The sequence below is a fragment of the Mixophyes fleayi genome, chromosome 8, assembly GCF_038048845.1.
Source record: "Mixophyes fleayi isolate aMixFle1 chromosome 8, aMixFle1.hap1, whole genome shotgun sequence".
NCBI classification, from domain to species: domain Eukaryota; kingdom Metazoa; phylum Chordata; class Amphibia; order Anura; family Limnodynastidae; genus Mixophyes; species Mixophyes fleayi.
Genome location: NC_134409.1, coordinates 89,769,565 through 89,913,743, shown reverse-complemented (window position 1 = coordinate 89,913,743; position 144,179 = coordinate 89,769,565). Strand labels below are relative to the sequence as shown.

Genomic DNA, 144,179 nt, shown 5'->3' with positions numbered 1-144,179 from the left:
TGGGATAAGAATAAGACCAAGGGTTTTTTCAGATGTGGCTCTTGTATAGTTTGTAGAAACATCTCAAAAGAAGTCACTAAGAGATCTGAAGTGAAGTCCACATCCACTAATCAAATATTCAGGATAAATAGTTTTATGACATGTCATTCAATTAATTTTATTTATTTAGTTCAATGTTCTTGTAATTACCAGTATATTGGGAGAACATCTAGAAAATTAAGGGATAGATTGAGTGAACATATTCGAAACATCAAAAAAGGTATGAGTCACACTCCCTTTCAGTCCATTTTAAGAAGGTCCATAATAGCGATATTAAGTCCCGGGAGCCTTGATAAGGATTACTACATAATCGTTGGCCGCAGTCGGGAACACATACCTGTTGTTTTGCGATTTCTCCATTCCCCGAGGTCCGTGTACGTGGTGGAAGCCGGCTCTCCAGTTATATATTTACACGCTATTTTTCATCTGAGTCGGAGTAAGGGGCCATCCAAAACATAGAAAGTGCGGATGAAGTTTTATTCCGTTTATTTTTTATCTTTGTTTTTAAATGTTATGCTTAATACTGTGTTAATAAAATTGTTATAAAGGATGACACATTATTAGCGCTTTCTATCCATATATGTATAAGCGGAGATTGCTTAATTTAGTGAAGGAAGAAACCTGTGTCGGTAGAAGGAGCAGACAGCACAGAAACTTGTTGCAGGCGCAGTATCCATCCCCCTCCTCATAAGTGAATTTGGTGATGCATGCTAAAAGACACACAGATTTCTTCAAAACAGTTATGGTTTATCAGTCTGCGCTATGATTTTGTTTATTGGTTTTTTCCTATGAACTCTTGGGCATCCATTCCGATCATATTGGTGAGAGAAGAAGACATAATCTAGGAATGGATATTGTGGACATTTGTTTGGTCTTATGGAGAATCATTTGGGAAGAGACATCAGGCACAAGACTCAATTAATATATACAGACTTTTTGTGTTGCAATTATAAGGGAGGTATTGTGAGAAAGTATATGAACTCTAAGCTTTGATTGCATTTGTGACATTTCCGCATATGTATATGCAAGTTTATCAGTTGTGAGCGCCGTCCCTATATCTTTTATATATTTATATTTTGTGTTAGACTTTTAGCTCTGGTGGATTGGAGCAATTATATAGGGGGCTGCTGGATAACTGTATTCATTTGCGCTGTATACAACTGTATTTATATTTTCTATATGCCTTTGTAAAGGCCTGGTCAACCTGTAGCTTTCCAGGAGTTGTGAAACTAAAAGTCCCAGCATGCACTGCCAGTCGATAACCAGGCAATAGCTTGCAGGTTATATTGGGACGTGTAGTTTCATAACACCTGGAGAAACACAGGTTCGCTTGGCCTGCCTTAGCAATATCACCAGGGCCGTAACTAGGGCTGTGCGATAGGGACGACCGCCCAGGGTGCAACGCTGAAAGGGGGCACAATTTAGGAATGTTTTAGGTTCATTTGGTTAAAATTGAGGGTTAGGGGGGCGGCATTTGTTTTTCTTGCCCCAGGCGCTAGAGTTCTAAGTTACGGCTCTTAATATCACTACTTCCTAGTAAATGATTGGTCGCATTGTCACGGATTTCCCAGGTATGACCACGGAGAGGGGATAAGTGGTTATAATGACTTTATTAACAAACACAGATGACAAGGTAATCCACGAGACAGTTCAATGTGCAGATGAGAAACAACAGGTAACTGCAATAGTAGATTTCAACAGGCAGCGTGGAACTACAAGTACCAGGAATAATGGTTGAAGATGCAGAAGTCCAGTACACAGGTAACAGCAATAGAAAATACAATGAAGTAATTTGCAGTAGTCCAGATAGCAGATAACAGCAGTAGTGAATTCAATGAAGAAATATGCAGGAGTCCAGATAGCAGATAACAGCAGTAGTGAATTCAATGAAGAAATATGCAGGAATCCAGATAGCAGATAACAGCAGTAGTGAATTCAATGAAGAAATATGCAGGAGTCCAGCTAGCAGGCAGAAGCTGAGCACAGGAAATGCTCATAGGAATGACCTGATGATCTGGCCCAGACCGTATGAAGCAGGCAGGTTAATATAGGCCTCATGCAGGTGACACAACTCTCAGTAATCAAGGAAAATGATCAAAGTAGCACAGTGGCCCCTTTGGTGGGCAGTGGTACTACAAGTAGAATGCATAAGAAATCCAATAGAGTCACTGCAGACAGCAGCTGCAGAATCCAAATAGTTACAGTACACCCTCCTTAAAGGGCGGATTCCAGACGCACAAATACTAGAGATGGTCGGAAAAGTCAGAGTCATAGTCCAGAATTGGGCATGTAGTGGAGAAGGCTTCATGCAAGGACGGGAAGGGTATAGAAACCACACCACAGGGGAGTTGAGATCCAGGAGAATCTTTCATCTTTTTCTTCCTCTTCACTTTCTTTTTATGGTTTTTAGAGGGTTGCTGGAAATGGAGTGAAGAAAACGATAATCTCAAAGTTGGAGTAGCTGGAGATAGAACATGAGGCACAGATGAAGCACTGGGAGTGAGATTGGCAATTTTTTAATCACGGCCTCAGTAAAAAGCTGTTAATCAGACAGAATGGGATCTTGGGTTTCAATTAAGGGCTCTGCCCATTCCAGAGCTTCCCCTGTAAAGTTGGCTAACATGTAAAACACTGCCTTTCGTTGAGTATCAAGGAGGTTGGATACAGAGGGAAAATAGGACATACAAAATTTAATAAGAGCCTGAAATTGCTGAATATCCCCATTGAAGGTAGGTGGTTGGAAGACTTGAACAGAGGATGAATTCGAATTAGCATGAGACTCGGCCAGCTCGGGTTGAACATACATCCCTGGGGACTCGGGTAGGACCCCTTTGGCAGAAGACAACCTGGACTGGGCAGATGACTTGGCAGGGAGCCCGGATTGGGTGGCAGACTTGACAGGAACAGCGCTGTGAGAAGCCTCAGAGCAGACAGCGCTGTGAGAAACCTCAGAGCAGACAGCGCTGTGAGAAGCCTCAGAGTAGACAGCGCTGTGAGAAGCCTCAGAGCAGACAGCGCTGTGAGAAGCCTCAGAGCAGACAGCGCTGTGAGAAGCCTCAGAGCAGACAGCGCTGTGAGAAGCCTCAGAGCAGACAGCACCAAGTGGTAACTCGGGCTGAACCGCATAGAGTGGCAACTCGGGCTGAACCGCATAGAGTGGCAACTCGGGCTGAACCGCATGGACAGGCAACTCGGGCTGAACCGCATGGACAGGCAACTCGGGCTGAACCGCATGGACAGGCAACTCGGGCTGAACCGCATGGACAGGCAACTCTGGTGCGGGCTGGAGGGACAGGACCCTCTCTGGAGCGGACTGTAAGGGCAGCGCCCCATCTTGAGCGGACTGTAAGGGCAGCGCCCCCTCTGGAGTGGACTGTAAGGGTAGCGCCCCCTCTGGAGCGGACTTTAGGGGCAACGCCCCCTCTGGAGCAAACTGTAAGGGCAGCGCCCCCTCTGGAGCAAACTGTAAGGGCAGCACCCCCTCTGAAGCAGACTGTAAGGGCAGCGCCCCCTCTGGAGCAGACTGTAAGGGCAGCGCCCCCTCTGGAGGAGTCTTTAGTCTTTAAGGGCAGCGCCCCCTTTGGAGCAGACTTTAAGGGCAGCGCCCCCTCTGGAGCAAACTTTAAGGGCAGCGCCCCCTCTGGGTTGAACTGGGGAACCCGGGTTCTCATGGGAGCAGATAACGTGTCTGGATTGGAGACAGAAGCTTGTAACTCAGAGCTGGAGATAGAGGTTAAAGATGGTCGGAGTCTACGGAGCAGGCAATCCTGTAAAAAATGTAAATCACTGGCACAGTAAAGACACAGTTTGTAGGTCCTCCTGCGCCATTGCTCCTCTTCGGTCAGGTGGGGGCGTGGAGCACCTGAAAACCTGGAATTTGTTACAGGACTATTGAAAGGTACTGCTTGCAGAGAGTCAAAGGCAGACAAATTTGATAATGAAATATTAGCAGCACAGTTAGACTCCTTACTGCAGCATGTATCAGGGGTGGAAACTGGAAGTTGCTTGAGCACTTGAATCAACAAAGAAGATACTTGCACTATTTGAGTGCGAAGTTGAAGAATGTCCACTTGGAGCAACTGGAACAGGGAATTTTCAGAGGAAATAGTAGCCATGGTCTTAATGTTAAATACGGAGTAGGTCACTACCCTGGAAATCCTTTTCAAAAGGGATGAAAGCCGTGAAGCAGCAGGCTCAGTATTATGGCCAGATCATACTGTCACGGATTTCCCAGGTATGACCACGGAGAGGGGATAAGTGGTTATAATGACTTTATTAACAAACACAGATGACAAGGTAATCCACGAGACAGTTCAATGTGCAGATGAGAAACAACAGGTAACTGCAATAGTAGATTTCAACAGGCAGTGTGGAACTACAAGTACCAGGAATTATGGTTGAAGATGCAGAAGTCCAGTACACAGGTAACAGCAATAGAAAATACAATGAAGTAATTTGCAGGAGTCCAGATAGCAGATAACAGCAGTAGTGAATTCAATGAAGAAATATGCAGGAGTCCAGATAGCAGATAACAGCAGTAGTGAATTCAATGAAGAAATATGCAGGAGTCCAGCTAGCAGGTAACAGCAGTGGAAAATACAATGAAGTAATTTGCAGGAGTCCAGATAGCAGATAACAACAGTAGTGAATTCAATGAAGAAATATGCAGGAGTCCAGATAGCAGATAACAGCAGTAGTGAATTCAATGAAGAAATATACAGGAGTCCAGCTAGCAGGCAGAAGCTGAGCACAGGGAATGCTCATAGGAATGACCTGATGATCTGGCCCAGACCATATGAAGCAGGCAGGTTAATATAGGCTTCATGCAGGTGACACAACGCTCAGTAATCAAGGAAAATGATCAAAGTAGCACAGTGGCCCCTTTGGTGGGCAGTGGTACTTCAAGTAGAATGCATAAGAAATCCAATAGAGTCACTGCAGACAGCAGCTGCAGAATGCAAATCGTTACACGCATTATTGTTCAGTCCACAAAATGGCTGCCTCCACTATGTGTAGGTGACAGCCTATGTTAAGACTTGCAAAATCCAAGTTAAAAATCTGATTATACATGACATCTGAGGATGGTATTTTGAAGGAAAATTACACAATTATATTGCTATTACTCGTGAGTATAGAATATTAGAATTTTCTATTTTTTTTCAGTGTATGTGAAATATACATGAACAACTAGTTTTCACTATCTGATATTTCTTGCTTTAATCACTTGTGTAAATGGACTCAGGCTACCTATTCTATAGAGATCACTAACAATTAATTATTAACTACTCTGGTTTGCAGCATAGTGAAAAGTAGATAAGACAGTGAGACTGAGAGGAGAGGAACAATTGCAGCCTCAATAATTTCACATTACAAATAGACATTTTTGTGTACTAAAAATAGCTATCAACCTCTAAAGGTCAAATGTAACACCTTTACTGTTAAGGCTCTTAAGGCTTATAGGGGTCTCTTTACCAATAGGAGAAAACCCCCGGTTGTGGCACTAATGGGAGTTTTCACTGGATGTAAGGATTTTTCCTATTTCTGAAAGCCTGCTCGCTGGTGAAGATTATAGCCAGCTTTTGGTAGCAGTAGCCTTCGATGAGGGCCTCCTGCGAACAAGGACAGTGGCAGTACAAGTACCGCAGCTGTTGTCCAATTGCTAATGTTAGACAGGAAACAGAACAAGAAAAATGATTATTTTTAAAATTGAAATAAAGCATTTTTTTTTTAAATAAGGTTATTTGTTTTTCCTATTTTTTACAATTTTCTTGTTTAACATTAATTATTCCTTTTTTTTACCGAAACTGGAACTGGAAGCCTGTGTCAAGATCTTACCAGTTCCCGTTCCAGCACTGTCCATTTGAGTGTCGGCATTACATGACCGCAAGCCGGGAGGCAGGGAATTCAAATCCTCCTTACTATTGAAACTAGTGTTACACACTTACCTGTCCCCGTTCCAGCGCTCCCCTCTTCTTCCGGGTCTCGGCAGCGCTGTCACATGACCATGCAGGGCGGGGAATTCAAAAGCTGCAGCTATAAAACCCTGCTCTGACGCCTGGGCAGCGTCAGAGCAACTTCTTCCTGTTCCTGACTTAGCGATTCTGTGTGATTTCCAGTGTACCAGACCAGGCTTGCTGACTTTCCAGATTCTGCTCTCCAGTATACAAGACCCAGGCTTGCTGACCACGTATATCTTTCCGCTCTAGTGTAGCAGACCCAGGCTTGTTTACCACGCTACATCTGTACCCAGCATGCCAGACCGTGGCTATCCTGACCACGGAGAGGTTCATATTTATCTTCCAGTGTCGGTGTGATCGTGAGTTATCGCCTACATCCTTACCTCTAGAGGCAGACCAGTGGACTGCGACCTGCGTTCCTCTGCAGCAAAGCCTTGCGGCGGTTTTTAGTGAACACCAGGGGGTTCGTTAGACTCCGCACCACCGGCCGGCCAGCGCTGATCTAAAGTAAGGCAAGTACTCCATATTTATTACCTACATTACCACGTTGTTCACACGTTACATAACTGTTACAACTAGCTCTGACACTGTAGCAGTGTCAAAGCAACAAGTTAACTAGCTAGTTTGACTCCCGATTCCTGTGTCCTTTACCTGGTGCCTGATTCTTGTGTTCTCTCCCCCTGTGCTTCCCTTATACTTGCCAACAGCCTGTGTACCAGTTCTCGGCTGTTTGACCCTTAATCTGTCTGCTGATTGCACCTTTCTGTTCATCTGTATTCTAGTTCCAAGCCCATTCACTTCACTATTGTGTCCAGTATTGTGCTGCCGTGTTACATCAAGTGACAGGACAGAGGAATGCGACCTGCAAGTTATCGGCAGCTAAGTCCATCCCACCTTGCGGCAGTTTTGGATGAAGACCGGAAAACTCGTTAGACTCTGAACCCCTGGTCGGCCAGCACCAATCTAGTTTAAAACGAGGAATCCAAACACCTCTGGTTCGATATAGCCTGGACTTGAGCAAGCTAGGTTGACACCAGTAATACGAGAAAACCCACTATCACAGTGGTAAGCGATCAGTGTTTTTCTTATAACCCCTTCACTGCAGAGCGAGTTATACATTCCATTTACGGTTTTGACCTGCGTGTAAAGGGCAAGTCCCACTAACGAGAGAGAGAGAGAGAGAGACTTTGACAAAAGAGTTACCTCGCTTATGATGTCCGTGATTAGAAGTTAGCTGCTTTTGTGATGTATGCCTGAAACTTAATCCTTTCTGGTACGTGCAAATTCTGTTATTTAATAAAAATGTTACTTGGATAACACACATGAAAGCCCCCCGTCTGTTTAATGTTTTAGGAGTCTTGCTTTCCCCGTGGAGATCGGGTGGTGGAAGATGAGGATGCGCAGAACAAACTCTGCTGGTGTTGACTTTTTTAATGGAACAAGGATTAACCACAGACACTATTTAGCATGAATCCTGTTTGATTGTATGATTACAAGTTTGTAGTATTGAAGCTGTGCGCACCGTGTTTTTTATTGATATTTATATATATATATATATATATATATATATATATATTTATATATATATTCTTATATATACTTATATAAATAAGTATATATATATATATATATATATATATATATATATATATATATATATGTATGTGTATATATTGTAACAAAGGGAGGCATTTATCTGACAAGATGCAGAGAACGCATACAAGCAGAATAAAACATTGGCGCAGTTATGCTCCTAGGTTGAGATTAAACCAGGTAAAAACTGTGTAGTTTAAAGTTTGGTTAACTTACATGATTTGAAAGCTCCTTCCTCTTAGCAAACAAAAAGGGTGTGTCTGTTAGTGCAAACAGAGCCAGTGATGGGCGTTTCCTTTTAAAGAGAAGGTGGGTTTGTCACCTTCCCATCAAGCTAAGGCTGGGGGAGGAGTATCATGTATAAAAGCTTGATTGTGTTATTTGTTCAGTGAGACCAACATTGAGGAAGCTGGCTGGTCTTGAGAGAGATTGTCTATGTCTAGCTAGCGTTTAGGGTCTCCATATCTGCTGTGAAATTCATATGGTGTCAAATACATTTTAAACCATCCTGACAATAAAGCTGCATAAAAAGAAGTTGTTTGCGTGTGCTTCAGCAGTAGCGGGCACTTGCCACAATATATATATATATCCTTATACTTACCATTAGGTATTGTGTTCACTAGTATCATTGTGTAATTAAGTAACACTTATATTTTTTATATATATTGTGTATATACACTGTTAGTAGCCGTGGGTATTTCTGCCCATCGCTATTTTTATGTATATGGTTCTCATGGTCTTAATGAGACCTTTGACCCACCACTTTAACACGAGTCTTTGAGATATTATTATACAAGTACGCATGCGCTGGTCGCGCAGCGCCTCTATGCACGTCATCACGTCTGCGTGGGCAGATGCAGCGTGCTTCAGATCGTGAGTCCCAAGATGGCGCTACTAGGTATAAAGCTGGGCTCCGTGACTATATTGATATTCCTATATTTTCCTCCTGATGAAGTCCTTGTTATTGTATGGACGAAACGCGTTGAGGTTTATTGCACACTGCAGGATATCGGGGTACATATGCAGGAGATCCGCTGTGGAGATTCATTGGGACTGATTGTCATCTACCCTGCGGGAAATGCATGCTGTCTAGATGAGTACCACCTAAAAGATACCTTTATGTGCATTGTTGTAAACGTTTTTATGTAAGTTTGATACTTACTTTTATTTAATAAATTCTGTTGCATACAGTATTATACTATTTTAGTTTTTTCTACTCTATTACGCCACGGAGTTTCAAGTGGTTTTCCAGTGACTCCCCTTATTATCGTGGATTTGGAGACAACCTATATCATTGGAAACCTCAGCAGTTTTATGGATATGCCTGACAAGTTTGTTATCTGGTACACTTAATATTTAATAGTGGTGATCACACCTGGGATATCAGTGTGTTGGCACAAGCGTCTTTTCTGATCACTATCTGAAAATCACAATATATCTTTACTATATCTCCAGTGTGCCTCCATTTCTATCACACTCTATCCTTTTCAAGCATTGATTTTATTGTGGTAATACACTATGTGGCGCCCTGTTTTTTCTACCCCTCTTTTTTATATTTTCCAGATTCACCATCTGTTTTTGGAACTGGCTGCCTCCTGCAATTTGGGCTTTGTGTATACTTTATTAATGTCTAACATTAGATAGTGATTCTGTACACAGAAGTGGGTTACGCGCCTATATATATATATATATATATATATATATATACATATATATATATATATATATATATATATATATATATTATTTTCCTTAGCACTGCTCACATTATCCACATTTGTTAAGTACACATAGCTTTTGACCTTTTGTTATAGATTCGACAAATGTGCTTTAAGTCTTCTATTGTTGTCCAAATCAGCAGCTGCTTTCTTCTAATAATCCACACCCACTGTGGAGGTTTCTAAACACAAAAAAAGATAGGAAAAAGGGGGACTCATGGTGTAGTAAATGATAAATAATTAACGAAGATGTTGAATGAAAGCAGTGTATAGTCATGGCCAAAAGTTTGGAGAATGACACAAATATTATTTTTCACAAAGTCTGCTGCCTCTGTTTTTATGATGGCAATTTGCATATACTCCAGAATGTCATGAAGAGTGATCAGATGAGTTGTAGTTAATTTCAAAGCCTCTCTTTGCCATGACAATGAACTTTACCCCAAAAACAACTTTTTCACTGCATTTCAGACCTGCCACAAAAGGACCAGCTGATATCAGGACAGTAATTCTCTTATTAACACTGGTGAGAGTATTGACGAGGGCAAGGCTGGAGATCACACTGTCATGCTGATTGAGTTAGAATAACAGACTGGAAGTTTTAAACGAAGGCCGGTGCTTGAAATCATTGTTTTTCCTCTGTTAACCATGGATAGCTGCAAGGAAAACACTTGCAGTCATCATTGCTTTGCACAAAAAGGGCTTCACAGGCAAGGATATTGCTGCTAGTAACATTGTACCTAAATCAACCATTTATCAAATCATCAAGAACTTCAAGGAGAGAGGTTCAATAGTTGTAAAGAAGGCTTCAGGGCACCCAAGAACATCCAGAAAGTGCCACGACCATCTCCTAGAGTTGTTTCAGCTGTGGGATCGGGGCACCACCAGTGCAGCAGGCAGGTGTGAGTGCATCTGCATACACAGTGAGGCAAAAACTTTTAGAGGATGGCCTGGTGTCAAGACGACCAGCAAAGAAGCCACTTCTCTCCAGGAAAAACATCAGAGACAGATTGATATTCTGCAAAAGGTAAGGGATTGGACTGCTGAGGACTTTTATCATTTGGTGTGATAGTGATTGTGCATGTCTAGTGCTCTTTGAATTAGCATCGCAGTGTGATAATACATGCAAACCTTCCCACCTGCTAGTCTGTGTTATCTCTTCTACTTTCTCACTAGCATGTCTGTGAATCATTGTATATGTTGCTGGGGAAACGATAGGTGGGTCATTCTCATCTAGGTCCATCTCTACTTCTGAACCTTATGTATACAGATTAAATATGACCTCAGCATTCCACCATTGTTGTTGCATAACTGTTCTAACCTGTGCCATTTGTAATTCATTTCTCTCTATTATCTTTCTGTGCATGTTTACAACATCAAGTACATAATTTTGTATATGATTGCTTTACTTTTTCTTCTCTACAATCTGCTGATCTTAAAAATGCTTTTAACATAACTAGTTGATCCTCCGCTGCCCGCAGCTCAGTTTCAACTGCCTCCTGCTGCTGTGTAATCTCATGAAGCGCCTCCAGGAACACCCACATCACTGATGCTGCGACCTTCTGCTCTATGCAGTTGTACATGCTCAAATCTAAGTCCTGTACTTGGTTAAGGACATTAGACAATAGTACCGGGGTTGGATACTTCAACAACTCTTGCACAGTACTGGACCATGAGCTAGCTCTGATTCAAGTAGGCAATGGTCTGGCAAGCTCCTCCTTTCCCCCTAAAAACCTATTTCTAAGCTTGTCAAACATTTTCTAGACATACATATTCTTTATGTACAAAATCAATACATTTCAGCATAAATCTGTTTTCTCACAACACAGTTAAAGAGTCACTTTATAAGTGCAATAATGATAGCAACACAGTTCATAACAATGCTACAAATCACTATTTTTCAGACAAACGCAATACACAGTTATTGAACATAGCCTCTCTGCACAGATTTCACAAAAGTAATCCTGCCAGCTACGACATTTGTATCCGGTTACAAGATTACAATCATGAAATACTAGCACAAAGAAAGAATGATACACTCCCAAAATATGTATAAGAAAAAGATTTAATAATTATTATGACAATTAAAATACTTAGCTTTGATAGGTTGTTAGACACACACGGAATTCTCTGGATTCACACCATGGAGACCCACATTTAACAAGCAGTCCCCAAGTTGAATCATGCATTCTAGAATACTTTGATGGAGGAGATCTGGCACAGCCTTCCTGACTCACCAGCAAGGTCTAAAGAAGGTCTGAACTATGCCACCCTTATATAATCATTTTCCTTACACTAAAGTGAATACTGATGCAATACATACAGTTGATGACAGTATCATTCTGAGTAAAACAATTAAGTTTGCAAACTGAGCAATTACATTCATATATTGCTTAACAACAAACATTACAACATATACTTAAGAATACACAACTACTCTCTGTTGTAAAACCAACATTACCTTAGGTTGGTAAATAACCCTTGTCTGTCTAAATTCTAAATTACTTAAAGAGATGAGTTGAAGGACATAGTCCACTGTACTAGGTTTAGGGAAAACATGACCATAAACGACAAGTAAATAATGTGATGAAACATAACAAACTTAGTATCTTTTCATAAAGAGACACATAGAAATCAATGATAGACTCCATCTTGTTTCTTAATAAAAGGAAAATACTACTACACCATCATAGTAAATGTTTCCCTCTCCCCCTTCACAGTAAATATTTCCCTCTCATCCCATCAAAGTAAATGTTTCCCTCTCTCCCCAATCACAATAAATGTTACTCTGCCGCCAATCACAGTAAATGTTCCCCTCTCCCCCCAATCACAGTAAATGTTTCTCTCCCGCCAATCAAAGTAAATGTTCCCCTCCTCCCCATATCATCATATCACAGTAAATGTTCACCTCTGCACCTCCATCACATCACAGTAAATGCTCCCCCCCATTCACAGTCAATATTTCCCTCTCCCCGCTATCATAATAAACACCCAATTACCTTCTAGAAGAGATGTGGTGGCTCCCAGTCAGATAGACTGGGAGCACGGTGCACAGTGATGACATCACCGTGCTGTGCACTCCCAGTGCGTACTGTACATACAATGCATTTTTATGGTCTATCTTACTTGCATACACATGTTCTGTGCTAGCTAGTGGCACGCTTATGTGTTCTTTTCCAAAAAAAAAGGCTATGCAGTGCCAATCATCACTATCTGTCCCCTCTTACACCTGCCCTGTATCTGGTGCAAATAATACACCTGAAACCAAGTGAAACCCAGGACTCGATTCGGCCGCATCTGCGTTGTCATGACCTCTGCACACCCTTACTGTACATTGCCGACGTCGGTCCGCCCCTTCCCATCCCCATTCCACCAGTCAAGTCGTAGGCATTCATAAGTGTTATTTCCTTTCAGACATGAATTACATTCTATTGCCTATTGGCATAAGATCCGTTCCTGAATAGGCACAGAGCTATTTCACACAAGAACCGGCACACAAGCGAACTTATGTCCGAACATAAATCAGACCCCAAATCTTCAACTGAAAGGCATACCCTTATGACTTTGTACTCACTTGATGTATTTAATGTCAAAATCTTCTCATATACACATCTTAAATCCTCTCTCACTGGATCTTTCGATTTTTCTTTATTAATGTCATGAAGAATGGAGAAAATATCATAGATTCCTTGAATCCTCTCTTTCAGAAGAAATAATAAATTATATTGTTGTGTCTTCTTTTCTAAAGTGTTAATTTAAATTCCTGCAGTTCTCTGGGGAACTTTCTACACTGTATCTCAAATTCAAATATCATTAAATTCAGAGTGATTCATGTATATTGTTTCTAAGCTCTTTAAATTCTTTGTTCTTTAGCTGCTCTGATTGGCTTTTTATGTATAAACCCCACTTGCTTGTGGTGTCAATGAACTTCATTGTATCATCGAGGTTCATTTATAAAATGTATCAATGAAGTTCATTGATACAATGATGTTCATTGATGCTCCTCGTTGGGTCTATACTACACAAATAGCCATTCAGAGCTGTTTCCTCATGCTCTATCCAATCACAGCAAAGCCAAACATCAGCACGTTCTTTGCACCAGGGGTTTAGCACTTGGAGGAAAAACACCTGGTAGCAAAGTCTGCAAACACGTACAGCATAAAGTAGAGAAATATTTTAAAGTGACATTGACAATGCAATACAAAATATGTATAAATCAACAATATGATTTTACTCTTGTGGGGATGAAGTGGGGTTAATTTGGCAGAAAGTGATGAGTGGAGCAAAGCAGAGTTGAAAACACATATAATAAAAACAACAAAGGGAATAGGAAGTGGGAGGAATGTAGTGAGAGAGTGTTCCAGGAGGAGCCACCATATCAGAGGCAATTTCCAGACAGCAGCAATCTGACAAATGGCAGCTATGATGATTAGTTTGTTTTCGTGTCAGACAGTTTAGGTCATACCACCAGAAATATAAAAAAAACAATCAGCGCATCCTCTCCCACATTTGTCTGAGGATTTAGGTTACATAAGATTTACCATTTTACTTAATTACTTGGGCACCAAGTACCAGCAATACCATAGTTTATTAGCATTCTCCTTAATTGATTGATGACCTTGTGAACAGAAGTCATCTGCTGTCTTTTTATAGGATTTTATTATTAATGTTATGAATACCATACAATTGTATTTTATTTATTTTTTTAATAAAGTACCGTTACGACGCTGTGATAAAAATATAATTGTATGCCTCCAATACAAATATAGCTTTAATAAAAAAATATATTTCCTTTTATATTAGTGTCACTAGTAATTTCATGACTACAAATCTGGTATGAAGCCAGGCTCAAGGACTTGTGAGAACCTAAAAATGAAAATAATGCAATCGGGAATAGTTTTACTCTCCGATGACTTGCTATTTTTATTTCCTGAGACAGAAAGAGACATGCAACTTGTCCTAGGTGACCAGGTTACATAGGAACTCCAAATAGGGTCTCCACAAAGCCTCTCAGTGCAATTGTTAGTCTAGATATTTAACCGCTGTTATTTTATTGGTTCTGTGGACAATTGGTAATTCTCTGGCCTGAAGTTAATAGTGGTCTATCACAAAGATCAATATTTGGCCTTGTTTTTGTCGCTCTTCATAGTAATTACTTTAAAGGTGACCTAGGTGTAGATGTAGAAGTATAGTGTGTCACACACCTTTGTCCCATCACCACACACTTACTTAGTATATCACACACATATCACATCTTTTGAGACTCCAGTCCAGGCATCTGTCAGATATTCTTTCAGGGAATTGTAATGTATATTTATATTATATATTAAGAATACCAGTGCTCCTAAGCTCAATTTCAGCCTCAGCCTAAGGGAGATTACTGAACCGGAGATGCTGGGACCCCAAACTACTATTGTAGTCATCACCAGTATAGATCACTCTATGGTGAGACTAATATAAGTGTTATTTTCAAGGGGCCACTTCAGATATATTGCAGTTAAGGAAAAATGTTGTTATATCTTTTATCAGTTCCCAATCACTAATGCGATAGCAGTAGAAATACACTATGTTTCTACTTGTTGTTACACTGTATCAGGAAATTATGCATTTATAACTTAAAGACTGTTTTCTGTCACAGAGGATTGCCAGTTTTCAGAGTGCATGAGATTGTCTAGGTCTATATATTGCTGATTTTGAACCTCTGGGATTTTGGAATATTGTTGCAATATTGTTGCAGTTGTGTTGCTAAATTCTTTACCAGCTGATGGTAATGATAAGGAGATGTAACTAATTAAAAATAAATCTTTTAAGTATCTATATTTGATACACTGTCCGCTACACTTTCAGTTAAGGTTTGCTTTATATTTGATTAGAAGTCAATCACCATCGAAATGCAGCCTAAAATATTATTGTGTCAATAATTACAAATTCGTTTTATCAAGATATCCTGCATCCATTACTATTGTGGATATTCTATCAGCCAGCTGACAATATGGAAATTTGCTTCTACTGACCTTTTTATATATGATTGATAGGTGTTGCGGGTTGCTTAAAATTTGTGAATATTTTTTATTTATTCATTGGCGCTCATGCTCTGACTATTTATTTCAAAATACATCTTTTGTATTTTGAATATAAATATATAATATAATAATATATATCATGCTTTTATATGTTTTATAATACATCATAACAATATGGAATAAAACACTTTCTAATTTAAACAAACCTGCTAAACCATTTTGATCAATCTAACTTTGATAGCAAAGCTGAGTATAACCTAATTACAATACAGTGTTAAGAGATAAGATTGTAAATATTTTCAGCACTCCACTTTCAAGAAAAGGACCCAAACAAATTTCTATCTAGTTAATATACACATCTAGTTTAATTATGAAAATTGGAGGTTGTGAAAGTTATTCAGCAGTAATGTTACCCAAAACCTAACATAAAATGTACTTAAATTTTTTGATGCAATGTGGTTTCTAACGCTGTATATTTTGAGATCCCTTATTCTTCATTCATAAGTCCATTATAGTCATGGTAGATATCAAAAACAAACAAACAAACAATATAGTGCAACCTGTATGTGCTACAGCAGTGGTTCCCAAACTGTGTGCCATGGCTCCCTGGAGTGCCTCAGCGATCTCACAGGGGTGCCACAGACAGGGCCAGTGGTAAGCAAGGCAGGGGACAGCTTGGTAATTATTTTGGCTTAGGGTGCCTTGAAAAAATTATGGAGACCCTAATGGTGCCTCGAACTGAGAAAGTTTGGGATCCACAGTGCTACAGTAAATGTAAAATTAAAGCAGGAAACACAAATACTGTAAGTGACAATCAAATGATTTTAGTTTTCTAATATCCTTGTAGAGTGGAGGCTTACTTGAGGTTCTTTTCTTATTAGTCATGTAAATTAGTGTAGATAGAGGTATTGAGTTCTCACATGTCCCCCTTGTGGTCACACACTTACTAGAAATATTCTTGAATGAAGCTTATAGTTTCTTAACTCTGAGGCCTTGCGTTAGTGGCCTCTTCCTTTAGAATTGTTAGACATAGTACACCCAAAATTGAAAACAAAGGAGGGATACAGGAGAATTGGTTCACAAATTATTTTGTCTCAGAATAGTGGAGAATTGATGTCAGTGCTATTTTGTTTTAATGTGTTAGAAGATTTATACACGAGGATATCGATTTAAAATGTTGACAAATATATAAGAATGATTTGATTTTAAGGTATTGGAGAATTGATGAAGGAAAGATTTTAACATGTTGGGAGAATTTGTACAATAGATCTGCCTTTATGGTTTTTAAGTTAAAAGACATAAAATGGATTTGATTTTAAAGCATTGGTGACCTGGTAGAAGATGGATTTATTTTTAGAATGTTTAGAAATTGATAGAAGAGGGATTTACTTTACATTTATGGAGACTGGACACAAGATAGATTTATGTATATTTAGAATGCTGGAGAACATATACAAATTGGTTTTAGAGTGTTAGACATAAGGGAGATTTGGTTTTAAACTTCACACACACTGGCATTTGTTTTGCATTAAAAAAAATGCCAGTGAAACCCAGGGCCGGTGTTAGGTGTCACGGCGCCATAGGCAAAGTTCCAAACTAGACCCCCCCCCCCCCCCGCCTAAACTCACACTAAATACCCACTCCCCAGACCCTCACAAACTTCATTTTTGTAAAAAAAAAAAAAGGTAAGCTTTACCTTCACCAGCGGTCCAGATGCAGTGGTGTTTCATGCAGAACACTGTCCAGACTCTACTGCTGCCCAGTGGCAAGCATTGGTTTTCTAGAGGAGAGGTATACAGGTGTTAGATTTCGGAACAAAAAGCTTGACACAATAAGTCGAAAAGACAATTTTATGTCACATCACAATATGGCCCCCGCAGCACCCCCCCCCCCCCACACCCCTGGTTAACAATGTCCCCCCTTGCAGCACACTGGCCCTCCCCTCCTTAACAATGTCCCCCCTTGCAGCACACCGGCCCTCCCTGCTAAACAATGCCCCCCTGCAGCACACTGCCCCCACCCTACTCAACAATGTCCCCCCCTGCACAACAATGCCCCCTCCTGCTCAACAATGTCCCCCCTGCACAACACTGTCCACCATGCTAAACAATGCCCCCCCTGCACACTGCCCACACATTGCTCAACAATGTCCCCCCTGCACAACAATGTCCCCCCAGCTCAACAATGTCCCCCCTGCACAACAATATCCCCCCCTGCACAACAATGTCCCTTCCTGCTCAACAATGTCCCCCCCTGCACAACAATGTCCCCCCTGCACAACAGTGTCCCCATAGCACACCGCCCCTGCCTGCTTAACAACACCTCCACCCTGTTTAAAAATGTCCTCCCCCAAGGCAGCACACCACCCACACCCTGCTTAAAAAATTTCCCCGTTCCCCCGCAGCACACCGCCCTCCCGTGCACCCGTATTTTTTTAAGCTTACCTGCTGCACCTTTTCTCGATGCTGGCATGCTGCTGCTTTTCTCTGCCGGGCTGCTCACTGACTGTCGGGACGTGAAGATGACATCACTCCCGACAGTCAGTGAGAGGAGAGGGGCGCGTCCCATTATTACTGGGGGTCGGGGGTTGGCGATCAATCACCCCACCCCCGCCATGGATCTGAAGCTGTACGGTGGCCATTGAATGTAAACTCAGTGGCCGCTGCACAGGAGGATGGGAAGGATTTCATGGCGCCCCCCCAGAGCCCAGCACCCTAGGCAGCTGCCTAACGCTGCCTAATGTTAGCGCCGGGCCTGGTGAAACCACAGGTTTCCAATACATTTAACTTTTTGTTGTTAATTGAAATTTTACTCATGTTCAGGAAGTGATTGGAGGCCACCAGGCTTCCCCGATTCATTCACCCATGGTAAATGGAAGTGAATGGACCATCCAGTGTACATAAAAACACCATGCACCCAAACATGACTAACATCCAGGTGGGTATAGGGTCATTGAAAACAAGGATTTCCAATTACAGACCTATTTTCATGCATTGTACTAGCGTTAAAAAATGCTAGTACAATGCAGAAAACTGACATCAGTGGCAATGAGCCCTTAGTGTATTAGATATTTGATACTAGACAGATTTGATTTTAGAATATTGGACATGTGTTTCTAAGGGGGGCTTTTTGATCAATTAAATGAATGATTCATGGCTTTGTCAATTACGTGGCCCTTTGCCTTATTCAACTTCACACTGCTGCTTACAATGGGAACTATTTCCTTCAGATCCTCTTATCTGTATCCAAATTCTATTTTATATTTTCCATGGTTGTCTAATGTGTGCACACATATGGTATACTTTTGCTGCTATTAATTAGTAGAACTGATAGAAAAAGTCCTGGAAATCATGGCTTTAGTTTTATTGTCTGCAAGAAAGATGATAATGATGAGAATCTGTATAAAAGAATTGGGTTTGTGTGATCAGCTAGAGTTACACTGTTCTTCTGAGCACGTGGGGGGGGGGGTGGGGGCTGGAACATGCACAGTGAAGTCCCGTTTGGGTTTTCAGGTCTGGAACTGAGCCAAACCTGACAAACATTTTCCATAGAAACAAGGGCACAGTAAACCCTTTTTCCTACAACCAGGTACATACCAGGTATGAACATATGGTCTAAGCTCTTGAAGTTATTAAATTTACAGAGTGGACCATTTTGGGTGTTTCTTATACCATTGCTGTGTAAAATAGAGTATTCTATTTTGAACCACAGTCCCAGCATATATTCTTTTCCTGATATAATATACTGTTTACCGTACAAGACATTGGCATGGAAATTGTGTGTCTGATAAGAATGGAGCAGCTTAAACCTCCAAACCCATATATATATATTTGCAACCTCATTTAAAACAATAGGAGTTAGGACCAGGAAACGCAGTTATATATCTTACTGCAACTAGTGCATCTAAATGCTCTGAAGATCAGAAAATAGCAATTTTATTGAACACCATTGGCCTCATGTAGAATCGGACATAATTTACACTTACAGCGTATATGTATCCCATAATCTATTTAGGATTCCAAGACACATGTATCTTTACAGCTTAACCAACCATAGTGCTGCCCACATAGGCTGCTGCTAACAAAATCGAGGGGACAAAAAGGATGGAGCCCCCCAAATTTACTATACACAGCACCAGGCTTTGCGAACCTGGGCTGATGGCAATACAGCAGGCAAACCTGCAGCTTGGGTTACCTTTGCTATAATGCCAAACCAGCCCTAGGCTGGTCAGCACGGGACTCAATTCCCTAGGCAGGTTAAGGTCATAATAAATGCGTGTGAGTATAAAAATAATAATAATAAGGACTGCATGTAAAGCCATTACTGCTGTATACCTTTAACACATAATAGCAGATGATATGTCATAGCTGATTCAACCAAACAGCAACATAATTTTGAGAACAATTATAGATAGCACCAAGAAACTGAATATGAAGATCAACAAGGATAAAATTCAATATTTGGTGACAGAAGTGAAATAGATGGGCCACATTATGGGCTTGATTCATTAAGACATTTAAAACATACTTATTGTGCGTTTTTTTAAACGCACGGAAATCGGGCATATGCCCGTTAGTATTCAACAAGGAGCGGATGTAATGATATGTCTGTTGTTGAATATGGGTCTAGGTCTGCTCTGCTCTAAAAGACAAGACACTGCAGGATACATCCAATACATATGCAGAATATACAGTCACAAGAGAACGCTAAAAAAAGTCTACTTTTTTCTCTCTATAAAGTACAATTATTAAGATTTTATCCTGATTACAAAAACATGTTCTAGCATGCATACGTGACCGCCATCACTAGCAGTTGGCACTTACACCAGACCTGTAGCTGGTGCAAGTGATACAAATGAAAAATATGTACCTTTGAGATGTTCAAAGCTTGAATCCGACGCTTATGTGTGCTCTCCAGCTTTGCCCGCCCTTACTGTACATTGACTAGTCCCATCCCCACTCCATCCATGAAATAGAAGGCTGTATTAAGGGTCCTTTACACTTAAAGATGATTGAAAAATTGCTGCATGCACATAGTGATTTTACGGAAAATAAAGCACATATCGGCATCTAATGGATCAGACCTTATTTCTTCAGATGTGATGAAGTGAGAAAAAGCCATAACATCATCATGCATTTCCTGGGTATGACCAGGTATTTAAACATCTTTGATCGTATTATATTGATAGGGAATTTAAAAGAAGCTGGTGACTATAAGGCAGCAATTTCACAATAAAGAGAAATAGAGATGAAAACTTGCATCAAAACCTTAGTAAACTAGTAGTTAGCATTTATCAGTCTAGTGCAAGTTACACAATTGTCTGGTTGCTCTGGTTTTTTAAACAGGAAATAACATTTTTTTTTATATTAGCAAATCTGCCTTTTTGTCCATGTTGTGCATTTTATGGTGCATGCCTAGTTCTTGTTCTTTGTAACTATCTCTGTAAAAGGGAATGTGCCTATTGGTCCGCTGAAAAGTGTAAAAACATCAGTTCAAAGCCAAACCTCCTGTCATTTTTAGACTACTCGTTCATTAATTCCCAAAATACTGCTTTGTTTCCCCTGATTTATATTTGAAATTAAACAAACATTAGATTACACCGGTGATGTCTTTATTGCACTAGTCAAAGTGCACCTAAAAATAAGAATTCCAGTATAAGTTTGCATAGAAGGTGCAAATGATGCTCCATTGAAAGTACATAACAAGGTCTAATATCTAGGGGTAACAGTATGTTTTGCAGTCATGTGCTCAGCAAGAAATGTTTCAATCTGCTCAATTCCACCCATAAAACAAAGCTAAACATTGCACTTGTGCAGACATAGAGATAGGAGATACTGTCGCACTTGTGCAGACGTGTCATTTTCACATGTAAATAACAAAGTGTTTTTAAAGTTTGGTATATTTAAGGAAAAACGCACACAAACAGTCTTAGCCTTCACAGATCTGAACTTCTGCTCTTTCGTGACACTCTAATTTTCAAAAAAATGGAGTTTATAATAATTGTATTATTTAAAAAATTATTGAGATTATTGGTGCAGATGTTATAAACAAGATGTGTCATCTTATTCTACACTTGTTTTTCAAATCTCACTAGATTCTCAATTTGTTATATTTCACACACTTCTGTAAACGCCACTCCTGTAAACATAATTTATTGGAGCATCCACCTGTGAATATATATCACAGACGACCACAATTAGATACATAATTAGATGTAAATATACATATAGATCCTAAATCCACTATGCGTTCCACTGCGGAATGCATGGCAGGAAGTTATGCACTTCAGGTTCTTGCAGCTCAATTATTATTATTTGTTATTATTACCATTTATTTATATAGCGCCACTAATTCCGCAGCGCTATACAGAGAACTCATTCACATCAATCCCTGTCTCATTGGGGCTTACATCTTAATTCCCTAACACACACACATACACACACACAGACTATGGACAATTTGTTAGCAGCCAATTAACCTACCAGTATGTTTTTGGAGTGTGGGAGGAAACTGGAGCACCCGGAGGAAACCCACGCAAACACGGGGAGAACATAAAAACTCCTCACAGATAACGCCATGGTCGGGAATCAAACTCATGACCCCAGTGCTTTAAGGCAGAAGTGCTAACCACTAAGCCACTGTACTGCCCCGGATCAAAACTAGTCTGAGTTTCAACTTGATGCACTAGTAATTTGTATATTGAGTATTCTATTTTACATTACATGGCATCAAAATCTCTATTATCCATCTTGTATTTTCCAATAAGCTTACTCTTTATATCAGATTTGTGCTATTTCTTTTGTTAGGAAGTTACACTATATAGATTAAACAACTTTGTGAATATTGGACCATATATGTTGGTTTAACGTCCCTACACAGCAGCAGATTCGTTATTCATTGTTCCTTGTGAATGTCATTTATCCTAATAAGATCAAAAAAACCAGTCCCTCAAGAACATACTCAAATGGTTATTTTCATGTATTTTTGACATTATAGTGTTCAATTAATTGATCCATCTGGCCCCCTTCTTTTTCAACATTAACTCTCTATCACCTCCTCGGGATGGTTTTGGTACCCAATCTATAAGTATAGATCTCAATATTGATAGTTGACATTATATTTTGTTGTTTAAGGTTATAGCCTTGGCGATAATAACGATAGTTTTTTAATTTATTTTTCAATAACGGATACGCGGCAAAAAGCTGTTTTACCGTCATATCTATCTCTACATTGTTTCACAGTATACGTATAAATTGTGAGATGTGTAAGCTGACAATCTGTGTATACAACAAAGAATGGTTTTAAACTCTATTATGAATAATACACAGATAGTCATACAGCCTGTCGGTAAGAGTGGTGCAATTATGATCCAAGATATTATGGATTATGACATATAAAGCACTAAATGGCTGGCAGATGCAACAGTGTATTAAAAAATACATTATAACCCTAAACAAATGATATACAATGAAGGTTGACAAGCTTAAAGACCAAGCGGTACAAAGTGGTTGGCTAGATGAAACAATTGGGGAATGTATAAAATCTGAACACCCCAAATGCCTGATAATTTAAATGGTTTCAAAAATACATAAAACAATGGATGATCTCCCCTGGTCGCCCGATGATATTGGCAATTAGTTAGGTATTACAACCAATTGCACAGTTTTTATATGCATATTGTCACTCACCGTACCGTGAGTGCCTCTTCCCGGACATTTAGGAACCGTGGCCGTCCTCCATCCTGAGGGTCTGCGCATGCGCAGCCCTTTCCTATACTTCTGTGTATGTCCCTTTAACTCAATTGGCAGATCAGGCAACACTCCCTATATTAAGCACCTGTGGTCAACACCACGTTGCCTGATCTTGGAGTCTCATTTCCTATGAGTCTCTGAAGGTGTTCCTGTATTCCTCGTGTTTTCAGCGCTGCTGATTCCTGTGGTTTCCAAACCACTTCTACCTCTGTGGTTTCCAAACCACTTCTACTACTGTGGTTCCCATACCACTTCTACCATCAACTGTATCATCGTGACTGTTAGCTGATTCCTATCCGCTGCCTCCGTGCACTACAGTCTTCCAAACCACTTCAACGCTATTACTTATCATTGTGACTGTTTGCTGATTCCTATCCGCTGCCTCCGTGCACTACAGTCCTCTAATCCACATCACGCTATTATATTTCACTGTGACTGTTTGCTGGTTTCTACCCGCTGCCTCTGTGCACTCCAACCGTTACTTTACATCCACTCACCTGTTCCTCATTAAGTCCGTGAGCTGATTCCTATCCGCTGCCTCCGTGCACTACAAGCCTCCAGCCTGCAACTCGCCTGTGTTCATTACCGTGACTGTTAGCTGTTGTCTATCCGCTGCTTCCGTGCACTACAGCCTCCAGCCTACAACTCGCCTGTGTTCATCATCGGGATTGTTAGCTGATGTCTATCCGCTGCTTCCGTGCACTACAGCCTCCAGCCTACAACTCGCCTGTGTTCATCATCGTGACAAGTTAGCTGATTTCTATCCGCTGCTCCTGTGCACTGCAGTCTCTTCTCAGCTCTCCTGTGTTTCCTCGAGACTGCTGCTCTCATTGCCATTTGCTACTCTCCGTGATCAACAGCTCCTGGTCTACTCTGCTCTCCCGTGTTCCATCGCTACTGACAACTATTGGTTGCTACTGGTTACCTCCGTGTACCGCAGAGTCCTGCTGCTGCTGACCGCGCTAGCACCCATCTACTGCTGATCCGCTCTCCACGCCTTCACGTGTCCCGCAGGTCTACCCTCCTGTCAGCATTGGATTTATATCTCATCAACTACTCCTCTGCTGGATCATCTCCACTCTCCTGGGTCCTGCTTGAGTCCAGTTCCACGTGTTACTGATTCCTGTGGATTCGTGTCCCTGTTGGTCTACTTATCTGTGCGCTGCACCTACTGACCGCTGCCTCAGTTATCCTGGGACTTCTCATCCAGCCGGCCTCCTGCCGCTCAGGTATCCCTGCACTCCTCTCTGACTGCCTGCTTCTGAACCACGGTATGCATACTTCTCATTGACTGTGCTGGTGTATTGCATATCCTGCTGGACTGTGTTGGTTCTCCTCTGGAGTCTGCTATCCGCTGAGTCTATTGCCATCATTGACTGTGTTAACTTGTGCTGGACTTCTTCAAGAGACTTTCTATATTTGCAGACCTGTTCAGTCATTTATATATATATTGTGCATGTTACTGTGGATCGTATATAAGGTGCCTGTGTATATCCTGTGTTGCAGTCTCTCCCCGTGCACCTCCTCACATATATATTCAGTGGTACAACTTGCTGGTAGCAGACCACTGATCCCTGTTTCCAGTATCACCTGTTCCAGTATCCTTTCACATAGCAGTGGTACAACTTGCTATCGCAGACCACTGACTCCCTGGATACCTCCACTTGGATTCCACTCCTTCACTCAGACAGCGGTACCACTTGCTATCCGCAGACCGCTGACTCTCATCACCTCCTCGTTTCTGTTGGACATTCCTCATCACTATAGCAGTGGTACAACTTGCTACCGCAGACCACTGACTACCTTCACGTGTCCTTGTCCTACAGTTCCTCGTGTACTATTACCTCCATATTACCAGTGCTGCTAGTCATAGACTTTCCTGAGCATCTCATCATCTGCTGTTTCCTGGTCCGTGATCACCCAGCTACCAGAGTACCCTACTACCATCTACATTGCTCTGGTAAGCCTACCACCTGGTGATCCCTGGGTAAAGACTCCTAGTGCCCGTGACAGTAAGATCAGGCCATGACAGACCCAGATACGGAACCTACAGCCAAAGAGATGCTGCAGCATCTGGTCAGCCGTGTGGAGCAACAGGATGCCCGCCAACAGCTGTTACTTCAGTGTTATCAATCATTAACCTCCCAAGGAACATCTGGACAGACTGTGACAGCTACTACTGAGGCTCCTGTGCTTTCCTCCGTTTCCCCAGTGCCATCCCAGGTGTCTACAGCTTCTACGCTTCACCTGCCTACTCCGTCAAAGTACGATGGGGACCCCAAAACTTGTAGGGGTTTCCTTAATCAATGTTCAGTCCATTTTGAGCTCCAACCTCAAAATTTTTCTACCCATCGTTCCAGAGTGGCCTATCTTATCTCTTTGTTTTCTGGACAAGCCCTGGCTTGGGCCTCCCCTCTGTGGGAAAGAAACGACCCAATATTGCAAGATAGTGCCAAATTCATTTCTACATTCCGAAGTGTGTTCGATGAACCAGGTCGTGTGACCTCCGCTGTTTCCAGCATCCTCCGTCTGCGACAAGGATCTCTTACAGTAGGACAGTACGTCATTCAATTTAGGATCTTAGCCTCTGAACTTCAGTGGAACACTGAAGCCCTAGTTGCCGCCTTCTGGCAGGGGCTCTCCGATAAAATTAAAGATGCACTGACTACCCAGGAGCTTCCTTCGTCACTTGAAGATCTGATCTCTCTTTGCCATCGTGTTGATATGAGATTTCGTGAAAGAGAGGCTGAGAAAACAACTTCTGCTAAAGCACCTCTTCGTTCTAACCCTCAATTTCGTCCAGTTTCACCCTCTGTGATTCCCATGGAGATAGGACGTTCCAAATTATCTTCAGAGGAGAGGAGACGGAGAGTAAAGAATAGACTCTGTATCTATTGTGCTGATTCCACTCATATGCTCAGCTCTTGCCCTAAGAGATCGGGAAATGCCAGGCCCTAACTAGTTCTGGAGAGGTGAAGTTAGGGTCCCTGGAGTCCTCTCCATCCTCCATGAAATCTAAAGTCTGCGCCTTTGATGTTACAATTTCCTGTGCTACCAAAACCTTTGAGTCACAGGCATTGATTGATTCCGGAGCAGCAGGAAATTTTATCTCCAAATCATTAGTAAATCAATGGTCCCTACCAGTGATTACCTTTGAAAACACCGATTACTGTGACTGCTATGGATGGATCACGTCTCATCAATGGTCTCATCACCCAGAGTACGTCTCCAGTAACGCTTCAGATTGGTGGGCTACACCATGAAGAGATTTCGTTTTTAATTCTTCCTGTTACGACAAGTCCGATTGTCTTAGGCCTTCCATGGCTTCAGTGTCACTCTCCCCAGATTGATTGGCGCACTTCTCAAGTTACATCTTGGGGAGCTGAATGTCATCATCGTTGCCTCTCTCAAGTGGTTTCATTCAAAAGACAGCATTCGTCTATTCCACCAGGGCCTCCTCCACAGGATCCTTCATCTACGGATCTGTGTGATAAGGTTCAGTCTGAACGCCTTCCTCCTCATCGGGCGTTCGTGACGTCATCGGACGTTGAAGATGGATCTCAGGAGTCATCTTCAAAAAGTCAAGTGCTGGTGGTTCACGGTCACCATCCGTCTTTTCCGGAATGTCCTGCCCTCCCGCCCACCCAAGTTCCTGCTGTGGAGACTGCTTGTCAGACCTTCAAAAATATCTGGTCTCAGGTCAGAACCTGTTTAAAGAAGACATCTAACAAATATAAGTCTTTCGCAGATAAGAAGAGGCGGGCTATTCCACCACTAAAAATTGGAGATCGTGTCTGGTTATCTACCAAAAATATTCGTTTGAAGGTTCCATCTATGAAATTCGCCCCTCGTTTCATTGGTCCATATAGGATCATTCAAATAATCAATCCAGTATGTGTTAAACTTCTTCTTCCTAAGAATCTTCGGATTTCCAATGCCTTCCATGTGTCTTTACTCAAACCTCTTATCATCAACCGTTTCTCAACGCCTCCCTCAGCTCCGCAGCCAGTTCAAGTTCATCAGGAGGAGGATTTCGAGATTACTGAGGTACTAGACGCAAAAATTTCGCGAGGAGTCCTCCGTTTCCTCGTTCATTGGAGGGGCTTTGGTCCTGAGGAGCGCTCTTGGATCAAAGCTGAAGATCTTAATGCTCCTGCCCTTTTGAAGAAGTTCTACTCCAAAAATCCGGACAAGCCCGGTTCCAGGCGTTCTGTGCCCACCTTTAAAAGGGGGGGTACTGTCACTCACCGTACCGTAAGTGCCTCTTCCCGGACATTTAGGAACCGTGGCCGTCCTCCATCCTGAGGGTCTGCGCATGCGCAGCCCTTTCCTATACTTCTGTGTATGTCCCTTTAACTCAATTGGCAGATCAGGCAACACTCCCTATATTAAGCACCTGTGGTCAACACCACGTTGCCTGATCTTGGAGTCTCATTTCCTATGAGTCTCTGAAGGTGTTCCTGTATTCCTCGTGTTTTCAGCGCTGCTGATTCCTGTGGTTTCCAAACCACTTCTACCTCTGTGGTTTCCAAACCACTTCTACTACTGTGGTTCCCATACCACTTCTACCATCAACTGTATCATCGTGACTGTTAGCTGATTCCTATCCGCTGCCTCCGTGCACTACAGTCTTCCAAACCACTTCAACGCTATTACTTATCATTGTGACTGTTTGCTGATTCCTATCCGCTGCCTCCGTGCACTACAGTCCTCTAATCCACATCACGCTATTATATTTCACTGTGACTGTTTGCTGGTTTCTACCCGCTGCCTCTGTGCACTCCAACCGTTACTTTACATCCACTCACCTGTTCCTCATTAAGTCCGTGAGCTGATTCCTATCCGCTGCCTCCGTGCACTACAAGCCTCCAGCCTGCAACTCGCCTGTGTTCATTACCGTGACTGTTAGCTGTTGTCTATCCGCTGCTTCCGTGCACTACAGCCTCCAGCCTACAACTCGCCTGTGTTCATCATCGGGATTGTTAGCTGATGTCTATCCGCTGCTTCCGTGCACTACAGCCTCCAGCCTACAACTCGCCTGTGTTCATCATCGTGACAAGTTAGCTGATTTCTATCCGCTGCTCCTGTGCACTGCAGTCTCTTCTCAGCTCTCCTGTGTTTCCTCGAGACTGCTGCTCTCATTGCCATTTGCTACTCTCCGTGATCAACAGCTCCTGGTCTACTCTGCTCTCCCGTGTTCCATCGCTACTGACAACTATTGGTTGCTACTGGTTACCTCCGTGTACCGCAGAGTCCTGCTGCTGCTGACCGCGCTAGCACCCATCTACTGCTGATCCGCTCTCCACGCCTTCACGTGTCCCGCAGGTCTACCCTCCTGTCAGCATTGGATTTATATCTCATCAACTACTCCTCTGCTGGATCATCTCCACTCTCCTGGGTCCTGCTTGAGTCCAGTTCCACGTGTTACTGATTCCTGTGGATTCGTGTCCCTGTTGGTCTACTTATCTGTGCGCTGCACCTACTGACCGCTGCCTCAGTTATCCTGGGACTTCTCATCCAGCCGGCCTCCTGCCGCTCAGGTATCCCTGCACTCCTCTCTGACTGCCTGCTTCTGAACCACGGTATGCATACTTCTCATTGACTGTGCTGGTGTATTGCATATCCTGCTGGACTGTGTTGGTTCTCCTCTGGAGTCTGCTATCCGCTGAGTCTATTGCCATCATTGACTGTGTTAACTTGTGCTGGACTTCTTCAAGAGACTTTCTATATTTGCAGACCTGTTCAGTCATTTATATATATATTGTGCATGTTACTGTGGATCGTATATAAGGTGCCTGTGTATATCCTGTGTTGCAGTCTCTCCCCGTGCACCTCCTCACATATATATTCAGTGGTACAACTTGCTGGTAGCAGACCACTGATCCCTGTTTCCAGTATCACCTGTTCCAGTATCCTTTCACATAGCAGTGGTACAACTTGCTATCGCAGACCACTGACTCCCTGGATACCTCCACTTGGATTCCACTCCTTCACTCAGACAGCGGTACCACTTGCTATCCGCAGACCGCTGACTCTCATCACCTCCTCGTTTCTGTTGGACATTCCTCATCACTATAGCAGTGGTACAACTTGCTACCGCAGACCACTGACTACCTTCACGTGTCCTTGTCCTACAGTTCCTCGTGTACTATTACCTCCATATTACCAGTGCTGCTAGTCATAGACTTTCCTGAGCATCTCATCATCTGCTGTTTCCTGGTCCGTGATCACCCAGCTACCAGAGTACCCTACTACCATCTACATTGCTCTGGTAAGCCTACCACCTGGTGATCCCTGGGTAAAGACTCCTAGTGCCCGTGACACATATTTACAAATATATGTGAAAGAGATTTCAAGGTACCAAAAGGATACAACAGATTTACTTGCAAAAATCCCAGAGTTGAAACTTATATTAGCAGAAACCTGGTTAATCACAATGGATGTGACTTCATTATATACTATTATGCCACATGAAGCTGGTGTTGAAGCAGTCATAAGAGCAATGACTGGCAGAAGAACAACTAATCCCCCGACTGAATTTGTACTAAACCTGTTGAAAGTGGTTCTAAAATATATTTACTTTAAATATGGTGATACCTATTATATCTGTTAAGATACCGGATTTATCTGGCCCAATACTACCCACTTAACGCTGGCTGGCCACCCACGGGTGCCTTCCTATGCCAGGGAAGTCTACCCAGTACCTTCTAGGATTCGTATAGTCACTCAGGCAAATGCAGTTATAAAAATACAACAGTATATTTATTGTCATACAAACAACACTAGAATATTATTTACACACAGTAAATAAATGCCAGGCAGGTTTACCACATCATCTCTCCCTTACCCCACTAGTTTAAGAAGCTATAGTCACCTGGCTGTCCAGACTTCACGACCCCTAGATCTCTCTCAGCTGCATATCTAGACTATAGTAGAGAACAACAACTCAAAACCAGTCTTGCACTATTCATCAATGAAATCCCAGAATGACCACCCTTCCCCCCCCGGAGTCGCTCTTTATATCTCAGGTCTAATTTCCACAGTCTTTCTCCTCCCTAGACAAACCCCTGGGTCTATTCTTCTTAACCATTGGTCAGTGCAGGGGAGGTTGGAGAGGGCAGTGAAGATGAGCTGTACATCCACAGAAGCCCCCTGCTGGGATGCAGACAGAATGTCTGGACTAGTCCTAAGGAGAACAATTGATACTAATTGGCTTCCCCTACTTCCAAGGATAAGGTAGCAGTGAGCCCCTCCTAAAATTTACCACTTACACTACTTTGTGATGTCACAGGGTCCCCAGCTGTTCCATGCTTCCTGTAGAGGAAGGAGGGGGGAGAATGAATGCAGCTTCAGCCCTCTCATCTGTATCCTGGACACCACCTGATCTTTACCCATAACCCTCCTGGCTTCAGTTTAAGGACAATGAATAACATTACTGCAAGTCATCAATATATATACACAATATACATATTTACATTGAACTACAATGTCCCCTTAGCCACATGTAATTGGACAATGCAGTTGTTGTCTGGTGAGTTGGGGAACAAAAGCAAGGGCTATAAAAGTATGATAATCCACATTATGTGAGAAACGAGAACCAGAATGGTCACAGGGCTATCACACTCGTTTCGTCACAATATCCATCTAGCATCACCGCAATGGGGTCTAATTTGGCACCAGCATATGCTAATCTTTATATGTCAAAGTTTGAGAAGAACCACATTTACCCCAAATATGGTTCTAAAATGCTATATTGTAAAAGATACATTGATAATGTTTTTCTGACTTAGCAAGACACAGAGAAGGAATTAATTAGGTGTACAAATGATATAAATATGTTAGATACACTGGTAAAATTTACATATAATGTGGACAAAAATAAAATAGTTTTCCAGAATATTACGATCTTCATAAAAACTATTTGTTTGGGCACCACAATTGGACAAAGCTATTAAGGGATTCTTCAATGTAAACTCTTTATATGTTGTTTGTGCAGAATGTATTTAGAACAAAATATAGGCTTACTTGCTCTATTCAGGACAATTTTATATTTTCCTCTGCAGTCCACCTGCCATGGTGAAGAAAAGCTGAAGGAACATAGCAACCTGACAAAATCATGAATCACTTATGGTATATTCCAGAGGTCTGTTGGTAGTAAGGGAAGTTAACTAACAAAATAGGTTTGGGACCCAGAACCCATTTAATTAGTGAGTTGCATCTGCAGTGTTTCTTATGTCTTCTAGAGGTTATTTCGTTAATTGTTAAAAATGATCACATCTGTACATTTCACAGTGCTCCTGTCATGTAAAATCTTAATGAACTGTTGCTGGGATGTTCCAATCCCATTACCCTACAAGGGTATATATATTCCATCCAGCCAGGTGCCTTTGTTCTATTCCATCCAGCCAGGTGCCTTTGTTCTGACCTTTTTGTCATGTCTCGTAGGTATGTCCATAATGAAAATCCTGCTCTCTACATTGACTTTCCTCTCACTTGTCAGTGCTCCATATGGAAATAAAGATGTAATCGACCAACTAGAAAAATGGAATTACAGAGAAGGAGGTACATTAATTTTACAGATATCTGTGGCATACAGCATATTGAATAAAACATCATTGCATTATCCATAGCCAAATAACGTTTTAGACACAATTGAGCAATAGATATCAAAATTACCATGCTGAAACATATATGTGGCATGAAATACCTTTTTCAGTTCAAGCTTTGTGATGTGGTCATGAGTTTTGTGTGTATGAACAGTCATGGCCAAAAATATTGGCACCCTTGCTCTTTTTTCAAATAACTCACAATTTCCTCTAAACATAACGTGAAATAAAGAATAATATTTAGTCTCTACAATTCTTTCTCTGTTAATATACAGAACCTTTGTTTTTGAGATCAGAAAATGAAAATAAATGACATAGACAAAATAATTGACACTCTAATCTCAATATTTGGTAGAATAACCTTCAGTCCAAATAACTGCAATCATCTGTTTCCTATAGCCATGGATGAGCTTCCTGCACCTCTCTAATAGCAATTTTGTCTACTTTTCTTGTGAGAAAAGAAAAGAAAATAGGGAGAAGGAAACTTTCTGCGCTATCCGTTCCCACTCTAACATACAATAAAGAACCAATATCTTCTTTTTAGGTAATGTTAATTGCCATATAGACCGTAGAAACTTCACAGCTTCAGGATATTCAATCCCCGCAATTAGAAATAGACTTACAATTAGTATAAGCCCGTGTTCCCGTAACAGGTACTTGTAACGAGGAGACCTGATCTTGTCCGCCCGCTTTTCACATATGGTAACAATCAGAGTACTTCAGCAATCTCCCACATGTCTCGGACACCACATTAAAAGAAAAACAAAGACATCTAGTGTACTACGTTTTAAAATTTAATACAAATACAACAGGGGATGTGGTTACCCGTACCGGATAATTGAAAGAAAAACGCATGGATAGTTAGTGATGTTCCGGAGCTCCTAACCACAGCATTTTCTGACAATGATGTAAAATCACGAGAGAGGGTTCCCAGTCCGTCTTGAGAAAGACTGATTACAGTTGAAACGCGTTTGTGAAGTGGACAACAGACGGACTGGTAACCCTCTCTCGTGATTTTACATCATTGTCAGAAAATGCTGTGGTTAGGAGCTCCGGAACATCACTAACTATCCATGCGTTTTTCTTTAGTTTATAAAGGGAATCCCTCAATTAGTCTAAATTTTGACTATTCAGGATAATTCATATAGCCCTGAAGGTGCAGTATACACACAAGAGAACCAAAAAGAAAAAATGTATTGGATATACACTAAATAACAAATAATGTATTTTGGGGCACTCCGGGATAACCCATACATTAAGCATAAATTTTATTAGGAATACATTCAAAATAAAGATGAACACAACAAGGATGGTTGGAATGAAGAGCGTAATAATTAAAAACAATAGATTAAAAGGTATACTTGTGATTAAAAAATGCAAAATAAATTTCATTGCTATGCTGCCACTATCAATAATAAAGTAAATTAATAAGTATGAAACCTGCTATAATGGTATTGATGCTGATTGAAATAAGTTCAGCTTGTAACAGAGGGCAGAAGGCTGGGCATCTACTATATAAATGCCTAGTGGCATGTGTGGGGAAAAAAAACCCAAGCTGCAGCGCCACCTGCTGGGCAGAGTTATACACTGACCTATATATTTCTTGAAGGAGAAGTGACAGTTGGGAGTGGTTGGTGGTTGCCGGGGGTGACAGTGGGGAGTTTTTAACACCTTAAGTAGCTTGATGAAGGATGTGGCGATGGAGAAAAATGATGAGGTGGTGACATGTGGACAAAACCACGTTAAAAAAGGGCGCTTGCGTCGGCAAGTAACGCTCTTCCCCTGAGGAGGCCTGGGCTAGGCCCAAATTCATGACAAGAACCTTTTTAACACCTTAAGTAGCTTGATTTGACTAGAATGCATGAGTATCATGCACGGGTTAACTTGTTCTAGATAAATGCCCTAAGTTTTCAAAAGTACTTGGAATGATCTCCCAATAAAATATATTTGCTGACATATCAAAATAGCGTACTGCATACAAATAGGTTTGAATTAAATTGGTAGATGCTCTGTTAATAGTCTATCCAGGATCGGAGGATTATGTGAAAATCTCTACCTAACACAAATCTGGGGAGTGATCCGGCAGTAATATTGTTCTTAATGAGAGAGCAAGAAACTAGGTACCGTAAATAAACGCTCTCAAGTTCCTTAGTGAATTCTATATGATATGCTAGTTGGATTGCATAGATGGTATGCTAAATGGAGATCATCAAAGAGAAATTCATGAATAGCCCTTTGAAAACCTATTCCCTGACATCGCGGAATTATGTGAAAGTCCCTGCCTGATAACAATCTGGGAGGCGATACAGGGATAGGAAAAGAAATGGAGATGCAGCGGATGATAGTGCAGCAAAGAGTGAACACCAACCTACGTTTCGCTCTCTGGCTTTTTCAAGGCCTTCCACCCTCTGTTACAAGCTGAACTTATTTCAATCAGCAACAATACCATTATAGCAGGTTTCGTACTATCATAATTATTGATTTACCTTAATATTGATAGTGGCAGCATAGCAATGCAATTTATTTTGCATCTTTTAATCACAAGTATACTTTTTAATTTATTGTTTTTAATTATTTCGCTCTTCATTCCAACCATCCTTGTTGTGTTCATCTTTATTTTTAAAGTACAGTCAAGTCCATAAATATTGGGATATCAACACAATTCTCATATTTTGGGCTCTATACACCACCACAATGGATTTGAAATGAAACTAACAAGATGTGTTTTAACTGCAGACGTTCATCTTTAATTTGAGGGTATTTATATCCAAATCAGGTGAACAGTGTAGGAAGTACAACGGTTTCTATATGTGCCTCCCGCTTTTTAAGGGACCAAAAGTAATGGGACAATCAACTCAAAAGCTATTTCATGGACATGTGTGGGCTATTCCCTTGTTATTTCATCATCAATTAAGCAGGTAAAAGGTCTGGAGTTGATTCTAGGTGTGACATTTGCATTTGGAATCTGTTGCTGTCGACTCTCAATATGAGATCCAAAGAGCTGTCACTATCAGTGAAGCAAGCCATCATTAGGCTGAAAAATCAAAACAAACCCATCAGAGAGATAGCAAAAACATTAGGTGTGGCCAAATCAACTACATGGTGCGTTCTTTCTTTTTAAGAATGTTCCAGAGAGCTCAGCAACACCAAAAGACCCGTAAGAACACGGAAAACAACTGTGGTGGATGACAGAAGAATTTTTTCCCTGGTGAAGAAAAACCCCTTCACAAAAGTTGGCCAAATCAAGAACACTCTCCAGGAGGTAGGTGTATATGTGTTAAAGTCAACAATTAAGAGAAGACGTCACAAGAGGGAATATAGAGGGTTCACCACAAGATGTAAACAATTTGTGAGCCACAAAAACAGGAAGACCAGATAAGAGTTAGGCAAACATCTAAAAAAGCCATTACAGTTCTGGAACAACATCCTATGGACAGATGAGACAAAGATCAACTTGTACCAGAGTGATGGGACGAGAAGAGTATGGAGAAGGAAAGGAACTGCTCATGATCCAAAACATACCACCTCATCAGTGAAGCATGGTGGTGGTAGTGTCATGGCGTGGGCATGTATGGCTGCCAATGGAACTCGTTCCCTTGTATTTATTGATGATGTGACTGCTGACAAAAGCAGCAGGATGAATTCTGAAGTGTTTCGGGCAATATTATCTGCTCATATTCAGTCAAATGCTTCAGAACTCATTGGACGGCGCTTCACAGTGCAGATGGACAATGACCCAAAGCATACTGCAAAAGCAACCAAAGAGATTTTTAAGGCTAACAAGTGGAATGTTATACAATGGCCAAGTCAATCACCTGACCTGAATCCGATTGAGCATGCATTTCACTTGATGAAGACAAAACTGAAGGGAAAATACCCCAAGAACAAGCAGGAACTGAAGACATTTGCAGTAGAGGGCTGGCAGAGTATCACCAGAGATGAAACCCAGCGTCTGGTGATGTCTATGCGTTCCAGACTTCAGGCTGTATTGACTGCAAAGGATTTGCAACAAAGTATTAAAAAGTGAAAGTTTGATGTAGGATTATTTAGTTTGTCTCATTACTTTTGGTCCCTTAAAAAGTGGGAGGCACATATAGAAACCGTTGTACTTTCTACATTGTTCACCTGATTTGGATGTAAATACCCTCAAATTAAAGGTGAAAGTCTGCAGTTAAAGCACATCTTGTTAGTTTCATTTCAAATCCAATGTGGTGGTGTATAGAGCCCAAAATATGAGAATTGTGTCAATGTCCCAATATTTATGGACTTGACTGTGTATCCAATAAAATTTATGCTTTATCTATGGGTTATTCAGGAGTGCCCCAAAATACACATTCTTTATTTTTCTTTTTGGTTCTCTACTTTTCTTGTGCAAACTGCTCTAGTCCTCCAAAATTTAAAAGATGATTTCTGCCAGTTGTTTTCAGATCCACAGGTGTTCTATGGGATTTAGATCTGAACCTAGACTGGCCAAAACAGTCCAGCATCTTGGGAATATTGGTCCTGCTGGAAGACCTATCTTTCTGAAACTGGGTTCAACATTGCTCTCCAAAATGGCCTGGTAATCTCCGGATTTCATGCAATGCACACAGTCAAAGTACCCAGCACCAACTGCAGGATGGCAACCCCAAAACATCCCTGAAACTCCTCCATGTTTGTATCTAGGGAAGGTGTTCTTTCATTTTGCTTTCTGTAAAATTAGGGATGATGTACTTTACCAAAAAGCACTAATTTGGTCTCATCTGTCCACAGGACATTGTTCCAGAAGGAATTTTGCATGTTCATGTGTGTTTTGGCAAACTTCAGTTGGGCTTTCTTATGTCTCTCGCTCAGTAGTGTGGCTCTCCAGGGCCTGCTACCGAATAACCCCTTTTCATTGAAATGATGACTAATGGTGAGAGTTAAAACTGTTGTACCTTGTATCTGATGGTCACCTTGAATCTGTTTGGTGCTGTTGATCAAGGCGCCAAACAGATTCAAGGTGACCTTCAGACACAAGGTACAACAGTTTCAACTCTCCACCATTCAAAAAATCCTGCGCTGCAATCTTTGATCAAGTTTTGTCTTCAGAGGGGTTGTCTACAATCTCATAGCTTTAAACTTTCTAATAACATTATGTATGGTGGACAAGTGGAACATCAAGTTCTCTGGAGATTGAATTATAGCCTTGAGATCATCCATGCTTGGCTAAAATCTTATGTCTGATCTCCTCATACAATTCTCTGGCTTTCTTTCTTTTCTCCATGCTCAAAGCTGTAAACACAGTTTCACAAAATAGGGGGATGAGTCCCTTTCGTTATTGAAGCTTATTTAATGAGTGACCAGAGAAGAGAATCACCTGCTTTAACAAAATCATTTCCATCTACTTCTAAAAGGTGCCATATTTTTTCCAGCAAATTTAAGGATTTCTTGTGGATTTTCCTGTGGCATAAGCTACAACTTAGAAAATGTTTTCTGTTTTCTTGTTTCATTCCACTGCAAACTAAAGACATACATATGTGGATACCAAGCAAATGTTTAATTTCAACAATTTTTTGGAAGAAAAAAAACCTTCAAGGATGCCAATATTATTGGCCACGACTGTATAGCATTTGGGCTCTGGTCGCATCACAGGGTAAACGGAGCAGAAATCTGGTGTGAGTGAAAAGAAGTGTGCTTGGACCCTTAACAGGATGGATACCTCTGGGTGATTTACATTATTTAACACAATTGACCAAGACACTTCGAAGCTACAGGGTTTACCTAGCTAAAGAGGACACCCCATAAATGGATATGAGCCACGCAAGTGACACTTGACAGTCACGTCACACCCTCATTTGTCATGTACTCCCTGCTGCCGAGCTTACAAATTTACTTTTTACTCCATTTACCTGAAGCCAAAAAACTCTTTTGCACCATCTTGAATCTCAGCGCTGGAGGACTCAATTTGCCCATAGTTCTGCAATACATATTTATCAAAGCGTTTTGGGCAGAGAGAGTAATAACTCAATTTACTGCAGAAAATCTAAGTATGTTTCAGCACTAGCTGGCACTCTATAGGTCAAAATTGTAGGTTATCCAAATAAGTTAATTGTAGCAATTTCAAAAATTATAAAATAACAATATTAAAAATAAATAATAAAATATATTTTTTGTTTCACCTTTATGGAGGAGTTGTCGAAGTTCTTTTCATTAGCTAAATAAAGATTAGAGATGTGAACAATGTTGTTGGAATTGCAGTCACATAAGTGTGAATATTAATGTTCAGCTTAAAGTTTACTCATACACTGTTCCCATGCACTTTGCTCCACAGCTAATGAATGCAACTTGCATGCTTGTCACTGAAGTTACAATACCATTGCAGGTTTAACAGATACTGGATGTCTGTCAATGTTGCTTTTTGCATATTTTATTTATGTGCCATTTTTGATACTTTTGTGTTTTGTTACTGTGTTCAGTGTTCAACATAGACGGACATGTGAATGCAGCACAGGGTAATGCACAATGGGGCTGATGCAGCAAAGTTGACAAATTGGGTGTAAATTATTCTCAAAAAAGGATATAGAAATATACTTCCGCCCATATGCAAAATCATTCACATCCCGAGATTTGCCTCGGTATTGGCAACATATGTTCTTGGTTTACGATTAGTCATCATCATCATCATCAGTGTATATTTGCACCTGCCTTTAGCAGGTGCAAAAGATATGTCCCTTATCAGGCTTAAATGTGTGTCTCTGCAAGTCTACATGGGCTGCATTTGGGCTAACACACATTTACTGTCCCTGCCGTCCCCCATCCCGCCTCTCCAGGTGCCGAATCGGTCCTGCAATGTCTGCATTGGCCATATACATACAACCATTTTCTGGGCATGCACTAAGTCCCACTCTGCGTCAGCCCCCATGTAAGTACATAAACTTCTTATAGTCATAAGGTCATAAGGTCCAGATGCACACATCTTATGAGTTAGGAAATGATGCAGGGATTACTTATACGTTTGTTATTGGTATATGAGCTTTTATCAAAGTGTACATGCAAAGTAGCATAGTAAATTGCGGCCATGTTAACATTGTTATGTACTGTACTAAGGGGTAAGTAGCTGCAGATACACCTTTAGAAGATATATCTATTATTGCTGCATTCCTCTTGGTGCAAGATCAACGTTGATGATGATGATGCTGATTCTGATGATGATGATGATGACCTTGTTGTATTAAAAAAAAAAAAAGGTAAATACATTTTAAGAAAAAAAACAGCCCCTCCCCCACCCACCCGCACACACACACACACACACACACACACACACACACACACACACACACACACCAGCATAACCAGCCCAAATGCTGCCATCCATGGTTGATACTAGCAAAATCAGGGGACAAAAAGCATGGCCTCACCTGAATTTACTAGTACTGGCACTTGGAATTACCAGTCAGGGCTGTATTATTATTATTATTATTATTATTATTCATCAGCCTCACAGGACTGTGACCACTGATATGCTTAAAGTGTATTAGACACTGGTATTAATGCTGTAAGAGCATCTTACGAAAATGTATGCAATTTGTGTCCTTGTCCTCAAAATTTTAAGAGATGCAATTTATGCTTACGCTGTATGTGTAATTTGCATCTACATGAAGCCCTGAGTGCACTTGTGTCCTATGTTCATAATATATTATTGTACAATAATTGAATTCTGAAAAATACCAATTTTGTTTTTCAACGTCGAGGTGTTTTTTCTACTTTTTCAGCAGGGAAAGTAAATATCCTAAGAACTCGCAGCATCACTGGAACCCTAGAAAAATGGGGAAATGAAATCTTCAGTGAAGGAAAATACATCCTAATGTACCAGCCACAACTTCTGCTTCCTGAGTATACAGGGTATCAATGTTTATTTTACTCTAGCTTTTTAAAGTATGAGTGAAACATTAAAACTTTTGAAAAGACAGCAAAGTAACTTAACAATCAAGAAAAGAAGAAGGGGTGTTCCAACTAGAGATGCTCACTGACCCACGTGTTTTGGTTTTGGTTTTGGATCTGGATTACCTTCGTGTTTTGGTTTTGGTTTTGCCAAAACCGGCCTTGCGTGTCTTGGTTTTGGTTTTGTTTTGCTATTTTTTTACAAAATTCAAATTTTTTGGACTAAATTCACATAATTTAGGTATTATTTTGTACCTACATTATTATTAACCTCACTAACACTAATTTCCAGTTATTTCCACTCAATTTTGACCATCTCACAGAAATATATAGTGCTGGTATATTAAAATTTCAATAACAGAAAATAGCTTTTTCAAAGAGGGGAATATCTGACAATTACTTGTTGTGCAAATTCAGAAATATATAGTGCTGGTATATTACAATTTCAGCACCAGAAAATAGCTTTTTTACAAGAGGGCAATATGTAACACCCCAAACACTTGTACTGAAAAATCAGAAATATATAGTGCTGGTATATTAACATTTCAGCACCAGAAAATAGCTTTTCTGCAAGAGGGTAATATCTGACACCCCAAACACTTGTTCCAATGGTGAAATATGCAATAAACAGTATAGTCAATAAACTACATTCTTAAAATTATATTCACAAAATGTCAGAGTGATGTTCTGGCTACAAATAAATACAGGTAATACCAACCTCTCCCTTTAAGGAGCAAGAGTGTTGGATACTAGGTAACACCAGACTAATAAACTTTCCAAACGCTATATTTCTGCAAACAGTTTATATTCTATTGTTGAAGTTTCCAGAATTGTTTTTTTGTGTTAATTTTTTGTTTTGATGTTTAAACTTTTTTTTAAAATAAATAATAAAAACAGTTATATGTATATATTCTGCTAATAAATCTTAGGCTGTCAAATCACAGCGTAAATAAAATCATTAGTTTTATTTATTAGATCTTAATGATTTATCAATAAACAGGTTTTGGTAAGCTGAAAGTAAACGTAGTAATAAACTGGAGTAAAACGTGATAGTAAACAGCAGTAAAATGTCGTTAAAAGTTTAAAGTTCTAGTAAACTGGAATTAAGTATAGTAGTAAACTGGAGGTAAAAGGAGTGAGAAACTGAAGGAACAACTGTGGGTAAACTTGAGGTAAAAGGGACAGTAAAATGAAATTAAAAGGTTACCTCCACTTTAATCTCAAGTTTACTACCACTTACCTCCAGTTTATCACTACATTGCTCACAAGAGCTTACTGTACAAACAATGATCTAACAACTGGCAAAATAGGTTGATATCTGTGCATGTAACCTTAAGTCACTCAATTATTCCTATTGGAGTTTAACTTCATACATTGATGATTCAATTTGAAAACGTGTTCCCTGTCATCGCAATCTTACGCCCTCCAGGCTAAGGCTAGGTATACACTGAAGAATTTTCCAACCGACGTGTTATCTCAAACGATTGTACCTACGACTGAAGGTCCAATCAGTCTGGCGATTCATGCATACACACTGACACGATTTACCTTCAGATCTGTACTCTTCATCTGGTCCTCTGGTCTTCAGAGAATGACAGCACAATATTCATTTATTATTGTCACACTGATTAAAACCGCCTTTTTCATAATTATCCACATGTCTTAACGAATTTCGTTACCTTCTGTAACTCTGAAGCGAACCTTCTGTCTCAGAACTAACAAATTAATTATTCCTTCCACAGCACTCTCTTCATTTATTCACCGGGACATTTATTGCTAGCATCGGCTGAAAAGAGCCCAACTCTGGAAACTCTATGGAGATTGTGAGCACGAGTGCATACACACTACGTGATCGATCGGTGATTGGTTGGGAAATATTAAACAGTACGAATAACCAAATGAACCAACAATCAACACCTTGGAACGACTTTGGACCATCATTTTACTATACATACTAACCTGACTTATGTATGTCAGCTGATTTGCCCGATTATTGGACGAAAACGCTCCAGTGTGTACCTAGCCTAAATAATAAAAAATAACTGATGTGGTATGTCCCAAATCTACCTTGACAAATAGTGTAGGTAACAGCAGCGTATATAGCATACAGGTCTATTAAAGGGCTATACATTAGTCTCATCCATACACTTTGTAAGTTGTGATTGCTTTTATATAAATATGTTATTCTAAATAGCACAGCACAGTGTGATTTTTAAGGTCAGTATACTTTCATATGCTCAAATTCACAGGAATAATTTTTTTATTAACTTTTTACTTTTCTGTAGCATTCGGTCCCTCGCTGAAGCTCTTGATGACCTCCTCAGGGACATAAACTCTATAAAAAAACGTCTTGGTGAGTTAAATGATCGTCTCGATAGCATCAACAGAACTTTCATCAGGAAGAGGCTACGTATTCCTCCTAGGAACCCTGCAACATTACAAAGACGTGTTTTTCCCAAGTGGCAAGAAAAGCTCACCCACCCTCCTCACCGTCCATCTTCTGTAAAGAGACGGGTTTATGTCAGGAGACGTAGAGTAAAAGCCTAGAATGCTTCACAGAATAAACTGTCCTGTATATTCAATTGTTGCCTCTTTATGCTGATTTTCCTGCACTATGCAGCGCAAACTACCAATTGATCCTTTCTGTATAAAAGAAATAGAAACTAAAACATGAATAATAAACTCCAACTTAGCTGAAACATGAAATATTATATTCCTCAACATAATAATGATACTATCAAATGAAGAAAGGGTAATTTATGATGCAAAAGTGCAGGGTAAATAATTTTTGAGACATCATATGATTACTGTAGCACAAATGCCCCCAATTTTATTTGGTAGACCATGAAATTTTGAGTTAGTGAGAGTGCAAAATTTTGCACCTGCTGATCAGGGAAGCTTTGGCGATTGTGGTATTTTTGCGGAGTGCGGCCAAGGCGCATGAATGTGCCTACTTTTGCACCCATATGCAAAAACAAGATTTTTGTTTCTGAGAATTAAATTGTGTAAAAAAGATACAAAGCATAGAGAAGAGGTATTTAGTAGGGTGTTCCCTGTTCTCTGTGAAGGTGCCCACTATTGTTTACATTTCAGCAAATAGAAATCACTGTGAAGGTGCGGCTGTAACAATTCAAAACTGGCCCTTACGTATTTACATGTAATATACATGCATTAAAACATGTACTAATATACTAGTTGTTATTACTAGAGATTTTGGAGCCAAAACAGGCAGTTTTGGCACAAATTAGAGTTACAAAAGTAAAAAAAAGTTTTACCAAGTTTTTGAACATCAAAGCTAAAAGCAAAGTTACACTTATAAACTATAACCTGTACACAAAAAAAGCAATACTTACCAACTGCATGATATTCCATGCACAGCACTCCAATATTGTGCAATGTACTTATTTGGATGATGATCAATAAGGAGCATATCCACTGTCAAGAGGTGCCATCTTCCAAACATTAACCAACCCTGTGGATCTGTGGTCACACATGCTGGCACAAGTAAAAATGTCACTTATGAAAGCCATTCCTCCTATTACCTTTGACCCATTCCCATTATTCTTCTAAAATGCTGCTTGTTCAAGTCTCATGCATGCCTTAAATAAGGCTAGAGAGTAACGTTCTGTCTTTTTACATATGTCGCAATTTTACATCATAAGGCTTTTTATTACTTTGGTATTTGTGCGCATAAAAAGGCATGATCCTGTTGCACCTGGTTGGTGCAAAAGGATCCCCACAGTAGGCCAATGCCAATCTCCACTAGTTCTGAGCACATGTAAAAATCAGGTTATTTTGCACATTTGCACAAAATTAGGGACACATCACAAAAAATAACTTGTGTTGTAGGCACACAATTTTGCAGCTTTGTAAATTTGCCTTAGAAAATTGGACACAGAAAATTAAACTTGGCATCATATTTAGTACCAGAGGTTGAACGTTGGGGCTGTAGTGTCAATGATGGCCAGCTCATGAGTTTAATTCTAGTTATTTTCTGAAATATGAAATTATTTGGAACTTTATGCTACCAGTAAAACAATGGAACAGATGTATAGGAGATGTTGATATTCCCAGGTGTCAGGAAACATATAATAAACAATAATGACATGGTGGCTGCCGTCTCAAAAGCAGCTCTGCAGTTCCTCAATAATATGGTTATATTTTCTTTACAGTACAACAATGATAGTCCAAATTGTTTTAATTCACATGTTATTACTTTATGATATCATATTCTGCTGCTTCTAATTATGTCTTGCCAACTAGTTATTTTATTGTTTTTCTTTGGTTAATATTTACTTTTATCTCTGCAAATCAAACAGTTTAATAGCATCCAATCATATTAGTTATTGAACTATATAAGAGAAATAAATACAGCGAAGCATAAGCATGTGTTTTTTTATTATTATTATTGAAAGAACAATGATATAAATTAAATTCTTCCTACAATTAAGGTACATTTTTTCATTTGAATATTTATTATGAAAGATATTTGTTTCAATCAGCCATATTTTAGAGCTTGTACTGATTTATTCCTATTAAACATTTGTATACTGCAATTAAAAATAAAGGTATGTAAATGTATATCATTAAAAGTTATGAAGCCAACCTTATTGCTATGTGTCCATGTGTTCCTTCTGAGTTACCTTTGGCTGCTTACCTTCCTGGAATTTTCTATCTATTCTGACATTGTGTAGATATGTAATACAAAAGGGCATATTCAATAAAGCGCAACGTGCCTCCAGAATGGACCCAAAGGCAATTTGCGTTCCCTCCACACCCCAGATTTCGCTATGTTGCGGTACCGTAATAACAAACAAATGCGCAGATTCAGACTTGTCGGGGTACCGAGGCTTGGTGCCCCTACTATCAATCTCTGATAACCTGATTTCCTATGTGGTATTTTGCCGTCGACAGCAAAGTGGAGAAATGAAACACAAACGAGGTGTTGCAGTTTCAAAAATCAGCTCTGAGGGTCCATGCAAGCTGATCCTTTATTATACATAGTGACCAGCATTAACTGGTTAACGACAAGGACATATAAGGAAATCTCTTTAGCTCAGCAAATATACATATAAGCCCACATTCTCTGTTCAGCATTACATGCTTTTCCTGCCAGCTGCTTCCTTCAGTCTGGCATCCTGCTGCTGTCTGTTTCATAGGAAGCATCTGTTTTTTTTCTTCAAAGCGTAGTTCTGTATAGTTTTTTTAAGGCATTTCACATATTTGTACATCTTAATAACTATCAATTATTTTATACTCTCTCACAATCCCCTCTTTTTATTACATTAAACAAATATACATGTGTTTCCTGACCCTTCCTATCATGTCATGATACAGGGCTACCTAATCTCAAGCTACATTTATCCCGACTTTGATCTAAAGTCTCCATGGAGATAGAGAATTGATCATTCACAAGAGAAAGTATCCTTGCATCATTTATTCTTTCCCTAGCAGTATTTCACTGCAGTATACACATGTTATTTTTGCTTGATAGGGGTTCTTCCGTTTACATGAGGTACATACTTTTTGAGTTTGATTAAAATATGTTGGTACCGGAGTCATGGCCTGATTAACCATTTTCCTAAACTTACAGGACAAATAACAATTCCACACAATCAACAGGATCAAAACCATTATTATTATCAGTATTGGATGGAACATTACCTTAAAAATACCTGTTGCAGTGGGGGAATTACCTATGAACACATCCCACCAATGGTGTTGCAGATTATCTTTTAATTGACGAGCTACATATTTTAATTCCCGTGCTTCTATTACTGTCTGCATTTGTGCATGATAAGCTGAATAGTTTACCTGTGCCAAATGTTCTGCCAGGCGCTGGGTGTTGTTTATAGCATTGATTATCCCCTGAAGATTAATAGTCAAGTTATAGGAGGGTAGTTTAATTGGGATAAATTGCTGATATAAATTGTCTCCCCTATCCTTATAGAATATATAAGTCTCATTCCTCCATATTAGATAAGTAACATTTTGGATACATCCTGAAAATGGGTTAGTCAAGTTATACATTTCTATAGTTTGTTTATCATGGGTTACTAAGCACACTATTTGTGGTGCTACTTCTATAAACATATCATTTCTCCTGTCATGGAGCTCCCAATTACAGACACTAGTTGGATGTTCTAGCTTACAAGGTTCATAAACTTGAGTGTTTTGAGAGCACACTATTCCATTGTCTGTATTTGAACACAATCCTAAGTTATGTGTGTTGCTATTATCATCTATATACTCCCCTCTTATCTGCGGGGTCCATAATTGTGTTCCACCGACCTGGGCATAGAGTGGGACAGGCAATATGAGGAATTTACACATTATCTCAGTCCTCAGTATACTGTATGTCTGAAAACTTCCTATGCACCAGTTTTCTGTACACTTCACACCCATTCCATCAGTTTGAATCCATAGCTGCGTAGCTACATTAAACATATTTCTATATACCAGTTCATTGTTAGTCATTAATTGAGTTTGAGCGTTACTCTTTTGTATTTTCTGATACAGTGTCTTAATTGAGCATTCAGTCCAGTTAAACATCAAGGAGATATTTACATCTATTCCTAAGGAATTGAAAAATGTTGCATTAAATATCTGTAAATATTCTTTGTCCCATAATATTAGTTTCTGCAAAGGCGTGAAAACTGTGGGCATCCACTGTGCCTGCATGGTAATTACCTTGTTTATATCTTCTCCTGCTGCACTCATCTTATTACTCAATGTGTCTATGTCTATACTGTTAAGTACCCCCATTCCAGTACCTGTTGCCCCCAATAATGTATCATACCACTCCCTTTTCTTCCTATTTTGGCACATGGGATCAAGAGGGAATGTGATATTGAAAGTGTGCTGGGTTGCATATTTCCTAGTACCTATATTTCTGCAAGTAGAAGAGTATCATTAATGATTAGAGTATCATTAATGATTCTTGGCTTGGGGTCTAATATGTATAGTCTTTTCATCAGTACATACTCCCCTGGTATCTCAGTACTGTTGGTACACATCATCATCAAATCCCCTATTCCCTTCCACACCCTTCCTATAGGTACTGTATTATTATTGGAGCCATTTACACACTTGAGGGCTTCTATCCAGGCTTGGGTATACCCTTTTAATTTGATAAATGGTTCAGTGCAGCATATTATAGGAGTACTATTAGTCATGGTCATAGTATCATTTTCCCCTGGTGCCCAAAAATGATGGGGTTCATTCCTCCCTGCTGTTTCTACAAACCCATGGCCACCAGTAAATGTAAAGTTTAACTTACAACAGGGATATGGAATCATTCTTCTACTACTTCCTGTTCCTACATCTACCATCGCACATTCTTCTTGATTACTTGATTTATTCCATATCATACCTGCACATTTGGTTAAGTCTACCTTCTTAACTTTATTTCCTGGCGTATACATCTGTATATACATTATCTGTACTGTTACTAGTGCTATGCACATTATCACACAAAAAGGATTCATGGTGCTTCAATTTTCACTGTCAGCTTTTTGCAGTGAGATGCATGGACCCAGGTGTCTCGTCCTCCTAACTTAACAGAAGTGGGAGTAGTCAAGACCACTTGATATGGACCATCAAATCTGGGTTCCAAAGTTTTCCTCATGTGCCTTTTTAGGTAGACCCAATCTCCTGGTTGCAAGGCATGTGTTCCTGTATCGTTATTTGGATCTGGAATGGAGGAGAAAACTTGAGAGTGCACATTAGTCATTATCTTTGTAAGCTGTATTAAATAATCAGTTAGATCTGCTTATGATTATGTTGCAATTGCTGAGGAAAATAACACCCTGTCATCGGGGCTCCCCCAAACAATATTTCATAAGGGGACAACTTATGCTTCTTTCCTGGTGTTGTTCTAACTGAATATAGAGCTAAAGGTAGACATTCTAACCAGGTTTTTCCTGTTTCTGCAATCATTTTCTGAATTTTTAACTTTAATGTGCCATTCAATCTTTCCACTTTTCCACTTGCCTGCGGCCTATACGGGGTATGAAAGGCTTGCTGTATCCCCATATCCTTCATTATATTTTGCATTACTTCCCCCGTAAAATGCGATCCTCGTTCTGATTCTATTGTTTCAGGTATTCCATACCTGCAAATTACCTCCCTTATCAGTTTCTTGGCAGTGTTTTTAGCTGTTGCCTTAGCCACTGCCCAGGCCTCTGGCCAATTTGAGAATAGATCTGTACACACAAGGACATACTCATATGTTCCTACCCTAGGTAGCTGTATATAGTCAATCTGCAATCTCTGAAATGGGTACAATGGCTTTGGTGTGTTCTTCTGTGGTGTTTTTCACTACCTGACCTGGATTGTATTTTCCGCATATCACACAGGCTGCTGCATATGCCGTAGCAGCTGCATTGAATCCTGGTGCTACCCAATGTCGTAAGACAATATTGGTCATAGCTTCTTTAGAATTGTGGACCAGCCCATGTGCCAATTGAGTCATCATAGGGTATAGGCTTCTGGGCAGACAATACTTATTATCTGTTCTCCAGAGCCCTCCCTGACATGTAGCACCTTCCTTTTCCCATGCTTTTTTGTCTATTGGGAAGACTTGTTCCTGGAACTTTTGCAGTATGTCAAGGGTTACAGGCTCTACAGGGGTTTTTACCCTGTATCACATGACAGACCTGCACCCTGGGCATAAGGGCTGCCTGTTTAGCAGCAGCATCTGCCTTTGCATTTCCCATAGCCTCCCTAGTCTTTTCTTTAGTGTGTGCCTGGACTTTCAATATAGCTACCTTCCTGGGTAGCTGCAGAGCTCTAAACAGAGTCCTTATCTGTTCTGCATGCTTGATAGGTTTTCCTGCTGACCCCACAAAATCCCTGCTCTTCCATATTGGCCCAAAATCATGGGTCACACCATATGCATACCTGGAGTCTGTGTACATGTTAGCTGTTTGGTTTTCTGCAATTATACATGCCTCAGTGAGTGCATGCAACTCCACCTGTTGTGCTGAGCAGAAAGGTGGGAGTGGTTGTTGTATCAAAGTCTCTTCCAGGGTGGTCACAGCATACCCTGTGTGTGGTGACCCTTCATAATAATAACTGGAACCGTCAACAAATATGTTCCAATCTGCATTAGGTATAGGGACATCTGTCACATTTTCTAATTCCTTCATTTCTAGCTTCATTAGTTCAGCACAGTCATGTGACTCAGAAAAGGGAAAATTTTGGTGTGTATTTTGTCTGGTACTGATACATTTCTCCCTTTTTGATTCATCAAGGGTGGGTAGGTCCCCACCCACCTCTCTCCCCTCTGTTGAACCTGCTTCAACTGGAAACAGTGTAGCAGGTTCAAAACTGTGCATCTTTTAATTGTTACATGTGCATGACTTAATAATGACACCTCATCCTTAGTGAGCCTTGCTGTGGACAGATGCTTTGTTCTTGCTTGGTTTAGTATTTCTGTAACTGCATGTGGGACCTGTATAGTTAAGGGGTGGTCTAGTACTATATCTGCCACCTTATCTTTTAGCAAGGCTGCGGCTGCCACCGCCCTTATGCAGGATGGGGCTCCTCTTATGATACTGTCTAGATGTAATTAATAGTAAGCCAGCGGTCTCTGTTTATGTGAGTGTACCTGTGAAAGGACCCCTTGTGCATGTCCCTTAGATTCATTGCAGAACAAGGTAAATGGCCTATCATATTGTGGTAATCCTAACGCTGGTGCCTGCACAATGGCTTGTTTTCATGTTTCAAACGATGTTAGTTGTGATTCAGTTAAATATATCCTGGACCCTTTTACCTCACTAAGAGCATCATAGAGGGGTTGCATTAGGAGGGATGCTCCGGCAATCCATTCCCTGCAGTACCCTACCAAACCTAGGAATGCCCTTAATTCCTTGGTGTTCTGTGGTGGCTTTACCTCCTGGATTGCAGTTATCCTGTCCTGTGTGAGGTGTCTGGTACCTTGTGAGATGCAATGTCCTAAAAATATTACCTTACGCTGTGCTGCTTTTATTTTTGTTGGTGATACCTTGCAATTTTGCTGCCCTAAGAAGTTAATTAATGATGTAGTCTCTTCCTGACACCTCTCATTCATTTGGCAACATGGTAATAAGTTATCTACATATTAGAAGAGTGTCTTGATTTTATTCAACAGCTGCTGGAGCCTGTTCTAGTAATTGTGTACAATGTATTAAACACCTCTGTAACCACAAGTCCCCAGAACCTACAGTTTTGTTTTTTTCCTACTCCAGCAGGACCAGCTACTTCATTTATTTGACTCTGTGAAATAGCCTGTGTCACTGAATCTCCTGCATCCAACATATCGTTGTATGCGGGTGGGGCAGGAGGTTCTTTTGGTTTCAATTCACCTGGTCTAGGGGTCTGACATTAAATCACACACAAATGTTCACCTAACATTCTCTCAGCTGAATATTGTTTCAGCAGGCATACAATTATCCATAGAGGCAACACCAAAAAAAAAAAAATCATTTGCACCTACAGTAGACCTAAATGACCTAGCTGGAATCCTAACATTGTACCACAAGTCAAATTACTAACAAAAAAATCCCTTCAAATCAATATCCAGAAATGTGGTAAAATTATACTAATACAAGTTTAAAAATGGAAAAGCAGAAAAGATTATTCTTTCAGTAATCCACAAAACCCTCTCTTTCTTGCTAAAAGAGGAAGAAAAAATAAATATAACTGATATGTTACAGCATAGAGTTGTGGAACTACAAGTCCCAGCATTCAATTAGCTTCAGCTTCAATTATGTTGTTACCACTGCTGAGATATTTCAATTACTCTTGAATTACCGAAGCACACGTGAAAAACCTTTTTTCTATCAACCACATATATTGTCAAATAAATCCTTCTCTTTCACACTGAACAAACTGGGGAGAGAATCTGCAACTTCATTCCCCCTCTGCTCATATCCCCCTCCCTTTCTCAACACACTGAAGTCTTTTACACAGAATAGGAAGGGGAAGACATTCCATTCTCTGTCTCTCACTCACAGGTTGTAAGACAGAAACATAACAAAAACTAAAAAAAAAAAAAATATATGCACAATGTGTAATTTGTCTTTTCTTTTTCCTAATTCATTTTGCACAACCAATACAAAAAGTATTATATCTGGCGCAAAAGAGAATATATGAAAAATAAGACTGCAGCTAAAAATAGTTCAGTGCAATTCTCAAGTTCCAATAGCCAAAAATAGAATGACCCTCTGAATTTAAAAGGCTTTCTCGAATTTCTACCAGCACAAATACTGTTAACTCTAAATCCTTCAGTGGCTAATTTAAATATTATTGTACACCTTTCTTCAACAACAGACATATAAAGCAATATGTCAAAATATAACAAATACAAACAATGAATCTTATCAGAACCAGAAGGGTGAGTATTCTTGAACCTTCACATCAAACTGATGAATCTTAAAAGACACAGAAATAACGACCTTTTTAGAGCAGAATAAAACTTCTACCCACCGCGGTTTTGTCGTTCCTAGTTCTGCCTCTCCCCGACTCCTTCACAGTTTTTCAGTAAGATTTTCGAAGCTCACTGTGGCCTCTAAGTATGTTAAAGGCAATAGACCTTTTGCCACCAGTAAAATCCCTTCTAATTCAGGTGTACGGTGCACACTGGAGAATTGATCTGAGACTCACACTGTTGTCTGGATTAATCAGTTCTGTTTTACTGAAACTGGTATACTAATATTTATACATAAAACCTGGCATACCCTCTTATGGTTACATACTATAATAATAAACAAAATTCTTTAAATTGTAGCTATGACCTGCAACCAATTGAACAAAGTCATCTTTAAATCTTTCTCACTTGGAGCAGGACAGACAGCTTATCTTGCTTATCTTTACTGAAAGTGAGTTATATCCAAATTTTTGAAGCATAACCGCTCATCCTTTAAATCTGTTAATCTAATTGGAATTTCTTTACCTACGAAGGTCTGTAGTTAGTCATTTTTAACTAATTGACTTCTACATTATCTATGAAAGCTATATATTGCTTAATTAAAAATATCACAATTTCCTTTACAGGGGGTAGTTGTCCTGACGTCCCTTCTAATGGGTGACTATGTGGGTCTGATGGTGCACTTGGGGGTGGCTGAGTAGGAGGCAAGTTTACAGCTGTATGTCCCTGGATGTCTTCTAACATCTCTTCCTTTAACATTTGTTCTTGTTCTATTTGTCTACATGCCCTTACCCATGCTGATACTTGGTGTTCTTTATTATTCCTAGTAATCCATATACTATATTCTTTCTGAAAATCTGGCAATCCCGCCTTCCTAAAGATGATATAGATTTCTCTAACAGCCACAATACCTTCTCTTTCCTTAACTAGATCCGCAGGAGTGTATGATGTCTGTACCATCATACCTTTACTGCCCTGGGCCCCCATTACTGCAGTTATGGGAATACCGGCCCCTAGTGTGCCTGAGAAGTGACTGTTATTCTAATTTTATACACCTTTACAATTAAATCCTGTTATGGATTGCTTGATCAACTTGGGTACATACTTTACTGATATTTTATTAATTAATGGACATGTAGGTGGCCTTATCCTTCTAAAAAAATGATATATTAGCCACCATCCCAATTCTATTTGGGTTTTTAGATAGTCTGGACAACCATGACTTCCAACTATTGCTGTATATATCGTTGGATTAAAAATTCCCTCCTTATGTTTACCATATGTTACTGAACAATCAGTGTCAGTTCCTATCACCGCTATCAATTTACTAGTTTGTATTGTCAATGCCTTTTGAATTATAACAACACATTTACATTCTGGACAACTAAGATTATTTTCTGACATTTATACTGCCCACAGCATGTCTCTGATTCCCTCAGCTCCCTTTGATGTTTTTATGAAACAATATATTAATACTAGTACAATTATTACTCAATCTTTTCAGGAGCGAAGGATTCTTATAATGACCTCTCAAACCCAGGACAATCATCTACACAAAACAAGGCGAGGTCTCAGCAACAAGTATAAAGGAATGCTTTTGATTATCAAGGCCAATTAATAAGTTATGTATTTGCATCCTTTTATATATATCCTGTATCAACACAAACACATACATTCACTTATCTATTTTTCACAAAAAACAAATATATATCAGGAAAACAGGTTATTCAGTAATTTGTTCAAATACCCGTTATACCATCCCCTACTGAACCCCACCTTATATCTTACAGGAAGAGCAGATGCAAAAAACTTCGACTGCTCACCGCACGGTTTTGTTCTGCTGTTCCTGAAGATTGAGGAGGTCTCTGGTCAGTCCTGGGCTGGTATGTTGAGTATCCCAGACGAAGTCCCCAGAAAATGTTGGGGTACCGAGGCTTGGTGCCCCTACTATCAATCTCTGATAACCTGATTTCCTATGTGGTATTTTGCCATCTACAGCAAAGTGGAGAAATGAAACACAAACGAGGTGTTGCAGTTTCAAAAATCAGCTCTGAGGGTCCATGCAAGCTGATCCTTTATTATACATAGTGACCAGCATTAACTGGTTAACAACAAGGACATATAAGGAAATCTCTTTAGCTCAGCAAATATACATATAAGCCCACATCCGCTGTTCAGCATTACATGCTTTTCCTGCAAGCTGCTTCCTTCAGTTTGGCATCCTGCTGCTGTCTGTTTCATAGGAAGCATCTGTTTTTTTTCTTCAAAGCGTAGTTCTGTATAGTTTTTTTTAAGGCATTTCACATATTTGTACATCTTAATAACTATCAATTATTTTATACTCTCACAGACTCAATGTCCGCGGCTAATTGAATATGCCCCTAAGAGTCATAGAAAGAATGTTTTCTGTACTGCAGGATGAATATAAAAAAATTATGTATATCTATTTCCAACTGTTTGTACCAACAATGAGTGAATGGGTGTCTAATTCAATATGTGTGTATCTCTGGTAAACAAATAACAGCGATAGGATTTCAAGCAGCTCATTTATCTCTTGTGAACGAACATCAAAGGTAATAATATGCAATGAGGCTAATGTGTATCAGGACAGAGTAACAAAGCAGCTGACTGCTGCAGTCTGGCTACATTGAAAAGATGCCTACAAACCCTGCATGACAATAACTTCTTACCTGCTTAACATAGCAGCAGTGAATAAACACCAAGGTTAATGATGATGTAATCAGACTAGTCTGTATTAGGACATAGGCATTAATGCAGCTGGACAATAGTGTTTTGTCTGCATAGTATAACAGACATGACACACACACTGCTTAAAGTACCTTTATTATATGGTCATTGAAAATAACAGACACTTAACAAAATTATTATAAATAAACAGCAAATAAGGGTTATCAGTCAACTATATGTTATTTAAGGATTAGTAACATGGTTTAGCAGCCATTGGCTGCTATTTTAACAGCTATTTTTTTTGATTTCTAGTTTCATAATTTTTAATATTTCACTAGCCAATTGCATAAAAACAATCCTTTTACATTTTATTTTTAATGTATACCAATAAAGCAGAAGCGCATGTTTTAAATGTGGGAATTTTGGAAACCATAGAGTGCCCCTTGCACACTTATGAATCCCAGTGCATTCACAAAGTGCAACGGAAGTGTAAGGCAAAGTGTCTTTATTCAGATAAATATATTAACAAAGATAACTCAAATCCACAGATAACAGGTTCCAAAAGAGACTGTATAGTAAAATGGCAGGAACAAGTATAATAAGTTTACCCCAGTCCAGAAGGCACAAGGCTGTCCAGGAAAGTAGACAGAGTCCAGGGATCAAATAGAGACCAGACAAACAAATCCAAATAGCCAGGCAGAGATCAAGCAAATAGGCAAGGTCCAGAAGTCTGTCCAAAAGGACAGGGCAACAGGCAAAACAGCATGGTCCAAGGTACAGGCAAATGATTTGGGGTCTCAGGCAAGCAGGCAAGGTCCAAGGTACAGGCAGGGGTCATACACAGAAGTTCAGTCCAGCAGGTATATACCAAATAGCACAGGAGCATGTTAGCAGCAGCCAGGAACAAATGGATGAACTGCACAGAGCACAGCTAGAGGCAGGTACTTAAAGCAGTGCAACAGGTGCAGTTCTAATCAGGCATAATGCAAGGAGATTAACTTCTTCAGGCATGTATAAGAGTTCAGGAACAGAACAGCAGCACCTCTGGTGGTATGAGGCACTGCTGCTAGGTACAAACAACAGACAGAGTTGTAACACACACACATTTTCTTTTCTTTTTCCTTTTTTGTGAATTGTTGCCATGTGTGGGTGCACCCTACTTATAATAATTATTTATACATACTACACTGATGAACTATTAGAAATAAAATACGGAGTCTGTGATTACACTCAGTGTGGTGTGTAACTTTCTTTATCTATTTCCAATTGACCAGAAAACGTGGGAAAAGTGCAATCGCTTCTTATGTATTATATACAGGGGCGGATTTTATCCTGGGGAGGGGGCAAGCACACAGCACTGACTCATCCTTAAAATGTGACATGTGGTTTAAAGAATAAAATACATTGGCTGATTTATCACAGAGTGAAATACCCCTTTGCTGGAGAAAATAGGTGTTTTCACTGGTGAAAGGGCCTGTCCTTGCTATGGGCCCGATTCATCAAGGTACGCAAATGTATACGCATCTGCGTTGCATACTTTGAGTGACGCAAGCACTCGTGCGATCAAAATAAGCCTCTCAAACAGCAAAAACACACCCTCCTGTGGTCCTCAAACACTTAAGGGATGGAATTAAGCAGCGCATACGCAATAACACACACCCACCTGCGGATCTGTAAACAAGGCACAAGCACAAGCGACGGATCACAAGTGATTGACGGATGCTTAGCACTGCAAACGTCACGCATAATGTGGGAGTGGAATAATGCCTTGTTTACATGCAGAACAAAACTTGATTGCTTGTGGCTTATTTTCACGAGATAACCCTGTATTGATTAATCAGTGGCAACTAACAATGCTGTGCTACACTCTGAAAGATGGTTATGGTTTGTTAATAATTGTCCAAATACAGTTTTAACAGTAATATTTAATATTTAATACTGCAGAAGATCTTTCTGTGTTGAGGATTTTAAGTTGAAGTATAGTACGCCAAATGCATGGACATGGCGACATTACAAGCACATACATCATGAATATATTCAAAATTAGGTCTGTTTGTGTGTTGTGCATTTGCAGTAAAATGCATAGCATACTATTCCATAAAGGATATATACACACACAAGAGTTTATACCAACTACACACAGATAAAGGCTTTATGTCTGGATTAGAACTAATGACTGTCTTAATGGAAAGAGGGAGAGCTACCCACTAGTGCAACCTGAGAGGTTGAAAAACCCAGACAACACCAACAATACAGCATGCGAGCTACACAGGCAACTCACACTTAATACTACTCTTCATTAATCACACACATTACTGGCAAAATACCAATTTCACAGGTAGCTCACTGGTTAGCACTTTGGAGTCACAACACAGCAGCCAAGAGTTCAAATACCAAACATACCCACAAGTATTGTGTGGACTGGATTCATTATGCTAACAAGAAACACAGGAACTTCACACAATGGTTTCATTTTTGAAATGGGTTTTCTTTTAAACGCTCAACAACATTGTAAAATAAGGCCTCATATTTATCCTGTATTGTAAGAATTACATTTTTGGGGGTGTACTTTATAAAAGGCACAGGGCACACACTTCACATGCACATTATTATGTCCATGCTGCCATTGATTACTACAAATGGACTAAGATTGGGGGAAGAGGGGGGGGTTTGTGTGGCTAAGCCTCCTTGGAGTTACATGCAACATTGCATGCAAACAGATTATCCGCTGGATCCACGGCGTACAGGTTAGGTCATGTACTTAGCTTTATCCAAACAGAACGCTCACCACACTCCAGTACCATTGAGCTTTGCAACACTTGCACTTCTGCCTTACACCACTGTCGCCACTTCTGGGTACAGTTTCCATGTTCTCTTCAATGTGTGACTGGTTTTGATCTGACACTTGAACTTAACTTTGGCCTATCACTACAATGACACATGTTTTGGGGGAATTGTAAACTAGCTAGGGAATTTGATCTTTGAAAATGTAGCTTGCACACAGGGCCTACAGATGCCATACCTCTTACAGGGGTGGCTTGTTGCTGGAGGGCACATGTTCCTTTTGGATGACATGCAAACAGCTAATAAAAAACCTTTTATGCTAGTGATTTGATGTTTGAAACAAACCATCTTGCTTAAATGTTCCTCTTTTCGGTTTATTATATATATTCTCTATTATCCTTACACCCACATGTTGTGTAATGAGATTAATAAAGACACACATACCACGGTTTTTGGAAAAACAACTTATCTAATTTTCAAAGGCTTAAAGTTGCCTAAACTATGTACATATATGCACAATTATTTACAATAAATTAAACAAAAACTAAAAAAAAAAATATTTGGACAAGGAAGCCCAGTAGGCCAATGTGGCCTTCCAATTTTCAGCCAATTGGGCCAGTTGGTTGACGTTGGCCTTCAGGTTGGCGATGAAGTGGGCCATTTGGGCCAACAATTGGGCCGCAGTGGGTGGTGGGGGTTGCCACTCCCCAAATTCCTCCTCGGGTGCTGAAAGAAACCAAAATAATACAATAGATATACATTCCAACCTAATTTGACAAACAGACTGAACTTACTAGACATGTGTACTGTTACATTACTTTCAAATGTAAGGCCTCTAGCTACAAAACCATTTGGACGCACATTAGACGTTGAGAAGGCTTTGAAGTAGAATTTTGATAGATGTACTACATTCTGGTGATCCCCGGGGAGAGAGGCTGTCACGGTTCTTACGAGGAGACTCGGTAGATGTAGCGAAACCAAGAGATTCGAACAGTTTGGCACTTCTCCAACAGGGCGCGGAGTCTAACGAGGAGACGGTGTTCACCAGGAACCGCCGCAAAGCGTTATGGGCTTAGCTGCGTCTACCTCGAAGGTCGCAGGCCCTACTAAAGCACTGTACGGAAGTCCCTGGGAAGACTACAGGCAATAGTACCGTAGGAAAAGCTGACAATGCTATAAGTGTTGGCAATGAAGATGTCGAAGATCGGTGTAACTCTGCAGGCCACTATGTGGCAGATGAAGTGTATACAGGAGGGTGAGCGTCAGCTCTGTAGACCACTATGTGGTGTAAAGTTCAGGAGAATGAGCGTCAGCTCTGTAGACCATGTAGAGGAGATTTCCAGAGATGAGCGTCAGCTCTGTAGGTCACTGTGTGACAGATGAAAAGTTCATGAGAGTAAGCGTCAGCTCTGCAGTCCACTATGTGGAGGAGAATTCAGGAGAGTGAGCGTCAGCTCTGCAGTCCACTATGTGGAGAAGAATTCATGAGAGTAAGCGTCAGCTCTGCAGTCCACTATGTGGAGGAGAATTCAGGAGAGTGAGCGTCAGCTCTGCAGACCACTATGTGGCGAAGAGTTTAGAAGAGTGAGCGTCAGCTCTGTAGACAATGTAGAGGAGATTTCCGGAGATGAGCGTCAGCTCTGTAGGTCACTATGTGACAGATGAAAGTTCAGGAGAGTAAGCGTCAGCTCTGCAGTCCACTATGTGGAGGAGAATTGCTGGAAGGCAACAGGAAGCCACTTCTATCACCAGGAGGTGACTCAAAGAAGAGGCACTGAAGATAGAGAGGAGGTGCCTTTTAAACTTGCCGCCAAGGAGAAGGACCAATCAACAGAAGGCAGAGGAATTAATGCAGCCGCGGTGCCCAGCGGGAAGCGGAGCGCCGATGACAGGTAAGTCTGCCGGGTGTCGGGTGCGCTGCCCGAACACCCGGCGCGTGATAGGGGCGTGGACGGGGTTGTCTTACCAGCATTATAGGCCACAACCCAAAGCACTACAGTCGCCCAGTACCTACCAAACCACTCACAGGAACTAACAATATTTTCTTTTCAATTTGATTATCCCCAAACAAACAAACAAACAATACTGACAAGTTGAACAGGCTCTTGGGCCCATTTGTGTTGTCCCTGGCCTGTGTGCCTATGTGTTAAGATGGCTCTGGCTGATCTTTTTTGGTTTACATAAGCTCACATTTGGATGTCCATTATCATTGCAACCTGTGTCATAAATGTCATGTTTTATTCCACATGTGTTCAAGCAGTGATTAGTTACAATGTGTAAATAACTACATTTAAGTGGTATCAAATTCAAATAAAACTTTATTGTAAACACTTACTATCTACTATGGGCTCAGGACCTTGATCCAACACCAGCTGGCTGAAGGCCTCCTCAAAATCTTCGTGTGACTCAGGCTCCTCCACCGGCCAGTCACCAGCCCCAGAGGCACAGGGGGGGAATAGTTTGTGAGGCTGGGAGCCCTCCTCAACTTTCTCCTGGCCTTTGCCCTGCTCCTCCGCCTCTGGTGAGGCTTCGTCGTAGGCCTCTGCCTGGGCTGACACCTGCTGGCGCTCATCCTTGCCCGCCTCCTCCTCCTCCGCCTCTGGCGCCTCCACCACAGCTGGCGGCTCCTCCTCCTCCTCTGCCTCCACCACAGCTAGCGCTGGCGCCTCCGCCTCTCCCTCCACCACACATGCCGCCTCCTCCTCTGCCTCCACCACAGCTGGCGCCTGCGGCTCCTCCTCCTCCTTCTCTGGCTCCACCACCGGCCGGCGGCATTGCTGGCATTGCCCGGTCTGTTGGAAAAAACTATATTTTAAAACATGCTAATGTTAACACATTCACCAGCTTTATCCACAAATAGTATTATGACAATCAGCTGTCATACATGTTTATTAAGGTTTGCATTGGCAGTAGACAGAAATATTAGCTAATACCAAAGCAAGGAGGTAAACATGATGAACACAAAGCATTTCACATGACTTGTCACAAATGATTGTCTTTTGCATAGAGATGTTGTATTTCTCAGTGGCCTAGTGGTCACCACTTTGCTCTCACAGCACTGAGAACAGGAGTTCAAATTCCTGATTATTTGTTCATCTGTGTGGATTATTCCAGTTTTTACTATACTTGCATGTGTTGTCTACCATACTCCCAAAACATACTACTGGCCTGGTAAGTTGGTTTTTTTCTAATTTGCCAGGACTCTGTGTGGAAATCTTTTGGTATTTAAAGTCTGCAACCTACTATGGGTCAGGTATAGATGTGAATGTGTTATCTCAGTACAGCGCCAGGTAATTAGTTGTGGGATATCAAATACTGTGGATGATGGCAATAATATATAAATAGTCCTTTCTTGGGACAATCTCTGTCACTCACCGGACCGTGAGTGCCTCTACGCTGGTGCGTGGCTCCCTAGCCTTCCTGCCGGCACCTATCTTGAACCGCGGTTTCCATACCTGCTACAGTCTCCTGCATCCTGCCTGTGTCCTCAGCTGGACTCTGATTACCGGATCTACTCACCTGTGGTTCCTACACTCGTCTCTGCCGTTCAGCGTCTCTGCAGTCCCTGCATCTTCCTGTGGACAGACTGTTCTACTGAATAGCGGTATGCCTATCTGTTATTGACTTTCTACGTTTACTCTGCATATCCGCTAGGACAAGTTTCCACTTTCAGCAGCGGTATCCATACCCACTATAGACTGTTATTGTTACGCTGCATATCTGTTTGGAATTAACCATACTACTCAGTTGTTATATGCATAATTGTGATTGACTATCCTTTATTGGCCTGCATATCTGTGCTGAGCAAGTCTCTACCAAGCAGCGCCACACATACCATTATAGACTTTGCTGGATACGCTGCATATCTGTTGGGATCAAGTTTCTCTGTGCTCTCAGTGTCTGCATCCTATTATCCTTTGTATGCCTCTACTCATCGACACCTGTACACATCCTCACCTATTAAGCAGTGGTACAACTTGCTGTACGCAGACCACTGACTTCCCCACTACCTACCTGCACCTGGACAAGTCTTCTCACCATAAGCAGTGGTACAACTTGCTGTACGCAGACCACTGACTTCCCTGCTACCTACCTGCACCTGGACAAGTCTTCTCACCATAGCAGTGGTACAACTTTCTGTACGCAGACCACTGACTTCCCTACTACCTCCATGCATCTGCTCACGTCCATCCTGATCTCCGTGTTCAAATCTGCCTTTCCACAATATCAGCTAGTCGCTGACTCATTGACCAAGATTGCTGCAAGTCACTGACTTTCCTATTCTTTATTGGCATTCTCTCTCCATCTGCTGTGATATATGTTCCGCTAGTCACCCTGCTACCAGAGGACCGTTGTGTTAACTTCACTACTCTGATAAGCCCAGTCATCTGGTGAATTCCTAGGCAAGACTCCTAGTGCCCGTGACACCCTCACAGTGCAAATAGCCAGTAGGACCTTTCACATATTTGAAAATGAGCTAAGGTGTTTGGGTTTTCAAGCTGCCTTTCAAACGTGTTGCCAATAATAAAAACACTTCTGGTACTCAATTCTGGAAATGGTTTGGAAGCTTAGGTCAGCAAGTTACAGCACTGAGGTCAACAGTTGGAGAGCTAGAATCAAAATCCTGCATTAATGTATCATAACAAACCTCCATTTAAACCCACCTGCATAATTTATGTAACATAAAGTTTAACAATAAATCATGTGGGAAAGTAGGGAAATGTAGGAGACAGGACCCAAAGCAGGTTGGGTGCATTGGAAGGGGAATTACTTGTCCAGTGTGGAGAAAGATTGTTATATAATGTAGTGTAGTGGTAGGCCATGTTAGGTGATTTGCGTGCACATAGTTGGATACATATACCCAACAAAATATCCTTACACACGATTTTGGCGATTAATAGAGAACTCACTTCTCATAATCTCCTGGCGTAGCTCCTGGAGCAGCTGGGGCTGACACCGGTGGAGATCGCTCCAGCGCCGCTGGAGTTGGACAGTGGTGCGGTGCTTGTGTAAGCGCCAGCGCAGGTATGTGCGGACCCTTTGGTAGGCCCGCAGCTTCACTTCATTGCTGACATAGCGCCCAGTGGGTACATGATCCATAGCCTCTATCAGCACTCTCAGCTCCCTTGGACTGAAGATAGCAGTCCTCATTTTTGTAACTCGCAAAATGCTTTCTCGTAATTTTCACAAAATGGAGGAGTCTGCGCTGTGATTGGTTCTCTCAGCATGTATGGGCACGCTAACGTCACAAGCGGATCTTTCAGACACCTGTGTGTTGTGGTTGCCTCTCCCACCAAGAACATGGCGGCCGTCGCCGATGAGACGAGTACTCTGTGCTCTGCAATTAGGAAGAAGAGTGTACACCTGGTTTATTCATACAAACCTCCATTTAAACCCACCTGCACTTTGCTTTCCTTCCTGTTCATTAGCTTATTTGCCAGGACAGGACACATTGAATACTTGAATACTTGAAATACTTGAAATACTTGTATGCTTTGTATACTTGTATGCTTTGCATAATAAGGAACCAACAAACAGTAAGTACTAAACTAAATCAGATATTGCAATATATAGCAATTATTTGTATCTCCTAATGTAGGCATATGATTTTCCAAAAATATGTGTGTCATAGCTGTAATGAAACTGTGTTCAAAAGTGGACTGGGGCTCACATTTTACTGGGTAAGAATACAATAGTAGCCTACAGTATGCTAAGTACTTTTAGCTTATCCATATCCAACTGACTAATATTTGGATGTTACCATTGTTGATCACATTACCTGACCTTGGATTAAATGCTGTTTTTTTTTATATTCCCCAGGCCATACCAAGCATTAGCCACGTTAAAAAACAATTTATTTTGTTTGTTGTGAAAACCAAAAAATCAGTAAGTATAAATACTTAACATATCTTGTAGTATATAGCAATTGTTTGTATCTACTAATGTAGGCATATGTATATGCACAAATATGTGTGTCCTAGCTGTAATTAAACTGCTCTAAAAAGTGGCCTTGTCCTCATATTTTACTGGGAAAGATTACAATAGTAGCCTACAATATGTTAACTACTTTTAGCTTATCCATATCCAACTGACTAATAAATAGCTTAGTGCATTGATGGACACATGGCTCCAAATGTAAAAACTTATTTGGCCGCATACCTAACAATTTGCATTTGTAGTACACACTTAAGTGTGTTGCTGGCTGATTTGTACACAAAGCTTAATATTGAAAGCACAATATAGGGTTTTCCACTCTGCAACTCTAAGTGTGATATCATTAATTTTGGTGTGTGGATAACTTGTTAACCAATGTTATGCTTTAAAAAGTGACGAGTGGTAGTAGTAGGAGAATGTGGCAATAGTATTTGTCGACTATGTATGTAAAAATGCAGTGGACAAACTCAATGTTCGTTAAATATAGAAGCCACAATGTTTATTATAATAAGAGGCATGTGTTTTATACATAGTTAGAAGTTTGTGAAATGCTACCTTTTTAAGGGGGTGGATGGGCTTAGAATCTGTATTAGCACCTGACTGTTTGCATTGCCTATAAATACACTACTTATCTTTCAAATAGAAATATGTCTGATGCTGGCCCCAGTGGTGAACAGGCACCAGGTAGGCCAAGTCGCCGAAAACATAATTTTTCCGAGCAGGAGCTTGAAGTCCTAGTTGAGCAAGTGCTGCAGAGATTTCACAGTGACCAGCGCCAAGTCACAGGACACGAGCGGCAAACACATTGGCACCAAATTACGGAGTTAATAAATGAAATATCACCATATGTGCGTACAAAGCATTAAGTACAGAAAAGATACTAATCCAAAATTTAAACAATAGCCCTATTTAACTTGTATGACTGTGTATAGTAGTTTATTCATATATATAGATATAGATATAGATAAATATGGATATTGTGACATAGTAGTATTAGGCACCTGTGAGGTGAAACCACCTTGTGTCTCTAAAGCATTTGTTGATCAGGGCCTTTGGTGAAAGAAAATAACAGCATGGGCCTTAGTCACATTTACATAATAAGTTTGCAACATTATCCACGCTTGAAAAGGGCCCAAACCATTTACAGTGTAAGTATTTTTGAAATTGGTGTGATTAGCAAACGTGCACTGTTTTTTTTGGTGATTTTGGTTTAATTTTGATTCTAAGCTGCTATGTGAGCCAATAATGTTTGTCTATTCCACATATTGGCAGACTATAAAGCACGCCTCAAGTTGAAGCTTGCTCAGCAACACAAACATGCGCAAGGCACTGGGGGTGGTCCGGCCATGGACCTTGCATTAACACCACTAGAGGAGCGTGCAAGGGCCGCAATCACACTGGTGCAGATTGTTGGGGTGCGTGACATAGACACTGGCTATAGCCCACCCCAAAGAGGAGAGGCCGCTCCACTAGGTACATGATTAGTTTGCTTAGTTAATGTCTGTAAAGGTTTGTATCTGTCTGAGCAAATGTGTCAACTCTCATGATGTGTCTGAAGGTAAACTTTAATTGCACAATGTCTTTGCCTATCACATTGTAGGAAATTAAATGTACACACAGAAGACAAATTGTCTCAATATGTATGGTTTTTTGAAAAATGTGGCGCCATAAGTGGCAATGTCTGCTTTTGTGGACTGTCAAGGCCTGCTAGCACATTCAATGTAAGCTGACACTTTACCAATGCTACATCACACGTTGTAAGATGTGCTTGCAAATATAATATAGCACCTTACTGTTTGATTCTAATATCTTACTGATTCTTTTTATCTCTCTACAGAATCTGAGCAGCTGCCGGCTGCAGACGTGCAGGCGGAAGATGCCTGTGATGTGGAGGAGGCTCAGCTGAACATGTAAGGCTGCGGACACTCTCACACGCATCCCAAAGACTTCAAGACGCCACTGAAGCACAGAATGTTCACCTGTCACAAATAGCGAGCACTGTCCAACACACGGATCAAGAAATCACCAGACTCAATGACACACTCTCCACTTTCATGAGCACACACACCACTTTCATGAGCACACACACCACCCAAATGGATACCTTAAATTCCACATTGTCAAATATCGCTACACTCCTGGGTGTTCTCTTGCATGCCCACTCCCAACGCACCTCCGCCACATTCCCATCACCCAGTTCTGACTATTTTTTCAGCAGCCCCCATACCCAGTTGTCTGTTTGCTCCTCCCGGCCTGTTGTGTCTGTTGCGTGCACCCTCCCTGTTGTGTCTGACTCCTCCCTCCCTGTTGTGTCTGAGTGCTCCCTCCCTGTTGTGTCTGAGTCCTCCCTCCCTGTTGTGTCTGAGTCCTCCCTCCCTGACGTGTCTGAGTCCTCCCCCCCTGACCCCAAGCTATGTCGTCTTATGTGTTTGGCATTTGCCCGTGGCTTTGGTCCCCCCCCCTGTTGTGGGCCCTTCCCCATCCCCTGTCGTGGGCCCTTCCCCATCCCCTGTCGTGGGCCCTTCCCCATCCCCTGTCGATGACCCTGCACCTTCACATAGTCAGACACAATCCGTTAGCCTTACGTTCGGCTGGTTCCTCTGACTCCTCTACATCACGGGTAACAAGAAGTCAGACTCGGAGCCACACAAGTCCAACACCATACAAGAAGCCCAAAAGAAAATGACTTTGGTTTGGTTTTGTAGATTAATTTTGATTTCATATATGCTTAAAAATATATATATTTTTTTTACTGAATAAAAATGCTAATACTATTGAAAGTATGTGTTTCTCTATTTGCTTTTGCATATTCTAATATGGATTATGTAAAGCAATACTTGTTATCAAGTTGAAGCAAAGTATTATCTCAGAACACATGGCCTGAATCATTAAGGTTCTTAAACGAATAGGTATCTTATTTCAGTGTGCTGTCCATAACCAAGGCCCTTATTGATGAAGGATCATAAATGAAGAGGATCCTTATTTAAATATCCAAGAAAAATCCATTTAAAAATGCAAGGGGTGCAAATTAGCAATCGGTTTTGCACAAAAGTAACATACTGTCTGTATTTTAATGTAGCGCAGAAATACTTGTTACCTTATTTGTACAATGCAATGTAAAGTTCATCTAGGACCTCTCCTACCCCTAATATAAATCTGCCATCACATTTTAAATGTACCTCCCCCTCCAATGCCACATGGTTTTGCCTTACTTAGTTACTTTGCCTTAACTTTCCATAATGAATTAGGCCGATGGTTTGGTCAAGAAGACTGAAACAAGAAGTTTATCAAGTTGCGCTTCTTAATGATTTTGCCTCAGTGTTTCTTTCTTAGTGTGAGTAAATGTTTGTAAACCAACCGTGCAACTACTACAGTGCCCATTTATAGGTAGCCAAATTCATCCTGTAAAGGAAGTATTGCATTTGACAACTGTAACCTGGCACAAAGGAGGCACAAACCACATGTGCTAATGGCACCAAATGACTCCTAACAATTTTTAACATGATGCCACAGGGCAATTAATGTTACCTACTAATCAGTACCGTTAAGATTCTGGCCATTTTCAAAATATCTAATAAGGCATTTGCCTTTAAGAATAGTGCTAATGCACAGTGTGTGGTACACTGGTTGGCCTTTACCATAACACTTGGAGGGTTAGGTAACCACTAACACAGCGCTCTATGATCCTGACTGCAGCCAAAATCTTGGAAAAAGGGTATACAACCTAAAACAATCAAATAACAGTAATATGCCAAGACATTCAGCGCTATCTGGTTCTCACGAAACACAAATATAGGTGCAGGTAAACTCCACCCTAATCACAATGCAAACTTGTTCAGCCCTTTATTAACAAGTATTATAAAACAGTTCATATATTTGTCTCTATCTTGCAGAGAGGTTAAAGATGATCTTTTCACATCATAAGTGGTTTATTTCAAAGAAATAAGCACCTCCCCATCACCTTTGTGGTAGTAATATAAGATGGACTCCTACCAGATTGTAGAATAATGTGGGCTTGTAAGTATTTAGAGGACTTCTCCCAACTTAGAATTCCTTTATATCGAATATCTCGCTGTTCATCTCCTCTCCAACATGAATGACATCAGTTCCAATTCACAAAAGGGAAATAAACAGAATCTGGCGTGATATCGTTTAAATGTTCCAAAATTTATTAAAACTACACATAAAATCACAATAATAAGTGAATGCTCCTACCACAGATATGGTCTCTATCGCATATAGGGAAGAAATCAGATGTTATTGATCCCGGGCTATGTTTCTTCACTTTTATGCCATACAGTCAATCTCTAGCAAGCTGTTAAAATGTCTTCATAAATCAGTCATACCGCTCCGACGCGTTTCAACCGTCTTGCGGTCTTTGTCAAGGAGATATGACTGATCCTAAAATCCATAGCTACTTAAACCGGATGTAGCCAATTCGGAATGGTTGTGATATCAATATGTCACGCTATATTAAATATAAATAAAAATGCATATTCAATGTGCCAAATAATGCAATATGTCCCAATGGGTGGAAGGCATAAAATAAGATATAAAATACAATACAGATATCTACATCTCATATAAAGTAATAAATCCATTGTAACTAAACCGGATATAGCGTATCGATATCGGTGGGAATCCTGGGAAATGTAGTCTACGCTTCATACACTATTAGAACTTCAGATGGTAAAAATCGGAAGTGACGTTTCGCCACCAGCGCTCATTGATATCAATATTATCCATAGTGTATGATATATATCCTTAATCCATCTGACATATTAGGTTGAAATACACAATAAATATAAAACATAATCTCATGACTTTATGCACTATAGAACTCAGATTACCGGAAGTGACGTATCGTTGCCAGCGCTTGTTGTTGTAATGCAGTCCATAATCTGTGACATACATCGTCAATCCATCAGACATATTCAGTTGAAATCCACAGTAAATATAGAACACAATGTCATGACTGTCAAGTATAGAAGGAACAGAAGGGAAGATATATATAACCAAAAGAAAAAGGGGGATATGACATATCAGCATTGATGGGAGTCCAGGGAAATGTAGTCCACGCTTTATGCACTATAGGACTCAGATTGTAAATACCGGAAGTGACGTGTCGTTACCAGCGCTTGTTGTTGTAATGCAGTCCATAATGTGTGACATACATCATCAATCAATCTGACATATTAAGTTGAAATCCACAGTAGATATAGAACATAATGTCATGACTGTCAAATATAGCAGGAACAGAAGGGAGGGAGAAGGACAGATACAATACACTACAACATATTGCATCACAATCCCTCAAGTCTTTACAGGAAGCACTTCAACTCAAAGTCCTTATTTAACCCATGAGGGATTAAACTATTCAGTTGGAATATCCACTTAATTTCCTTTTGTGATAATTTGGTGTCAATAGTTCTATGTTTCCTGGTAGGTTTCACAATATCAATACCTATAAAGTAATCAATTCCCTTCTCATTGCAAGAGTGATGTGTATTAAAGTGAGTGGACAGAGAGTGGGTTTCTAGGCCTTTTTTAATATTGTAGAGATGTTCACTCATCCTTTTCTTTAATGTCCTAGAGGTTTTACCCACATACATTAGACCGCATTTACATGCAATTAAATAAATTACATTGATAGAATGACATGTGATAAATTCTCGTATATGAAAAGTTTGATTATTAGCTATGAATTCTATGGTCTTATTTTTAGGGTTATTATGAGCTGTAGATCTACACATCTGACAGCTTCCACATCTATAGAAGCCCTTGTTTTTAATAATGCCCGTTACTGATGTTTCATTTGGAAGTATACTTTTTACCAAATGGTCTTTTAAATTCGAGGATCTCTTATAGACAAACTTTGGTTTTTTCGGAAGGATATCATTCAGAACATTATCTTTTAGTAAAACATTCCAATGTTTACAAATGATATGTTCTATTTGTTTATAATCTTTGTTAAACTTTGTGATGAATAATATATCCTTATCATTTTTGGACTGACAAGGTCTTACAGAATATATCAAATCCTTCCTGTTCATATCTAGAACCCTGGATTGAGCAGTCTCCAAAGACTTCAGATCATATCCCTTTTGTAAAAAATTAGATTTCATTTCCTCTATTTGGTGAGAGAAGACCTCCTGATCTGTGCAATTCCTTTTCAATCTTAAAAACTGGCTATATGGAATGCCATCTAGCCAGTTTTTATGGTGTTGACTAGTCTTATAAATATAGGAATTAACGTCTGTGGGTTTCCTATAGCATCTTTTATGAATATTTCCTTGGTCATTGTATATCTCCAAATCCAAAAAACATACAGAACTTGTACTCTCATTAAAAGTAAATATAATATTCCAATCATTGTTGTTAAGATTGGTACAGAATGATTCAAGGGCGTCTGGACTACCTTGCCAGACCAGAAAAATGTTGTCTATGTATCTTTGCCAGGATACCAGGTCCGCCCCCAGCTTGATATGCTGATGTTCCCAATAGGCCATAAAAAGATTGGCATAGCTCGGGGCAAACCTGGTACCCATGGCTGTGCCCTTTTTCTGAAGATAGAAATCGCCTTGAAAGTAAAAGTAGTTGTTCTGTAAAATAAACTGAATGCCCTTGATAATAAAGGATTTGAGATTTTCCGAATAGTCTGAAGTATTTAAGAAGAATTTTATAGCTTCTACTCCCCTCTGATGGTTGATAATAGTATATAGGGATGTAATATCCGCAGTGACTAACATCCAACCTTCTCTCCATTTTATGGTATCTAGATGTTTCAGGACATCTTTGGTGTCCTTGAGAAATGAAGGATTTCTGGTCACTAAAGGTTGTAAATAATAGTCGATTACAGCGGAGAGATTAGACGTAATACTATTAATCCCTGAAATGATCGGGTGACCAGGGGGATTGACCATACTTTTATGGATTTTGGGCAGCACATAGATATGAGGCGTAGATGGATCTTTCACCTAAAGGAACTCAAATTGATCCTTATCTAATGTATTAGCTGCAAAATCTGTCAAAAATTGCTCAAATTCGTTAGTAATCCTAAAAGTGGGATCATTTTTCAACTTCATATAAGTTGTTGTGCCATCCAGCTGTCTCTTAATATCTGATACATAGTCATCGTAATTCATGATGACTAACCCTCCCCCTTTGTCAGAGGGTTTAATTATAATATTACGATCTTTCTGCAGTTCTTTCAAAGATTTTATCTCTTTATTGGAGATATTTTGAGAGTGGAATTTACTATTCTTTTTCTTCATGTCCTTATTGCACTAAGCACATATAGTTTGACACAATATACGTGTGTATGCAGTGTTGTGTGAGCTGTTTGCTGTGTGTCTGGCTAATCATGTATGAAGTAAACTCAAAACATGGCAGTTTGGATATGGTTTCCTCTGGCAAAGAAGCACACCCTGTAATCCAAGTAAGTAGCCACCACATTATCTACATCACCTAGATGGATGTCCAAGAGATAGTTTGTCTCACAAATGGCTCTATCCAGTAGTGTTTTTTAACTATTCTATGATCTGATCCCCCCATTCCATAACAGTTTCATACAATATGGAAGCCTGAATACCTTAATTTATCAAACGGTCCTTAGAGTTTCATTTCTTATGAACACTGTGATTCATTCATTGTTATACTGGAAACGTCACTAGGTTTTAGCTCCCTTACAGTTTTTTATTACATTTAAGCAAGGGCAAGTTAATTGACATAACAGCCAACATATTATCATTGGTAGTTTGGTGTGTTGAGATTTATTGTAAATACAGACACAGGTCGCCATTGCACACGATCACCATCTATAAACCAAAAATATAGGATGCCTCACATAACAATTTAAACATCAACAATATAAACCACACATTAAACCGTCAAATGACTAATGTGTGCTGGGGCAGACACTCTTGGATTAGATGGTGTTCTTAAAGGAATTTGAACATGGACCCATCATCCTAAAGGCAAGTAATGTTTTCTTTTTGGATTTGTAGTTCCCTTGCACAAGCCATGTCCAAATGCAAGAGGTGCAAATGAGTGTATACATTTGCTAGCATGTTTAAACAAACATAGCTGCTATTATGCCACAAACTAACAGGAATTACTATTTACACACACACAGACATATGATTTGAAGGAAAACCCAGCTGGAATGTGCCTTTTGGCGATACTTTCCACTTTCAGAGGGCAATCTTACTGTAAATTGTATTGACAAGCATTTACACACCACAATCAAATCAGTATGATTGTACGAAAATATTTGTACCATACATTGTCAGGCCCACGAAACATGTCAAGTGACTGCTGCCTAACAATGTGTGTAATCAGACTAATTTAACTATTGCTAATTTGGAGTTTCTGTGTTGGCCGTAAACTCAAATTTCACAGCATGGACCAATTAGCACACTAGGTGAAGTATGAATTATCCCAAAAATTAAACTTTGTAAATACACCATGAAAAGGGTGAAAACTGGATTATTTGCTGTCCCAAAGGTGGGTTACACATAATGGAAATATGGCCTTGTAGCAAGACTCCACTAGTTTATGGGACTAGCGCATTTTCCATGACTGTTAGTGTGGGGTTTGTGTCTGCCATGTTGGTTTTGGGCCACTTGGAAACAAAGTGCCACTAGCACAAGAGAAAGGTTGTTATCCTGTTTGGGCAAGGGCCAAAAGTTGCTAGTGTTTGAGGTACCGCCACAAACATTTTAGTATTATTTTTATACGTTACAAATTTGGTAATGCCTATATTGCTAGGCACATACCATGTTGCCTCTAAAAGCTGAAAGTGAACTAGAAATTTACTACTAAGCAACCAAACACACATACAAACCTCCAAACTAACATCATTTTCTATACCTGAACATTAACACCAGACATTGTGTTTGTAGGCTATGGTGTGTCTGTGGCAAAGGACAAAAAAAAACACACATTGAATTAATATATTGTCCAAGTACATCTGTTCCACAATAGTTACGAAACCAATACACATGGATTTATGTGTATTCAAAGAGGAATCACTGCACTATAGTAATCTGACAAAATGGCATGACAACAGATTGCTGAGACATTTGCAGCATAGGATATATTTATTACATATATGAATCCAAACGTGTTAACAAAAACATAGCAAAGAAGTTAATGGTTTGTGTGTGGCAAAGTTCCTTGGATGAGATGACAATCTGGCCAGACTGAAGACAGACATAAGCAGGCTTGGAGCTCTGGAGAAATACTTCAACATGTAGTCAGACACGAATTGCACAACTCCAAAATCCACGCAAACGCACCCTGTTGAATGTGAATATAGCATTTTATATGCTAATATTAGCTCACAACTAACTTGCATTAAGGTATCTAGTTGATGATTTGGTAATCAAGAAGTTGACCACTGTATTGAAAACGGTAAAAAAGGACTTAATAATCTACACAATAGTGTGTAATAATGGCTTGTGTGTTTGACCTATATCTTTGATTCAGATTGTACTATTTGACATGATTACAAACCCAAAACAATAGGTAACATAGCTAGCATATGGCCCTATGTTTTGTTTGCACACAAACACATTCCAGGCTTAGTAACGACATTATTGTATGGAGCACACTCACTTGACAGTCACATTTTAGTGCAGATAACACTATAGTACTTACATTTGTCAACACCCTTCACCATGGCAACATCCACCAACTCCAAAGGAAAGTGCACTCCAGGCCAAGTGTAATAAACAGCCTGTAGATATAACAAAAGGAAACAAAGTGTGAGAAATGAGCACTTCTCTGCACTATATGTGCTGATCAATAACCTATAAACCTCACATGGCTAAATGAGCAGAGTTAGGGTGCATTTTCTATCAAAAGATTTTGCGTGGACATTTGGACACTAGGGGACATAGACAAACTAGACCATTACCCCCTTTTCTGGCTTAGCTAATACAAGCAGCAAGTGTGCAAAGTCTGGACTCTGCAAACTGTAGCAAACATTTTAACCAAACTTCAATTATGTAGCCACATTAGGCTGTAGATGAAATCTAACACATTAAGGTGCATTTAGCAAAATACATTGATGTGAAACTATACTTTCTACACACATTGTAAAGGTTAAATACAGCTTGGGATTGTTTTTTCCCTATTATTACACATGTAAAACATTTCACTATCACACCAGCCTTTGTCTATTCATATTCTCATTTTAACTTACCATACCTTATATAATCTAACTTTGACTAAGCTTGCACATGATTTGACCACAGAGCTTTGAATTGTGAAGTTAGAGAAAGTGGTAAAAAAATACATTACCTCAAAAATAATGCTCTACAACATAGCTCCTGAAGTTGGAGCCACGCACTGCTTCACGAGTGGGGTCGACAAGGTGTTCCTCCTCCGCCTCGTCCACCCCAGCAACCTATTCCATGTCCCCTGGTGCCCCACTCCTGATGGCAATATTATGGAACACCACACACAGAGCGATGATCCTACACACCTTACTCGGCTCATACATGAGTGTGCCACCAGACCGGTCAAGACATCTAAACCGAGCCTTCAAAACACCAAAGGCTCTTTCTATGACCGATCTGGTGGCCCTATGAGCCGAGTTATAGGCCTCCTCCCGCTCTGTGTGTGGGTTCAATATAGGAGTGAGAAGACAAGAGCAGGAGTGATACGCATTGTCTCCTATGTAGGAAGAGAGGAATGACAAAATAAAGCAAGATTAATACCATTTAAGAGTACAACTATACCTGCAAGAAATATAATGTTAACATTATACTATATGAGGCCAAACTACATTCTAGCCTAAATAGTAAGGTTACAAAGTCATAATACTGTATAATTAGCATCCTATGAAAACTAGCTATGTCTATTAATGGCTGTAAAACAAAGCTCAATCCACATTGGAGATTGACAATGTACACGAAACTAATAATTACAAACCTGGCGCCGTCCACTATTCACATGTTTCAATAATAGGCCTACATTACCATTATATATCTCACTTTTCTAAACATTGATTCAATCACTCTATAGTAGCGGAAACTATAAATACAAGGCACATGCACTATATAACACATTGTGTAACAGTAACATCTCAAGTACAATATTATATTTTAACAATCTATGTTTGCCATACAATATTACTAACAATTTAGAGTTGACCGAACCATTATTTGCACATAATTACCAAGAAGCCACGCATCTCCGTGTGGTGTGACACCCCCTTGCCTCTGTTGCAATCTAGGCCACAACCATGAGTTACGAAACGCATAGGAGTCTGGGCAGCACAGTGGCATAGTGGTAGCACTTCTGCCTCACAGCACTGGGGTCATGAGTTCAATTCCCGACCATGGCCTTATCTGTGTGGAGTTTGTATTAGGGAATTTAGACTGTAAGCTCCAATGGGGCAGGGACAGATGTGAATGAGTTCTCTGTACAGCGCTGCGGAATCAGTGGCGCTATATAAATAAATGGTGATGATGATGATGATAGGAGTCATGGGTACCCTCAGGCCATGGGTACCCTCAGGCACAACCAGGTTTAGAATCTAGAGAGACAGGTCACATATGGCCTGGACATTTATTGAGTGGAAATGCTTCCGGTTCATAAAAATCGGAGCATCTCCACTCAACAGCACCAGTGCCACATACATCCCATCTACAGCCCCAATGACGTGCGGAAAGCCAGCTATGGTGGAGAACTGCTACTTGATCAGCACAAGATACTCCTCATTGAGTGTCAGATGGATAAACTGCCGGAGCCACGACTGAAACGCCCTCCGGACAACCTCCAGCACACGGCTGAAGGTCATCTGGGAAATACCTGCCGCAACCCTGACTGTGCACTGGAATGAGGCAGTAGCACAGAAGTGCAGTACCACCACAAGTTTGGTCAAAGGCGTTACTGCTGTCAGGATAGCACGCATTGGCTCAAGGTCACACTCCACAATGCGCAGGGTGTCCAAGATCACATGTGGAGGAAGCCGATAGCAATGGACACACCTCCGCATCTGACATCCCAAAGAGGCTGACACGTGGCCTGAAGATGCGCTCCCTCGGGCGGCGACGTTGTTGTAGAGGAGGCAGGGCAGAGGAGCAGGCACTCGTGATGCATAATCACGGAGTGCCTGTGTGTGGCTCAAAAGCAAGAGTTTACTTAGATGCTTTTTCGGACTTTGGCACTAATTACACAACCAGTCGTTATTCATCCTTTCTCTTTTTTGTGTATAAGGACAGTCCATAAGTAATTGGAAGTAATTTGGAAGGTGGGATATAAAAAAACACAAAATCATTAGGAAAACAAAACCTATTGATTGTCCAAACACCATCTATTCATATAGAACCACCACCAAAGTGCTTGCAAACGTGATACTTACCATCGCCATATACCAGCGGTTCCCAAAGTGTGCACTGTCACTGGGGTGCCGCGGGCCAGCCCTAGAAAAAAGAAAGCAAACAGAAACACTCACCAATCCGCGCGGCACTAGGACCCAGCAGCCTCCTCTCTCCCGCAGCTGTCACTGAATATCGACGTCAGTGACAGCTGCACGAGAGAGGAGGCTGCAGGGTCCTAGCGCCGCGCGGATTGGTAAGTTTCTGTTTGCTTTCTTTTTTTCTATAGCTGCCGCCTGGCAGGGGAGGAGGAGGACAGATGGCGGAGGAAGAGGACAGATGGCAGAGGAGGGGGACAGCATGAGAGAGGGCAGAGGAGGGGGACAGATGGCAGAGGAGGGGGACAGAGAGCAGAGGAGGGGGACAGCGTGAGAGAGGGCAGAGGAGGGGGACAGATGGCAGAGGAGGGGGACAGATGGCAGAATAGGGGGACAGATGGCAGAGGAGGGGGACAGAGAGCAGAATAGGGGGACAGATGGCAGAGGAGGGGGACAGAGAGCAGAGGAGGGGGACAGAGGGCAGAGGAGGGGGCCAGAGAGCAGAGGAGGAGGGCAGAAGGCAGAGGAGGGGGGCAGATGGCAGAGAAGTGTGAAAGCGTGATAGAGGGCAGAGGAGGGTGACAGCGTGAATGCTCGTAACTTTGCGCAAGATTTGCGATCATTCCTTGTTTTTTTTGTGAAGTCTTTGCAGTTCCTGCTGCTTTAGTAAAACACTTAGGGCTAGATTTACTAAGCTGCGGGTTTTAAAAAGTGGGGATGTTGCCTATAGCAACCAATCAGATTCTAGCTATCATTTATTTAGTACCTTCAACAAAATGACAGCTAGAATCTGATTGGTTGCTATAGGCAACTTCCCCACTTTTTCAAACCCGCAGCTTGGTAAATTTAGCCCTTAGTTTTAATTATGTGTGTGTGTATCTAGGGTTATCAATTTAATAGCACGTTATATGTCATGCTGTTAATAATAAATGCAACATTACAGAATTGTCAGGCCTAAGACAGCGAGTAGGCTGACCGAAATAAGTGGAGTGCAAACCCTTTTATGAATCAACCACTAATGACTTTGGTGTATTGTCTAACAGGAGGCGCAAACCCCTTTGTTGCAAAAGTGCTTAAAATGTGAAAATAAAAGGTTGACCCACATGTCAAATGGCAATTTAAATATATTGTTTATTACGTTACATAGTGCATATTCCACTGAGTGCCATCTGTAATACTTTGGCATGAATGAATTGCCATTATCTGTATGTAACGCCCCCTAGTGGCGTTTTAGTTAAACCTTTACCTCAGTGAATACAGGAGGGGTCACCTAGAAGGTAAGCTAGAGGTTTATAAAAAGTTACATAAACTGGCTACCATGGTGATAACCCAGCCCAGCCTGTGAGACTGAGTGAGAGGAAGGAGGGGCTGTCATTTAAGGGAGGGGGATAGAGAAAAAAGAGAGAGAGGAGACACAGGAGAGGAGAGATGTAGCTGGGGACCTGGGAGAATGTGATGGAAGCTCCAGGATCCCTCAGCATTGCCCTGGAAGTCTGAGCGCGGTGACTGTGCATAGGGCAAGGAATGTGTGCCCTGGATGAGGGAAAGAACTCCATGTCACTATAGAGAACCCAAGAGAGAGGGGGACACTTCGCATGGAAGAGACCCTGGAGTAGGGTTGCTACAAGAGGCATGGTAGCTGTATTGTCTGAGGCTGGGAGTACACAGAGTAATGTGTCAGAGCCGACAGGAGACATCATCCCCGCAGAGGAGGGGTGAGTGAGCTGCAGTTGAGAGGTACACAGAGTGTGTCAGAGCTGCATGGAGGAGAAGCTGCCTGACTGTTAGCATCCATGTTGAGTGCCCCTGCAGAGGAGGGTGATCTGCAAGACATGTGATTTTTGATATTTAACATCTGGATACCATTATGATTATCGTGCTGGAGGAAGAGGAGTGTAAATAAAGAGTTGAGTTTGTTATAGAGATGGTCTGGCGCCCAAATTATTGTGACTTCTATTACACTGCACCAAAGTGACATCCCCTGTGTCCCACTAACTACAAAGAAACACCTGCATGTGCAGGGACCCCCTGATCATTTACACCCATGCCGATCAGCTAGCCAGGGCTTGAGAAGGAGGTGCACTGTGTACCCTTTGCACCTCATACTACACACAGTGACAGGGGGTTACATAATGGCACCCAACATGGGGCTCAAGCACAACAGATGGAGCTAGTGCTTGCAGGACACAGGAACTGAGTGCAGTGTGCTCAGCCGGAGTAACACCCTTGGGACACCAAGTCTGGCCGTCTCTAGGTGCCCAGTAGACCAAGGGTAATGAGGAGAAGGTGAAGCAAGTTGTTTGCTGAGTAGTTCTGTCCGGGACAGTATATGGAGCAGCAGTGTGCTTGTTGCTGAGACTTGTAGTGCCACTTAACCCAGCTGAGTGGGAAGCAAAAGAAGAAAAGGTTCAACGTGTGAGGTGTAATTATAATGCAGTCTGGATATTGCCTTTCCTGAGGATTTCGGGGAGCAAAGAGAGGCAGACTGTGCAAGTGACGTCTGTATTTTGCCCTTCCAGAGGATTAGGGGGAGCAAAGAAAGGCAGATCGTCCACGTTGGAGAGAAAGAGGGGGAAGGCAACCCCGCTGGTCAAATGCCACCCCTGCATATATTGCTGAGATGTATTTGTTGGTAGGGGCCCACGAGAGCCACCTGTCTCTTTTTGACCCAGGAGGGGGGAGACATGGGCAGGCACGGGCAGGTGCTACATTGCTTTGGCATAAAGCCACATTTGAATGTACATTGTAAGAAAAAAGGACACCTGTGACTCACATGTTTACATCCATTGGGGGTGTTGTGGGGTATGCAATGTGAAATGTGTTTATATTCATACTGCCACTGTATTGCTTTGCTGTGTTCACTTTACATTGTGATTTTGCATGCAAAAGTGATGTAGAAATTGTTTACATGTGTGTGTGCATATGTGAGTTAGGTGTGAGTGAGATTAGCTAGGCAGCCCCACTAGGTGTAGTTTAGGGTGCCCAGCTAATCGGGGGAGAATGTAACGCCCCCTAGTGGCGTTTTAGTTAAACCTTTACCTCAGTGAATACAGGAGGTGTCACCTAAAGGGTAAGCTAGAAGTTTATAAAAAGTTACATAAACTGGCTACCATGGTGATAACCCAGCCCAGCCTGTGAGACTGAGTGAGAGGAAGGAGGGGCTGTCATTTAAGTGGGGGGTAGAGAAAAAAGAGAGAGAGGAGACACAGGAGAGGAGAGATGTAGCTGGGGACCTGGGAGAATGTAATGGAAGCTCCAGGATCCCTCAGCATTGCCCTGGAAGTCTGAGCGCGGTGACTGTGCATAGGGCAAGGAATGTGTGCCCTGGATGAGGGAAAGAACTCCATGTCATTATAGAGAACCCAAGAGAGAGGGGGACACTTCGCATGGAAGAGACCCTGGAGTAGGGTTGCTACAAGAGGCATGGTGGCTGTATTGTCTGAGGCTGGGAGTACACAGAGTCAGCGTCGGACTGGCCCAGCGGGGTCCCGGGAAAATCACTGGTAGGCCCCGCTGTTCAATGGCCCCATCCCCTTTTGCTAGGGGGCGGGGTCAGAATTCAGTCGTTACGGAGGACATGTGTAAGGGGCTCTGACTTGTTTGAGGAATTTCTGTTCCTCTATTATCCTGACAGCAACCCAAACTGCTACTATTCCCGGCGAATTGCATTGAAACAGGTACACAGTAGTGATCTAATTTGACCCTAACAGGCATCCTTATCAGGCAACACAGTGCGTTCCACAGTGGAACGCATAGGAGAGCTATGAAATGACAAGCCGTAACCCCGTTCGGATCGTCTGTTTTTCATCCAGCCGGCCATTCTCCCTAGGCATCCCGCAGACTGAGTACATTTATGGCTTGATGACAGCAGGTCACAGATGATAAGAACTATATAATCTGTGTGGAAGGTACAGAGCTTGTCAGAAACTTGTGATAGATTTAGCTCTCCTGCAAGTCAGAGTGTTAAACTTCTCTCATTTTCTTAAGTCTTGTCCTCCCTTATGTATGCTGAATGATTAAAGTCTCACTGTGTTTAACCACAGTACATTTTATCTATTCAATACACAAAGTCATATGTGCCACTTTTTGAGAGTAAAAGAGAAAACACCATATAGAAACAGAAATTAATTAAATTTAAATGTATGGATTCCTGTAGAATTATAGATATTATACTTGTTTGTCATGTTTATTATTATTACAAGACTTTACTGCTTATTTTTTTTCCTTTCTGTTCATTTGTTGTAATTCTTATTTTCTATATCCCTTTCTCACAAACTGAGATAAGATCCCTCTCCTCTGGTGTGTCTACTAATTGTGGCCATAAATGTAGAAATTCCATAGATAGCCCAGGGAGAACCAGGCACATTCTAGTTTTAACGGATTCTCTACCAGCATTGGAAAACTGTTTATATGTTATAGAATGTTAACAGAAAAAATTATAAATAATCATGATCACATTTTTAAAAGAAAAGTAATGAATGAACTGGAATGTAAATAACAATTGGCATACATAAGCAGGGATAATATGAATTAATTACTACAGTGCGCTCTCTTTACATTACTCCCCTATGCCAACCACATTAACCACTAGTTAAAGTCTCTGTAAAAAAAGTATATCTAAATTTATTTGTTTCATTATATGTTCACCACTTAATAACACTGCTCTCATAATACCAGTTTTAAGCTGGTATTTTAATAAGTGGAGAAATAATTATATCTAGAGATTTCTTTGGAAGGGGGTTTAATCTGACCACTATCTTAGAAGTTGTGCTCTAGCCCTCTGTTCACATATTTGTTTTGTTAACTTAGCAAATACTAGTGTTTGGGTAATTTGTATACACTGCATTCTTATATGCTACAATATGGCACTAGCCATGTCCTCGATGGGCTGACCTTGCCCCCTCAAGCCATACATACAGGTGGCTGGCCACACCCCCTCTGGTGGGCCCCTACCATGACATCCCCCGGAGGGCCCTTCATGCCCCAGTCCGACACTGTATATGAAGTATCAGATCTGGATCATAAGTGTTGAGTGAAGCTTCCCACTAATCTGAAGGGATAATAGAGCCTAACCTGACCCATGAAGACATCAGTTATACCTACAGATAAGCCTTAAAGATTTGATATTTGGTACGCACAATATATTGTCTTGGTGTCGGTGCTTTCAAGTACTTCTCCTCTTTATTTGATTCACCAATAATATCTGAGTGTTCCTACCCACTTGGCGTTTCCAATTCTACTTTGTGGTACATCTTTCTGTATTATTATATACAGTATTATACTATGTGGCGCCCCCTCTCGCTTATTTTGTTTTAGATTCATTCCAGCTCACCATCTGGCTTTGTGGGAATTTGGCAGCCGCCTGAACATAGGAATTATTTGCCCAAAGGGACAATTTTTGAACTTATTTGTCTTCTCGGAGTTACGCGCTGTACTATCTATTTTTTGTGTATAATATATATATATATATATATATATATATATATATATATATATATATATATAAAACGTAGCACGTATTACAATTGATGAACCCCTTAATACTGTATTTTTTGTCCATATGAATGATTTCTTTCCTTCTATTATCCAGATGGGAGCAGGTAATACATCTTATGTTCCCACACTTTAAGCAACCCTCTATCTTATTTGGAATCCAATTGTTTGTATGCAAATGTCTCTCTGAGTCTGTTTGGTCTTTTTTGAGAAGACTTGGGGCTAAGATGATCTTTAAATTGATATTTCTCTTAAATATCACCCTAGGATTCTCTGGTAACACCTTTCTAAGTATAATGTCCTGTCGTAAGACAGGATAATTCTTTTTAATGATGTTTTTTATTACCATGGATCTCTTATTATACTTGGAAATAAAAGTAATAGGTGGTGATGTATCTCTGATTTCTCTCTCAACACATCCTTCTGCTTTTTGTTTAATCAACATAGTATCTCCATTCATATTCTTAACCTCCTCCAAAGAGCTACTGAGTAATGCTTCTGGATAACCCCTCTTCTTAAAATCACTCAACATATCCCTAGCCTGTGTATCAAAAACCACTTCTGAGGTACAATTCCTTTTGAGACGCATCAATTGCCCCTTCGTTATATTGGTCTTCCATTTAGAGTAGTGTGCACTTTTATAATGTAAATAGTTGGCTACGTCCACCTTATTCTTGAAGGTAGACGTCTCCAACCTCCCATCCACAATCGAAAATTGTAAATCCAAAAAATCCATATCTAGTGGACTATAACGACTAGTGAATCGTAGATTATAATCATTGTCATTCAGTGCCGCCACAAATGCCTGAGCTCGAATTTCTCCCCCTCTCCAAATGATAAAGTGGCCATCTCTAAATTCACATTGCAGCTAGTGACCTTTGGCTTGTAGGGAAAGCAGAAGCAAATGCACCTAGCATTTTTCTACTGTCTGTTACCTCTCAGCTAACGGTGGCAGCTATGGCTGGCTGTCACGGTTGGCTTATGGGAAATTGATCCCTATGCTCTGCTGGACATGGCTTAGCCCACCCACAGGTGCGGAGTCTAACAGGCAGATGGTTTTCACCAGTAACCCCCGCAAAGAGGTATGGATTTAGCGGCACCAAACCTGCAGGTCGCGGTTCTCTGAGTGGGTGAACAGCAGAATGGTGTGGAGGAGCCAGGTAACACGGGTAGAGACAAATGAGGCACAAGGAGAATAGATGTCCTGTGGTACAACGAGGAAAAGCAGAGGCTGTCACAATGGTGTATCCAATGGTGATTGGTAGAGATACTGGAACAGCGGGAGTACAGCACTGGAGTATGCTGAGCACACACGGGAAAGCAGAGGTAGCTGAGGGAAAACAGCCAATGAGTCACCAAGGCAGTTGCGGCTCACAGTGATAGCGGTTAGAGAACTGGAGCTGTCATACATCAGAGATGGTATAGATAGATGGTATAGAAGTACTAGAGCAGCAATAGTTCAGTACAGCAGGAGACTGAGAGTAAACTGACGTGGTGAAGGTAACTCATAGTAACAGCCGATGAGTCACAGTAGTAGTAGCGGCTCTGAGTGGTGGCGGTGAGAGAACTGGAGCTGTCACGATGAAGTACAGTTGAGATGGCAATATCAGTACTGGAGCAGTGATAGTTCAACACAGCTAGAGACTTGAGAGCAGACTGAAGTAATGGAGGTAACCCGTAATAACAGTTGATCAGTCACAGGTGTAGTAGCAGCTCTGAGTGGTAGCGATAAGAGAACTGAAGCTGTCACGATGAAGTACACTGGAGATGGTAGTAGCAGTGCTGGAGCAGCAATAGTTCAACACAGCAGGAGACTGAGAGCAGACTGGAACACAGGCAAACCACAAGGAGAACAGGAACCAAAACCACAGGCTACAGGAAGTGAGCTTGAAGAACAGGCATCAGACAGGTGAATCCAGGAGGTTAAAATAGTGCTCCAGAAGTGCTTAGCCAATGAAAAATAGGCTTGCACCTGCTCAGATCTGAATATAGCTGAATGAATGAATGAAGTTAGCCTGATGCTGGAACATGGCAGTTTCCAGATAAATGAAATGCGGGTAACAGGACCAGGGCCCTCTTAACAACATTTTGGGTCCCCGGGCAAAGCAGTGCACCGGGGCCCCTATATATACATATATATATATATATATATATATATATATATATATATCTAAAAAAAATTATTATATATATGGGCCCTGCAGCCCAGGGGGGCCCGTCGGAGGCAGCAAAAAAAAAACAACCTGAAAAAAAAGAAGACAATACTTACTTTGCGGTCAGCTGGCGATCCGGCTCCCTCCCTGGTCTCCTCCTCCGTCGCGCTCGGGCGGGCGGGCGTGATGATGTCACCCCCGACATGCACTGTGAGCGCCGCACGGAAGAGGAGACCAGGGAGGGAGCCGGATCGCCAGGTGACCGCAAGGTAAGTATTGTCTTCTTTTTTTTTCAGGTTTTTTTTTTTTTGCTACCTCTGACGGACCCCCCTGGGCTGCAGGGCCCCCGGACACCTGCCCATTGTGCCCAATGGGAAAGACGGCCCTGAACGGGACAGGTACTACTTGCGGGACCGAAGCATTACACCGGCTATTCTCAGACAACTGTTTTTTAGGGTAACTCAGTGGCAAAATGGTTAGCATTGCTGTCCCACAATGCTGGGATCATGGGTTCAATTCCAATCAAGTCTTATCTGTGTGGCATTTCTATGTTCTACCCATGTTTACATGAGTTTCATCTGGTTTCCTTCCAGACACCAAAACATACTGGTAATTTAAGTGGTTTCTGACAAAATTAATTCTACTGTGTGTGTGTGGTATAGAATATAGATTATAAGCTCTATTGAAACAGGGACTGATGTAAATAATTAAATATAAGGACTTTGTAATATGTAGGTGCTAATAATAATTAATAATAGTACCTAAATAAATTTTCTGTGCAGTCTGTTGAGTGGCAGGAGATAAGGAAGTTTTTTATTCTATTGCACACATTCAGAATGTTATGGGTACAATAAATTGCCGTTCATCACATCACATTGAATGGAGGAAGTGTTTTGTAGCAGAAAACACATCCATCCAATTACAGGTCATGTGTAATGAGTCGCTGAAGATCCTAAATGAAGTGGCCAGCTTATCACTATCTTTGCACAATTTTTGTTATCTTGCATCCAATAGCATTTTACCATAGGACAGGAATGTTTTCAAACAGTTGACTGCTGGTTGAGAACTTAATGTTTGTTAATACTATCACATTTTTTTGCATATGTAATAAAAAAAAGCCCCATATCTTTGTGTAGGCAATATATTGCAAATATGGAATGTGTTCATTGAACACCACTTTCAAAACCAACAAAAGTACAAATACTATTCAGCAAATATTGCTACAGGGATGTTGTTGAATGTATATCTGGAGTACATAATAGCCATTTCTGTTGTCTTAACAGAGTTGGCAGTGCACTACAATATTTGCCTTGTAAGGTTTGTGATATTATTGCTTATTGTTACATTTTGCACAACATTTATCAAATTGTTTAACTGGTGAGGTTGACCCTAAAATTTAACAGGATCAAGCTCTCTGTTCCACAGACACACCCTTCTTATTGGAGATCAGCCCCCAGGTGATCTCTACTATCATAATATTCCCCCTCTTTTAAAATGCATAGGACAATATCTGAGAGAAAAATACCTCCCTTTACAGACTCTACCAGTCACCTCCTCACAATATATATAATTAATGCTCTCCAGAATCAGTAGGCATCTGTTATGGGGTAGTTGGAAGAAGATGTAGTTCTGCAGATCTCTATAGACCAGTGATTCTTAACCTTGTTGGAGGTACTGAACCCCGCAAGTTTCATACGTACATTCACCGAACCCTTCATAGTTGGAAAAATAAAATGTTTTTTTTTCAAATTCAAAACAGAGATATATATTTTATTAGTGCACAAAATGAACCATGCATCAGTTGCACATAAAATCACTGTGTTCAAAGAACAAAACCAACAAAACATGAATGTCACACAAAAACAAAACTCAATAAATATTTACTGCAAATCAATGTGACTTTTGCTGTTGCCTTTTAGATACAAGTTCAGAAATGCGCGGCTTCACCTTGGCAGGTGCCACTCTCATATCATTTTTGCAAAAAAGTCTGTTCCTTTTCTTCGTTTTTATGTCTACCATCCTCGAAAAGGATTGCTCGCAATGATATGTTGTAACAAACGGTATGAGTATCTCAAGGGCTTTCTTAGCAATAAGAGGGTACGGTACGATTTGGTGACACCAAAACGTTGAGAGTGTTGTTGTTCTGAAGAATTGCTGTTGAACCTGGCTCTGATGAAGTTCATTGATTTCGTCGAGGTACTCATCATTGACATCTGCTGTCGCAACACTAAACGTGAACGGCCGTCTCACCCATGCTGGATATGACTCTCTAATGGGGAAGTATCCGTTGAGAGACTTTGCGAGCTCATCTAAGTGCATGGCAATTGCTTGCTTCATTTCCCCGGGTACAGAAATGTCTCAGATTCCAAACTCATCTTTGATCTTACTTACACAGTCGTCCAGCAGAGGAAAGTTTGCGAAGTTATTATTCTCTGTTCATCGTTTCCATAAAGGTAGCTTTTTTGAAAAGCCTTCAGGGTTTCTTCCGCTTCGATGATGTTGACTTCACCCCCCTGCATCTGTTGATTGAGATGATTGAGAGCATCGAAGATATCGGCCATGTACGCCAAAATGAGAATGAACTCAGAATTTTCGAAGCAATCTGCATGACAATGTTGGTGCTCTTGCAAAAACAGGGCTAATTCCACACACATGGCAAAAACACCATTCAGCACCTTTCCCTGGGATAACCACCAAATCTTAGAATGGTACAAAAGTACCTCGAATTCAGAGCCCATTTCATTACACAGCTCTTTGAAGATGTGGTGCTTCAGAGCACTATTTCGCACATAGTTAACACATTCCACTACAATTTTTAATACTTTTGCCAGTTTTGGAGGCAAGGTTTTTGTAGAACACAGTGCGTAACAATGATGTGTGGTGCAGCGACTTTCACCAGTGCACCAAAACCAGAGTTTCGTCCCAGCATGGCTGGAGCTCCGTCCGAACAAATTTCAGAAACCATATCCCATGAAAGATTGTTGTCTCTGAAGAAGTAATCCACAAGTTTCTTCACGTCGGCTGCCTTAGTTGTTGTTGTAAGATGCTTACAAAATAAAAATTCTTCCTTTATCATGTCATCTTTCACACAGCGCACAAATACAACAAGCTGGCTTAGATTGGAAACATCGGTGGTCTTAAGTTGGAAGCTGAATTTTGCTGGGCTTGAAATCAGATCTGCAATACTTGAGCCAAGATGTCATTGCTCATGTCATCTATTCTGCTATGTCATTTTGAAAGAGGAATTTGGGACAACTTATTTTCAGCAGCTTTTTCCAGCATGACATTCGCCATCTTCAATGCAGCTGGTTGTACGAATATTTCACCAATGGTGTGTGGTTGTCCCTACTTTGCGATCAGGTACGCAACTTCATATGATGCTGTTAAGATCAGTTTGTGGATGGGTACAAAGCCGAAAACAGGCAGAGTGGCCCTTTCATCGAATCTGGCTCTCTTCACCTTGAATTCAGCATGCGTTGTGTTCTTGTATTTCCCATCTCCATGCAGCTTTAGGAAGTGTTCCCTTAGTTTTACCGGTGCTAGACTTTCTTATTTTGCTCGACATAGTACGAAGGGATTGGAGTATTAAAAAGGAAATCACAAATTACGTACAAACACCACAATCACAAGTCGACTACTGAGCGCACCAAGTTTCCTGCAGCACAGATATCAAGGCCAAGTGAGCAGCCAATGATGGCCATGCTGAGCGTGATGTCACCAATCATACGAGTGGGGTGAACGGCAGGACTACCAGGTCGTGCCATGTATGGTATTTTTTTCCATAAATTACGCAACAAATTTTAGAATTTGCCATAAATATTCATCAATAGCCTTTAGTTTCTTATGGTGAAACATTGAAAATCCTATAAAAGTATTGTTTGAATACTAAAAGTATATTAATGCACCTGGCAACCCTAGCGAACGGAATGGACAAACACCTCAGCTGAACCCCTGAGACTAACTCACCAAACCCCTGGGGCTTGATCGAACCCAGGTTAAGAACCACTGCTATAGACTGTTTAAGATGATAACATTGAATTCAAAATAAAAACTACTTCAGCCATTGTCAGTGTAAAAAATAAACAATATTCTTTATCAGTTTCTCTAAAGGAAAATTATTTTGGAAATGTTGCTTATCCTTTGTATACAGTGTGAAAGTTTTCTCTTTTCTATTTATATTCACTAGTATTCTGAAAATAAGCAATATCCTAAACATGACTAGAAAAGATCAAAGCATATTCGACCTCTAGGTGGTGCAATAGTATAAAGCACTAGATAAACTCAGCGCGTATTACAAAAGGCAAACATACAGTTAAGCTTTCAGTATCACAGTGCATTGTGGAAGTTGTAGTTTCTTTATGTTGTTGTGTAATATTGAGGACATGGCTGCAGGAACATAACGCAAGATCATTTTATTTTTATTTTCTAACGCTACGATTAATAAATAAGTAAGTATCGTTATGGCAAAAAAGCTAAACATCTAATTAGATTGTTCATAAATTATCGTAATGATATTTAAAAATGTTAAAAATCAGATATTAATTATACTGGAATGCAGGGACTTCATCCGAAATCTCTGCTCCTGAGTGTCCTCAAAATGTAGCAGAAGAGGTATGAAATATTTTGTGTATTCAATCCTATTTCATTTCAAAAGTACATGTAACATGTTGGTTAATATTGAAATAATTTAATAATGATACTGGTAGGTTAATTGGCTGCTATTAAATTGCCCTTAGCCTCTCTCAGTCTGTGTGTGTGTTTGTTAGGGTATTTAGATTTAGATTGTAAGCTCCAATGGGGCAGGGACTGTTGTGAAGGAGTTCTCTGTACAGTGCTGCGGAATTAGTTGTTCTATATAAATAAATAGATGCTGATGAATGATAATAATAATAACAATAATAATACTGTACCTTTCAATATGATGGATTTTACTGTGAGATCATGGTCTGCACCCATTCTCCAATAAAAAAAATTGTATTAGAATTAGTAAGTGGTGTTAAATGAGTTTGCTTTTATATCAGTTATTTAATTTGGCCCTGATTATTGCAATTGGGAAAAAAGTGAAACATATGATTATTGATAAATGTCTCACAATGAAATGAGTCTTGTTTTAACTTTTATAATCAGATTTCTGCTGAAGGATATAAAATGACAGCTATGACATATTTGCCTACTCTCCCGGAATTTCCAGGAGGATCCCGAAATTTCCAAGAGGCTCCCAAAATTTCCGGGAGCCCTCCTGGACTCCTAGAAGAGTAGGTATCCTATAGGACGTGACGGAGGCAGGGCTTAAAGCCCCACCCCCTGCTATGAAATGGTATGAACTTTGGCATGAAGTCGGCAAGTATGAGCTATGATATCTTTCTATTCTTTTTCAGTTGATTGCCTCATGTCCCATGGAGGCATTTAGTAGACTGAGTTGCAGACTTCTATGAGACTTTGTTTTCATTATTAGATATCAATTGGTACTCACTATTGTCTGAGTATGCACACTGCACAAAGGTACGCATAAAAAGGTGCAAAGCCTATAAAGTATGGTGACCTTAGCTCCTGATGACACTAAGCTATCTCTGGTTATTAATACAGGAAAGATAGTACCATGCTACAGAAAAGTTTAGATAAAATAGCAAACAAAACCATGAAATGCCAGATGAAATTTGATGTTGATAAATATAGGATTATGTACCTAAGCTGTGGTAATATTTATTCAACTTACACATGAAGTGGAATAATATTGGTAAAATAGAAAATTACTTAAGCATTACCGTTTGACAGAAAGCTGATTAGCAGTGCTCAGTGCCAGGCAGTGGCTGCAAAGGCAAATAAAACCCTATGAAAAGAGGGATAGTGCACTTCATACAAAGCAGTATTATCATTGTACAAGTGAATAGTCAGACCACATCTTCTGTTATATGGGGGGGTACAGTTTGGCCACCTTACTATAAGAAGGACAGAGAACTTGAAAGGGTTCAGAGATCAGCAAACTCATTAATAAAAGTAATGGAAGGGTTCATTTATAAAGAGGTGCCTTAAAAGTTACATAATTAATATGTACAATTAATAAGTACAAATATATCTGAGGTCAACACAAAGAGTTGTCTATGAACGTTTGTACCAAGGACTATACAGAGGCAAGGGCATCAATTGTAAATATCAAAGAAGGGTTCCTCATCAGGATAGTAAGGGATTCTGTAATGTAATGGTGGTTAAGATTTGCACTTTCTTACTGCAAGAAGTGGTGATAATAAATTAGTAACATAGTTTAAAATTGGATTGGATGTATTTCTTACAAGAAAAAAATATATGTAGCTATGATTGGTAAAGGACATTATGGGAGGGATTCAATTCACTGTGTTACACGTGAGAGTAACGCATGCCGTGCACTATTACCATTAGTACTGTAATTTTAACTCTAATTAATTTTAATTACTGCTCTCAGTGCTGTGAGCCAAAATCAGTACAAAAATTACTGTACTAACTGTATTAATGCGCACTATTACTGTAGTAACAGTAATAGTGCACGGGATGCATTACTCTCAGGGGTAACACGGGCAGTTGAATTCCCCCCTATGAGATTAACCCATGGAATACAGCCGACTGACATTTTGGGGGTCAGTAACTATTTTGTTTCTCCCTGTGTGGCTAAATTTGTAACTGCCACACTGAGTGATTTTGTTTTGCCTTTATCTGGATCAACACAATAAGAATTTATGAAAGGGTGAACTTGATGGACATGTTTCTTATTTCACCTCTGCTATGTATTTATGTACAGTTTTCCAATACACCTATTTACAATATTTTCTGTATGCTAGTGGTGTCCACTGAGCCTTGGAGTCAAGTAGTGGATTAAGTTTATGATTGAAAATTCAATAAGTAGATTGACAGGCAAGCTTCTAAAGTTTAAGGCCACCTGATGCAATTTTAGCAAATATACATATTATTCACATGAAATGTATCTTAGGAGGGCTGGGTAGTGTATCAAATTGTAGCAATTTTATGTTATAAAATGTGGTACTCGCTGTCACACTTTCTTTGCTGATGCCAAAAGCATTGGTCATTGTGAAGATACCGGGTTTTCTGGCCTAATTCTACCCACTTTATTCTGACTGGCCATCCACAGGTGCCTTCCTAAGCCAGGGAAGCCTACCCAGTACTTTCTAAGGTTCTTATTAGTCACTCAGGCAAATGCAGTTAGAAGAGTACAACAGTACATTTATTGTAATAAAAACAACACTAGAATATTATGTACACACAGTAAGTAAATGCCAGGCATGTTTACCACATCATCTATCCCTTACCACACTAGCTTGAGGAGCTACAGTCACCTGGATGTCCTGACTTAAAGACCCATGGAGTTCTTCTCTTAGCTTCAGCTGTAGTCCATTGGTAGAGAACAAAAACTCAAAACAGCTACACTGCACCTTCCATGAATCAATCCTCAGTATGAATATCACCTCTCCCCCTGGAGTGGCTCCTTATAAATAGGGTCCAATTTTCACAGTCCTTTCCCCTCCCTAGACAAACCCCTGGCTCTCTGTCTCTTTAAACATTGGTGGGTCCTGGATCAGGGGGTTGGAGGGGGGAGTGAATATGAACTGTGTTTCCACAAAAGCTCCCTGCTGGGATGCAGACAAAATGTCTGGACTAGTCCTATGAAGAACAATGGATACTAATTGGCCTCCCCCACCTCCAAAGATAGGGTAGCAGTCAGCCCCTCCTACAATGAACCCCTTACACTACTTTGTGATGTCACAGGGTCCCCATCTATTCCATGTTTCCTGTAGAGAAAGAAGGGGGAGAATGAATGCAGCTACAGCCCCCTCACCTGTAACCTGGACACCAACTGATCTTTACCCATAACCCACCTGGCTTCAATTTGAGAACAATGCATAACAGCATCACTAAATTAACAACCAACACATTTTTACAATGGGTAACATGGAATGAAGAAATCTCTTATCTAGGCATGGCTACAATGTCCACTTATCGACATGTAATTAGACACTGCAGTTGTACTCTGTTCAGCTGGGGAACAAAAGCAAGGGCTATAAAAAGTACATGCTATAATCCACATTTTGTGAGAAACGATGGACAGGCTGATTAATACCTCGTTTAACCACAGTCATAAACAAAAGTCAAGGTACAATAATATGCCTATTGATCCAGTACGGCTGTGTACTATGCTGTCCATGCTGGAATCAGTTTCATGTGACACTGAGTCATGGGTGTAACATATGATGTTATTATAGAAAGACCCTTGTCTGCCTTCAGTGATATGTTGTCAGAGCTGATTTTATTCCTCCCAATGTTTTAAAATGGGGAAACGGGATAATATATGCACGCCACAGTGCAAACTAGAAGGAATAGCATAAGTCATATGGCTCTGGGACTCGGTAACTCAGTACGGGTGTGTGGCCATTACTTCCTGAAGCACTGGGCAGTACACTGTCCCCTTACCCTCCCATTAAAACACCCCTTTTAATACCATGCGCACCATTAGCAGGAGTGCACGGCACCAGTTCACCACTGCTCTGGTGCTCCTTGCTTTCCCGATCAAGACTGCAAAACAGAGCCCTCAAATCATGACTGTCTTGCTTAAACCAGGAAAGTTTACAGAAGGACGCAATTTGCACCTTCCAGTAAAAAATTACATTACTAGGTACCGCGCAATAAAAAAAATAGAGCACAAAGTTACACATGAATTAAAGACAGTGCTGATGTATCCTCATGATTAATTTAAGACATACATGAACTTAAAACAAACAGTATTTTAGGAGAGAAATCTAAAACTTTAAATAAATGAAGGTGGTAGTTGGAAGAAGGTACTGTTCTGCAGATCTCTAGAGATGTTAATGACAGTTCCAAAAGGTGTAGTAAGTTGGACATTGACGTGATGTGTTCACTGTTTTTACAATGCCAACCTGCCAGTGTAAGCACAGAATGATTTTACTGGTGTGCACCAAGAAATGCACTATGCAGAAAGGTAGGAGCACAAGCTTTCTCTACTATGCTTTTTACAGTTCATAAATGACCCTCAGTATTATATATTTTGTACATTGGTTGCATACTATCCGGTCAGGCATTTAATTCACTATAGGGCTATAAAAATAATATTCATGTGTTTTCAGCCAATTCAATATTGTCATTAAATGTTACATGGCTTGATAGAACCACTATCATAACTTTCTATTGACTTTTAATCAACTGCTTCTATTATATGTTGGTAAAAATGTCAAAGTACTCAATAAATATGTCTTTATTTGTGTTTTGTTGTTTTTCTTTGTGTTGCTTTCACATTGAAGAGATGCAGAATACAAAATGTACTGTGAATATGTTACATTACCAACATTATTCAAGTAATTGTCGATAATTAAGACATTATTCATATAAATTAGAGATCAGTGAAACCAAGATGTGCTTCTTTAAATTGATGAAATGTGTACAAGTGAATAAAATCATTTGGAAAAGTGCAGTCAGGACATTTAAGATCACTGTGTATGTGTAAAGAAAAGAAATGCTTTGAAAATGGAAGCACAGGGAGTCACAAAATTCTGCTATTTATGTATATGCTGATACATAGTTATTTATATATCTAGAGCACCAGACTATATTTTCTTGTGTTTACACATTCATATAAAATACAATTTGAAGGTATTTTCCCCACAGCTGGAATGGTGTGAAATGATCCATTACACTTAAATTCCTAATCAATAATAATTAAGGCCTTACATGTGAAAGCAAAGTAGCGACTGCATCACTAGTACTGGTATGACATTTACCCTATAAATACCCTGTGAATGTTTTCTATTTGACATGTTTATGTATGATTATCTATGTGTACCTGAATAATGTTTAAATGAGCCTGACTGTATCCAATATACCAAGCCCTGTTTTCACTACACTCCTCCTTTGGCCAGAGCCATGTGATAATGCTTGATTACAACTACAGTGAGCTAAGAAGTTGCACCTATGATGTATACAGGTGATCACAATAGGATTGTTAGTTAACTGCTCTGATTTGCCTGTTATGCTGTTTGGCCTGACCACAAAATTGCAGTTGTCAACCATTACATACAAGTTAACCCGTGCATGATACTCATGCATTCTAGTCAAATCAAGCTACTTAAGGTGTTAAAAAGGTTCTTGTCATGCATTTGAGGCTAGGCCAGGCCTCCTCAGGGGAAGAGCGTTACTTCCCGACGTAAGCGCCCTTTTTTAACGTGGTTTTGTCCACATGTCACCACCTCATCATTCTTCTCCATCACCTCATCCTTCATCTTCATCGCCACATCCTTAATCTCCATCGTCTTACTGTTCTAAAACCTTTCGATACACAATGTTTCTGCTAAACACCTTATCGCTGTGCTCAATCAGTCTTCCTTGAAGGGCAGTATTCATAACCTGCACTTTCACATCCCTGCTTCTCCGTACTCGTGAAAATGCGACATACAATTGTCCATGACCAAACACAGGCTCTGGTAAATAAATACCCACACGGTCAAGAGTTTGAGCCCTCAACTGGTAATTTTAGACTTTACTACCCCTCCCACGGGGGGAAGGGCGTATGATGGAAGTTAACTAACTTCACTATTATAATTTTTTTGTCAAATAATGTCAGTATACCAAATTTCAGGTCAATTGGATGAGCCCTTTCTGAGAAAATAGTTTTTTCCACACACACAAACACTAACACACGCCGCTAGGCTTATATATATTAGATAATTTTCAGGCACTGTAACTGTAAATAGGGATAGTTGGCTACAGTGCTCTTGCATATCCCCCAACTGTCCTGATTTAGGCAGGTCACTTCCACCCTGAGGGGACCTGCCTGTGTATATGTACTTTTGTCCTGATTTGGGGAAAGTTACGAGATATGTACTACTAGGTGATGCCCCTTCAATAGCATGCTATTGAATGCATGCACCTGCTGCATGCAGCATTGTAGGGGTGTTTATAGGGAGCTGAAGAAGATTGGGAGTGGCCCAGCTCTTCCAAAGTGCTTGGCCCGCATGGGGGTTTGTGGCACGCCCCCAATGTGATGAGGTCAGAGACGTATCTTAAAATTTTAGCGCCTGGGGCAAGAAAGAAAAATGCCACCCCCTAGCCAGTTTTAATCAAATGAACCTAAAATATTCATAAACTGCGCCTTTCAGCGTTGCGCCCTGGGCGGTCATCCCTATCACACAGCCCTAGTTACTCTAAATCATGCCCCCTCTTGGGACACACCATCAAATCACTATCCTGATCCTGAAAACATAAATGTTTTAATAGAATATATGGCAACGTTTAAGGATATTTATGGAACTAAAGTGCACAGGGAAACTGTGGTGCTACCCATAGCGATAATATAGGATTCTAGCTTTTTTTGTAGGGCCCACATTCCAGAACGAAAGATCGTGACAATCTGCCAAAACAAATTATTTGAAACTCCAGTCGTTACTTCTCGAAAATAAGTTGACAAGTGGTTTACAAAATGAAAGCAACCATCCGATTGGGTGCTATGCGACACACGGCAATTTTCTTAAGCAGTAGTTTAATTAATGTCTCCAATCATTCTATAAGTAACGTCATAATGACCACCTAATGCCATCTGTGTGTTTCCTTACATAGGCTGTTCTAGTGCTGTTTTTTAAAAAGGGTATACACATGATTTGACTTCTCCCAATCAGGATTAAAGCCTCTGCGCTGTTAGCAGAGTGCTGGATAACAACCTGTAATACCAGAACTGATCTCGAACTTCTCCGGGTCAGCTGACATGACTCATCTCATTACACAATATAATGACGTGCTCTGGGGGAAGGACCACCCTTTTTTTTTTTTAGTAACTTCCTGAATTCTTTCTAACACAGCAGCTTGAAACCGAAGCAGAAAGAGGCCCAGCAGCAACATGGCATTAAACAAGAACCATTCACAGAACGGGGGAGTCGTTGTCAATAATGGAGAGAGGTCAGTAACGTCACGGTAATTCCCTGAGTAGTGCTTCTATTTGAGCCACGCCAGTGGTTTGCTGTAGTTTATACTTATGTGTGTTTATTCTGTGGCGCCCGTGGATCTCCCATCTGTTGTGGAACTATAAAGCTCAGCATGTCCTTGTACTAGATTTAAGTTCCACAGCTGCGTAGGAGACGAATGTTGCTTTTGCTGAATATAATTGTTTGTAGCAACACTTGTGCTGATACATATTTATTTTTTATTTGTTTTAATATTTTATATTTACTCGTGTATATTTTTAGTTATGTATTTGCACACCGAAGCAAAAAATGCTGCGAATCTCCTTGTGAGATGAGGAATGTGTTCTACAGTCCTAATGATATGTAGCAGGACTTTTGTAAAAACAGCATCTGAAATAATACTTGAGACTGCATGTTTCTTATGGTCTTTGAAAGAACAGGGTCTTTGAAAGAACAGGGGCGCACGCAGGATTGTCAGGGGGGGGTTTTCCCCCTGACCCAAACCCCCCCCCAAAAACCAAAGCACGCGAGAGATTGGTGCTGCGCATGCGCGTGCTCAGTTTCGGCAGCGCTGTCCTATACAGCAGCCGTGGCGCTGTCAAAGAAGCATCCGCAGCGGTGCTGTATACAATACAGCACCGCCGCAGACGCTTCTTTGACAGTGCTGCGGCTGCTGTATAGGACAGTGCCGCTATGGTGGGCACTTGGTTAGCGCAGGGGGGGTCTCTGGAGACTGAAACCCCCCCCCCCCGCGTGTGCCACTGAACTAAGCAATTTTGCTATAGATTTATATAGCATATGTAACTCTTAATGCAAGTAGTATACGAACATGCTCTGACATTAAAGTCTGTTTTTTTTGTTTTGAATTTTTTTTTCCAATACAGTTTATGGATATTGTGCATCTTTTTGTTAGCCGAGAAGTGGCAATGTTTTTCATCATTATTTCCTTAAGCTGGGTACACTACATAAATTTCGACCAACTTTTTATGCCGAGCGATTTTACATCCGACCGATGGTCCGATCGCTCGGTCCATGGACTGCATACACACTAGCCTTGCTTAGGACAATAAAGGGAAGTGAGGACGTCCCTTTAGCGACTTTTTAAAGCCATGTTGTCGTGAGCAATGACTGTAATTTCGTACTCACTGTTGTGGATCTGTCGGAAGTTTATACACACTACACAGCGGAAACGAGATTGTAACGAAAATATTAAACGGTATGACCAACCAAATGAGGCGATAATCGTCCATTTGGGCAGACTTTCGACCATCGTGTCCCTGCACACACTGACCCGACTTTTGAACGAGTGGTCGTATGTCAGCTGTTTGAGCCAATTATTGGACAAAAACAGTGTAGTGTGTATCTAGCTTTAGATACAGACAATTCACTAGTACAGTGATGGGCAACCTGATAAACTTCTGTACTATGCGGCTTCTGTACTATGCGGCCCTCTAACAGGGATGCATGTGACCCTTAATTTTACTAATAAGTCAAACAATAAAAAAAAATTCAAAGAGACACTTTTATGTGTCAGCAGTGATTTTAAACAAGTGTTACAAGCTATGACAAACAAATGAAACCATAAAGCAGGAAGGATCTGGGGGCCTCATGTAGGGTTGCATGTGGCTCTAGATGTGCTTGTTGCCCATTATGGCTACATTATAAATAAGACCCTTTTCAGATCTATTTATTCACTTTTGACCTCACCAAATTAAATCTACGCAAGGAATGTGATGTAGGGAAATATCTCAGAACTGCTTTAAAAACTGAGGGTCATATTCAATTGTCGACGGAAATGCCGAAAATCTTGTGCTCTGCGTACTATTACCGTTATTACGGTAATAGTGCACATAAATGCCGTTATTACGGTTGTTCTCTCGCTGGATTTCAGCTTGCGGCTCCCTGAGCCTCCCTCCCTCACTCCCTGAGTGATGTGTTGGATAGCATTCTGCACAAGATTTCAAAAATAAGGGAAATGGAGAGAGGCTGCATGGGTGCTGCGAGCTGGGGTAGACTCTGGCAGAGGTTGAGACATCCCTAGGTGGTAACTAACATCTGGCAGTTCCTCGATTCTTTGTTATCTATCCTGTTCTTTCACTATTAGATTTAGATTTTTTTTTTTTTTTTTTTTAAGGTTTACATACTGTGACTGGTTCACTATTAAATAAGTTTTGGTAAAAAAATTATTTAAAGCAAATAGCGCAAGGCACTTATTTATGTAATTGCATTTGCGCTTATTTTTTTTTATATTGTGGGATAGGTAATCGTTATTTCTGAGACCAGGGAAGAAATTCGTCCCTTGTCTAACCTTGCTATAGGATATGCCTATTTCTGATGCATATATCTTGTACAATGAGCCTGTGTTTACCAAGCCTTTGGTGTATTGTGGTTTGGGAAACTGGCTTGTGGGTCCTTTTGTTGTTCTGTGTGAATATGAATTCCGAACGGTCTGATGAAAGACCACAGGGTAAATGTATGAAGCTCCGGGTTCTTCAACACCCTCGAGTTCGGCTTCTTCAGTGCTTAAATTTAAAGTTTCCCTTTACAAGGCAGCGCCGCTTTAAATTTAAGCGCTGAAGACGCCGAACTCGCTGGTGTTGAAGAACCCGGAGCTTCATACATTTACCCCCACGTGTTAATTAGAACTTTTGATGTGTGAGGTTTAACTTGGAGACAGGAAGGTTTAATTTAAACCATGCTGCTACATTTCCTGCATCTCAAAGATGCAGGATATCACAGCAAGGTGTTTAAGAATTTCAAAGCTAAGTATAAATATTAGTGGCTTTGCAATGTATGTAAATTTATGTTTGTGTAAATAGAGTATATCCTGATGCTAAAAAAAAGCATGTGTCTGAAAGGTATAAATGCTCTGGCTTGTACACTGAAATGTATCATTCTTCTGACTTCATCTGACCTGATCACCCTGGTACCTTCAACTAGGGTGAGAGAAAATAAACCATCTTGCTTCAAAGACCTGCTTGGAAACCTCTTCAATATCACTGTATTCCTGTGATCTACAGATTAGACCCAAATCTAATCCATTCTCCGGCTGTGTCTGAGGTTTGGACCCAAGCTTTTCCAGTACCATCGCTCTACCTGCTACCCATGCAGCCTGGTCCGTGTGATCCATAGTAAGAGGTCCGGAGTTACCAGTCTGGGTACACCAGCAACGAGCTACACTAGCAGCGTCAATGACCCAGAAGGAACGTGGTTCTGAGTGCCATAGGAGTTCAGTGGTGGCAGCATTATAAGCGCCTCCTACTGTGGCAAGAGGGCGCTTTTTGGGATAATGAAAGGGAACGGTGACAAAGTAAGCCCAGCCGGTTCCCAGCAACAACAGACAGGGTGGCATAGGTGGTCCATTCTGTCACAAATACATTTAAAGTTTGTTTACATTTCCTGACTGTAAAGGTTGTGTGGATGGTATTATTGATTGGTGATGGGGTTCTTGTAATGCAGTACTGTGTTAGAGGATGTCATATTTCTTTGATGTGTATAATTCTCATTTGTGAAGTGATGCAGTAGTTTTTGTGGAGGAATTGTTGCAGTAATGGGTTTTATGATAATGTGAAGTTTTGTTCCTATTGGTCAATTTTACCCCTTGGTGTTGTATATAGTCTATTTTATTTTGGACAAAGTGATATAGGATTTATTTTTGTTGCAATTTTTAATTAAAAATCAACCCTTGCACAGCTACAGCTACTTACTCAAAATGTTATCGGTGTCCACTTTGCCCCCTGCTTTCATGCCCAAAACCTTGTGTCAGGCTAAATACTATTGCAGTTTGTAGAAGGGACACCCTTTAGTGTTAATCTGATGTGAAATCAGTGATCCAACTTGATTTAATCCTTTAGAAATAAGCTTTTCTGAATAAGAAGCTGGCCGAATAAGAAACTAACTTCAGCACTCGTTAGCAAGTGAAATGAATTACATTAATTATCTCATTACAATGACACCTGTCAGGGGGTGGGATATATTAGACAGCAAGTAAACAGCCAGTTCTTGAAGTTAATGTGTTGCAAGTAGGAAAAATGGGCAAGTGTAAGGATCTGTGCGACTTTCATAAGAGCCAAATTGTGATGGCTAGATGACTGGGTCATAGCATCTCCAAAACAGCAGGTCTTGTCTGGTGTTTTGGTATGCAGTGGTTAGTACCTACCAAAAGTGGTCCAAGGAAGTACAACCAGTGAGCTGGTAACAAAGGCTCAGTGGTGCGCGTGGTATGTAAAGGCTATCCTGTCTGGTGCAATCCCACAGAAAATCTACTGTAGCACAAATTGTTAAAGTTAATGTTGGCTGTAATGGAAAGGTGTCAGAATAACATACTGCATCTGCGTAGCTGCAGACCAGTTAGGGTGCCCATGCTGACCCCTGTCCACTGTCGAAAGCACCTACAATGGGCACATGAGCGCCAGAACTGAACCATGGAGCAATGAAAGACGGTGGTGTGGTCTGATGCATCACATTTTCTTTCACATCATGTGGCCACCTGGGTGCGTGTGTCTCATTTACTTTGGGAAGAGAGCACCAGGATGCATTATGGGAAGAAGGCAAGCCAGTGGAGACGGTGTGATAGAACTATCTTCTATTGTTAAAGTGTGGTTTCATCTGTTGAACCCTATCCAGGGCCATCTTTTCCATTGGGCACGATGGGCATGTGCCTGGGGGCCCCATGGGCAAGGGGGCCCCATAGGCATGCACTGCTTTGCCTGCTTTTTTTTCCCCCAGGATCTGTATGCCCTAATTGGAACTTGCCACCAGTGCTGAAATCAATCTCTACAGTTTTTTGCATGTGAAAACCTATTCACCTTTGCCATTACTAATTACTTGGGTAATGTTATTCGACAGTTGTGTAGAGCACCCATATTGAGTCATAAGCAGGGAGCTACAGCATTGGTATTGCTGAAACAATTAAGTGAGTTACATAAAGTATTTCCTATGCAAAGCCTTTGTCAGTGACATTCCATCAGGATCTGGAAGTATATATACCAGCATTACTTTGATTGCTGTATACCCATCAAGTTATAGGCTGGTTTGCTGTATATCTTGGAGGGATTTTATTGTGATTATATCTTTTATATGGACTACCATATATTTACTAGGTACATGGACATACTCGTCAATTGAGTCCATGTATAGCACCATTTGTGATATTATTTATACAGCTTAGCACAGAGTTGTTTTTTTTTTTTTTTTTTTTTTTTAAATATTTGGTTTCAATTACTAATGTATGAGGCCTTCGTATTATGTTTGAGACATTAAAAAATAAAATATATATATATTTTATTTTTATTTATTGTTTTTCATTCGTCAGTCTTATGTATTCTGCCATGGTTTCCTTTGATTTTTCTAGTTAAGGCCACACCTATATATCATTATTCAGGGCTTCTTTTTATTTTGTTTATATAATTTTTATCATTCCCTTTATACTGTACAATGTCTTGCAGCTGTTCTTACTAGTATAGTTGTCATACATGCCATTGCCATTAATCTGGATTCGCACAATTTACAATGAGGTCACATGCCTTGTTTTTACACTGGGAAAGGCTGGTGCATGGGTAGATAGAGAAGGAGATAATGGAACTAATCCAAGAGCTTAGATTAAAATACAATGTTTTAGTTTCTTAACAAATGCAAGCTATCTAGAAATACTAATTCATCTGTTCTTTTTCTCTTAGCATTCTCAAAATGTGTAAAGACGTGGAACTAACCTTCAGTGATATGGCTCACAAGACGGAAGCATTTAAAGGCACAAAAAAGGGGTTACTATATCTCACTCCATATCGGGTAAATCACATATTAAAAGTAACATTTGATGGAAGGTGTTACTTCCAGTGAGTAAGGGATTAATTAGATGTGAAGGTTTTTGAAAGATGGAACTTAAAGAAACAGAAATTACTGTTTTCATTGATCAATCTCTATTTTGCTTGTTTTTATTCTCGCAGTGGATGTTATTCCTTAAGGACCAGGGTCTTTCACATGTGTTTTTTTTTTCTTAAAGCATCGATTTATACACATGATGGCATAACCTATTTTATTGCTTCCCCCTGTACAAATTTTAGATGGCTAGATATAAAATGGAATATGTATTTATGTAATAAATATATTTTTATCATAATAAAACAGACACAACTATAGATGGCACTGTCCAAACAAGTTCACTAGGAAAAAGAAATCTAAGCAAAAAAAAATACTCAAAATAGACATAATCTGGGTAATGGTTTAGCATTTCAGGCACCATTGTATGTTGCACGGGGAAGTATAGTATTTATTTATTTTTATATTTTTTTAATTTGAGAGGAGTGTTTCTTCCATATTGCTAGTACTAGTAAATACAGTACAATTTGGATATTCTAGTAGCTGATGGATCCAGGTTACACTGGATCGAATAGCTGTCTCACTTCAAATCTGCCACATTAATAGACACCCAGGGGTATATCTGCTAAACTGTGTTTTGAAAAAGTGGAGATGTTGCCTATAGCAACCAATGAGATTTTACCTGTCCTTTTTAGTACATTCTACAAAATGACAGCTAGAATCTGATTAGTTGCTATAGGCAAGATCTCCACTTTTTCAAACCTGCAGTCTAATAAATCTAGCCCCCACTTTGCAGCAATGGCATTATGCACAGAAAATTGACTACTTTCTTAATTGAAGATTTATGAATGGGCACAAGAAAAGTATTTGCTAAGCTTGACATAAGCTACATCCTTGGGTTGTACCTGGGACAGAAACAACCCCCTGTACCATAAAATGAAGAAATATATTAGCTTTGTTATGCTGTCAGTAGATAATATGATCTTACCATGGTTTTGCTCTATTTACAGGTAATCTTTGTGAGTAAGGGAAAGGATCCTATGATGTCTTTTATGATGCCCTTCTATCGTGTGAAGGGATGCTCAATAGAACAGCCAGTGTTCTCTGCGAACTACATCAAAGGAACCATAAGTGCAGAACCTGGTGGTACGTAAGTGGCATGAGCTGTTGGCGGTGTCTAGTGGACCCATCATTAAAAGTCTAGAGCTTATTGTTAACTATTAGCACTATAAAAGTACCGAAGTGTGTGTGTGTCATGTGTTAACCCGTGCATGATACTCATGCATTCTAGTCAAATCAAGCTACTTAAGGTGTTAAAAAGGTTCTTGTCATGCATTTGGGGCTAGGCCAGGCCTCCTCAGGGGAAGAGCGTTACTTCCCGACGTAAGCGCCCTTTAACATGGTTTTGTCCACATGTCACCACCTCATCATTCTTCTTCATCACCTCATCATTCTTTATTGCCACATCCTTAATCTCCATCGTCTTACTGTTCTAAAACCTTTCGATACACAATGTTTCTGCTAAACACCTTATCGCTGTGCTCAATCAGTCTTCCTTGAAGGGCAGTATTCATAACCTGCACTTTCACATCACTGCTTCTCCGTATTCGTGAAAATGCGACATACAATTGTCCATGACGAAACACAGGCTCTGGTAAATAAATACCCACACGGTCAAGAGTTTGAGCCCTCAAATGGTAAATTTAGCCTTTACTACTCCTCCCACGGGGGATGATGGAAGTTAACTGACTTCACTATTATAATTTTTTTGTCAAATGTCAGTATACCAAATTTCAGGTCAATTGGATGAGCCCTTTCTGAGAGAAAAAATTTTTCCACACGCAGCTAGGTATATATATATATATATATATATATATATATATATATATATATATATATATATATATATATATATATATATATATATATATATATATATATATATATATATATATATATATATATATACATATACACACACACACACACGTGGCCCATGACAAGCAGACAACTATGCGCCTTGGCTTTTGCTATTTCTCTTTTTGATGCCTTACCCGAAAAGTAAAGCCATATTCACACCTATATAAGCACAATTACAATACTTGACAAGTGCACTAAAGGAGGATTTCCATCTATTAGTGTCAGTACTTGGTAAAAATAGGAGTACCCCTGTGCCAATACTATCCTGTCTTCCTCTCTAACCCAGGCCTGACTAGTTGGACAGCCCTCTGTTATATGATTAACTTATTATCCTATGAGTGTTGCACATATGTATCATGCATAAATGACACCAACCAAAACTGCTTTTCTATTTCAGGTGATTGGGAAGGACAAGCATCATTTAAACTCACATTTAACAGTGGTGGAGCCATTGAATTTGGACAACAAATGTTTAAGATGGCTACCAATGGTATGTTTGCAAGTGTTTGTATATAATCTCATGTGTTTGTGATATTTTATAGTTTACATTTGTCTGTGACTTAAACAGCAAGTATGTTCTTGGTTAATAATGCTTTGTTTTAAAACCTTTGACTTATTTAGCTTCCAGAGCCCCCCAGGCTGTTAACCCTGGCTATGGATACACACCTGCTTATGCACCAGGATGTTGTGGACCAAGTGGATACACCCCTGTACCAGGAGGATATGTTCCAACCGGACCATACTCCTATGTGTCCCCAGCTATGAATGGATATGGTCCATCACCTCAGCCTATGGGGTATCCATATGCCCCTCCGACAGGTAATAAGGCAATACAGAGAAGGTGACTTGCAAATGACTATGTAGACTTTTGGAAATCGCAACTGTATTCAAATTTTTCTCATGATGTTTTATTCTTCAACATACACTATTACAGGCAATTTTTATTGGCAAGAAGTTATCATATAAGTTGGTTGATGGCAAGAACAGTGCATAGACATAGCAAAAAATGTTGATTTGCAATTCTCCAAAGTTATTGTGAGTTGTTATGCGTTCATAAATGCTCTTCTGCAAGCCACTATTGTAACTCCTGATTATTTGCGTTACTTCCTCTGAAACTTAAACCTCTCTGGCCATACTCCCCTGACCACTCTCATTTAACCAGGCATTTTTGCTTGGGCATCTCTGACAGGCCAGAAATTTTTTGCAGTGCCACTTTGAAAGTCACTAAGTTCTTCAGAATGGCCCACTCTACTGCTTCTGTTTTATGGAGTTTGCATGGCTGTATGCAACTGTTTGCATGGGTGTAGCTGAAATGACCAAACACACTAATTATTTTACACTATATATTTTGCCCACTTTTCCAAATTGCTGTAACATGAATTGAGCGCTCTTGTAAGTGGCAGAAGATGTTTGCTCTGTGGCCTTATTTTATGGGATGTTAAACCTAAAAAATATGCTATGAGGTTCACATGCTTATGATTTGCTGATGCCCAGATCAACATGTGTGTACTCATCTCCAGATGACTATACAGTATATTAAAGTAATTCTATAGTTTTCAAATAAGCATTGCATAGGCTATTGTATTGTGTTTCTAACGCACAGTGATTTTATTTTAGCAGATGTAAAAAGTTAACAGTTCAATGCATGATTATAATATAATACATTACAGTACAGCCAATACCAAAAGATACATACATACCGCTGTGCTACCACGGGCACCAGTGAACAGTAGTTGTCCCTTGAACACTGTGGTCAGAGTAGACTGAAAACTGGGAGCGCAGCTATGATCATATATACATTCAGTGTTCCAGAGAGAACAATGCAGATGACGTGGCTTGCTTCTATAGGTCCAGACTTTGGGTGGGTCCAGGGTAAAAAGAACATAGGCTAGTTCAAACAACCCCCTCAAAGGCTGAGGTCAACATTCCAGATGAATCTCCTGCCCAGAAACCAGTTACAACTAGTCCATTAGCAGTCTGATATCAATCTGACAAGATAATGCCTAACATTAATAACTAGAGTATGCAATATGCGATCTCTTTGGCAATGGAACCGGACAGCTGCTGATGAATGGGGGAATAAAATGATATCAGACATGACACATTTCCTATAACCTGAACCTTAAATAACACTGAAGTGCACATATAATCATAATAAATAAACTAATAATAAACTAAATACTATGCTCATAAATGACTGTAACAGAACCAATATAAATTATATAAATAACTAAATGTTGTAATGCGAGTGTACACTAGCGCATTTTACCGTGCAATAGCCGTATGCCACATGTAGCGTGGCATACTGAGTGCAATCGACTAATAAAACAATATTAACCAATATACTTTCGCTCATCCAACTATATGACTTCGACAAGTACTTGGCCTTTTGGGTTCCAGTTGTTTGTGTTTCTTGTCTATCAATTGGATGTATGCTGTTTGGCCCAACGTGTGCCAAGTTTTCCACAAATCTTTTCATTTAGCAATTTACCTGGGCCTGCCCATGTATGGCTAAATTAATTGTATCAGAAAATGGAGGTGCAGTGCTATTGTGTGGTGTCATGATGGAGTTGACATGACACTTTTGAAGCTGCTTCGTGACTTTTGTCGCAAGCTCTGGGTGTCGCTCATTCTGTGTGTGTGTTTTGTTTTTGTTTTTTTGTTTTTTTTTTTCCTGCCCCCCCCCCCCCCCCCCCCCCCCCCAAACCATCGGCATCCTTAGATACCCGCTAGGTTGGCTAATGGTAGAGTTGGCCCTACTTGTTAGCAGACAGGATGCATGTAAATTTGTTCCTATAATTCCAGTTTTATCTAAAATATAAATTGGGTCCCTATGGCACCGGTTACCAGATAGGTCTAAAACATCCTAAGTGCCTCCAGGGTACAGTGTATGTGGACACAAAACAGCTAGTGACTCATATCAATACATGATTGGGAACTTTCAGAAGGTGACCAAGGTGCACCAAGGGAGAATTGAACAGAAGTTTCGACACACAAATCCAGTTTCTCTTGCTGAACTAGATCTGCCCATCTAACTTTAGGGGTCTTATCTGAGGTGAAAAAATGAATAAAATGTGTAACTCTGTTACATAAAAGAACATTTGATTTAATAAAGTATAAAGATGTGCATGCTAACCCGGAGGCTGGAACCATGCAACAAGTTCTGATAGAATCTTGAACAGGAAACCTGAAGTGACAACTGCAAGGAATTCTTTATCCAACATATGAAGTCACATAAGAGGCCACTGGGAGCTATGGAATCTAGTAACATGAAGGGATGTCTTCACTGTTCAACAGATTATAAACTTAAAATGATTGACCATTTTGTAAGATTAGAGGAACTTTAACATTTGGACATGTACACTTTTTTTTTTTCTCTATATATCAAGTTTAAGATTAAATAATGACTTATATTCAAAAAAATAGTTTTGTCTATTAACAATTTCACAAAATTCTTTAGCTTCTATATATGTGCTCTATGTGATGTATTTTAGCCTTCTTCATAGGTGGTGGTTAATTTATTGAGAGCATTCTGCTCAAATAACCTTTTCTGATTAAGAAGGTGTATATTGTGTCATTTTGGTTTGCCTGTAAAATATAGTGTTTTTGGGGGTTTTTTTTGTCTTCTATCACAGGACCTGGCATGTATCCACCGGAGATGAACCCTGTATACATGGCACCTCCACCACCTTATCCAGGTCCACCCTACTCTGGAGCCCCGGCACCTGCTGCTCCCTCAGTATGGGCAGAACCTGGTATGTCAAATAAGGGACCTTGGTGTTCCTGTTTATGCATTTCTTTTAAAATGTGGATTAAGAAGATGATTTCTAGTCTACACAGGGAAAGTGGTAATGCATCCATCTGTATCCTGTACAGTTGGAAGTCAGTGTTTCTGTGATCACTTCAGTCATTAAAAGATGATTCCATATTTTATGGAATCAATCTTGGGTCATATTATTCCATGTGATCTGTACCAACCGTGCATCTACTTCAGGGAGAGACTAATAGTACCACGTGTCCTGTCCTAGCAACCATAAGACTCCAGATGAATTATGCTAGGGGTGTTGTGCGGTCAGGCCACGTACACACAATGATTGGGTTTTAAGCATTTAATGTGCATTCTTAAGCTTATCAGTAAGCACACTTTTTGTACAGATACATCCTTTTTTTGGGACTTTTAGTGGCATAGTGTCTGAGAAGCAATTGTTTCCTGTCATTTTCTACATTGTCTGACATTCAAATGCATTAATGCGTACTTGTTATGTACACTATGATGCTAGGAAGCTTTGAGAACTTGCATTGAGCACGGTGTTGAAAAGTTAGGACAAAGTACAAGGTTTTGTGTAAGCTTTTAGCTAGTGCTGTTTTTCAACAACCTTATGTATGAGCTCTTTCAATTAGGTTGTCTTCAATAATTGAAACACCCCTGTTAAATCATTTGGATTTGTGATTTTGTTTTTGGTGTTGTTTTTTTTTTTTTTTTTTTTTTTTTTTACACTTGTGGGGTCCACAATTCAGCACTGATCAAGAAGCTTGCACAGACTGTGTACCACTGATCTTTCTGCTTCCAGCCTGCATATGTAATGGATGTGATGGTGCTTTATACCCACATTTCCATGCAGCTCTCATGCCTCACCATAGTGTACTATATTTCCTAGAACAGCTTGGTGAGACTTAACACTATAATGTGCTTACAAGCAAGCATTGTGTTTAAAAATACGAAATACTACTTAAGTAAGTTGATGGGACAGTAGAGGTTCACAGGGGCCTTATTTCTTCAGGAGGTGGCAAAGCGGCAGAAGCTGCATCCAGTGCATATTACAACCCTGCAAATCCTCACAACGTCTACATGCCCATGGTGAGTAAACGCCATTTTCCAAAATTATTTTACTGGTTTGGATGCATGTGAAAACACATTGATATGTGCTGCATCAATATAAACATAACTTCTGTTTAACCCCTTAGTAAATCTGTCCTCTTGCAGAACAGAACAAGATCAGTGCTACTTAAAGTCAATGGGCAGACACTTTCCTCAATGTCCATCAGGATATTGGGTACAGCCTCCAGTTCCAATAAAAGTCCTTGAGCTGTTTGATGCAGCACCTGGACATAAAATCAGTAACACATATCACTCTCAGCAATGTGTCCCCAGTGCATCGGTGTAACTCACAACGGGTTTGCTACAGGAAGTTGACAACATCGGTGTGATGTTGCCAGTCTCCTTCTGGTGACGGTCTAGGTCTGTCATGCACACTAGCATTGAGAGGTCACTTGTAATTGTCACTATTGCAAACAATATTACAATGCTGAGATGGAGTGGATAACTAGTTTCGGTCTCTTTACTCTTTATTCATCAAGTTATCTACTATACTAGTTAGTATTTTAATAAAGAAAATAAAGTAGTAAAAATTAAATTTCATCAATGAAAGTCTTGGTGTCCTTTGCAATGTTTCTTAAGATTAACCCTGCTATAGTGCATTTTTCTTCTAATTTTTATAGGTTTCTGCACTCATACAAATTTGTGTCGCACAAAATGAATGCTGAGCCAAACTAAAACAATCCCTACTGGCCCCCACATTTTATTGACTTCTTTCTGCCCTCTTTCCACTAAAGACACAACGATTTGCAGTCTATTCTAATTTTTAGATAAAATAAGCTTAAAGAGTAAAAATGTAACTGCTTTTTTTTACTTTTTAGTTTTGAACATATAACTGAAAGTTTGTATAGACTGCACATGCTGTACCCTTTATTCTTAAACACTAGGAGAGGGCCCTGCTGGTGAAAGCTTGCGTTCTAGATGTGATATGTCTGGTCATTTTGGATTTTAAGGGGGGTATTCAATTGTTGCCGTTAACGCTCTCAAACGAGCGCTCTAAAAATATTAGCGTTAATACGGTAATTACTCGCTAAATTTCATCTCGCAGCTCCCTGAGCTAAGAGATGAAATTCAGCGAGTAAACTACCGTATTAATGGTATTTATGCGCATATTACCGTATAAACTGTAAAATTTTTCGAGCGCTCGTTTGTTTTTTTTTTGTTTTAGCGCTTTAAAAGCAACAATTGAATACCCCCCCAAAATGTTTATAGATTTCCTCAAGTTTCGTTAGGGAGACTTGGTTTATTTATTTTAATACCTAGTTTAAGTAATCGCAATGTGACTTTTTTTTTGTGTTGCTGCCTTCTGTAAAAAGTCTTGGTTTTTATCTTTATTAGGAGCGGCCTCCTCCATATGCACCCACAGATGACAAGAAGATGAACTAGTGGAGTATGTTCTTGAGCTTGATGTTCTGTGGCCACTTCATTTTCTTTTTATTTAGACTCTCCTTACCTTACCATCTTCTCATTAAAGCTGTCAGTTTGTCCCAAGTGATTAGTGGCAGATGTCAGCGACTCCAGTAATTTAGTAATGCTGTGGGCATTGGCAATGCTGTAAAGCTATGATCTGATTATCATTCATTGTTTATACCTTCTGTGATAGAAGTTCTACCTGCAGGTAATGTTGCACTGTTTTTTTTCTAAATAAATGTCACAGATGGTAGAAGTTTGTGTTTCTTCACCTGCGGGACTCAAGTACCTATGAGAAAGCACATAAAATATTTATGCCTCCATTTCTCACACCTGTTTATTTTTGAGCATGACAAGTATGTTCCATGATAAAAAAAAAAAAAAAGCTGGGAGAAAGAATTGAACAGGAATGCAAAAAGGACACTTGTAACAGACTCTCTCCTGTTCTGTTTCAGTGAGTGTTTTGTCTACATGTAACAAAAGATGTGTACGTGGAACTTGGGATACAGAAAAGCAAAATTACGTTATTGAAACAATCTGTATTAAAGGTATTTGTGTACAGATGTAGTATATGCTTAGAGAGTAAGAACCATTTTATTCTGCACCTTCCTCTTTTTTATTAAAGGAATATTTAACACCCTTCTAGTTGGCATAGTCATATATAGACTATAGCATTATTTATTGTAAGGGACCGTGATTTATCTGAGTTCTGTGTTTTGTTTGTTTTTGGGTTTTTTTTGTTGCATATTGGTTACTTGCATTGCATATGTTCTGTCTCTAGACTTGCATATATAATTAGCAATCTTCCCTCAAAATGACTAGGCTTATTCAGGGTTAATACAGTACGTAGATGTTTGCAGTGGGTACAAATATCTTTTCAAGGGCTGAATCCAAATTGTTACTGACCTTGTCATAAACTCTTGTCTATTTAAAACAAATGCTGTATATACGTTTTTCCTTTTTACTTTACAGGTTTTCTCCAATTAATTTGTAGTGGATACACATTCATGAAATGAGATGTATTTTAAATACTGAGGTTTGTTTTGTTTTTTAAAATTCTCTGAAGAATTGTGCAATCTGTCACCCTCTTGGTCCTAGCGCACCAGGATGGAATAGAGCAATTCTATCATGGCAGGAATGGAGGGGTGGTTGACATACCTTGAGCCTGTTGTCATTGTAAAATAAAATGTTGACATAATTTGTTTTGTCTTTGTGTTTATTTAACAAATAGGCTTCTCGCTTATAAAATTGCATACATTTTTGCTTGGTCATGCAAACCTTCAAATGATTTATTTTCTGTAGCTAACTAAGCAAAACAAATACAAAGTTATGCCTTTTAATGGACTGATCATCAACACATCAAACGCTCAAATAAAAGCAAATTAAATTATCTCTGCAGATTAAGATAATGTTAAATCATTCTCTTAATGAAGCCTGCAGCTAATATTTTGTATGGTATATCAAATTGGGATGTTCTGCAATATGTAAATTTGTACCTTCACACAACCTAAGGAATATGTACTTTTAAGAGGTAGATATACTTCACAATAAAAGTGTGATGGTGCTGATTTGTTGGGGGGGGGGGGGGGGCAGCTCCCATAACACTTGTATTTAGTCTTATAATACAAAACACAGAAGACTTTGATGTGCACAAACTGTATTACACCATTGCATCACTTTTTTTGTTTGAGACACTAATTTATGACCCAGAAAATACATCTAATGTAAATATTTGAATTTAATAAGGTACCGTACATTGCCTTTTCTTGCCTGGTTCATTGACTGCTAATAGTATTGCACACTCACTGAAACATGACACGACTTTGGTTATACGATTTGTATCTAATTGAGGATATATATCTGTTCAGGCCTATGGTGCACATGTCAATGTACTTTTGATACTTTAATTGAGTCTTAAATTGTATTGCTGTATAAATTAATTTCTGGACACAATTAAGAACTGGTTACGCTGTGGATCCCTTACATTTTTATAGCTGATTAATCGGAACTATTCTAACATTTAGGAAAGTGCAAAAGGCACATTCTTCTCTACAATATTTGGGGCTATAATTCTGACTTAAAAACAAATTCAGAGTGCAGACATTTTGTGGATCTAAATTCAAAATAGGCGCTTCTAAAATCTATGCTTTGGTCTTTATTCTACAGGTCTGGCTTTGTCTTAATGGAGACACAGATAAAAGTAAAGTGAGAGAGTGACAGAAGAAAACAAAGGGCACACAGTGTGGGTTTTAAAGAGTGGGGATGTTCATCCAAAAAGGCATTTCATCTGTGATTGCCAGCACGCACATGGGCACAAGTGCTCGCTGACACTTGTAGTGCCACAAGTTTGTACTTTAAATGGTGTCGCCCATCTGGAAAGATTAAGTGTTGCCACATTAGGAATAAATATTATTGCTCCACTGGTAATGGAATAGTATGCCACTGTAATATGATAAAATACAAAAATTTCCCTTGCCATCATTAATGAAATTTCAGCTCCACGTGGCTGCAATTTAAACAGATTGCTAGAAGGGGCATCTATTTGGATTAGACCCCTGAATAGAGCATTTGATTTACTCTACCACATGTTATCCCTAGATTATTCCCCTGGTTACCTTCCCCTTTTCCAGTAGTGCACCTTATGGTCTCCTGTTAGTAGATGAACAGTTTTTTGTTTTTTTTTTTTGTTTTTTTTCCCCAGCCTCCTCTCCCCTCTTTGCCCCTCCCCCCCTCCCCCCTCCCAAGCCCTCATTTGTGTATATCTTTATGTCTGTCTTCTATATTAAGTTTTTGGTTTGTTTGTTTATTTTTGCATCTTTTCAATAAAGTATAAAAAAAAATATCAGGAAGACAGTCTTCATGGAATCTTTCTGACATTGTGTTATGAAATTATTTTCTACAATAATATTTTCAAGATTTTATTACTAAGAATCCATTAAAATAATTTACCCACAACTAAAATTTGGCTAACGGTTCTATATATTCCTGGTTCCAAGTGATACCGATCTTAAAAAAACAAAAAAAAACAAGTAACAAACATCTGCTTTACATCCAAACATTGATTGATGTCGTCTGGCCCAGATGCCCTATATGTCTTTAGTTAAAGTGTACTGTCCCTTTACCATTGTTAGACATGTAGTAATATTTACATTTGTGCATTGGCCATTACTATACAACTCCCTGCCTGGCATTTATTTCATTCTTTGTGAAAACATATATCCTATTTTGTCCTACATTATCTTTTTTAAAAAAATTTTTTTTTTTTTTTTTTTTATATTATTAAGGTAATGTATCCCCCTGTAAATTATAAGGAATTTTGAACATTGCAAAGCAAGTTTGTGACCTTATAAAGACGCAAGGAAACAAGCAGAGTGCTTTAATGCAAGTCACAGAATTCTAAAGGGACTTCTATTATCTGTTGTAATTTACCGTATGGGGTGTTACTCCTTATATCAGAATTCAGTTTTGGGAGTATATAGCATGACTTTTATAATAAAATAAAGCATAGTTCAATTTACACTAATGGAGGAAACATTCTCTCCATACTGGCAGTTAGGTTACTGCTCAAATCAAGACATCATATTTGTTAACGCTAGTATAATGGGAAGCCAGTAATCTAACTATTGCTAAAAATGATGGAGCTGATGCAGAGTTGTCCTGTGAAGGTCAGGCTTAATGCCTGGGCTCTATAGGGTCCTAGTAGTATCATCAGCCAATGACCGCACATATGTGCAGATTGTGGTTACTGGATAACCAGATTTTAATTGGATTTGTGTGCTCCTTCTACTGTTCCTTCACCCTCTATACATCTTGGCCTGCTTCGCGAGCCCTGTTTTCCCCTGTCCTCTTAAGCTTTGGCCACCTTCTTGCTGATTTCTACCATCCCTTTCACTATCTGTCCCAGATATAATCTGGATCAGTTTGGCTTAAAGTGACAGTTGACCAACCTGATCTCTCCATGTGTAGCCAACTTTACTTTTGAGTAAAGTTGGCTACACATGTTTACACTGTTTCATTATTGATCAGTTGAACTAATGTCTAGTTTGATCCACATATGTATTAGTTTCTCCAACACCATATATATATATATATATATTATTTATTTATTTTTATTTTTTTCATAGCCCTTTTCTCCTTTTTAGTCCCAGGCAGGCCTACACCTTGTATTCAGTATAAGACACTTTTCTTAATACCTCCATTTTTATTATTTAGTCTAAAATTATGTCAAAGGTTTAAACCAGGCTTGTCCAACCTGCGGCCCAACTCGTCTGTGAATGTGGCCCAGCGGTGGCAAGGGGCAGCGCTGTTAATGGGAGCAAAAAACCTGTAAAATAAAAAGTAAAGAAAATGCTTAACTTGTGGCAGGACCGGTCCGCCCGTTTGCCCTGCACAGAAGCGCCGCCATGGTTTTTTTTTTCCATTCATTGCGCATGCGCACGATGACGTCATGACAGCGCGGGGGTGCCATGATGTCACTTGCGGCCGCGCTTATGCTAGGAGGAGCGGTTCCAGCAGCGCGGGTGCCTTTAATGTCAGCCAGCAGGTAATTAATGGACAATTACTGTATTAAATACATTACTATTATAATTAACTACCTTCACTAACATAGTGTTTTACTATTAACTCCTCTGGGTTGGTCCTCTGCATTTACTCAGATGTGAACTGATCATGTGCCATTTAACCTCTGAGTACTTCTGTGCCACAGTCGAGCCTGATCAGAAAGGAACTTATATCATTGGGTATCTGCACATTAGTTCATAAAAAAAGGCTAATGCCACTCAAGTACTTTATATGCTACTCAAATACAAAATCACTAAATATACCCCTAAATCAGTACACTACTCTCCTAACTTACTAACACCATCATTTTACTTTATATGAAAATATAACTATAGACATAGGTTATCTGAATTTAAACTATTTATATAAAGCCAGATGTTTAGTAAAATAAATCAATGCGCCTCACCAACCCAATATCTAGGTTCAATAATTGAGAGCAAGATTAATTCTTTAGCATAGGTTCTAAATCAGTGCTAAAAGACAGAATTAATTAAATGAGTATTTAATCTGAGTTAATATATTCACAGTAGTTACAAGTACTTTATGTGCTAGTGCACATCTGCTGCCAACTGAAAAGCAGGTCTATATGACAGCTGAGTGTAACAGCAATAGTGTGTGTGGCAGACAGCCCTCATTCCAGCATCCTTACTCCCAGGTAAGCCACTTTCTGGTAGTCTCCTGTCGCTCACCTCCATCCACATAGCTCCATTAATTTGAAAGGGAAATCCGCAGCATAGTGCACATAGTAATCACATTGATTATGAAACTATGGTTTCTAAAAGTATTATTTTTAATTTAAATTCCAGCATGGCTTCTAACATGTCAAAAAAGAAAACCAAACCCCAAAAAAGAAAAATTATAGATGAAGGAAGAGTGTTCCAAGAAAAGTGGACAGATGAGTACTTCTTTGTTGAGTCAAATAGTAAGGCAAACTGCTTAATTTGCAAGGAATTAGTGCCAGTTTTCAAAGACTACAATTTGAAAAGGCATTACCTGACAAGACATGCTGCGCAATTTAGTGTGTGTGAAGGAATGTGTCGTAAAGACAAAATCACTTAACTGCAAAAAAAAAACTAGCATCTGAACAAAATTATTTTAAAAAAGTATTGATTCAAAGTGATTCTATTGTAAAAGCTAGTTATGTGGTTGCAAACCTGATAGCAAAAAAAATCGAAACCATGTTACGATGGTGAGTTTATTAAGCAATGTATGGAAAGCGTGGCTGATATAATTTGCCCGGATAAAAAAAGGGGATTTTTCAAAAATCAGTTTGTCTCACCAGACTATAGCCAGGCGAATTGATGATATAGGAAAATCCATCGAAAAAGTTTTGAAGAGTAGAGCTGCTATTTTTAAATTTTATGCTATGGCGATAGACGAAAGTACAGATGCAACGTATACAGCTCAATTGGCAATTTTTATTAGAGGCATTGATGACGAATATAGTATCACTGAAGAAATGGCTTCTTTAGTTCCATTAAAAGACACAACTAAAGCAAGAGATTTATATGAAGCAGTGAAAAATACATTACAACGATATTCTTTGTCCTTTGACAACATATCTGGCATAGCTATTGATGGTGCCCCTGCAATGATAGGTAACAGAGATGGACTTGTAAAATTGATTGAAAATGATGCAATTGCCTCCCAAAATTACCGTATGATGAAATATCACTGCATAGTACACCAAGAAAATTTATGTGCGAAAGCTTTAAAGATAGCTAACGTCATGCAGATTGTCATCAAGGCTGTAAATTTCATAAGGTCCAAGGGATTGAATCATCGCCAATTCCAGGAATTCCTAAAATGTATGGATGCTGAGTATGGGGACATAATTTACTTTTCTGAAGTAAGATGGTTAAGTCGAGGGAAAATGTTGGAAAGATTTTATGATTTGCGAAATTAAATCAAGTTGTTTATGGAATCCAAAAAAAAAGGTGTGCCCGAACTTGACGATGAAAACTGGCTCACAGATTTGGCATTTTTAGTCGACGTGACCACTCATTTAAATGAGTTAAACATGCGTCTTCAAGGTGAAAACCAATTGATCAGTACAATGTTTCAAACTATAACAGCGTTCGAAATGAAACTGAAACTATTGCACTCTCAAATTAAGGCAAACAATTTTATGCATTTCAGCACATTGGCTAAACACGGTCCTGTGAACACCGAAAAATATGCAGCCTTGCTTTTCGATTTGGTACAGGAATTTGAGAACAGGTTTCAAGATTTTAGAAAAAAATCAATCATTTTTTCTGATATTTGCAACTCCATTTTCAGTTGACATAAACATATTACCTGGCAATTTGCAAATGGAATCAATAGAGCTCCAATGTGACATTCAACTGAAAGAAAAATTTGATCACGTCTCTTTAATGGACTTCTATAAGATATATCTACCAAGAGAAAAATATCCCTCACTTCACAATCATGCCTTATTCATGTCATCGCTATTTGGAAGCACCTACATTTGTGAGCAACTATTTTCAAGGATGAATCACACGAAGAATAAAACTAGAACCAAAATATCTGATGAGCACCTTGAGAACTCACTGAGAATTGCAACAAGTTCCATCGAAGCAAATATGGAAGCATTGGTGGCTCAGAAACAATGTCAAACATCTCACTAACTTCATTTCCAAGTAAGTTTAATATGTTAACTATGTTTTCTATGGTTTTTTGGATGATCAGCTATCGTTAGTGTTAGTATATTTTATGTGCGGCCCAAACCAACTCGTCGTCTTCCAATGTGGCCCAGGGAAGTTAAAAGGTTGAACACCCCTGGTTTAAACCATTTGGTCTCAATTCATTTATATTTTTAAACTGACGCTAAGCTGGGTGCAGATATCATTCGATTTGCTTTGGAATTATAAATGAAGGCATTGAGTGATATAAAGCTGATGTGTCATGCAAGAACCAACAATGTGTTAAGTTATGTAAACAGCCAAGTTTTTAAGTAAGTAAAATACTGACAAAAGGTCCCACTGCCAGGTAATATCTGTTCAACTCTATATAAAAGGAATAGGGACAAAATAGTGTAACTGGTGTTTGAACGGATAATTTTGTTTGCCTGCGTAAATTCCGATAAATGTTAATGATGCACTGAGGCTGGTTCACATGAAATTATATTTTGCAGGCAGAATTTGCCCTATCTATGCTGCCAAAGACATGGAGAACAGAAATAACCACAGTGAAAATGCTGGAAATGTTTTATTTTCTTTCCTGCTAAAAACATTTTCCAATCAAGATGTAACCATTCTGTCGTCATGTACTTTAGTATTTGCACTTGATAAAGCCCTGAGTCAGTGTCAAAGTCGTATAATTGTATAAAAGAAAGTATATTGTTTGTTTTACCGTGTGATTGCGATCAGTATGCCACGTGTTATGTGTCATGGTGCAATCGCACGAATAAAGCACACACGGATACACTTGCGCTTTCACATTCCTTTTATATATATATTTCATATTTATAATAGTTCCATTCCACAGTCGTTTATGAGCAGATGTTATTTGGTCTATAGTTATACATTATAAGGTTATATGTACACTTTAGTGATATTTTAGGTTCAGGTCACGGGAAGCATGTCATGTTTGGCATCATTCTAATGCCCTATTTATCCGTAGTTGTCCGGTTCATTCACCGAAAGGATCGCACATTGCGTGCGCTAGTTATCGATGATAGGGAATAAATGATTAGAATGATATTGTCTGTGTAATGCTAATAGACCAGTTTGAACCAGTTATTGGCAGGAAAACTAAGTATGCATCATCTGGAGAGCAGATCCCCACCCTTGGAGGGGGTTGTTTGAACTGACCTATGGACTGCTTTACACTGGACATTCCTGGAGCCTGAACCTATGGAAACCTGCCAAGTCAACTTTATTGTCTTCACTGTATCACTAAATGTATATATACAGCTCCCTGGAACCAGCTAAACAGTCACACTGACCACAGTCTTCTGGACTGATAGACTGTCTAGCTGGATCCAGCAGAGAGTGCAGCAGGCGCAGCTCCTGTATGTATGTATCAGGTGTCGGCTGTACTGTACTTATTTATTGAACTGCAAAACTTTTGCTAAATAAATTTCTTGTGCTTTGGAACCACACAAATCGCATAGACAATGCTTATTGGAAAACGATGGAAGCACTTTAATAATTTGGGGGCTCGCAGCTGGAATTTAAGCTACCGGACGATGCGCAAAGCCTACTGATTTCTGTTCTTCAACAAAGTGTGGAGTGACGCATCATATACGGGTAAGAACGCAATGTGTTTAAAACCTGTTCATTCTGTGTTGTGAAACCGAATGTCCGTTTTTGCATAATCTAAGGAGCGCTAACTTGAATCTAGGGACAAGAAAGAAAACTGTTTCTTTTTATTGTCGTTTTGCGTTTTAAATGTATTGCATAGCGTATGTGTACTTCCGGTGTTGCCACGTGTTTAAACAGTCGTTTTGATAGTTTGTTATATGTATAGTATAATGACTTTCTAAAGCCTCTGAAAAGATATTACTATTGTTTGGGAAATTCATTTTTCTGTGCAGCAAACAAAGGTGTATGTGAATTGTATGATTTATAAGAAGAGAAGAGTTTATTTACTGTTGAAAAGAGACAGAGGTGTTGTTCAGGTGTGTGTGACGAAACACGGTAAAAAGGTGACCTGAAAACAAAGGTTCTGTTTGTAAGGATAGCAGGATATAAAGAAGCCTTTGTGTGAGTGGCGTTCTGTTCTAACAAAGAACAGGGGATAAAGAGACGCCACAGAATATACATGGCAGGTATACTCGAAGCGAAAACAGGTTTTCGTGGCATTCCCAATAGTAATCGCAAAGCTTACTGATAGTATCTGTAAGCGGTGCGATCGGACCGCCTGGTTGATTGTGCAGCCGTGATTGTGTCTTGGGAGATGTGGGAGGAAATACGCTGCAACCACCGATATTCTGATAAATATAGGGTACCAACAGTTGTAAAGTACTCAAACTAGGAAAGGCAGGGTATTGCGAAGTTGGTACTTGTCTGATCCCAGTTGTGTTAGGTTGTTTCTCCATTGAGTACGTTAACAATTGCGTGTTATTGTTCAGTGATGTGGAGTTCAGGGGGACGTACCTGTTGAAATCGTCCACGGCCAATAAGAGCTGGCCAATTGTGTGCTGCCTAAGGAATGGCCGGTTGTTTCTGCAAGGTATATTATGCATAATAAATATGATGCGTACGCAACGGCGTACTGCGACAAATGGGTCAAGATGAACCGGCAGTGTGAGACCTTTTCCAAAGAGCGGTAGTCTAGATTCAGAGGTGTTGAATAATGTTAGCAATAAAGTACGGTTGATTGAATCAACAAAAACGAGAATTGAAGATGACTGTTTAAAATGGTGACAACGAGAAGGGTACATGTGGCAAGGGAGTGCGTGCACAGTTTACGTAGGTGTGGCGCAAAGCACACGCACAACGGAAGTGAGCGTTGAAAAGCGTGGAGAACTGAGTGCAAGCGTGCCCCTGCTGCAAAATGCGGTTGGGGTGGTAAGTACAGCCGATACCAAAAATGTTAAAAATGTAACCAGTTACCTGTATGATATATTAAGTTATGATAAGAGTAATGTTTCAGAAGAAGAAAATGAACCCACCGTCATTTCAGTCATTGCTCATGCCAGAGGCATCACACGGAAAAGGAACGGTCCCACCAGCAGGGGCAGCGGCTGAAATTGGTGAGAATAATATAGAAATGAATAGAAAGGGGAGCATTCGTTGTACGGCAACAGTAATTTCAGCAAATAGTCCAGAATGTAGTGATTTGGTAGGTATACATCCTGTCCGCACAATAGTAGTTCCCAATGGGAAGGCGGAAAAAGATGGTGTAGTTCCTATAAAATATGTAGAATTGCATTGTCAATGGACTAGATCTGAATTGTTTTCAATTCTGTCTGATTTCCCTGATCCTAGGATAGATTTGGATAGAAGTGTCAGAAGTTTACTAGATATTTTGGTAATGTATATGAACCAACTAATAAAGATTGGTGACTAGTATTGAGGGCCTGTCTTCCTCTCGATACTGATATATAAAAGTTTATTAAGGATTGTATGTTGGAGGAGGATAGATCCTTAACAGAGGATGATAATCAGGAAAATATTAAACGTATAATCTCACAATTGGCCATATATTTTCCGGGGTTAGTGAGCTGGAGCAAGACTCTCACTATCAAACAAAAGGATAGTGAGATGGCAATAGACTATTTTATTAGAGCTATGTCAATAATGACTAAGTACACAAGGATAACAGATATAGAAGATAACGTGCACCACAGGGAATTAACTGTTACAGTACTAATGGATGGTCTCAGGGAGAATCTAAAAGCCAGTGTACAAACCTCTTTACCTAGTTGGAGAGGCATCACGGTAGATGCTCTTAGAGAGTCTGCCATGGGGCATGACAAAAATATAGGTAAAAATGAAGAAGCACGAAGTTTAAGGATGGTAAGTATCCAGGCTTTAGAGGGACTGCACACACGACCACAACCTGACAACACACACAGAAAGAGGTATGAGACAATAAAGTGTTACAACTGTCATAAAGAGGGACACATAAGGAGATACTGTAAAGAGAAAAGATCGAGGACACCTAGCAAAGGGCTGTACAGAAAGGACAAGAGTCGAAGCAGAGAGACGTGGGCCACCTAAGGGGAAATTACATAGATAATAGAGATGCTCACTGACCCCCGTGTTTTGGTTTTGGATCTGGATTACCTTCGTGTTTTGGTTTTGCCAAAACCGCCCTTTCGTGTTTTGATTTTCTTTTGGTATTTTTTACAAAATTCCATTTTTTGGGCTAAATTACCTAATTTAGGTATTATTTTGTATGTATATTATTATTATTAACCTCACTAACAATAATTTCCAGTCATTGCCATTCAATTTTGACCACCTCATAGGTCACAATATTATTTTCACACACTTTCAATCAAAGATTGCCGCAGTTCTTGCCAGAGATAAGAAAAAGGCCATTGTTATGCCTGGGCATAAGACCAAAAGTCCACCTCTTAAGTGTTGAATTATTTTTGCACAAATCCTGACAACAGTTGTCTAGCCATTTGTAACGTTTTTAAAGCCACACTCAGTAGAGGTAGGGACCTTAACCATCTAGGATCCTTATCCATGTTACGGCATTTGGAGTGAGTTCATGGAAAGCTGTTGGGAAAAAAAGAAACTTATGTTAAAAAAATAACAACAAGCAGTTCAGCATCATTTACCTCCCTTCTCTCATCTAGAGTGTCTGTGTGTGTACACAATTTAAAACAATACAAAGAAAAACAAAACAAAACAGATTTGTCGGCTGTCACGTAAAACCCTGCTGTCTATTTGACAGCCATGTCCGCCCTGGTGTGACAGTCATGTACAGTCATGTGTGTAAGTGTGAACTTAACACCTACTTCAGTTGGTAACTGAGTCACTGTCACAATTCCTCCATGTAATGTCCTACTTATGTACTGTGATTGCTATAAAAAGTTAATATATAAGATTTGTGTTACCTGAAGAATAAACTGGAAGGTGAAGGGAGCTGGTCAGGAGTCTTCTAGACCCTGGAGGGATGGACAAGGTAGACCAGTAGCTTCCAGAGTGTATCTTCCATGCCTAGCGGAGGCAGCCATGGTCTGGCTCAGCTGGGCACAGAAGGTATGTGCGAGCTGGTAAGAGTATATTGATGTGCACCAGACGTTTCTTCTCAAGCTAGTAAGAAGGCAATGTCCTGTTTTGATTGAGAGAGTGTCAGGAAGGCAAAACCAATAGAGCCATCCCATACCCCTCCTACAGATGGACTTTCTCCAGGTAAAACAAATCCACTTCATCCAATTACCACCTTGTAGGATCCTCAAATATTGCAGAGAAAGAAAAGACAGTGTAAATTGAGGCACTCCGTGGATGCTCATTAATATTTAACTTTTATTAGATTGATTAAAATGGACAAAAATTGAGCGAAATAATTAAAAAGAATAGTTAAAAGGTGTGAATAGTGATTAAAATGCAAAAAAATTATTTTGCAAAGTCTCACCTTAATCCTATTATATATATATGAGATAACAGGCTTGAATGGCACTAATTAACAGCTATGTAACACTTAATTTTATAAGCAAGGTAATGGGATTTGGCTAAATGTATTGTTATCCAAACACCTATGATAATAATGGTTAGGTAAGATTATTCTAACTATAATGTCACTCGATCTTGAGCTAAGGATAAACTTACAATAGCATCACAAATAAACTTCTCCTATGGAGCTTGTAGAAGGTAATCTTACAACTTAAGAGTCTGGTGCAGACTCATAGCTTGGAAGTCTGATAAAGACTCCTAGCGAAAGTCCCTCTCATACAGAAACTTATAGCGCTAAATTATGATAGATTTAGGCAGAGACATAGGAGGTTAATGAAGCTAAGTACAGGATTCGCGGGATTTTGTGAAATTTCCCTACCTAAAATAAACTGGGAAGCGATCCTTAAGGTACATAGCATAAAATAAAGAAAGGTGAGACACAACGCCGACGCGCGTTTCGCTCACTGGCTTTTTCAAGGCAGAATGAATCCCAGATTTGACAGCTCTTATATACCCGTTTGTATGGGTGTGGTTAGAAATCGAGGAACCAATCATCAGGTTAGATCCAAAATGGGTGTATACGCTGTCCTTCAGAAACCCTCGTGGGTTTGATTGACAGATAGGCTGCCCTATAGGTATTGTGATACTTAGAAGGTTTCTTATTATTGGAGGGAAGGCAAAAGAAATGAGATGCTTATCTAAAAGTTAAATTCCCGAGTTGATGTTCATTCATATGATAATATGGACAAAATGAATAAGTAAAACATAACCATATAAGTGTTTTTTATATTATACACGGGAACATATCGTGACTTTGCTGTTCTGATTAGACACTACTACGGAAACCTGATATTGAGACTGGGAGCAGCAATGATTAGACTCTATTAGTGGTTATTATATGAATATCCCTTGAGATTATTAATATGAGGGATTCAAATACCCTTATTAATTTCCTTTATGAGAATATTGTTTATATTTATATGAAAAATAAATAAATAAAATGTAAGTAGAGAGATTGTGCAATATAAATATGTTTATAATTTTGTAATTTTTTAATTTTTTGGGGTCTTAATAAAGTGCATTAATGTGGAAGTGTTGTCATAAGTGAATATAAAGAGTGAAACCATTTATTATGTGTATGGAAGAACATAATTAGTCCTTCTAGGTTGTGTGCAGTGAAAAATCATTAAATATACATTAATGTGTCCTTCTACATTCTATATCCATAAGGAACATACCGTAGAGAATATAAGAATTTATTTTGGTAATAAAATACATTTAGTGTAATGAAATTTGTGTTTTAATAAGTACTGATAGACAGCGTGAATACATAAAACTTTGATAGGGATCCCAATTTACATAAAATTAAATATAGAAAGGAAAGAACTCAAGCAAAACTTTGAGATTCTCCTGATGTTCTTGATAGAAAAATTATATATAAATATAAATATAAATGTCTACCAAAATAATATGTGTTCAATACATATTATAAAAAAGATAAATAACTATTATAATCATTTAGTCCATATGGGGCCATGCTTCCCATCTGGAATATCATTTTAGTCTCCTTTTGAAGTAATTCCTTTTGTAGGTCACCCCCTCTTATTCCCAAATTTATTTTGGTTATAGCAAAAGCTTGTAATCCCTTTGGATTCCCATCGTGATATAATAAGAAATGTTTTGCCACAGAGGTCAGTGTTTTAAATTTTTCCTGATCTTTTTTGCTGTTTTTTATGTTGTTAATATGCTCTAGTACTCTTTTTTTGAAAGGTCTGGTAGTCATTCCAATATATTTCAAGGAGCATGGGCAAATAAGGCAATAGACAACCCCCAAGGAGTTACAGTTTAAAAATTCCTGTATCTTCCACTCCTTATTGAATTTATCTTTATACATTTTAGTTGGTACCATATATTGACAAGCCTTACACGTTCCACATTTATAAAAGCCCTTAAGTTCTTGAGGGTTATATTTTTTATTTTTATGAAGATGACTGTGTACTAATTTGTCTCTGAGATTTGTTGCTCTACGCCAACTAAATGATAGTTGTTCATCAAGATTTTTCTTTAGATCTTGGTCAGTTAATAAAATATGCCAGTGTTGTTGAAAGATCTTCTGTAACTGTCGCCACTCAGCACAGAAAGTTCCGATCATCCTGATCTTGGGGTTGACCTTATTGGGATCCCTTTTAGGATAAATTAATGACTCCCTTTGTGTATTACTAACCAATTTGTTGGCTTTTTTTAGAATTTTATTACTATAACCCCTATGTTGTAATCTTGTTAACAGTTCAGAGGTTCTTTGAGAACATGTTTGTTGGTTAGAGCAATTACGCTTAGTCCTCAAGAATTCTCCTTTTGGGATCCCGTATAGAACTGGTGGAAAGTGAGAGCTTGTACAGTGTAGTATAGTATTTGTGGCTGTCTTTTTACGGAAAATATCAGTTTCCAAGGTACCCAGAGATGTTTTGCTAATAGTAAGGTCAAGGAAGTTGATTGAGAAATCATCGATTTCAGATGTCAATTTTAAATTCAATTTGTTGGAGTTCAAGATGGAAGTAAAGGTGTGGAATTGGTCAATGTCTCCATCCCAGAGAATCAAAATGTCGTCGATATAACGAAGCCACATTACGATTTTATTTGTAAATTCATCATTGGACTCAGTGAATACAAATTCCTGCTCCCACCACCCTAAAAAGAGATTAGCATAAGTAGGGGCACAAGATGTGCCCATCGCTGTACCTCTAATCTGGAGGTAAAATCTCTCATTAAACACAAAGTAGTTTTTAGTCAAGATGAATTCTAAGAGTGTCAATAGAAAATCATTAAATTCAGTATTGGTGTCCATATTTAAGAAATAACGTACTGCTCCCACACCTTGGGTATGATCGATATTAGTGTAGAGAGATTCTACATCATAAGAGGCAAGTTTGGTTGTTGAACTGATGGTAATATCTTGGATTTTTGAGAGCACATCCAATGTGTCCCTCACGTAAGATTGTAGACCAACGACATAAGATCTCAAATGTTGGTCTATAAACCTACTGGCATTTTCAGTGAGCCCTTGGACTCCTGATATAATTGGACGTCCAGGAGGGTTAGTTTCATTTTTGTGTATCTTTGGGAGAGCATACATAGTTGGTATTTTAGGATTCTTGACTGACAGGAAATCAAAATCAGATTTGGTAATAGTGCCCTTATTAAATGCTGAGTTAATAATACGTTCGTATAGATTCAGGAAATTAGCAGTTGGATTAAAGATAAGATGACGATAGCATAATTGATTATTAAGCTGTCGCTGAATTTCATCTATATATTTTTCCAATGGCCAAATAACAATGTTGCCCCCCTTGTCTGAGGGCTTAATCACAACATCTTTCCAACTACAAATTTCTTTGAGGGCTCTCGATTCCATCTTACTTAAGTTGTTACTAATTCTGAGACCACCATCATTAGATCTAAAAAAAATCATCTAGATCTCTTGATACTAACTCGGTGTAGACTTTTACTTGAGGACATATTTTAGCATCTGGAAAGAAAGTTGATTTTTTCCTTAGAAGGACTGGGTTACATATGTTAGTACCAGTAGGAGGGGTATTGTCATCTGAATTGGTTAATTGTAATTCCTCTAGTATATCGAGTATTTGTAGATCTTCATCTGTATTCAATGTGACTGGTAATTGTTCTGTGAACTGCAAACCTTGAGAGTCAATATCTGTTTTGGATTTCTGACTACTATAAAATTTCTTGAGAAGTAATTTTCTAGAAAGGAGAATTAAGTCCTTCTCCCAATCAAAGCGATTCATGGTTTGAGCTGGTGAAAAAGAAAGTCCCTTGCTTAGGAGATTAATATGATGAGGCGTTAACTCCCTCTGGGAGAGATTAATAACCCTTAGTTTCGAGTCTGAGTCCTTTGTCGACCAGTAGCTTCCAGAGTGTATCTTCCATGCCTAGCGGAGGCACCCATGGTCTGGCTCAGCTGGGCACAGAAGGTATGTGCGAGCTGGTAAGAGTATATTGATGTGCACCAGACGTTTCTTCTCAAGCTAGTAAGAAGGCAATGTCCTGTTTTGATTGAGAGAGTGTCAGGAAGGCAAAACCAATAGAGCCATCCCATACCCCTCCTACAGATGGACTTTCTCCAGGTAAAACAAATCCACTTCATCCAATTACCACCTTGTAGGATCCTCAAATATGTATTGGGTAAAGGTGTATTGAAATGTTTCTAATGTATTGCTGTATCATACTCAGGGTTGTTCTTAGTAAATGTGGTATCCCTAGAGTTATAAAAGGTGATAGGGGTATTCATGTTATTGGTAATAAATGTATAATGTATGAGCAGTGATAACAAGTTACATACTTTTGATCAGCCACAAACCAGTGGGAAAATAAAGTAACGGTACTAGCTAGAACGAATTGAATGGAATGAGGGTTGAAACGTGATTCAAGTGGCTGGTACCTTCGGCCGCTAGTACTCCCCAGTATCAAAATCACTCCTAAACTGCCTCATAACCTGTCATCTTTTGAAATGTTCTTGACTTAATTGTGGCGAGTTTGTAATGGAGAGATTGTTCTAGACCTTGAGAGGAAAAGCAAATAGTGAGACAGCAACCGAGAACGTTCAAAACACTCTCTCCTAAGGTGTTACACTAACTGTCAGGATGTTGGACTGGGAGAGTAAGTTGTGGAACTGTAATTTCCTATGCTCAGGTTGTTTGACAGACAGGTACCAAGTGTTGACGACCAGCATTGCATCCTTAAGGGTAGCAGAGAGACACTGGTACCCATTCCATCCACTGCAGAGGAGTCAACACCTGGAGAAGGTTCCAATTACACTCGTGAATCTGTTCTGGGAGACCCCAATTGCAGTTAACAACACCTGAGCCAAGGACTTTGCAAAGACAGTTGTCCAGCATGAAGTGGTAGTTTTTTCTGTTCTGTGTTTCTCTCATATGATTCTCTTTTCAGGACAGTCAATTCTTTCAATTGTGAACAGGGGACCGAAGCTGATTCAGGTAGTGATATTGAGGAGTTGGGGATGAAGGAGAAGGTGTTAGTACAATCGGTCCAGCCAATTACTCTATTCAATACAGGGGTAAAGGAAAATTTGGAAAGCTTGGAGAAAGTGCGAGGGGCTATTGTCTGAGGAGTATTACGTCCGTAAGTACGTTGACCCCATAGTTGAAGAGGTACATCCAGCGATGACAGTCCAGTAATATTCGGACTTGAGCAGGCATCCTTGAGGATGATTATCATTCTTGGGTGGGTAAGGTTCTATACCAAACTAAGTGCTGGGTGTGCTCTCACGTGCCTCAGAGATTATATCGAGTAGGAATAGTTATCTTTCCACTAAATATTCCTGAGGTACCCGAATTATGGGGTGGGAGGTCACTAGGGGAAAGGTAAGACAGCTAGGGCTCTTAGTTTGGAATCTCCCAATATTTGGCAAGCCGATCACTGTTTCATGTACAAAGAAACTTGAGGATTGGGAGACTGGGAAGAACAAACAGACAATAACCCGCCCCACAAGTGTTGATGAAAAGAACTGTTGACATTATTAGAGTATATACTAACTCAAGCTGAAGGAGATCGTATATGACATTGTTGATAGACATAGGATGATGTTATTGGTGAACATGCATTATTTAAATGTTGTCTGAGCTAAAAGACATGCTTTGGACAGATGAACATGTTAGGCATGAAGAACGGTTGTAGGATATTCTATATTGTTGATACATGTTCTATTGCACCTTTGAAGGGCATACAAAAGGTTATCTCCAAGCTCCAGAGGTATATGCTCTATAGTAAAAGAAAAATTGCTTCTAGGATTATGACTCTCTTTTATGGTAACCTGTCTGAGATCTACAGACAGTGGTCATACGCAAAGGGAGACATACATTATAGAGCAATGAAACGTGGTACTGAGATCCTGGCATATAAAATCTTTAAGGTGATAGTTTAGTGTACTATCAAAGGGTTTAGCTGTCAGTCGTATAATTACTGTGTAATTGCGATCAGTACGCTACGTGTTACGTGTCATGGCGCAATCGCACAATAAAGCATGCACGCATACACTCGCACTTTCACGTTCATTTATATATATATATTTCATATTTATAATGGTTCCATTTCACAGTCGTTTATGAGCAGATGTTATTTGGTTTATAGTTATATATTATAAGGTTTTATATACACTTTAGTGATATTTTAGGTTCAGGTCATGGGAAGCATGTCCTGTTTGGTATCATTCTAATGCTCTATTTATCCGCAGTTGTCCAATTCATTCGCCGAAAGGATTGCACATTGCGTGCGCTAGTTATCGATGATAGGGAATAAATAATTACAATGATTTTGTGTCACGGGCACTAGAAGTTCTGCCCAGGATTCACCAGGTGACTATGCTTACCAGAGGGGCGGAGTTTGCACAGCGGTCCTCTGGCAGCAGGGTGAATAGTGGAACGTATATAACAGCAGATGGAGAGAGAATGCTAATGGAATTGATGGTAGTCAGTGACTTGCAGCTATACTGGTAGATGAGTCAGCGACTTGCAGCTATACTGGTAGATAAGTCAGCGACTTGCAGCTATAGTGGAAGGCAGGTTTCAACCACGGAGAGCCGGGTGGACGTGAGCAGATGAAGGAAGGTAATGGGAGAGTCAGTGGTCTGCGTTCAGCAAGTTGTACCACTGCTGTGATGAGAAGACTTGTCCAGGTGCAGGTAGATAGAGGAGGCGTCAGTGGTCTGCGGACAGCAAGTTGTACCACTGCGAGGAGGTGAGGACTTGTTCAGGTGAGGATAAGTGGAGGAATGAATAGAGTCAATAATTGTATGAATACAATGAGAGCACAGAGGAACTTGCTCCAAACAGATATGCAGCGTTATAGCTAATGGTCTATAGCGGGTATGGATACCGCTGATGAGTAGAGAAGCTGGTCCACGAGGATATGCAGGCACAGCAGGAGCGCTGAACGGCTAAAGCGGGTATGAGAACCGCTGATGAGCGGAGCAGGTAATCCAGCAGACAGCTGAGGACACGAGCAGGATACAGAAGTCAGTAGCGGGTATGAGATCCACCGATGAGCAGATAATCAGCAGGAAGCTGAAGACACGAGCAGGACACAGGAGTCAGTAGCGGGTATGGGAACCACCGATGAGTAGAGCAGGTAATCAGCAGGAAACTGAAAACACGAGCAGGACCCAGAAGACACCTTCAGAGACTCACAGGGAATGAGACTCAAGATCAGGCAACGAGGTAATGAGCACAGGTGCCTTAAATAGGGAGAGGTGCCTGATCCTCCAATTAGATGAAAAGCAAAGGTCATAAGAGTTCTTGGGTGCTGCGCTTGCGCAGTCCATCAAGATGGCGGACGGCCGCGGTTCAGGACAGGCGCCGGCAGGAAGGCTAGAGAACCACGCACCAGCGCAGAGGCACTCACGGTCCGGTGAGTGGCAGTACCCCCCCTTTTAAAGGTGGACACAGAACACTTGGAGCCGGGTTTGCCCGGATACTTGGAATAAAATCTTTTTAGAAGAGCTGGAGCGTTGAGATCATCTGCGCGGATCCAAGAACGCTCCTCTGGACCAAAGCCCTTCCAATGCACAAGAAAGCGAAGAACTCCTTGCGAAATTTTAGCATCTAAAATATGAGTAATTTCAAACTCTTCCTCTTGATGAACTTGTACTGGCCGAGGTGCTGAAGGAGGAACAGAGAAACGGTTGATGATATGAGGCTTGAGTAATGACACATGGAAGGCGTTGGAGATACGAAGGTAATAGTAGTTTGAAGCACACCGGATTTATCACCTGAGTGATCTTGTATGGACCAATGAAACGGGGAGCGAACTTCATGGACGGAACCTTCAGGCGAATATTTTTGCTAGAAAGCCATACGCGGTCTCCAATTTTCATTGGAGGAATAGCTCGCCTCTTTTTATCAGCAAAACATTTGTATCTGGCAGATGTCTTCTTCAGGCAGGAATTAACTTGAGACCAGATATTTTTTGAAATTCCGACATACACTCTCCACTGCAGGAACTTGGGTGGGAGGGAGGGCAGGAAATTCTGGGAAAGACGGATGGTGACCGTATACCACAAAGAATGGACTTTTTGAAGATGACTCGTGATACATATTGTTATGGGCGAATTCAGCCCATGGAAGTAAATCTACCCAGTTGTCTTGGTTGGCTGAGGAGAACATCCTTATGAAAGTCTCAAGATCTTGGTTGACTCTCTCGGTCTGTCCCTTTGATTGAGGATGGTAGGAGGATGATAGTGACAATCGGATAACCAAGGTCTTGCAAAGGGCTCGCCAGAATCTGGAGACGAACTGTACTCCTCTATCCGAAACAATCTCAGATGGACATCCATGAATTCGGAAGATCTCCTTGATAAAATGGTCAGCCAGAATAGACGAGGAAGGTAAACCGGTCAAAGGAACAAAATGTGCCATTTTCGAAAATCTATCCCCCACTACCCAGATGGTATTGCACTTTTTACTAGGAGGAAGATCGGTGATAAAGTCCATACTAATATGGGTCCAAGGCTTGGAAGGAATGGGTAGTGGTTGAAGTAATCCCGCCAGTGTTCTGCGGGGGGTTTTAAACTGGGAACACACCTCACACGCGGCCACAAATTCTTTGACATCTCTCCTCATAGAGGGCCACCAGTAGCTTCGAGAAAGGATTTCTAACGTCTTGCGTTCACCCGAATGTCCCGAAAAGCGTGAAGAATGATACCACAATAATATTTTTTTTACGTAGAGATGGAGGCACAAGGGTTCTCCCAAATGGTAGCACCTTGGTGGAGGAAGTGGCCGGAGTCACACATTTGGGATCCAATATGGGATGATTAGGACAATCTTCTGTGTCAGAGGACGCCACAAACGCACGAGATCAGGCGTCTGCTTTTTGATTCTTGGAAGCTGGTGTGAAGGTTATGATAAGCTCAAACCGGGAAAAGAAAAGTGACCATCTTGCCTGACGAGGATTCAAACATTGGGCTGACTGCAAATATAACAGGTTTTTGTGATCCGTAAAAATAGTAACAGGATGACGAGCTCCCTCCAGCAGATATCTCCACTCCTCTAATGCTGCTTTTATGGCCAACAACTCCTTGTCCCCGATAGTGTAATTTCTCTCCGCAGGTAGAAGACCTCGAGAGTAGAAGGCACAAGGATGGAATTTTTGTTGCTCCGATTTTTGAGATAGTATGGCCCCTAGGCCAACATTAGAGGCGTCTACTTCCAAAAAGAAAGGAAGGGTCACATCAGGCTGTCGAAGAACAGGAGCGGAGGAGAAGGACTTCTTGAGGAACTGGAAAGCTTGAAGTGCCTCGGAGGACCATTGTTTAGTGTTAGCTCCCTTCCGGGTCAGAGACACTGTGGGAGAAGCGATGGAGGAAAAACCTTGAATGAAACGTCTGTAGAAGTTTGCAAAACCTAAAAAGCGTTGGATTGCTCTCAGAGTAGTTGGCTGGGGCCAACGTAGTACAGCGTTCACCTTTTCAGGATCCATCTTTAGACCAACTCCGGACACAATATATCCTAAGAATGGAATCTGGGATAGCTCAAAGGAACATTTTTCTAACATGCAAAATAAAGAGTTTTTCCGGAGTCTGGAGAGGACCTCTGCCACATGTTGATGATGAGTGGGCAGATCCTGAGAAAAGATTAATATGTCATCCAGGTAGACGACGACACAGACATACAACAAGTCCCGGAAGATCTCATTCACGAAACCCTGGAAGACAGCGGGAGCGTTACACAACCCAAAGGGCATAACTAGATATTCATAGTGGCCATCCCTGGTGTTAAAAGCTGTCTTCCATTCGTCTCCAGACTTGATCCGGATTAAATTATAGGTGCCTCGGAGATCAAGTTTGGTGAAAATCCGGGCTCCCTTAATGCGATCAAAGAGCTTGGTAATTAGTGGAATAGGGTACTGACTTTTGATAGTAATGGCATTGAGACCACGATAATCTATACAGGGTCGTAATGATCCATCCTTCTTCTTCACAAAAAAGAACCCCGCTCCAGCGGGAGAAGTGGAAGGTCGGATAAATCCTTGCTGGAGGTTCTCCTTGATATACTCAGAAGTTGCTTGGGTTTCTGGTAGCGAGAGTGGATACACACGACCCCTAGGAGGGTTCTTGCCAGGTTGTAAGTCAATCGGACAATCCCACGCCCGATGAGAAGGAAGGCGTTCAGACTGGATCTTATCGATAACATCCGCGAAGGAACCATACTGTGGAGGAAGACCCGGTGGGCAGGGTGTAATGGAAGACTGATTTATTTTGAATGGAATGACTTGAGACAAACATCTATGATGACAATCCGGACCCCAGGAAGTGACTTGAGTGTTCCAGTCAATCTGAGGCGAATGAAGTTGAAGCCATGGAAGGCCAAGTACGATGGGGCTGGTGGTAACAGGAAGGACCAACAAGGAAATTTTCTCTTGGTGTAAGACTCCAATTTGAAGGGACAATGGAGACGTACTTTGAGTAATGAGTCCATTAATTATGCGTGAACCATCGATAGCGGTGACCGCTACAGGTGCTTTTAAAGGAATCACTGGTAGGGACCATTGATTCACTAGAGAACTAGATATAAAGTTTCCGGCAGCTCCAGAATCCAGAAGTGCTTGAGACAAAAACTATTTGGTGGCAAAGGAAACGGTAACATCAAAGGCACAGATTTTAGCATCCATAGAATGTGGAGAGGACTCCAGGGACCCTAACCTTACCTCTCCAGAACTGGTTAGGGCCTGGCATTTCCCGACCTTCTAGGGCATGAGTTCAGCATGTGATTAGAGTCAGCGCAATAGATACAGAATCTATTCTTCACTCGTCGCTCCCTCTCTTCAGATGTTAGTTTAGAGCGTCCTACCTCCATGGGTTCTACTGGAGGTGGAAGATGGCGAACTTGGGATACTGAGCGAACAGGCGCTTTGGAGGAAATTACTTTTTCGGAATCTCTCTCACGAAACCTCATGTCTACACGATGGCATAGAGAAATCAAATCGTCCAAGGAGGAAGGTAATTCTTGTGAGGTCAGTGCGTCTTTGATCTTGTCGGCAAGTCCCTGCCAGAAGGCAGCTATCAGCGCCTCAGTGTTCAATTGGAGCTCGGAGGCAAGAATCCGAAATTGGATGACGTACTGAGCTACAGACCGAGATCCTTGACGTAGCCGGAGAATACTGGAAGCCGCAGAGACAACACGACCAGGTTCGTCAAAAATTCTTCGAAACGTAGAAATAAACATGGCACTATCCTCCAATAAGGGGTCATTTCTTTCCCACAGAGGGGAGGCCCATGCGAGTGCATGTCCAGAAAACAAAGCGATGAGATAGGCCACTTTGGAACGATGAGTAGAAAAGTTATGTGGTTGGAGTTCAAAATGAATGGAACATTGGTTAAGAAAACCCCTACATGTTTTGGGGTCTCTATCATACTTAGAAGGAGTAGGCAGGTGTAGCGTGGAAGCAGTAGACACCTGGGATGGCACTGGGAGAGAAGAAAGAGGTATTGGAGGGTCAACAGTAGCTGCTACATTTTGCTCAGGGATTCCTCAGGAGGCTAGAGCCTGACAACATTGAAACAACTGTTGCTGTCGAACATTTTGTTGTTCAATCCGAGTAACCAGGTACTGCAGCATCTCTTTAGCTGTTGGTTCCGATCCTGGGTCTGTCATGGCCAGGTGACTATGCTTACCAGAGGGGCAGAGTTTGCACAGCGGTCCTCTGGCAGCAGGGTGAATAGTGGAACGTATATAACAGCAGATGGAGAGAGGATGCCAATGGAATTGATGGTAGTCAGTGACTTGCAGCTATACTGGTAGATGAGTCAGCGACTTGCAGCTATAGTGGAAGGCAGGTTTCAACCACGTAGAGCTGGGTGGACGTGAGCAGGTGAAGAAAGGTAATGGGAGAGTCAGTGGTCTGCGTACAGCAAGTTGTACCACTGCTGTGAAGGGAAGACTTGTCCAGGTGCAGGTAGGTAGCGGGAAGTCAGTGGTCTGCGTTCAGCAAGTTGTACCACTGCTGTAATGAGAAGACTTGTCCAGGTGCAGGTAGGTAGAGGAGGCGTCAGTGGTCTGCGGACAGCAAGTTGTACCACTGCGAGGAGGTGAGGACTTGTCCAGGTGAGGATAAGTGGAGGAATGAATAGAGTCAATAATTGTATGAATACAATGAGAGCACAGAGGAACTTGCTCCAGATATGCAGCATTATAGCTAATAGTCTATAGCGGGTATGGATACCGCTGCAGAGTAGGGAAGCTTGTCCTAAGCGGATATGCAAGGTAACAGTTGAAAGTCAATAGTAAGTAAGCATACCGCTGATCAGTAGAGAAGCTTGTCCACGAGGATATGCAGGCACAGCAGGAGCGCTGAACGGCTGAAGCAGGTATGGGAACCGCAGATGAGCAGAGCAGGTAATCCAACAGACAGCTGAGGACACGAACAGGATACAGAAGTCAGTAGCGGGTATGAGATCCACCGATGAGTAGAGCAGATAATCAGCAGGAAGCTGAAGACACGAGCAGGACCCAGAAGACACTTTCAGAGACTCACAGGGAATGAAACTCAAGATCAGGCAACGAGGTAATGAGCACAGGTGCCTTAAATAGGGAGAGGTGCCTGATCCTCCAATTAGATTAAAAGCAAAGGTCATAAGAGTTCTTTGGTGCTGCGCATGCGCAGTCCATCAAGATGGCGGACAGCCGCGGCTCAGGACAGGCGCCGGCAGGAAGGCTAGAGAACCATGCACCAGCGCAGAGGCACCGGTGAGTGACATTTTGTCTGTGTAATGCTAATAGACCAGTTTGAACCAGTTCTTGGTGGGAAAACTAAGTATGCATCATCTGGAGAGCAGATCCCCACCCTTGGAATGTTGACCCCCATCCTTGGAGGGGGTTGTTTGAACTGACCTGTGGACTGCTTTACACTGGACCTTCCTGGAGCCTGAACCTATGGAAACTTGCCAAGTTACCTTTACTGTCTTCACTGTATCACTAAATGTATATATACAGCTCCCTGGAACCAGCTAAACAGTCACACTGACCACAGTCTTCTGGACTGAAGGACTGTCTAGCTGGATCCAGAGGAGAGCGCAGTAGGCGCAGCGCATGTATGTATGTATCAGGTATCGGCTGCACTGTACTTATTTATTGAACTGCTAAACTTTTGCTTTTGCAAAATAAATTGCTTGTGCTTTGGAACCAAACAAATCACTTAGACAATGCTTATTGGAAAACGATGAAAGCACTTTAATATCAGATACGAAATATTGCATAATTATTGGATTGCCATGTTCATATTTAGCCCGTGTTAATAAAGTCTATGGTTCCTTTTTTTATTTCATTCTACTACTGAACATAGTAACTGAAACTGCACTCCTCTTCCAAAAAACAAATATTCTCTCCATATATGTGAACCTTTTATGCTTTCATTCAATTTAATAGATTTTCCTTCAATTACACCCGCGCCGTAGCTCCATCCACAACCCATGTTTTTCAGGTCAGGAATCTTGTGCCTCCATTGGTTTCCACACTGTGGATCTGTGGAAGAGGGTGTGTGGATGGTCCATAACTAAGTATCATTGATTGGCGTTACCATTAAGGAACTGACATGGGGAGTGATGTACACCTTCATCTGTCCCAACACCCTGCTGTGACCACATATTCATCCATCTATCTAAGTAAAGTTTAATAGTTCTAAAGAAAACTCATACATTTCTAAACCATGCTATTCATATTTAGCAAATTTTGTAAATACATTTTTATTTAAGATAGCCCTTTATCTTAGGCTTAGGTCACATTCAGATGTGGTGTTGGAAACAGGTTAGATGTATTAACTGTGGGGGCATGCATGATTAATTTAAATTAATTTTCAATTCGGCTTTCTCTTGTGAACTAAGGTCATGCTTGTTATGTGATATATAATCTCTTTTAAGCTGTGTCTGATGTAGAGCTGCACTCCGGTGTACATTCTGTACCTCTGTAGAGCCCTGATACTCTTGTTGACCACTCAAGCATCTAATGTCAGTCGCTTTTGCTTACTAAGTTTTAAACAGGTTAGAGCGGAGGAAAAGGGAAGAGTTCATGTCACTTCAGAGTTGGAAACCGGATCAGACTCAAGCAGCTAACAGTAGGAAGTACTGCTGGTGAGTCTTTTCAGATTCAGTATATGTGCCTAATTTAATGATTCATTTCTATGAATATAATAAGGTACAGAGTAAAGTGCCATTTTAACCTGTTCAATTTCCTGCTAAATAGACTAAAAGAAAAATATAGGAGGGGCTGGCTTTAGTCAATCTATGAAGAGGCTACTATGCAATTTCTGATGGCCGCCCAGATCGGCCTGTGTGCTAATGATTATTTTAAGATACATGATTCTTTAAAAGAACAAGTCATCAAAGGCAAATATGTATCTCCTTAATATGCACCATGTTAGTCATTACCTTGAATATAAACCTCTATTATATAAACAAGTTTTCTGCTATATACTATAGACTGCTAATCAACAACCATCGCTATTTTGTATTCCTATATTCAATAGAGAGTGCTTTGTTATCATATATATATATATATATATATATATATATATATATATATATATATATATATATATAATTTTGCAGTGTGGAATTTGTATGTTCTCCTCATGTTTGCATGGGTTTCCTCCCACACTCCAAAAACATAATGGCAGGTTAATTGGGAGAGAGGGACAATAGGCCTTTATAGCTGGTTGCAAGCGATAGGCTTTGATTTAGCAGGGCGATAGGTCTCTGGTAGTGTAGGGGACAGTTGGTCCCTTGATAAATGTTTAGGTTACTGAGAGTGGCATATAAGGCCCCTCTACCCATCCGAAAGGGCACCTAAAGTCCTGAGCCCGAAGACAAGGAGGGCTTAACAGCCAGGGTTAAGGTCGCGGGCGGAGGCCTGCAAAGCGGCTTATTTCAAGCGGACCCGGGTGGCCTAAGACGTGTGAGCAGGCATGTGGAGTGGATTCTGTTTGAGGAGAAGAAAGGTGCGGTGCGTCTCGTAGAGGTCCCTCAGGATCGGGTGAGTACCTGGGGTGTCAGGAAGGGGATTGCAGTTTGTGTGATGTCTCCCCTAGCACCCGTTACGAAGGATGTGGTGGAGGGTGGTATGATGTCCTTCCTCTTAGTCTCAGATTGGTACATCGGTGGTGAAGATCTGGTCAGAGGCTTGGAGGTATCGGAGTGGGTTACGTGTCAGGTAGGGACTGCAGCTGACTCTGGATAGTGGTAGGGAATGCTGGCTGTTGGGGCAGGGACATGCACTGAAAAAACAGGGCAGTGCCAGCTACAGTATGGTTCCAACCTGAGGTCAGCGGTTCTAGTCTGGGTGCATATTATTGCTAACAGGCAATCAGTGGACACTGATAGTGGCTCTTATCTAGGTGAGGCAGGTACAGAGAACCTGTGGCAGGAGCAGTCCCGCTAAGTCTGGTCTTGGGATAGTAGGTAGGGTGATGGTGGACTCAGAGAGAGCCCAGTGAGCACTGGGGTGCAGACAGGTAGTTGAGGCAGACATGAGAAATGGGAGCCCCGAAGTGAGGAGAGTCCCCTGTTTGTCTGTGGGCGGTGGTAGTGTATTAACCTTAACTCCAAACTAGGGGTGCCATAAGGAACCTTGGTCCCTAGTGTGGTGCTTCTTAGCAACTTTAGCAAAAGCCAGTGCTGCGCTCGCAGCCTATGGGGTGGTGTTACTGTTCTGTCCAAGAGGAAACAATTGGACCATGCAGTCATTTTCAATGTCCCTGCACATGTATGTTTAGTAACAGTGAAGCAGATGCAGCAGGTATAGCAGTTTACAGTTACCAGTGAAAAAATGAATGGGCTCTAGACCATTTCATTTGGATGAAATAAATGACATAGTTTATTTAGCTCAAGGTAAAAGTATCACTTGAGTTGTCACTCACTTCTCGGCCTCTTCATAGTTGCAGTTACACCTGCTTACGTACACTGTTCCAAGTGCCACCTCTAGTTCACTCTGTTCTTGGCTACTGATAGCTAGTGAAAATGCAGTCTAAGACCTCCCAAGTGTCTCATGCTTACACCACTCAACTGGCAGGAAAGGTGAGCAGAATCCTGGCCTGACTGTACACTCTGTCTAAATGCTCCCATCTCTCAAAGTTGGACCCTTAGTACAGTCAGCTAACAAGGGTATCAAGTTTAGATTCAAACTAAATCTAGACTCCTCTCTACTCCCTTCTTCCTTCTCTCATCTGTGTAATCAACCAACATTCCTCATTAGTTCATGTGAGTATCCCTCTCATGACACTCAAGGCACTTTTTTTTAACAATAAATTTTGATTGAGGTCTTTTTGTGAGATATTAGCAAAAACAAGAAACAAATAAATGAGTAGGAAAGGAAGAAAGGGAAACAGCAACAGGGGGGAATGGATTACATGTTACCGTAAAAGTACACAAGAGAGCACAAATAGAATACACATGGCTAGAACAAAAACGATGTAGCACAATCATAGTGGAGAGGAGGAAATTGATGGGACTAAGTGTTCAGTATAGCAAGTGCTTCAACCAAGCCATTTAACCAAGGGAAATGTAGCAGACTTATATTGGAAACCTATGGTTTCCATGTCATAACATTTTTGAACTTGTGCAATGATTACGGAAATAGGTGGAGGAGATGGAGATCTCCAGTATTGGGCAATCATGACTCTAGCCATGATGAGAATATATCCTCATGCAGGGCCGATGCAAGGTTGCTCGCTGCCCTAGGCAAAGCTTAAGCTTGCTGCCCCCCCCAAAAAAAAATCTAATTTCCCAGCCCCTAACACACTTGACATTTCTAAAATAAAAATAATAACTCTTACCTCCTCTTGGCTGGCTAGGATGCCGTCCAGATGTCTGACGCAGCACTGATGTCTGATGCAGAATGCTGTCCAGGCTTCAATGCTGCCCAAAACACAGGATATCTACAAGGGAGGCTCTAAATGTTAGATTTCAGAACAAAACTTACAAAAAAAAGAAAACTTGACGTCACTCACCTGTTACAGACTGACATGTATCCCGCTGCCCACCAACTTCTTTCACACATGCCCATCTGCCCACTAGCTATTTTCACATGTCACCCCTTGCCCATCAGCTTGTGTCACATATGCTAGCCGCATAACACCAGCTTTACTCACATGCCACCCTGCCCACTACTTGGCTTTTTTTTTTTTAGAATTTGCCCACTACTTGTCTCTCCTCTGTTGCTGTCTATTAATGTATTCTGTAGATGATATATTAAATATACTAACACATGCAAATAAATAGAGAAAGGTAATCTGAATGACAGATAATCTAAACCGTTCTATTTTATTTGCATTTGTTAATGTATTCTGCAGATGTAAATTTAATTATACTAATAGAAAGCAACAAAGGAGAGCCACAGAGTGCAAATAGTAAAAAAAACATAAATGGTTCCTCAACTATCCTAGAGTAGTCCCGGCTTGGTGAATAACAGCAGTGCTTCATTATGGATCACTGCAATTTGTCACCGCATTATTATAGTACATAGACCCCATAGCCTCTATCTTTTCTGTAGCATTCTTTCTTCCTCCCCCTTTCTATAGCATCCATTTCTGCCCCCTTTCTATAGCATCCATTCTCCCCACCTTTCTATAGCATCCATTCTCCCGGCTTTGTGTAGTCTCCATTCTCTTCCCTTTCTGCAGCCTCCATTCTCCCCCCTTTCTGCAGCCTCCATTCTCCCCCCCCTTTCTGCAGCCTCCGTTCTCCCCCCCCCCCTTTCTGCAGCCTCCGTTCTCCCCCCCTCCTTTCTGCAGCCTCCGTTCTCCCCCCCTTTATGCAGCCTCCGTTCTCCACCCTTTCTGCAGCCTCCATTCTCCCCCCTTTCTCTTGCCTCCTCTTCTCTGTACTCACCTTAACTTCTTCATTTTTCTTCCTTTCTCTTCTTGCCTTCCTCTAGTTTTCTTGCTTCTTTCTTCCTGTTGGCTCCACTACACTGGCAGCGTTATGACGTCACGACGCTGCCGGGTAGATTTTAAAATGCGGGGCTGCACTGTAGCACCGCATTTTAAATTGCTAAATGAATGTGGGCGGTGCGATCTGCCCTGGGCGATCGCACCACCCTCATTCATTTAGCAGTTATTATTGGGGCCCTGGCTCCAGAGGTCGGCGCACTAGGCAGCTGCATAAGCCTGCCTAATGGTAGCGCTGGCCCTGTCCTCACGACATATCTATTATGATGTATCAGCTGTGGGGGGTAATGATGTAAAAGAGCTACATCTGGGGAGGGGGTCAATGTCATATTTACGACTCAATTAATTAAGACATAGATTTCAAACCAAAGGTTTTGTATCTGTGGGCAGCTTCAGAAAATATGAACAAGACACTCAATTTTGCCACAATTCCTCCAACAACATTTAGAAACATTAGGCCGAAGTCACTTTTTAAACACTCAGGTGCCGTACACATTTTCCCCCCACGCTGCTCACACATCATAAGGGTGCTACACTCACGTCTCAGGGGGTGTTTTACAATGAAATGGAAGTCTCTTTTTCAAATTGGTTGTAGTTTTTAAATTTTATTTCAATTCACGAAAATGGGCTTTCACTGATTTTAGGATTTATAGATGTCTATTGTAAATTTGGTTTAACATTGTTAAAAATACACCTTTAGCCATCTCTATAAACATAATTCCATTTTACTAAGGGCAGCACGGTGGCTAATTGGTTAGCACTTCTGCCTCACAGCACTGGGGTCATGAGTTCAATTCCCGACCATGGCCTTATCTGTGTGGAGTTTGTATGTTCTCCCCGTGTTTGCGTGGGTTTCCTCCAAGTGCTCCGGTTTCCTCCCACACTCCAAAAACATACTTGTAGGTTAATTGGCTGCTATCAAATTGACCCTAGTCTCTGTCTCTCTATGTGTGTGTGTGTGTGTGTGTGTGTATGTTAGGGAATTTAGACTGTAAACTCCAATAGGGCAGGGACTGATGTGAGTGAGTTCTCTGCACAGCGCTGCGGAATTAGTGGCGCTATATAAATAAATGGTGATGATGGTGATGATTTTACTACCATTTGCATGCTCATATTATATGTTGTATAATGCACTGTTTGCTTGGTTTTGGAATTATCACTATAGTTTAGAAAACTTGCGTAAATGTAAGATACAAATTTCATTCTTAAAGAAATTGTTTTTTACAATAATAAAGAAATGTTTAAATGGAGTTAAAATGATGAGTAATTGAAATATAGTCCAGATCTCGCCTCTGATTAGTAAATTATACTCTGGCTACAGCACACACATCATAAGGGTATGGACTTAGTGTGAATGCATAGAGAGGATCTTCTCGTGGGCGAGGTTGGTCACTTGGTATCTCAAACGTAAATTGCTGCAGGAGGGTTGTGAAGAATAGAAACAGTTCCATTCTAGCTAGTTGCTCACCCAAACAAACTCGTCGACCTGTAAAAGAACAAATGAAACTATAGCATATTTATAATATAAATGAAAAAAGTATATATGTTCTATACCTGGTATGGACAACTTTCTACTCTCTAGCAGATAGGCACAGCTGAAGCTTATGGGATGAATGCTGTATACCAGAGCTTGTATCCTAGATTATCTTTCATAAGCTAAATGATTGTGGTAGACAGCAGTATAAACCCAAAGCCTCTATATTTAGATTGTGCATCTTCTTTCCGTAATACTTAAAAGAGATTTTTGATAAAATTAGATATTTTATTTTTGCAGCAAAATTAGCTATGTTTTGGATTATTGTAGTTATTCCCTCTTATCAGGGCCAATTTAAGACTTTAGTTGAGCTAGGGCAAAGAACATATTGGGCTACATTTGGAGTTAAGAGTAAATCTAGTTAGAAGGTGCAATTTTGTTCTTTGGCAAAAACATGTTGCATTACAAGGGGGCATCAACTTTAAAATGTGCTGACAGTTGAGTTGGAGGAACATACTAACTCCCCTCTAAATTGCAGTGTAAAATGAAAACTGCTTAGTATTCGTATGCAAAAGCAGGTAGTATTTTCCCTGAATGCCAAAACAAAACTTGCATGTGCATCCCTTGCACATGATTTGTTCATATACACATTTGTCATTTTTTTTTTTTTTGTGGCATGTGGCCATAATGCTCATTCTCATCAAAATGCCTTCATATATAGATTCATATATAGATTTGTGTGTATCAAAGACATGGAGCCTCTTATGTCTGGAGAGGCGGAACATGCAAGCACACAGTTAGGAAGCTTTCACATAAGTGTAGCACGCCCACTGGAGATAACAAAATAATTATTCATGGACACATGCCCAGATATGGGTCTTAGAAAGCATATCACTTTGGGTACTAGAGGACTGGTGCAAAGATACTTTGTGATGATGATGACCATCAGCAGCATTATCTACCTACATCCGGTTGGCTACTACTGCAAATTTTGCATTCATTAATAACACTGTCTAGAAACTTTTCTCAAATAGGTTGATGCAACTTGTACATTTATTAATAATACTATTGTCCTGCATCCATATACTTTTGTTAGGCATTAGTATACACATTTTGTATGCCTGACACAGACATACTGCATTTTTTGGAGATACGTGCAATTCGACATACAAGTGTATGCTTTTTATGTGACAAAATCTTTACGCATATGTTAGGTACAACATACATCAGACTAAAATGAGGCCCTTTAGCAGGATTTGTGCATAACACTAATTGAGGGAAAAAATGCAAGCATGCCAAAAAAGAGTAGCAAAACAGTAGTGCATAATAAAAAATGTGCTTTTACATTTCCATTGGCGCAAATTATATCTTCACTATTAGGTTGAGGTTTGAGGCCAGTATTATTTTTTTGCATTATACTTGAATGATATTTCCCTATTTGTCTTCCTAAAACAACAACCAAATTATGACAACACTGATTAACTACTAGGACACCTAAAATTACACTTTTGCCCCTGGCCTCTCTTACTGGGTCCACAATGCCTCTAATGGTTCAGAGTAGAAGTTCATCTCACTCCTGCTTGGGGTAGCTTTCTGCATACAAATAGTATGCTCACTGGAAAAGAGCTTGACAACCTTCCTTATTTTATTATAGGTCCCTCAATAAAGTCAAAAAGTTTATTTGGTTTACCTGCAGAAAATGGCATAAAAGCTTCTCGCTTTACAAACTTGCCATTCTCGTTGAGGAAATGCTTTGGATAAAATTGCAAAGGTTTCTCCCAAACCTGCTTATCTTTCAGCACGGAGGACAGGTTGGTGATAATAGTGGTTCCCTTTGAAAATAAATATAAAAAAATTATACCTAACATACTGTCTGTACATGCATTGTCACAGCTATAAAACAATGCATTAAGACATAATTGTTATCAGTAATAATAATGGATTCCAATGTGAACAACAAGCATAATTGTATTGTATGTCTCTTAGGAATGTTTTAATTTTCAGTTGCCTGCTCATAGCCTGCTAAAGTTAGAGTAAATATATACACTTTAATACAGAATTTTCCATGTGTGCAGCCACTGTACAAATTGTGGCGCATGTTATGATCTATATATTCCAATTAAAACACTATGTACACCCCCCCTTAATTGTCTTGATTTTCACATGACAATACAGACTGATAAGAAATATGGATGACCTACTATATTGGTTGTTTGGCCATGGCTAAATGACAATGTGGCTGGGTGGAGCAAGGGAGTGGTGTATTTGATCAGATTTTTAAGGGTGGAATGTTGGGAGGAGTTGACAGAATACAACTTCATAATTTAACTCATGCCTGAAGGTAAAGCCCACTCTGAATTTACCTTTGGTATAAACTGCCCTTGAAATTCCATGTCTCTGTAGGTCATATGCGGCACAGCCAAAGGAATGATATCCCCACTCCGTTGTATTTCATGGATCACAGCATTAGTATATGGCATTCCCAACACATCTCCCATTGCAGGTTTTCTCTCTCTTCCAATCACTCGATCTATTTCCTCGTGGACTTTGGCTGTATCACAATAATAGTTTCTTCATTAAAACTAATCTAATAACTAGGAGTAAATAATTGAATAACTATTTAACATGGAAATCACTATTGATGAAATCACTATTGCAAACAGGAGTCGATGTAAAAGATGGAAATTGAAAATAGCATCCGTTTATGAAACCGCAACATATATTATATAGAGTGATGGGATTTGACTCAAAAATAGCAGCCTTTTGCTCAGTGCAAGTGGCAGAACTCAAAAATATATTAGGGCCTTGTATTGCTGAGGTTTCTTCCTCAGCCAGTCATTAGGGTCTCTTTCATTAAGAAACACCTCATGAGCTCCTGTCTGTCAGATTCAAGCTCTCCTAGAACAGGCTTCTTGTTCATCTCCAAATGTCCTCTGTCTGAGCTTGCAGCGCCTTTCTCTGTCCCTCTATAGTACAGTACTTTCCTGAGCTCCAATCTGGAGGAATCCAGTTATCTTGCAACAGACCCTCTTGTTTGTGTCCAACTGGTCATCTAAGCTTTTCTGCCACTTGCAAGATACAAAATATCTCACTCATCTGATGCTCAGTAGAAAGCCCAGTGTGAGGCTAACACACAATTTCAATCCTATTAGGGTAGATGCATGGAACTACAGGTTGCAAACTAGCACCACCCGGCCTGCAGATACCATACAGGTAGTGCATACGCATGCCTACTCTCACCCAAGTCAAGCACCTTAGTACACATGTAACAGAACTTTTTTTTACATGAAAAAATAAATTCATAGTGCCATAGTTCAATCTAGACAAAGCCAGCAACACCTTTTGTACTGGCCACCATTTAAATTTTTTTTATACTTAAATTCCTGCTCTCTTGTTCCATGAATCTTTCTAAAAAAACATTATTATGCAACTCAGTACATTGTACAGGAACATATTCCAACATAGCACAAAGGTGCTCTATAATCTAGAAAACATTTTCATGCAACAAATTTGCTTCACACAATGTTTACAGTCCTGGTGCAAACACCAAATCTCTTTTTCTTGCTCATGTTTTTTTCTGGACTAGACACAATTTGCAGAGGCAACATTTTTCTTGTTTTATCTGTAGCTTAGCTGTAGCTTATCTGTAGC

At 40.3% G+C, this 144,179-nt stretch overlaps 2 protein-coding genes and 1 long non-coding RNA gene across 7 annotated transcripts in view; 1 reads left to right on the top strand and 2 right to left on the bottom strand.

The window, feature by feature from the left end:
* Nucleotides 1-71,532: 71,532 nt before the first annotated feature.
* On the bottom strand, nucleotides 71,533-72,799 carry LOC142100129 (uncharacterized). Its single transcript, XR_012678724.1, has 3 exons — nucleotides 72,708-72,799; nucleotides 72,063-72,141; nucleotides 71,533-71,702 (listed from the first exon to the last, which is right to left on the bottom strand). It is a non-coding gene; the product is annotated as an uncharacterized LOC142100129 (long non-coding RNA).
* A 14,028-nt stretch (nucleotides 72,800-86,827) lies between these two features.
* On the top strand, nucleotides 86,828-109,647 carry WBP2NL (WBP2 N-terminal like). 5 transcript variants are annotated; one of them, XM_075182865.1, is made up of 10 exons: nucleotides 86,837-86,923; nucleotides 87,667-87,815; nucleotides 94,325-94,421; nucleotides 100,105-100,213; nucleotides 101,254-101,389; nucleotides 102,561-102,653; nucleotides 102,785-102,982; nucleotides 105,799-105,918; nucleotides 106,945-107,021; nucleotides 108,378-109,647. In XM_075182865.1, the coding sequence occupies exons 3-10, from the start codon at nucleotides 94,363-94,365 to the stop codon at nucleotides 108,423-108,425; spliced, it is 840 nt and encodes a 279-aa protein (XP_075038966.1). In that variant the 5' UTR covers nucleotides 86,837-86,923; nucleotides 87,667-87,815; nucleotides 94,325-94,362; the 3' UTR covers nucleotides 108,426-109,647. The 5 variants fall into 5 exon arrangements, with proteins under 5 accessions (XP_075038970.1, XP_075038965.1, XP_075038966.1 ...); XM_075182866.1 differs by having other exon boundaries at nucleotides 87,667-87,819; XM_075182864.1 differs by lacking the exon at nucleotides 87,667-87,815 and having other exon boundaries at nucleotides 86,829-86,923.
* Nucleotides 109,648-138,938: 29,291 nt separating this feature from the next.
* Nucleotides 138,939-144,179, bottom strand: part of LOC142099428 (cytochrome P450 2D15-like) — a 48,990-nt gene continuing 43,749 nt past the window's right edge. Inside the window, exons 7-9 of the mRNA XM_075182863.1 lie at nucleotides 142,892-143,079; nucleotides 142,219-142,360; nucleotides 138,939-140,540 (exon numbers count right to left, since the gene is read on the bottom strand). Of these exons, the coding sequence (XP_075038964.1) occupies nucleotides 140,359-140,540; nucleotides 142,219-142,360; nucleotides 142,892-143,079 (512 nt within the window). The 3' untranslated portion in view covers nucleotides 138,939-140,358. The remainder of the gene's footprint in view (nucleotides 140,541-142,218; nucleotides 142,361-142,891; nucleotides 143,080-144,179) is intronic.

Coding starts and splice junctions, on each gene's coding strand:
- WBP2NL (XM_075182864.1), top strand. CDS start 94,363: ATGGCATTAAACAAGAACCATTCACAGAACGGGGGAGTCGTTGTCAAT. Junction 102,654..102,784: donor GTTTAAGATGGCTACCAATG/GTATGTTTGCAA, acceptor TGACTTATTTAG/CTTCCAGAGCCCCCCAGGCT. Junction 102,983..105,798: donor TCCATATGCCCCTCCGACAG/GTAATAAGGCAA, acceptor CTTCTATCACAG/GACCTGGCATGTATCCACCG.